The sequence below is a fragment of the Bufo gargarizans genome, chromosome 2 (genome assembly GCF_014858855.1).
Source record: "Bufo gargarizans isolate SCDJY-AF-19 chromosome 2, ASM1485885v1, whole genome shotgun sequence".
Lineage (NCBI taxonomy): Eukaryota > Metazoa > Chordata > Amphibia > Anura > Bufonidae > Bufo > Bufo gargarizans.
In genome coordinates this window covers 5,961,067-6,105,245 of record NC_058081.1, presented here as the reverse complement: position 1 = coordinate 6,105,245, position 144,179 = coordinate 5,961,067, and the positions used below count along the sequence as shown (strand labels likewise).

At 45.2% G+C, this 144,179-nt stretch overlaps 1 protein-coding gene across 1 annotated transcript; it reads right to left on the bottom strand.

The window, feature by feature from the left end:
• Positions 1 to 45,405: 45,405 nt before the first annotated feature.
• Positions 45,406 to 124,830, bottom strand: LOC122929264 (olfactory receptor 1468-like). The gene is made up of 2 exons (XM_044282781.1): positions 124,771 to 124,830; positions 45,406 to 46,341 (listed from the first exon to the last, which is right to left on the bottom strand). The coding sequence occupies exons 1-2, from the start codon at positions 124,828 to 124,830 to the stop codon at positions 45,406 to 45,408; spliced, it is 996 nt and encodes a 331-aa protein (XP_044138716.1).
• Positions 124,831 to 144,179: the final 19,349 nt, after the last annotated feature.

Genomic DNA, 144,179 nt, shown 5'->3' with positions numbered 1-144,179 from the left:
TTCGATTCACTTAACACTTCATTTATTTGGGCAGTCATGGGGCAAAAACTGACCAAATAACTCAAGTATGAACTCATCTTTACAGGTCGATGTTGGCGCCAAGAAGAAGTGCACTCATTTTACACCGTCGTCAGCTGATTCCACATAGATTTCTACAGAACCTGTTCTATTAAACGCTTATACAAGTAGAGCCCCCGACATAGTGGAGATGGTGTCAGCAGTAAGTTTGTGTTGACGTCACTGATTAGTTTGCCCTTCCTCTGATCCGTCAGAACAATAACCCCCGAAAAACGGATTCTGTCGGTGGAGCATCAGCCTTCACACGGTCAGCATTTGCTTAGTAATCCATCAGTATTGCTAAATTCACCCCAAAAAGCAAGGATAAATGGAAGTACTTTTATATATGAAATAAATACACCCCAAAATTGTTTGCATCAGACAGCACTTTCAACCCAATAACAGATGCTAGGATTCAAAACAACCTAAAATCTGTAGTAATAGATCACTTTTAGTAACCCCTATTAGTGCAGCAAGGTGTAATAGAATCGCTCAGTCTCCTATTGGTCCCTGCTCTCTCCCAGCACTGTAGATGATGTCTCCCTATCCTTTCCCTACACTATGAATAATCTTTCCCTGAACTGATCAATAGTAATATTTTGTGAATAAAGTATTTTCTAATCTCTGTCCCTAGTGCCTGTAACGTCTGTCCCTGCACTAAGTTCACTGGACAATGGCAGAGACCGAGCATGAGGAGGACTGTGACATCAGAGGGGATGGCTATCTGTTGATTGGCTGTCTGCATGGCATTATGGGTGATCCCTCGTTCCCGGCCTTCTTATTTTTACTTTGTAACACGTGCAGCAGCCATTTTAGAAAAAATGTGATTCATTACCACGAAGCGTGAGAAAATTCAACTTCGGGATGAATCTAATTTTTCCTAAAATTCGGATCGAATTCCACTTCATCAACTTTGATTCTCTCATCTCTAGTCAGAGAAGCAAAAGTGTATTAAAAATAAAAAATAAATGTCTCTTGTATGACTTTCATAATTTCATTGTTCCTTAAACTGTATATTATGGGGTTTATGAAAGGAGTAAACACAGTATACAGCAGAGATAGGACCTTACTGATGGTCGATGATTGTCCTTTTGATGGGACAAGATAAACACAGAACATTGTCCAGTAAAATATGGAGACCACAATGAGGTGGGAGCTACAGGTGGAGAAGGCTTTCTGTCTGCTGATATTGGATGAAATCCTCAAGATGGTAGAAATAATATTACCATATGACACTATTATTATTGTGATCGGGATAAAAACTATTAGAGGACCTATTATAGAAACTAATAATTCAACCAGGTAAGCACCTGAACAGGCAATGTCTACCAATGGAACCAGATCACAGAAGAAATGGTCGATTATATTTTTCCCACAAAACTTCCGCATCAATAATGCAGAAGTGTCAATAACTACTAAGAACAAAACGGCTGAACAATAGGAAACAACTAATTTCACACAATATTCATTTGTCATGATAGAAGTGTAACGGAGGGAATTACAGATGGCCACATATCTGTCATAGGACATCATCGTGAGAAGGAAACATTCACATGATTCTGAGGCTGAGTCATACAGCCGATAAACGTAATGGTTCCTCCATTATTCAGTAGGATGTGGAGCAGGTTGGGGACAATATTTGTGATCAATAAGATGTAATTGACGGACAGTTGTGAGATGAAGAAGTACATTGGAGTCTGGAGGTTCTTGCTGGTGGACACCAGGGCGATGATCAGAAGATTCCCACATATTGTCCCACAGTAAACCACCAAGAGAAGACAAAATAGAAAAATTCTGACACCTTGACTGACTTGAAATCCCAAGAGGAGAAATTCTGTGACCACAGTGTAATTTTTCTCCTGCAATAACAGTAAAAAATGGAAAGAAAATTGATCAGACACCAAATGCAACTCTTCTTTGTCTTCTTCATCTTATCATCTACAGATGAGCGAATTAAAGTTGACGAAGTGGAATTCGATCCGAATTTCAGGAAACATTTGATTTGCACCAAATCCAAATTTCCTCATGTGGTAACAAATCAATTTTTTTTCCTAAAATGGCTGCTGCACATGTTAGGACATGGAGCAAAGAACTCTGGGAACGAGAGATCACTCACATTGCCATGCATGCAGCCAATCAGCGGCCAGACAGCCCTGTGATGTCACAGCCCTATATATAGCCTCAGCCATTTTAGATTCAGCCATTTTTCAATGTACTTAGTGCAGGGAGAGACATGACAGGCACTAGGGACAGTGCTAGGAAAGACTTCATTGTGCTGAAAAAACGATTTACAAGTTCAGGGAAAGATTATTCATAGTGTAGAGAAAGGATAGCGAGGCATTATCTACACCATAAAAGGAGAACAGGGTGCAATAGGAGAGTGTACAGCCTGGGTAATAGGAGAGATTCTATTACACATTGCTGCACTAGATGGGGATCCAAACTGCTATTACACTGCTGCTTTTAGGTTTGCACTATAAGATAGCTCAGTAATTCCAGCAAACCTTGCTTGTTACTGGGGTAAAAGTTCTGTGTGATACATCCATTTGCAGGGTGTATTTATAGGAAAGATACATACGTGTTGTATATCTTCTATATAAAAAGAATCTTCATATAAAAGAGAGGATAAAAAAAAATAGAGAAAAAAAATTATATGATCCTTCAGGGGGACATAAATGCCTCTAAGTTCTTTTTATCAAGTATCTTAATTTGATTTGTGCAAGCAGTGAAACAAAGGGACACTTGTATATGCTAAATATATATGTTGTTTATTATAAAACAAGGAATATAAAATCAATACAATTGCAAAACAAACAATGAAGTTGTAAAATTATACCCAAATTATGCCACATGGTGGTGCTAACACACCTATATCCCACAAGCACAGTGCAACTTAGTTACTTATGACAACCAGTGTCATACCTTTAACAAACAGACCAATAATTTATATACCAAGAGAAACTTAGGATCTTCTGTTTATCAAACAGGCTATAACAATAAAACACGGATTATACAAGAAAATAAATGTTATCCCTTGACTCTGTTTTCCTATGACCAATCAAATATACAGTACAGACCAAAAGTTTGGACACACCTTCTCATTCAAAGAGTTTTCTTTATTTTCATGACTATGAAAATTGTAGATTCACACTGAAGGCATCAAAACTATGAATTAACACATGTGGAATTATATACATAACAAAAAAGTGTGAAACAACTGAAAATATGTCATATTCTAGGTTCTTCAAAGTAGCCACCTTTTGCTTTGATTACTGCTTTGCACACTCTTGGCATTCTCTTGATGAGCTTCAAGAGGTAGTCACCTGAAATGGTTTTCACTTCACAGGTGTGCCCTGTCAGGTTTAATAAGTGGGATTTCTTGCCTTATAAATGGGGTTGGGACCATCAGTTGCGTTGTGAAGAAGTCAGGCGGATACACAGCTGATAGTCCTACTGAATAGACTGTTAGAATTTGTATTATGGCAAGAAAAAAGCAGCTAAGTAAAGAAAAACGAGTGGCCATCATTACTTTAAGAAATGAAGGTCAGTCAGTCCGAAAAATTGGGGAAACTTTGAAAGTGTCCCCAAGTGCAGTCACAAAAACCATCAAGCGCTACACAGAAACTGGCTTACATGCGGACCGCCCCAGGAAAGGAAGACCAAGAGTCACCTCTGCTGCGGAGGATAAGTTCATCCGAGTCACCAGCCTCAGTAATCGCAGGTTAACAGGAGCTCAGATTAGAGACCAGGTCAATGCCACACAGAGTTCTTGCAGCAGACACATCTCTAGAACAACTGTTAAGAGGAGACTGTGTGAATCAGGCCTTCATGGTAGAATATTTGCTAGGAAACCACTGCTAAGGACAGGCAACAAGCACAAGAGACTTGTTTGGGCTAAAGAACACAAGGAATGGACATTAGACCAGTGGAAATCTGTTTATTGGTCTGATGAGTCCAAATTTGAGATCTTTTGTTCCAACCACCGTGTCTTTGTGCGACGCAGAAAAGGTGAACGGATGGACTCTACATGCCTGGTTCCCACCGTGAAGCATGGAAGAGGAGGTTTGATGGTGTGGGGGTGCTTTGCTGGTGACACTGTTGGGGATCTATTCAAAATTGAAGGCATACTGAACCAGCATGGCTACCACAGCATCTTGCAGCAGCATGCTATTCCATCCGGTTTGCGTTTTTAGTTGGACCATCATTTATTTTTCAACAGGACAATGACCCCAAACACACCTCCAGGCTGTGTAAGGGCTATTTGACCATGAAGGAGAGTGATGGGGTGCTGCGCCAGATGACCCCTCAACAGTCACCGGACCTGAACCCAATCAAGATGGTTTGGGGTGAGCTAGACCGCAGAGTGAAGGCAAAAGGGCCAACAAGTGCTAAGCATCTCTGGGAACTCCTTCAAGACTGTTGGAAGACCATTTCAGGTGACTACCTCTTGAAGCTCATCAAGAGACTGCCAATAGTGTGCAAAGCAGTAATAAAAGCAAAAGGTGGCTACTTTGAAGAACCTAGAATATGACATATTTTCAGTTGTTTCACACTTTTTTGTTATGTATATAATCCCACATGTGTTAATTCATAGTTTTGATGCCTTCAGTGGGAATCTACAATTTTCATAGTCATGAAAATAAAGAAAACTCTTTGAATGAGAAGGTGTGTCCAAACTTTTGGTCTGTACTGTATATGCCAAAGTTCCTAGAGAAGAGCAGTAATTGTGGAAGCTGATATATGGCAGGCCTCAATCAGTTGTTAGTTGAAGCTGGAATTTCACCCTCAAGCAGTAATTTTGTGGATGCAGGTATATGGAAAACATCAATCACTATATTGTGGAAGCTGGTACATGGCAGGCCTCAATCAGTTGTTAGTTGAAACAGGTATATCAAAACCCGCAATCTGTATTTTGTGGATGCAGGTATATGGAAAACCTCTATCACTATTTTGTGGAAGCTGATATATGGCCGGACTCAATCTGTTGTTAGTTGAAGCTGCTATATCACTCTCAAGCAGTTATTTTGTGGACACAGGTATATGGAAAACCTCTATCACTATTTTGTGGAAGCTGGTATATGGCAGGCCTGGATTAGTTGTTAGTTGAAGCTGGTATATCACCCTCAAGCAGTTATTTTGTGGACGCATGTATATGGAAAACCTCTATCACTATTTTGTGGAAGCTGATATATGGCAGGCCTCTATTGGTTGTTAGTTGAAGCTGGAATTTCACCCTCAAGCAGTAATTTTGTGGATGCAGGTATATGGAAAACCTCAATCACTATATTGTGGAAGCTGGTACATGGCAGGCCTCAATCAGTAGTTGAAACAGGTATATCAAAACCCGCAATCTGTATTTTGTGGATGCAGGTATATGGAAAACCTCTATCACTATTTTGTGGAAGCTGATATATGGCCGGACTCAATCTGTTGTTAGTTGAAGCTGCTATATCACTCTCAAGCAGTTATTTTGTGGACACAGGTATATGGAAAACCTCTATCACTATTTTGTGGAAGCTGATATATGGCAGGCCTCAATTGGTTGTTAGGTGAAGCTGGTATATTACCATCAAGCAGTAATTTTGTGGACGCAGGTATATGGAAAACCTCAATCACTATTTTGTGGAAGCTGATAGATCGCAGCCCTCAATCAGTATTTTCTGGAAGCATACAAATGCACTATTATATATTTTTTTATGTTAGAAAGTATATTATAAGTATATCACATCCCTCTGTGTATCACACCTATTGATAGCACAAAGTTACCAGTCCTTGTGGCCCTATTAGCTAGCGTTTGGTGTCCCTAAGTTCCTAACAGCCTTCCCTTGCTCCAAAATGCAACCATTCCCTACACTGGCAAAACACATCATGTAAAATGGCTGCCAGATCGAGTTCTGTTATAGGGTTGGGGGTGCGTCCATGTGCTAAAAAAGTCTCAATTGGCTGTCCTGTTTCACCTGATGGATGTGTCATGGGTCAAAGTTCGGAGCAATGCAAAGGAATACGGCGCGTGCGGACATCCCCATATGTTTGCATGTTCGGCGGATCGCGAACACGCAACGTTTGTAGCAAACCGACCGCCGGGTAAACCGCAAGGCCATCACTAATAATAATAATATTTTTGCACTTTAGCACTTTATGGGTAGCGCTTGTAATATAGGTACAAAAACAAAATGGCTGCACACCGTTATATATACAAATAGAGCTAAGAAATGGGGGTCATTCTAGATAAAAGTGGTACAATACAGACTATAAATGAGTAATGGAAGCTCTTAGCGCACATACGTGTCGGGCCCATCTACCAGGCATCAAGGTGGCTGTAATATAGGTTTCATGAAATTGTAATACATTCTCCTACCACCCCCGTAGTGAACATATGAATTTGCCTGTGCGCATGGCTGATACTGGGGCCACAGTGTTTCCGCTGCATCTCCAAGGAGTTGGGACACCGACAACGTCAATCAGCGCCTCTTCGGAGGTGCAGTATTGCCCTTCTCGATGTAACACTCAGGGAAAGGGCGGAAGACACGTGGAGGTGGCGGGCAGAGATTGGCCATGCATCATCAATATGGCAGCTGAGTGACGCAGGTCACATGCAAGTTATATTAGTCTCTGATTGGCCAGGATTAGTTTTCAAAACACTCCCCTATACCCCTACAAGCCTCTCCTTCTGAAGAAGCTATTACGCGTACCGCACGTAGAGGGGAAGGTGCCTCCTCCACTCACATTGACTCCATTGACTCCACTCTATTTTGAACATTGTGGTCTCTGTTTCGCCATTACCTAGATGTAGTTCAGGCGTAGACGTGCACTAGATTCAGCAGGCATTCGAGTACATCCCCTAAGGGGACGCTTGTCACAACCAGACAGCTGAGAAGCTCTGACAGAAGCCTTTCAGAACCTCCTCCTTGAGTTTCTTTGTTGTGATGTTCAGTTCCTCATCTCGTTAGCCTCTCTCAGCTGTCATGTAGTTGGACTGATTGCATCCCTTTAAATTCCGCCCCATAATGCATTACTGGGCGGCTTATACTACTTCCTGGAGTGTGTGTGCATGCTGATCTTGTTTTCCAGTCTGCTACAAAGTTAAGTGCTGATCATTTATCTGTTATTTTCTGTTTGCTGGATCCCAGGTGACCCTGACTCCCTCCGTGTCTGGTGTAGGGAGCCGGTGGTCGTGTCCCCTCACTATTGTAGGGTGTTCAGGGGTTATATAGTCGAGGTACGTGGATATGCAACCATCCACCTCTGGGATCTTTGCATAGGCTGAGCAGCCAAGGAAAGTCTCAGGTCTTGTGCAGGGGTCTCCCTTTTGGTTCCTTAGCTTTGGATCCAGTGAGTCATATATGCATGTTGCTTTGTCTTGTTTCCTGTACACCTTCCGTGACAACGCTGTTCAGCACCTGAGAATGTGGTTTAAGGATGTCAATGCTGTTAGTATCGTGTTAGACAGATACATATCATAGAATAACGGGCCATATGTCGTTCCCACATGGTTCACATTCTAGGGACCCACTTACATTTAGAGAGCAATAGACTATCATCATATATAGTGATGCAGTGGGTAGTTGGTGCCTTTTCATTGTACCCCTACTATGTATTTCCATGATTTTTTTATGATTATTTAAACAAAGAGAGATTTTTAAAGATAATAATGTTACTCCTTGTTTTTGGCATTTAATTTGTAATTGTATATATATATATATTTTTTTTTATTCTGTTTTCTATGTAAGATTATAGAGGCTGAGCTGCTGATGATTGCATTTACTGATTTGCTTTTCAGCAACCACAGGAACTATAGGCACAACAGACACGAGATGTCCACTGACGTCTATGTTGTGAGTGTACTCTGCGACCCGTGCATGGAGGGGCAGGAAGCAAGCTCTGACCTTCACCTACAGTAAATACAAGAACTTGTCGTAGCTATAAGTAGGTGTTATCTGTAGTGTTGGGTGAGCATGCTCGGCAGAACACCATTTTGACTCGAGCATAGCAATGCTCCCAACATCGCGGTGTTCGGCCGAACACTGCCTGTGCTCGAGCGCGATGCTCGAGTCTCCTCCCCGCACGTTTGTAGGCTGCTATGCATCCAATAAACATGCAGGGAAGTACTGGCACTCACTTTATTATCGTAGCCATGTTGGTTACTGGCATTACAGCGATTGGCTGGCTGGAATGTGTCATAGGGTGCTATATAGCACCCGATGACACGTGGTTTGGCTCAGTCTTAGTCAGGGCAAGCTGCATCAGAAGGGACAGATAGTGTAGGGACAGGAATTTTTTTATATTTTTTTTAGGCAGGGTTTAGTCTTGAAAAGTCCTTTTAAGGACTATTGTTTTATCTGGCTGCAATATATATTAATATAACAAAATGGCAAAGGACAGGTGCACTCCGCGGTATTACTAAATCCTCAAACTGGTTTTAAAATTGAGAAATTAGTCAACATGTCCTACGAAGTAGGACATGTCTAAGCCCGGGCACCGCGACAAGGTTTCTCAAGTAGCCCGGGACCTAACACTCTCCTACCTGTGCCAGTGGGCAAATACCAGGAGCCAGTGGGCAAATTACAGGAGCATAAGGCCGACTCACAAACAACTCACCAGTTACCTCCAACATGTATCCATGCTTGCAATGGGAGGAGGGAGGAGTCTGCAAGTCCCACTCAAGACTGTCTGGTATGGCCCAGGCCTCACAGGTGCACCCAAATGTGGCCTGTAGATGGAAAACAGGCACATTTAAATTGGAGTTTATATACCTCCAGGAATCTCTATATATACAAATTGAATGGAATGACGTGGTATAGCAGGAGGTGCTCAAACCCACATGCAGTCGTGCATATATATAGGGGAGCAAATCCTGCACTTGTGGCCCGTTGCTAATGGCAATCCCCAGCAAACATGCATACGGTGGAGGATGCCCGCAGCGAACCACAAGTACCACAATAGACATCCTACACAAGGTAACAATTGTGTGGATGTGATAATCAATATAACAATATAACAAAATGGCAAAGGACAGGTGCACTCCGCGGTATTACTAAATCCTCAAACTGGTTTTAAAATTGAGAAATTAGTCAACATGTCCTACGAAGTAGGACATGTCTAAGCCCGGGCACCGCGACAAGGTTTCTCAAGTAGCCCGGGACCTAACACTCTCCTACCTGTGCCAGTGGGCAAATACCAGGAGCCAGTGGGCAAATTACAGGAGCATAAGGCCGACTCACAAACAACTCACCAGTTACCTCCAACATGTATCCATGCTTGCAATGGGAGGAGGGAGGAGTCTGCAAGTCCCACTCAAGACTGTCTGGTATGGCCCAGGCCTCACAGGTGCACCCAAATGTGGCCTGTAGATGGAAAACAGGCACATTTAAATTGGAGTTTATATACCTCCAGGAATCTCTATATATACAAACTGAATGGAATGACGTGGTATAGCAGGAGGTGCTCAAACCCACATGCAGTCGTGCATATATATAGGGGAGCAAATCCTGCACTTGTGGCCCGTTGCTAATGGCAATCCCCAGCAAACATGCATACGGTGGAGGATGCCCGCAGCGAACCACAAGTACCACAATAGACATCCTACACAAGGTAACAATTGTGTGGATGTGATAATCAATATAACAATATAACAAAATAGGCAAAGGACAGGTGCACTCTGCGGTATTACTAAATCCTCAAACTGGTTTTAAAATTGAGAGATTAGTCAACATGTCCTACGGAGTAGGACATGTCTAAGCCCGGGCACCGCGACAAGGTTTCTCAAGTAGCCCGGGACCTAACACTCTCCTACCTGTGCCAGTGGGCAAATACCAGGAGCCAGTGGGCAAATTACAGGAGCATAAGGCCGACTCACAAACAACTCACCAGTTACCTCCAGCATGTATCCATGCTTGCAATGGGAGGAGGGAGGAGTCTGCAAGTCCCACTCAAGACTGTCTGGTATGGCCCAGGCCTCACAGGTGCACCTAAATGTGGCCTGTAGATGGAAAACAGGCACATTTAAATTGGAGTTTATATACCTCCAGGAATCTCTATATATACAAACTGAATGGAATGACGTGGTATAGCAGGAGGTGCTCAAACCCACATGCAGTCGTGCATATATATAGGGGAGCAAATCCTGCACTTGTGGCCCGTTGCTAATGGCAATCCCCAGCAAACATGCATACGGTGGAGGATGCCCGCAGCGAACCACAAGTACCACAATAGACATCCTACACAAGGTAACAATTGTGTGGATGTGATAATCAATATAACAATATAACAAAATGGCAAAAGGACAGGTGCACTCTGCGGTATTACTAAATCCTCAAACTGGTTTTAAAATTGAGAGATTAGTCAACATGTCCTACGGAGTAGGACATGTCTAAGCCCGGGCACCGCGACAAGGTTTCTCAAGTAGCCCGGGACCTAACACTCTCCTACCTGTGCCAGTGGGCAAATACCAGGAGCCAGTGGGCAAATTACAGGAGCATAAGGCCGACTCACAAACAACTCACCAGTTACCTCCAGCATGTATCCATGCTTGCAATGGGAGGAGGGAGGAGTCTGCAAGTCCCACTCAAGACTGTCTGGTATGGCCCAGGCCTCACAGGTGCACCTAAATGTGGCCTGTAGATGGAAAACAGGCACATTTAAATTGGAGTTTATATACCTCCAGGAATCTCTATATATACAAACTGAATGGAATGACGTGGTATAGCAGGAGGTGCTCAAACCCACATGCAGTCGTGCATATATATAGGGGAGCAAATCCTGCACTTGTGGCCCGTTGCTAATGGCAATCCCCAGCAAACATGCATACGGTGGAGGATGCCCGCAGCGAACCACAAGTACCACAATAGACATCCTACACAAGGTAACAATTGTGTGGATGTGATAATCAATATAACAATATAACAAAATGGCAACAGACAGGTGCACTCTGCGGTATTACTAAATCCTCAAACTGGTTTTAAAATTGAGAGATTAGTCAACATGTCCTACGGAGTAGGACATGTCTAAGCCCGGGCACCGCGACAAGGTTTCTCAAGTAGCCCGGGACCTAACACTCTCCTACCTGTGCCAGTGGGCAAATACCAGGAGCCAGTGGGCAAATTACAGGAGCATAAGGCCGACTCACAAACAACTCACCAGTTACCTCCAGCATGTATCCATGCTTGCAATGGGAGGAGGGAGGAGTCTGCAAGTCCCACTCAAGACTGTCTGGTATGGCCCAGGCCTCACAGGTGCACCTAAATGTGGCCTGTAGATGGAAAACAGGCACATTTAAATTGGAGTTTATATACCTCCAGGAATCTCTATATATACAAACTGAATGGAATGACGTGGTATAGCAGGAGGTGCTCAAACCCACATGCAGTCGTGCATATATATAGGGGAGCAAATCCTGCACTTGTGGCCCGTTGCTAATGGCAATCCCCAGCAAACATGCATACGGTGGAGGATGCCCGCAGCGAACCACAAGTACCACAATAGACATCCTACACAAGGTAACAATTGTGTGGATGTGATAATCAATATAACAATATAACAAAATGGCAACAGACAGGTGCACTCTGCGGTATTACTAAATCCTCAAACTGGTTTTAAAATTGAGAGATTAGTCAACATGTCCTACGGAGTAGGACATGTCTAAGCCCGGGCACCGCGACAAGGTTTCTCAAGTAGCCCGGGACCTAACACTCTCCTACCTGTGCCAGTGGGCAAATACCAGGAGCCAGTGGGCAAATTACAGGAGCATAAGGCCGACTCACAAACAACTCACCAGTTACCTCCAGCATGTATCCATGCTTGCAATGGGAGGAGGGAGGAGTCTGCAAGTCCCACTCAAGACTGTCTGGTATGGCCCAGGCCTCACAGGTGCACCTAAATGTGGCCTGTAGATGGAAAACAGGCACATTTAAATTGGAGTTTATATACCTCCAGGAATCTCTATATATACAAACTGAATGGAATGACGTGGTATAGCAGGAGGTGCTCAAACCCACATGCAGTCGTGCATATATATAGGGGAGCAAATCCTGCACTTGTGGCCCGTTGCTAATGGCAATCCCCAGCAAACATGCATACGGTGGAGGATGCCCGCAGCGAACCACAAGTACCACAATAGACATCCTACACAAGGTAACAATTGTGTGGATGTGATAATCAATATAACAATATAACAAAATAGCAACAGACAGGTGCACTCTGCGGTATTACTAAATCCTCAAACTGGTTTTAAAATTGAGAGATTAGTCAACATGTCCTACGGAGTAGGACATGTCTAAGCCCGGGCACCGCGACAAGGTTTCTCAAGTAGCCCGGGACCTAACACTCTCCTACCTGTGCCAGTGGGCAAATACCAGGAGCCAGTGGGCAAATTACAGGAGCATAAGGCCGACTCACAAACAACTCACCAGTTACCTCCAGCATATATCCATGCTTGCAATGGGAGGAGGGAGGAGTCTGCAAGTCCCACTCAAGACTGTCTGGTATGGCCCAGGCCTCACAGGTGCACCTAAATGTGGCCTGTAGATGGAAAACAGGCACATTTAAATTGGAGTTTATATACCTCCAGGAATCTCTATATATACAAACTGAATGGAATGACGTGGTATAGCAGGAGGTGCTCAAACCCACATGCAGTCGTGCATATATATAGGGGAGCAAATCCTGCACTTGTGGCCCGTTGCTAATGGCAATCCCCAGCAAACATGCATACGGTGGAGGATGCCCGCAGCGAACCACAAGTACCACAATAGACATCCTACACAAGGTAACAATTGTGTGGATGTGATAATCAATATAACAATATAACAAAATAGGCAACAGACAGGTGCACTCTGCGGTATTACTAAATCCTCAAACTGGTTTTAAAATTGAGAGATTAGTCAACATGTCCTACGGAGTAGGACATGTCTAAGCCCGGGCACCGCGACAAGGTTTCTCAAGTAGCCCGGGACCTAACACTCTCCTACCTGTGCCAGTGGGCAAATACCAGGAGCCAGTGGGCAAATTACAGGAGCATAAGGCCGACTCACAAACAACTCACCAGTTACCTCCAGCATATATCCATGCTTGCAATGGGAGGAGGGAGGAGTCTGCAAGTCCCACTCAAGACTGTCTGGTATGGCCCAGGCCTCACAGGTGCACCTAAATGTGGCCTGTAGATGGAAAACAGGCACATTTAAATTGGAGTTTATATACCTCCAGGAATCTCTATATATACAAACTGAATGGAATGACGTGGTATAGCAGGAGGTGCTCAAACCCACATGCAGTCGTGCATATATATAGGGGAGCAAATCCTGCACTTGTGGCCCGTTGCTAATGGCAATCCCCAGCAAACATGCATACGGTGGAGGATGCCCGCAGCGAACCACAAGTACCACCGCGGAGTGCACCTGTCCTTTGCCATTTTGTTATATTGTTATATTGATTATCACATCCACACAATTGTTACCTTGTGTAGGATGTCTATTGTGGTACTTGTGGTTCGCTGCGGGCATCCTCCACCGTATGCATGTTTGCTGGGGATTGCCATTAGCAACGGGCCACAAGTGCAGGATTTGCTCCCCTATATATATGCACGACTGCATGTGGGTTTGAGCACCTCCTGCTATACCACGTCATTCCATTCAATTTGTATATATAGAGATTCCTGGAGGTATATAAACTCCAATTTAAATGTGCCTGTTTTCCATCTACAGGCCACATTTGGGTGCACCTGTGAGGCCTGGGCCATACCAGACAGTCTTGAGTGGGACTTGCAGACTCCTCCCTCCTCCCATTGCAAGCATGGATACATGTTGGAGGTAACTGGTGAGTTGTTTGTGAGTCGGCCTTATGCTCCTGTAATTTGCCCACTGGCTCCTGGTATTTGCCCACTGGCACAGGTAGGAGAGTGTTAGGTCCCGGGCTACTTGAGAAACCTTGTCGCGGTGCCCGGGCTTAGACATGTCCTACTCCGTAGGACATGTTGACTAATCTCTCAATTTTAAAACCAGTTTGAGGATTTAGTAATACCGCAGAGTGCACCTGTCTTTGCCATTTTGTTATATTGTTATATTGATTATCACATCCACACAATTGTTACCTTGTGTAGGATGTCTATTGTGGTACTTGTGGTTCGCTGCGGGCATCCTCCACCGTATGCATGTTTGCTGGGGATTGCCATTAGCAACGGGCCACAAGTGCAGGATTTGCTCCCCTATATATATGCACGACTGCATGTGGGTTTGAGCACCTCCTGCTATACCACGTCATTCCATTCAGTTTGTATATATAGAGATTCCTGGAGGTATATAAACTCCAATTTAAATGTGCCTGTTTTCCATCTACAGGCCACATTTAGGTGCACCTGTGAGGCCTGGGCCATACCAGACAGTCTTGAGTGGGACTTGCAGACTCCTCCCTCCTCCCATTGCAAGCATGGATACATGTTGGAGGTAACTGGTGAGTTGTTTGTGAGTCGGCCTTATGCTCCTGTAATTTGCCCACTGGCTCCTGGTATTTGCCCACTGGCACAGGTAGGAGAGTGTTAGGTCCCGGGCTACTTGAGAAACCTTGTCGCGGTGCCCGGGCTTAGACATGTCCTACTCCGTAGGACATGTTGACTAATTTCTCAATTTTAAAACCAGTTTGAGGATTTAGTAATACCGCAGAGTGCACCTGTCTTTGCCATTTTGTTATATTGTTATATTGATTATCACATCCACACAATTGTTACCTTGTGTAGGATGTCTATTGTGGTACTTGTGGTTCGCTGCGGGCATCCTCCACCGTATGCATGTTTGCTGGGGATTGCCATTAGCAACGGGCCACAAGTGCAGGATTTGCTCCCCTATATATATGCACGACTGCATGTGGGTTTGAGCACCTCCTGCTATACCACGTCATTCCATTCAGTTTGTATATATAGAGATTCCTGGAGGTATATAAACTCCAATTTAAATGTGCCTGTTTTCCATCTACAGGCCACATTTAGGGTGCACCTGTGAGGCCTGGGCCATACCAGACAGTCTTGAGTGGGACTTGCAGACTCCTCCCTCCTCCCATTGCAAGCATGGATACATGATGGAGGTAACTGGTGAGTTGTTTGTGAGTCGGCCTTATGCTCCTGTAATTTGCCCACTGGCTCCTGGTATTTGCCCACTGGCACAGGTAGGAGAGTGTTAGGTCCCGGGCTACTTGAGAAACCTTGTCGCGGTGCCCGGGCTTAGACATGTCCTACTTCGTAGGACATGTTGACTAATTTCTCAATTTTAAAACCAGTTTGAGGATTTAGTAATACCGCAGAGTGCACCTGTCCTTTGCCATTTTGTTATATTGTTATATTGATTATCACATCCACACAATTGTTACCTTGTGTAGGATGTCTATTGTGGTACTTGTGGTTCGCTGCGGGCATCCTCCACCGTATGCATGTTTGCTGGGGATTGCCATTAGCAACGGGCCACAAGTGCAGGATTTGCTCCCCTATATATATGCACGACTGCATGTGGGTTTGAGCACCTCCTGCTATACCACGTCATTCCATTCAATTTGTATATATAGAGATTCCTGGAGGTATATAAACTCCAATTTAAATGTGCCTGTTTTCCATCTACAGGCCACATTTAGGGTGCACCTGTGAGGCCTGGGCCATACCAGACAGTCTTGAGTGGGACTTGCAGACTCCTCCCTCCTCCCATTGCAAGCATGGATACATGTTGGAGGTAACTGGTGAGTTGTTTGTGAGTCGGCCTTATGCTCCTGTAATTTGCCCACTGGCTCCTGGTATTTGCCCACTGGCACAGGTAGGAGAGTGTTAGGTCCCGGGCTACTTGAGAAACCTTGTCGCGGTGCCCGGGCTTAGACATGTCCTACTTCGTAGGACATGTTGACTAATTTCTCAATTTTAAAACCAGTTTGAGGATTTAGTAATACCGCGGAGTGCACCTGTCCTTTGCCATTTTGTTATATTGTTATATTGATTATCACATCCACACAATTGTTACCTTGTGTAGGATGTCTATTGTGGTACTTGTGGTTCGCTGCGGGCATCCTCCACCGTATGCATGTTTGCTGGGGATTGCCATTAGCAACGGGCCACAAGTGCAGGATTTGCTCCCCTATATATATGCACGACTGCATGTGGGTTTGAGCACCTCCTGCTATACCACGTCATTCCATTCAATTTGTATATATAGAGATTCCTGGAGGTATATAAACTCCAATTTAAATGTGCCTGTTTTCCATCTACAGGCCACATTTGGGTGCACCTGTGAGGCCTGGGCCATACCAGACAGTCTTGAGTGGGACTTGCAGACTCCTCCCTCCTCCCATTGCAAGCATGGATACATGTTGGAGGTAACTGGTGAGTTGTTTGTGAGTCGGCCTTATGCTCCTGTAATTTGCCCACTGGCTCCTGGTATTTGCCCACTGGCACAGGTAGGAGAGTGTTAGGTCCCGGGCTACTTGAGAAACCTTGTCGCGGTGCCCGGGCTTAGACATGTCCTACTTCGTAGGACATGTTGACTAATTTCTCAATTTTAAAACCAGTTTGAGGATTTAGTAATACCGCGGAGTGCACCTGTCCTTTGCCATTTTGTTATATTGTTATATTGATTATCACATCCACACAATTGTTACCTTGTGTAGGATGTCTATTGTGGTACTTGTGGTTCGCTGCGGGCATCCTCCACCGTATGCATGTTTGCTGGGGATTGCCATTAGCAACGGGCCACAAGTGCAGGATTTGCTCCCCTATATATATGCACGACTGCATGTGGGTTTGAGCACCTCCTGCTATACCACGTCATTCCATTCAATTTGTATATATAGAGATTCCTGGAGGTATATAAACTCCAATTTAAATGTGCCTGTTTTCCATCTACAGGCCACATTTGGGTGCACCTGTGAGGCCTGGGCCATACCAGACAGTCTTGAGTGGGACTTGCAGACTCCTCCCTCCTCCCATTGCAAGCATGGATACATGTTGGAGGTAACTGGTGAGTTGTTTGTGAGTCGGCCTTATGCTCCTGTAATTTGCCCACTGGCTCCTGGTATTTGCCCACTGGCACAGGTAGGAGAGTGTTAGGTCCCGGGCTACTTGAGAAACCTTGTCGCGGTGCCCGGGCTTAGACATGTCCTACTTCGTAGGACATGTTGACTAATTTCTCAATTTTAAAACCAGTTTGAGGATTTAGTAATACCGCGGAGTGCACCTGTCCTTTGCCATTTTGTTATATTGTTATATTGATTATCACATCCACACAATTGTTACCTTGTGTAGGATGTCTATTGTGGTACTTGTGGTTCGCTGCGGGCATCCTCCACCGTATGCATGTTTGCTGGGGATTGCCATTAGCAACGGGCCACAAGTGCAGGATTTGCTCCCCTATATATATGCACGACTGCATGTGGGTTTGAGCACCTCCTGCTATACCACGTCATTCCATTCAATTTGCAATATATATTATTAGCGCAACCTGCACTAAATTGCGTGCAATTGTTTGGCCGCTGCTGACAGTGACACAACCTTTGCTACATCTGTTGTGTTAAATTTGCGCATCCTAAATATCTGTGACATTCAGTGCAATTGTTTGGCCGCTGCTGACAGTGACATTACCTGCGCTATATCTCCTATATAACGTTTGCGCATCCTAAATATCTTTGACACTCAGTGTAATTTTTTGCCACTGTTGACAGCGACATTACCTGCGCTACATCTCCTGTATAATGTTTGCTCATCCTAAATATCAGTGACATTCAGTCTAATTTATTTGCTCATACACTTACAAAACCTGCGATTCTATACTTGTGACATACTTGCAAGCATATATACCATTTAATATGCTCCAGGCGAGCAGTAAGGAACAGGGAAGTGGCTGTGATGCTGATGGTGCACGCAGAGGCCATGGCCCTGGGCGCGGTGAAACTGTGCCTGCTGCCAGAGCACAAGAAACACACTCATCCACGATACCTAGCTTCATGTCCCAGTTTGGTAGGCAGCGCAGGACACCACTCTCGAAGTCACATCATTGCGGCCAGGTGGTCATTTGGATTGCAGCAGATAATGCTTCCAATCAGTTAAGCACCACCCTGTCTTGAACAAAGTCCAGTCTCAGTAGCCAGGAGTCTGGTCAACAGAATCCTCACCCTGATCCTCCTTCCTCCCACCATGGAGAGTCTTGGCAAACAAGTGATCCCACACTCAGATATTCCGAGGAGCTCTTTTCATCGCCATCCCTTGATTTGGTCCTATCGCCAAGCCCGCTTGAAGAGGGACATGAGGAGATCTTGTGCACTGATTCCCAAACTCTTGAGCATCCACAGTCATAAGAAGATGACAGTTGGGAACGGAAATTAGTGTTTCACGAGGTGGATGATGATGATGAGACACAGTTGTCAATAAGTGAGGTTCTTTTTAGGTCAACAAGTCAGGAGGATGACCAGAGTGAGGAAGTGGAAGAGGATGTGGTGGACGATGAAATCACTGACCCAACCTGGGAAGGTGGCAAGCTGAGCGAGGACAGCAGTACAGAGGGGGAGGGATCCGCAGCACCGCAACAGGCTGGAAGAGGCAGTGGGGTGGCAAAAGGGAGAAGGCGGGCCACACCAAACAGGCCCGCAACTGTTCCCCGGAGGACCCCCTTGCGGCAATCTCCCTTGCCAAGGGGTATGGTAGGTGTTCTGCAGTCTCGCACTTTTTTGAGGAAAGTGCGGACAATAAACGAATTGTCATTTGCAAGCTGTGCCGTACCAAAATGAGCCGGGAGGTGAACACTAGCAACCTCACCACCACCAGCATTATCCGCCACATGGCATCAAAGCACCCTAATAGGTGGCCGAATGCCTGGGTCCACAATCAGTGTCTGCGGGTCACACCACTGCCTCCTCTTCCCCTGTGTTACGTGCTGGCCAATCCCCTGTCCAAGATGCAGGCCCAGATGCCTCCCGACCTGCACCTGAATCTTCGCAAGCACCATCAGCTAGCACATCTACTTCTGTGTCCCAGTGCAGTGTACAGATGTCCATACCCCAGGCTTAATACCCAGCCACCCACCCACAGGCCATAGCACTAAATACGCACCTTTTCAAATTGCTGAAAATGTTGCCATTTAGGCTTGTGGACACTGAGGCTTTCCGCAGCCTGATGGCGGTGGCCATCCCTCGTTACTCAGTCCCCAGCCGCCACTATTTTTCCCGGTGTGCCGTTCCCGCCTTACACCAGCATGTGTAAAATAAATTAATGCTTATGAAAATAAGTAGAAGTCTGAGTCTCACTTCCTTCTGGGATTCACGTCCCCACCTATCCCTTGGTTGAACTTGATGGATGTATGTCTTTTTTCAACCGTATTAACTATGTAACTATGTGTCCTGTAACATTACCAGTGCCCTGATTAACCCAGTTATTGGGAAGGTCCACTTAACGACTGACACATGGACCAGTGCTTTTGGCCAGGGACTCTACATTTCCCTGACAGCACACTGGGTGAACGTTGTAGAGGCCAGGAGCGAGTTGAACCCTGGGATGGCACAGGTGCTACTGACGCCAAGGATTGCGGGCCCCACTTCCATCAGGATTTCCGCTACCACCTATGTTAGTGGCTGCAACCCCCTTTCTCCTCCTCCACTTCCACCTCTGATTTCTCATCTTGCAGAACCAGTCAGTAGCTGAAAGCAGTGTAGCACTGCAGTGGGGAAGTGGCAACAGGTCATGCTGAAATTAATTTGCTTAGGTGACAAACAGCACACCACCGCAGAGCTGTGGCAGGGTATAATGGACCAGAATAAGCTGTGGCTCTCGCCACTCAACCTATAACCAGGCATGGTTGTGTCTGATAATGGCTGTATCTTGGTGGCGGCTTTGGAGCTTGGCAAGCTTACACACATACCATGCCTAGCCCACATGTTCAACTTAGTGGTTCGGAGGTTTTTCAAAACCTACCCCAATTTGCCTGAGCTACTGGTGAAGGTGCGCCGCGTGTGTGCCCATTTCCGCAAGTCATCGACAGCTTCCGCCGGTCTGGCAATTTTGCAGCAGCACTTGCAATTGCCAGCTCACCGACTTTTGTACGACTTGAGCACGTGCTAGAACTCCACGTTTCACATGTTGGCCAGGCTTTGTGAGCAGCAGAGGGCAGTAGTGGAATACCAGCTGCAACATGGTCATCACCTTTCCAGTCTGCTTCCGCTCTTCACAAGCGATGAGTGGGCATGGATGTCTGACATCTGTGAGGTTTTATGCAACTTTGAGGAATCAACACAGACGATAAAACTATTATCAGCGTAACCATCCCACTTCTGTGTCTACTCAAAATCTCACTGCTCACAATTAAGGACAACGCTTTGTCTGTGGAAGAGGTGGAAATGGGGGAAGACATTACACAGGGTGATAGCCAGACCACCCTCAGTTTGTGTTCTCAGCACGAATTGGACGATGATGAGGAGGAGGAGGAGCAGGAGACGGTTGCCTCCACTACAGAGGGTAGTACCCATAGCAGATTTATTCCATCTGTTCAGCGTGGATGGGCCGAAGAGGAGGAAGAGGATGAGGAGATTGAGAGTCATCCTCCTGATAAGGACAGTGAAGTCTTGTCTTTTAGGACTCTGGCACATATGGCTGACTTTATGTTATGCTGCCTTTCCTGTGACCCTCGCGTAATACGCATTTTGGCCAACACCGATAACTGGTTGTTCACCCTTCTCGACCCCCGCTGCTACATAGAGAACTTCTCATTTCTCATTCCTCTGGTGGAGAGGACGAGCAAAATGGTGCAATACCCGAAGGTCCTTGTGAAAAAATTGCTCCAAAAATGTCCAGCTGACAACACTTGAGTACGTAGTTCCTTGGGCAACAGAGGAGGGGAGACAAGGAGAACAGACAACAGGGGCAGGGCAACACTCTCCAAGGCCTGGGACAGTTTCATGACTAGTGTCACAAGAAGGGAAAAGTTTTGGAAGATGGCGAAGGAGTACGTAGCAGACCGTGCCAGCATCCTCAGTGATCCCTCTCTGCCTTACAACTATTGGGTGTCCAAGTTGGACACGTGGCACAAACTGGCACTCTATGCCTTGGAGGTGCTGGCCTGCCATGTCGCCAGTGTTTTGTCAGAGCAGGTATTTAGTGCTGCTGGGGGCATAATAACTAATAAGCGCATCCGCCTGTCAACGGAAAATGCTGACATGTTGACTCTTATCAAAATAAACAAGGTCTGGATTGCCCCTGACTTCTCTACTCCACCAGAGGAAAGCGGCTGAACATAAAGGCCCTTTAAATGTGGCTTTCATGGTGTATTGAATACACTGTATTCCCATGCCAGGGGCAGACAGACAGAAAGCAAGAGAGGCAAGATGGGGCACCGGCTGTAAGGAGAGGTCTATTGATTGCATTCAGCCTGCCTGGACTGTGACAGAATTTCTGTATTGATACAGTAATCAAGTACATATGCCACCTCATGAAATTTACCCCCCCCCACCCAAAAATAAATAAACATTTTTAGTTCAACTCTGTTAACCCCTTCATAAAAATGTTTACATTTTGACCATGTGGAAAGTGAGTAGAAAGAATCTGACCCTCAGGCATTAGTAGCATGATGCAAGTCCCAGCGTTGCCTTGACTTTAATAAGATGGCGGTATTGAGGCAGTAATCCCATACATTATTGAGGCAGTAATGCCGTACATTCATGCTTCACCTTAAATAAATTTAACATTCCCCCCCCCCCCCCCCCCCAAAAAAAATAAAAAATTCTATCCTGTGAAAAATGAATACATGGAAACTGACCCTCAGACATTAATGGCATTATGCAGTCCCCAGAATTGCCTTGACTGTAGGAAAATGGCAGTGTTGAGGCAACAATCACATACATTTATGGTAAACTGCACCTTAAAGAAATGTAACCACCCCCAAAATGTATTTATTTATTTTTATCTGTAAGCAATGACATACAGAATTTTTTAATTTCAACCATGTAGAAACGGAATACATATAAACTGACGATTGAGAAGCGATAGTAGTGTGATAACGTGATAACAGGCAGACAGACAGCAAAAGTGGCACGATGGGGCACCGCCAGCAAGAGGAGGTGGGCATGGTCTATACATCAGAATCAGAGGAGGAGTTTGAAAATCCTCCTGAGTCCAGGCCTGGTTCATTTTGACAAAAGTGATGCTCTGGACACTGACAGAGGACAACTTGGTTAATTTGGGTGTCACCATGGCGCTGAAAAAACCTCTACGAGATGACAATGGAGGCAGGGCAAGAAAGAAGATAGAGAGTGTGCTGTGTCAGTTCGGGCCACTGTTCCAGTCTGCCTGCCTATAAATCCATGGGGTTAGGAAACTGGGTATGGGACAGAGACTTCTTTAGGTAGACCTGAACCAGGCCTTTGAGGCGGGTCGAGCTGACGGCTTGCTGACTGATCTCAGTCTGGTGTGGCACGTGGATAAACTGCTCAATCATGTTAAAGAGACTGAAATGGCTGTTTCTGCTGCTACTGGTGCTGAGGCATTTGATTCTCATGGCGGCGGGAGGGAAGTGACTCTGCGGCAAGCTGCATACACAGTGTTTCCTCCTGGTAATGTAATTTGTCCTCCCTTTCTGCCAGGGGAAAACATTCCCCAATGTTGCCTTCGTAGTGAGGGTCTAAAAGCATGGTTATCTAGTAATCATCAGACTGCTTGAAGTCAACGATACACCTGTCACTGCATAAGCAAGAGAGCATATGGGTCGCCATTGTGGCCAGCATGCCCGAGAAGCCATTTCTTTCCGGCTCCAAACTGTACTGAGACAATTTGAAGTCTTGGCCGTTGCCATTATCATCATCGTCCTCTTGCTCCTCCACTTCTGGCTATACCTCCTCTTGCAGTAGCAGCTCCTCATCTTCCTTCTTCTCCATGGCAGATTCCTTTTGTTAGTCCCAACAGCTATAGGGTGGACCACAGTGTCAGCTGCTCTTGTTCCGCTGTGGTCTCATGCTGCATGAGCATCAGCGTTTGTTCTAAGTAGTGATGAGCAGCCTATATTCGTTTTTGCTATATTTTGCAAATTTTTGGTCTAATATTCGCCATAATTTAGCAAATTCTAGAATTCGTGATCTCCAGTCATTATTTTCTTGATTGTGAAAATTGGCAATCTAATATGCACGTATTGCGTGCACAATACAGGCGTGACTCACTTTTGCTACATTTTTCAAGCTGCTAGAAGTTTTCTGAGCCTGTAGAAAATGGTTGGCAGCAACTTTCATGACTGTGATGAAGAATTCCTGATCACTGGAAGTAATTTTACATTACAGCACTGTTTTTGATTACATTTCGCATGCATGGCAGAACAATAGCTTTATATGCAGATAGAGTGCTCCAACATATTCGCAATTGCGCAAATCGGACAATAATGATGCGCATATATTTTGGCACAATACGTGCAACTTCATATTTTATCAGGTCTCTGTAGATATTACTAATTGGTGCACTATGAATTGTTGTGACATCACAGCACTATGTCTGTAGCTGTATGTAAGGACAGCAGAGAAATATCTCTCACATGCACATTTCACATCCATTTTCCTGCCACACACTATATACCACACACACACACCTACACTGACCATCTCTAACTAACTATCTGTATTATATATATGAGCTAACTATTAGTGTTGATCGAACATGCTTGGCCGAACACCAGGTCAGCTCGAGCATCTTGATGCTCGGCACATGGCTGTATTCGGCCGAATACCGCATGTGCTCAAGCACAATGCTCGAGTCTTCTCCCTGCACATTTTTTGCCTGCTACGCAGCCAATAAACGTGCAGGTACGTACTGCCCTCACTGTAATGCCGTAGCCATGTTGGTTACTGGCATTACAGTGATTGGCTGGCCGGAACGCGTCATCGGGTGATATATAGCACCCGATGACGCGTGTTCAGCTCATTCTTAGTCAGGGAGAGCTGTGCTGAGGAAGGGACAGACAGTGTAGGGAGTGATATAGGAATATTTTATTTAAAAAAAACTTGTCAGAGACCCAAAAGTACTTTTAAGGACTATTGTGTGTGGCAGCAGCAATAAATATTTTTAGCTCAACCTGTGCTAAATTGCTAAAACTTTACAGACCCAAAAGTCCTTTTAAGGACTATTATGTGTGGCAGCAATATCTATTTTTAGCGCATCCTGCGCTAAATAGCGTGCAATAGTTAGGCCGCTGCAGACAGCGACATTATCTGCACTACATCTCCTGGGTAACGTGTGTGCATCCCAAAAATATCAGTGACATCCAGTGTACTTTTTCCATAGACGGTGTCCGCTGCGGACAGTGACATTACCAGTGCTACATCTGCAGTGTAATGTGTGCGCTTAAAATATGTATCTGTGACATACAGTGTGTGGCAGGCGCAGCACAATGAAGTGCCTTTTGCGCTGTGGCATTAGAAGAATTTTGATATCTCTGACCTTTTTAGTCTAACCAGACTGTCTTACTCTGTAATTCCTCTAGCGCTGTTCTATGGATACAGTAGGTTTAAAGAGCACACCAAATGCTTGGAATAACTTCTTTATTAACTTCAACTTTTCTTCATATAACACTGCCGCCTCCGCAGCAGATAATCCATGTACAAAACACGTGTTGAATAAAGTTTTAATAAAATGACGGTATGCATAAGATGGTGGTTCAACTTTTCAATCTTGGCATTCAACATAAAATGGTGGATGTATTTCTCTCTTCAGTATCTGTACTCTCACTTTAACGTATTTAAACACTTTACAGTATGATCTCTCTGAGAGGTATATCTGAAGTTTAACCAATAGTTCACTTGCTCTACTTGGTTTGCAGTTTGCTCTATACAATTGCTTTGAGCAGTTTGAATGCTTTTATGCAATTGTGTCGCAATTTGTTTGGTATGATCAGTTTGTTTGCAAGTTTTTTGTTGTTTGGTGGAACTGTAAAATACACATAACTAGTTCAGTATACAATTCTAATCACTACATTAACAATAGGAACATATATAACTGTTCTAAATATCTATTTTGGCCTCTTATTCCCATAAAACTGGACTCTGACTGGAACTGGGTGTCTGTTCAGCTCCTCTCTCTGGTGAATAATGATTCCAGCTAGGGGATTTCCCACACAAGCTGTGTGTGAGGCTGGCTGTGATTGGCCAAGACTCCTGCTTAGTGTGAGATTGAGCCTGTGCTGGTGCACTATTGTTGCATAAAATGGCTGCCAAATATGTATTGATATTGACAAACTGAATTAAAAAAAAGTTCGTTTTCAGCAGTAGTTGGCTCAGGGCAGGCTTAAAAAAATTGTGCACTGCACCCACAAAACACATTTGCTGTAGATCGCTGAGTAAATAAAGAAAGTTCTTGATAACATTTCTTCCTTATCTCTCCCTCACAGCAGCTGCAGCCTCTCCCTACACTAATCCGAGCAGAGTGACGGGCGGCGCTTTGTGACTCCAGCTTAACCGCCTCCGGACCGCCTAACGCAGGATCGCGTTCCGGAGGCTGCTCACTCAGGCACAGTCACGCATCTATGCGTCATCTTGTGAGACGCGAGATGGCGCTCACAGCCGGCCCGCGCATGCGCATTGCCAATGATTGTCGCTGGCAGGCTGATGATTTTCAAAAAATCGAATCAAAAGCCATCTAACACATTATATTTATAAATATAATGTGTTAAATGGCTGCTGTGCTCCTCTGCTGGTCCTTTTCGTCAGTTGGTTCCAGCAGAGGAGCACAGTTCACAATGAGTACACCAAACAGCACACTTAGCCCCAGATCACCCCCCATCACCCCAATTAACCCCTTGATCACCCCTTGATCGCCCTTGTCTTTCACCTAGTGAAAGGGAAAAAAGTGATCAGTGTAAACGGTCACTTTTTTTTTTTCACTGGTATTGACTGATAGTTTTAGGATAGTTTAGGCCCCTTGGTTAGGTAGTTTAGCAATCGTTTAGCGCCCAGCCCACCGCACCGCAGTCACTGATTCACTGATTAGTGTATCGATAATCAGCATTTGTACTGTTATAGTATCTGTAAGTGATCAAAACTGATCACAGTCAGATCTATAATAGTTATTAGTGTCACCTTAGCTCGCCCTCCACCCAAAACGCAGTGTTTGCCCGATCAGGCCTGATCGGTCGCCCACACGTGCGTTTACCCACGCCCGCCCCACCGCAGTGACCAAAAAATATTTTTTTTTGATCACTGCACAATCACTTTACAAGCGCTGCGGCGATAAAAAAATCAGTTTTGATATTTTTTATCAATCGCAGCGGCCTCCGGTACTTCGCTAGCCTCCCATTTGTAAGACAGGCTTGCTTTTTTTCTTGGGTAGTCTCAGGGAAAACCCCCTAAATTTAGTAGTCCAAATGGCAAATAAGGGGTATTCTTCTGAAAGGCCTACAGGCTTCTGACCCAGTCGGATGAGGAATGGGAACCCTCATCTGACGAATCCAGCGGGTCAGAATATGAACCTGTAGAAAGCAGTGGCAGTCTGACCCAAAGTTCGGACGAGGAGGTTGAGGTCCCTGATACCAACAGGCGTACCCGGCCCCGTGTTGCTAGACCCCGTGTTGCTAGCCCTTAGAGTCCCTGAGGTGTTGGCAAACCCTGATTGGCAGCCCCCAACTTCAGCCGCACCAGTAGTTCCCCCTTTCACCGCCCAGTCTGGAGTTCGGGTTGAGACAGCTCAGATCGGTTCGGCACTGGGATTTTTTGAGCTGTTCTTGACTGCGGAGCATTTGGACTTAGTCATGGCAGAAACAAATCGGTATGCCACTCAATTTATAGCCGCCAACCCGGGAAGTTTTTATGCTCAGTCTTTCCGGTGGAAACCCGTCCAAGTTTCCAAAATTAAAACTTTTCTGGGCCTACTCCTCAACATGGGCCTAACAAAAAAGCATGAATTGCGGTCATAGTGGTCCACAAACCCAATTCATCACATGCCCATGTTCTCTGCTGCCATGTCCAGGGCACGATTTGAGGCCATCCTGCGTTTCCTGCACTTTAGCGACAACAGCACCTCCCGTCCCAGAGACCACCCAGCTTTTGACCGGCTCCACAAAATTCGGCCCCTCATAGACCACCTTAACACCAAATTTGCAGATTTGTATACCCCTGAGCAAAATATCTGCATAGACGAGTCCCTTATACATTTTACCAGGCGCCTTGGCTTCAAACAATACATCCCAAGCAAGCGCGCCCGGTATGGGGTTAAATTGTATAAGCTCTGTGAAAGGGCCACAGGCTATACCCACAAATTTCGGATCTATGAGGGTAAAGATCAGACCCCGGAGCCGGTCGGTTGCCCTGACTACCTGGGGAGCAGTGGGGAGGCAGTCTGGGACTTGGTGTCACCCTTATTTGGCAAGGGGTACCATCTTTATGTGGACAATTTTTACACAAGTGTGCCCCTCTTCAGGCATTTGTTCCTAGAACAGATTGGCTGCTGTGGCACCGCGCTACCCCCAACGGCTCCTTATCACCCGTCTTGCAAGGGGGGAGAGGGCTGCCTTGTGTAACCAAGAACTGCTCGCGGTGAAATGGAGAGACAAGCGTGACGTTTACATGCACTCCTCCATTCACGCAGACACGACAATACAAATTTAACGAGCAACTAGTGTCATTGAAAAGCCCCTCTCGGTCCACGACTATAATTCGCTCAAGGGAGGGGTGGACTTCAATGACCAGATGTTGGCTCCTTATTTAGTGTCCCGCCGCACCAGACGCTGGTATAAGAAGGTGTCTGTATATTTGATTCAATTGGCTGTATATAATAGTTTTGTTCTCTAGAGTAAGGCTGGGAGAACACAAACCTTCCTCAAATTTCAGGAGGAGATCATCGAGAACCTGCTGTAACCAGAAGGTTCCGTGGCCCCATCCACCAGTGCAGTGAGCCGTCTACACAAGCGACATTTCCCCAATGTCGTTCCTGGTACCTCAACCCAAGCGTCACCCCGTAAAAGATGTTGTGTCTGTAGCAGAAGTGGAATAAGGCGTAACACCCGCTATTTCTGTCCTGACTACCCTGACCACCCTATGCTTAGGGGAGTGTTTCCGGAAGTACCACTTACAGGTACACTATAAGCATAGGGATTGCATCTCACAGGACAGGCACAAAGGGCTCTTAGGGCCCATTCACACAGAGCTGCTGCAAACCTCTCCTTTCACCTGGGACAAAGTGCATAATGTACTTCGCCACATCTCTGGGCGATTTGCGCTTTGCACATTGTCCCATGGGGAAGGAGAGGTTTGTCCTATAAAAAAGGTAGAACAAAATCACCGGTAAGCAAAAACGTTAATGTTCTGTTCAAAAAGTTAAATAAAGTTTATAAAAGTTAATGTTCCGTTCAAATGTTATTATAATGTTAATAAATTTATTGCGTTGTGGCCTGGTTTTTTCTTTTTTTTTTTTTTCTTTTTACCTTCTAGGTGGACCAACCGATGAACCAGCTGCAGCACTGATGTGCATTGTGACAGAAGCATTGCGCTGCTGTCAGATTACACAAAAGTCGGTGTATGCGGCGCTGCAAGACGAGATTTCTCCTCTTCAGTAAAAGATACGTTTGCCGAGGCTTAAGAGCTGAGGGGGCGGTGGTTTAAGAGCTGAGGGGGCGGTGGTGTTCATATGCTTTGGGAAACACTTTGTATATATATAAAAAAAAAATAATCCCGGCAATGATCTATTCATCCACATCGATTGATGTGAATGGAGAAATCGGGTTTGCCAGGGCATACGAGCTAAGTGGGTATGGATGTAGGGCGGAGCTCCTATGTCCTGGCAGACGCCTTTCCCCTCCTTTTTTTTTTTTTGGGCAAAGATTTTTTCATCCACATTGATCGATGCGAATGAAGAAATCTGTGCCGTTCATTATTTCTTTCAGCCCAGAGGCTGAACGGAAAAAAGAAAATATCATTACCCGTATGCTCAATATAAGGAGAATAGCAGAAACTCCTAATGCTGGCCATACATGTAATGATTGTGGAGACTCTCAAATGCCAGGGCAGTACAAACACCCCACAAATGACCCCATTTTGGAAAGAAGACACCCCAAGGTATTCGCTGAGGGGCATATTGAGTCTATGAAAGATTAAAATTTTTGTCCCAAGTTAGCGGAAAGGGAGACTTTGTGAGAAAAAACAAAAAAAAATCAGTTTCAGCTAACTTGTGCCAAAAAAATTATAATCTTCTATGAACTCGCCATGCCCCTCATGGAATACCTTGGGGTGTCTTCTTTCCAAAATGGGGTCAAATGTGGGGTATTTATACTGCCCTGACCTTTTAGGGGCCCTAAAGCGTCAGAAGAAGTCTGGAATCCAAATGTCTAAAAATGCCCTCCTAAAAGGAATTTGTGCCCCATTGCGCCCCTAGGCTGCAAAAAAGTGTCACACATGTGGTATTGCCATACTCAGGAGAAGTTGGGCAATGTGTTTTGGGGTGTCATTTTACATATACCCATGCTGGGTGAGATAAATATCTCTGTCAAATGCCAACTTTGTATAAAAAAATGGGAAAAGTTGTCTTTTAGACACTTATTTCTCTCACCCAGCATTGGTATATGTAAAAAGACAACATGTGTGACACTTTTTTGCAGCCTAGGTGGGCAAAGTGGCCCACATTCCATAGAGCACCTTTAGGATTTTACAGGGCATTTTTTACACATTTTGATTTTAAACAACTTCTCACGCATTAGGGCCCCTAAAATGCCAGGGCAGTATAAATACCCCACAAGTAACCCCATTTTGGAAATAAGACAACCCAAGGTATTCCGTGAGGGGCATGGCGAGTTCCTCGAATTTTTTTTTTGTCACAAGTTAGCAGAAAATGATGATTTTTCTATTTTATTTTTTTCTTAAAAAGTCTCATATTCCACTAACTTGTGACAAAAAATAAAAACTTCCATGAACTCACTATGCCCATCACAAAATACCTTGGGGTGTCTTCTTTCCAAAATGGGGTCACTTGTGGGGCACAAATTCCAAAGAGCACCTTTAGGATTTCACAAGGCATTTTGGACACATTTTGATTTCAAACTACTTCTCATGCATTAGGGCCCCTAAAATGCCAGGGCAGTATAACTACCCCACAAGTGACCCCATTTTGGAAAGAAGACACCCCAAGGTATTTTCTGATGGGCATAGTGAGTTAATGGAAGTTTTTATTTTTTGTCACAAGTTAGTGGAATATGAGACTTTGTAAGAAAAAAAAAATCATAATTTTCCGCTAACTTGTGACAAAAAATAAAAAGTTCTATGAACTCACTATGCCCATCAGCGAATACCTTAGGGTGTCTACTTTCCGAAATGGGGTCATTTGTGGAGTTTTTCTACTGTCTGGGCATTGTAGAACCTCAGGAAACATGATAGGTGCTCAGAAAGTCAGAGCTGCTTCAAAAAGCGGAAATTCACATTTTTGTACCATAGTTTGTAAACGCTATAACTTTCACTCAAACCATTTTTTTTTTTTACCCAAACATTTTTTTTTTTATCAAAGACATGTAGAACAATACATTTAGATAAAAATTTATATAGAAATGTAGTTTTATTTGAAAAATTTGAAAGTGAAAAATTTTATTTATTTGCAAAAAAAACGGTAAATTTCGATTAATAACAAAAAAAGGTAAAAATATCAGCAGCAATGAAATACCACCAAATGAAAGCTCTATTAGTGAGAAGAAAAGGAGGTAATATTCATTTGGGTGGTAAGTTGTATGACCGAGCAATAACCCGTGAAAGTAGTGTAGTGCAGAACTGTAAAAAGTGGTCTGGTCATTAAGGGTGTTTAAGCTAGGGGAGCTGAGGTGGTTAAATAGAGGCTGGGTCACATGCTGCAGTTGGCCAATCACAGCCATGCCAATAGTAGGCATGGCTGTGATGGCCTTTTGGGGCAAGTAGTATGATGCTTGTTGATTGGCTGCTTTGCAGCCTTTCAAAAAGCGCCATAAAAAGCGCCGAACACCAAACCCGAATCCGAACTTTTACGTAAATATTCGGGTTCGGGACCAGGTGCCTAAAATCCTAAAGTTCGGTACGAACCCGAACTTTACAGTTAGGGTTCGCTCAACTCTAATGAGAAGTTCTCTTTGTAGAGGGGGTCGAGAAGGGTGAACAGCCAGTAGTCCATGTTATCTAAAATGTGTATAACGTGAGGGTTGGGGGAAAAGTAGCATAAAATGAAGTCAGCCATGAGTACCAACCGGCAAAACATTGATGTCGGCATAAGGATGACTCTCCATCTCCTCATCCTCCTCCTCCTTCTCTTATGCCCATCCACGCTGAACAGATGGAATTAAAGTTCCATGGGTACTACCCTCTGTAGCAGAGGTAACTGTCTCCTGCTCCTCCTCCTCCTCTTTATGGTCCAATTCGCGCTGAGAAGACAAACTGTGGGTGGTCTGTCTATCACCCTGTGTAATGTCCTCCCCCATTTCCTCGTCTGCAACATTCAGAGCTTTGTCCTTAATTGTGAGCAGCGACCGTTTGAGTAGACACAGCAGTGGGATGGTTACGCTGATAATAGCATTATCGCCACTAACCATCTGTGTAGATTCATCAAAGTTTTTTAAAACCTCACAGAGGTCTGACATCACTGCCCACTCCTCGCTTGTGAATAGTGGCAGTTGACTCAAAAGGCTACGACAATGTTGCAGCTGGTATTCCACAACTGCCCTCTGCTGTTCACAAAGCCTGGCCAACATGTGGAACGTAGAGTTCCAGCGCGTGCTAATGTCGCAAAACAGTCGGTGAGCTGGAAGCCACAAGCACTGCTGCAGCGTTGACAGACCGACTGAAGTTGTTGATGACTTGCGGAAATGGGCACACAGGCGGCGCACCTTCACTAGTAGCTCTGGCAAATTGGGGTAGGGTTTGATAAACCGCTGAACCACTAAGTTTAAGACGTGACCTAGGCATGGGATGTGTGTCAGGTTGCCGAGCTCCAAAGCCGCCACCAAGTTACGGCCATTGTCAGACAAAACTATTTTGGGTTGTAGGTTGAGTGGCAAGAGCCACAGCTCGGTCTGGTCCCTTATACCCTGCCACAGCTCTGCAGCAGTGTTCTGTTTGTCCCCTAAATAGATCAGCTTCAGCACGCCCTGCTGACGCTTACCTACAGCAGTGCTACACTGATTCTAGCTTGCGACTGATGGATGACTGCTGCTGGAGGTGGAAGTGGAGGAAGAGGCGGCGGATGAGGAGAAGTGGGGGTTGGAACCAGTAACATAGCTGATGGACGTAGGGCCTGCAATCCTGGGCGTGAGGAGCACCTGTGCCATCCCAGGGTGCGATTCACTCCCGGCCTCCACAACATTCACCCAGTGTGCAGTCAGGGAAATGTAGATTTCCTGGCCAGCAGCACTTGTCCATGTGTCCTTGGTGAAGTGGACCTTCCCAGTAACTGCGTTGGTCAGGGCACAGGTGATGTTCTGGGACACATGCTGGTGTAAGGCGGGCACGGCACACCGTGAAAAATAGTGGCAGCTGGGGACTGCGTATTGAGGGACGGCCGACAACATCAGGCTGCGGAAGGCCTCAGTGTCCACAAGCCAAAATGAACAACATTTCAAGGACCAGTAATTTTGAAAGTTGCACATTTAGTACTATGGCCTGTGGGTGGGTGGGTATTTGTGCTTGCGTTCAAATGACTGTGTTATAGGTGCTGCGCTGGGAAAGCGAAGTGGATGTTGTTGCTGATGGTTCATGTGAAGGTGCAGGGCAAGGGGCATCCTGGCCTGAGCCTTTGACAGGGGATTGGCCAGCAGTGCGTAACACAGGGGAAGAGGAGGCAAAGGTGTGACCCGCAGACCCAGATTGTGGACCCAGGCGTTCGGCCCACTTATTAGGGTGCTTGGATGCCATGTGGTGGATCATGCTGGTGGTGATGAGGTTGCTAGTCTTCACGCCCCGTCTCATTTTGGTACGGCACAGGTTGCAAACTACCACTCTTTTCATCAAAAAAGCGCCATACTGCGGAACACCTACCCCTTGGCAAGGTGGATTTACACATAGGGGTGCTCGGTGTAACTGTTGCGTCCCTGTTTGTGTGGGCTACTCCCTTTTGCAACCCTACTGCCTCTTCCAGCCTGTTGCGGTGCTGCAGATCCCTCCCCCAGTACTGCTGTCCTCGCTCGGCTTTTCACCTTCCTATGTTGGGTCAGTGACCTCATCATCAGCCACCTCCTCTTCCACTTCCTCACTCTGCTCATCCTCCTGACTTGACCTAACCACAACCTCAGTGATTGACAACTGTGTTTCATCATCATCCACCTCGTAAACGAATAATTGCCGTTCACCACCGTCATCTTCTTGAGACTGTGAAGGCTCAAAAGGTTGGGAATCAGGGCACAATATCTCAGGTCCCTCTTCAAGCGTGCTGGCCAAATGTAATAGTGGCGCTGGAAAGAGCTCCTTGGAATATCCGAGTGTGGGATCACTCGCTTGGCAAGCCTCTCCATGGTGGGAGGAAGGATGATCTGAGTGAGGATTCGGTTGACCAGACTCTTGGCTACAGAGACTGGACTTGGTGGAAGAGATGGTGGTGCTTAACCGACTGGAAGCATTATCTTCAGCAATCCAACCGACTAACTGTTCGCACTGGTCCGACTTAGACAGTGTTGTCCTGCGCCGCCCAGCTAATTTGGACATGAAGCTGGGTACGGTGGATGTTTTTTTTTTTCTTTTTCTGGTGCACTGGCAGCAGGCACAGTTTCATTGCGCCCAGGGCCACGGCCTCTGCATGTACCATCAGGACCACTCCCACTTCGCTGTCCCTTAGTGCTCGCCTTCTTCATATTAATGGTTTTGTCACTAGATGTGGGGCAGATTGTTTTACAGTGCGCTAAAGACACAGTTGTCGGATGCAGGACAATATACGTCACAGAAACCCACAGAATATGGACACTATTTTTTTAGATGAGCGCAGGGGATCCGGAGAGGGATGCGGCGAGGAGAATTGGACCTCCCGCCTAAGAACACCATCCACAAAGCGAAATACAAGGCAGAACTATTCCCTGGGGAAAAGTGCAAAAAAGTATTAAAGGTAGTAAACCTTTCAGATATTACTCTCACACAACCCCAATTATCCGTCTTGCGGAGGGGTCTGACTTTTTCACCGACAGGAAAATTAGATTTTTTCCTGTCGGTGAAGGACTTGGAATTATTCGCAAGAAAACTGTGTTTTAAGAAGTATTTTAGTAGGGGCGATGATCATTCTGACCTCTCCCCTCTAGAAATACAAACCCTGAATGATCTCCAATTGCTATTAGATGAACAAGAATCGGATACATCCAGATTCCCCATACATCTGCACCGCCGGTCCCAACATTGGCCCCCCACAACATCTTGTCCAGCAGTTGACATATTTGTTAAGTTGGTCAAACAAGACCTAGAAAAACTATGTGATATCAGATCTCATGACAATTTAAGCAAGGATTTACGGCTTGCAGTGAAAGAACTTAAGAATATGAAAGATGTCATTATTAAACCTGCAGACAAGGGGGGCAATGTTGTGGTCTGGCCGGTGCGAATGTATGAAAAGGAGGTGTTCCGCCAATTAGGGGATGGGTCCTGTTATCGGAAACTGGACTGCAATCCCACGATACAATATAAACTGGAATTGGACGGAATACTTAGGAGTGCATATGAGAGTGGCATAATCAGTGCTAAAATGTGGGAGGGCCTGGTTACAGATTTTCTAGTGCTCCCCACATTTTATTTACTCCCTAAGGTACACAAAGACTCTAGAGTACCACCAGGGAGACCCATAGTATCAGCTGCCTCTTGAGCCCTGCTTTGGCCCTGGTGACAAGTAGGGGGCGGCAGCAGCGCACAGGGAGATGAGCGCTTCCATTGTGGAAGCGCTCATCTCCCTAGTCATTTGTATCGCCGTCCTCAGGACAGCGATACAGAGATGTGCTGCGATGGGGCAGGGGAGGGAGAGGCGTCTTCCTTCCCCGTTCCTCTGATAGGCTGACTTCATTGCGCCGCCTGAGCCGTACAGTGCGGGATGCAGGCCGGAAGAGGCCTGCATCGCATCGCTGCCAGCCTGATGGAGGTAAGTATAAGTGTTTATTTTTTTATATGGTACTACTTACTGGCACATGATTGGGGGGCATCTGTGGGGGCACTTGTTACTGGCACATGATTGTGGGCATCTATGGGGGTACTTGTTATTGGAACATGATTGGGGGCATCTATGGGGGCACTTGTTACTGGCACATGATTGGGGGGCATCTATGAGATACTTGTTATTGGCACATGATTGGGGGCATCTGTGGGGGTACATGTTATTGGTTCATGATTGAGGGGCATCTGTGGAGGTACTTGTTACTGGCAAATTATTGGGGGGCATCTATGGGGGCACTTGTTACTGGCACATGATTGGGGGGCATCTATGGGACACTTGTTACTGGCACATGATTGGGGGGCATCTATGGGGACACTTGTTACTGGCACATGATTGGGGGCATCTATGGGGCACTTGTTACTGGCACATGATGGGGCATCTATGGGTGTACTTGTTACTGGCACATGATTAGGGGCATCTATGGGGGCACTTGTTACTGGCACATGATTGGGGGCATTTATGGGGCATTTGTTACTGTCACATTATTGGGGGGCATCTATTAGGGTACTTGTTGCTGGCACATGATTGGGGGCATCTATGGCTGTACTTGTTACCAGCACATGATTGGGGGCATCTATAGGGGCACATCTTACTGGCACATTATTGGGGGCACTGTGGAGGCATCTATGGGGCAATTCTTACTGACACATTATTGGGGGCACTATGGGGGTATCTACTGAGGCTACAAAGAAGGGGTATTTTATATGGGGAAAGGGAAGAGAGGAACACTATGGGGCTTCTACTGAGGCCACAAAGAAGGGGTATTTTATATTGGGGGCTCTGTATAGGGGCATTTTATACTGGTGCACATTATGGTGGGTACTATGGGGAATGGAAGAGAGGAGTACTATGGCCTCATCTATCGGGGGCACTAAGAAGGGGTATTTTATACTTGCAAATTATGGGGGACACTGAGGACATCTACTGGGACACGATATATGGGGCATTTTATACTGGTACATTATGGGGGGCACTAGGAAGTAGGGGGGAGAGGAGCACTATGGGGGGCATTTACTGGGGGCACTATATAGGGGTATTTTATACTGGCACATTATGGGGTACTATGGGGACATTAGCTCAACTGGGGGCATTAAAAGGGGGTATTTTTTGCACTGGCACATTATAAGGAGAATTATTACTACTGGGGGGCATTATGATGGGCTTTATTACTACTGGGGGGGTCTATGGGGGACATGATTACTAGTATGGGCACTATGGGGGCATTATTACTTCTGGGGCACAGTGGGGACATGTTGGGGGCACTGTAGGAGCACTATTATTACCATGTGTGCTCTAGCAGAGAATTATTACTATTATTGAGACTTTTGGGAGCACTATTACTGTGGGGGCACCTTGGCACAGTATCAGCTTACCACAAGTATTTTTGGTGGACGTTATGTTTACACTATTAGTGTCAGGGGCACTATTTGCGGGGCACAGTTATTTTAGGGCACTGTGTGCCAATGATTATTGAAGGGCACTATCTGCATGGTACTACTATTACCAGGGGGTTTATCTGTTTCTGCAGTATAATATTGGGGAGCACAGCGGCACAGTATTAAGGGTGGTAGGATGATTTGTCCAGAAGATGGGAGGATGATGGAAAAGTAGTAAACTAAGATTTTGTTTGTCAAACTGCAGAGATGAGAAATGGCTGAAAAATTGTTGTCTGGTCTGAAGGTCTGAAAAAAGAAGAAGAGGAAAGAGAACATCTACATCAAACAGACGTCACTGGATGTAAGAGGTATGTGCGCTGTATTACCCTGTATGTAGGGGTGGATGGAGGGGTTAGTTGTACAGAACTATCTGCACATTGTAAAAAAAAAAAAAATACTATATATTTGTGTCAGAAGTTGTGCTCTTTTAATATTTAGAATACTAATACAGCCATTTTATTTGATACTTTTGGGTTTATTCTCTTTTTTTCCCTCTATATTAAGGGACACTATAGTCACCAGAACCACAACAGCTAAACGTAGTAGTTCTGGTGTCTATAGCATGTCTCTGCAAGCTTTGTAATGTAAACACTGCCTTTTCAGAAAAAAAAGGCAGTATTTACATTACTGCCGAGGAACACCTCTAGTGGCCGCTCATCATTATTAAAGTTTACTACTCTACGACGTGTGTGGATTTTTTTTTTTGTGTGTGTGTTGTGGTGGAGGGCATGATTGCATGCTAGGGTGTGAGAAGGCGGGATCCAGGGGCCCAAGTAAATTCTTGCCCAGGGTCCAATCAATACTAAAGATGACCCTGGCGAGGACCCAGTTCTTTTTGGCACCACAACCCACTGAGATGATTGGGTATTATCCTCATTTTCCTGCTCCTTCATCTCCTCCAGTCTCAGCTCCTGATCCTTCTCCTCCATGAGACTTTCTTCTTTTGGGTCCCCAACAGTTACAGGCCAGACAGCACAATGTGTTAAATGTTTTTTTTTTCTGCTGTTGTTCTGTTCTAAGATAAATATGAGAGGGATGACGTTGTTCATGCTGCAGTCTTCCCTACTGACAAATTTTGTGCCCTTTTCGAGGAGCTTCAGCACAAGAGAGACATCTTGGATGAGCTGCCAATGCCTGACCTCGAAACAACACATGTTCCCTGTTGGGTCTGTCTGGTGCATGACAAAATCGTTCATAGTTTTTCGCTGCTCATACAGACGCTCTAGCACGTGCAAAGTGAAATTACAGCGAGTTGGAAAATCACTGAATAAACAGTGTACAGGGTTGCCAATCGTCTGTAGATTTACAGACAGTCCGCAAAACCAGGGTAATCCCGTCCGTGAGTTTTCTTCAGTATTCACGGCTCATGTACCATGAATATTGCGGCCACCATACTTTATGTAGGCTGCAAGCTTCTCCCATGTCAGCTTGCACCTGCGTGTGTGGGATGATAATATCTTTCAGTGCGGTGACAGGCTGCAGACTAACCTGGAAGAGATGTGCGCCCTACACCTCGGACTGCGACATGGAGTTGGAATCAGGTAAGTTTTTTTTTTTTTCTTTTGAGAGATACAGGGGTAGTGGGGCACAGATGTGTGGCACTATAAGGGAATCACATATACAGTACAGACCAAAAGTTTGGACACACCTTCTCATTCAAAGAGTTTTCTTTATTTTCATGACTATGAAAATTGTAGATTCACACTGAAGGCATCAAAACTATGAATTAACACATGTGGAATTATATACATAACAAAAAAGTGTGAAACAACTGAAAATATGTCATATTCTAGGTTCTTCAAAGTAGCCACCTTTTGCTTTGATTACTGCTTTGCACACTCTTGGCATTCTCTTGATGAGCTTCAAGAGGTAGTCACCTGAAATGGTTTTCACTTCACAGGTGTGCCCTGTCAGGTCTAATAAGTGGGATTTCTTGCCTTATAAATGGGGTTGGGTCCATCAGTTGCGTTGTGGAGAAGTCAGGTGGATACACAGCTGATAGTCCTACTGAATAGACTGTTAGAATGTGTATTATGGCAAGCAGCTAAGTAAAGAAAAACGAGTGGCCATCATTACTTTAAGAAATGAAGGTCAGTCAGTCCGAAAAATTGGGAAAACCATGAAAGTGTCCCCAAGTGCAGTCACCAAAACCATCAAGCGCTACAAAGAAACTGGCTCACATGCGGACTGCCCCAGAAAAGGAAGACCAAGAGTCACCTCTGCTGCGGAGGATAAGTTCATCCGAGTCACCAGCCTCAGAAATCGCAGGTTAACAGGAGCTCAGATTAGAGACCAGGTCAATGCCACACAGAGTTCTAGCAGCAGACACATCTCTAGAACAACTGTTAAGAGGAGACTGTGTGAATCAGGTCTTCATGGTAGAATATCTGCTAGGAAACCACTGCTAAGGACAGTCAACAAGCAGAAGAGACTTGTTTGGGCTAAAGAACACAAGGAATGGACATTAGATTAGTGGAAATCTGTGCTTTGGTCTGATGAGTCAAAATTTTAGATCTTTGATTCCAACCACCATGTCTTTGTGTGATGCAGAAAAGGTGAACGGATGGACTCTACATGCCTGGTTCCCACCGTGAAGCATGGAGGAGGAGGTGTGATGGTGTGGGGGTGCTTTGCTGGTGACACTGTTGGGGATTTATTAAAAATTGAAGGCATACTGAACCAGCATGTCTACCACAGCATCTTGCAGCGGCATGCTATTCCATCCGATTTGCGTTTAGTTGGACCATCATTTATTTTTCAACAGGACATTGACCCCAAATACACCTCCAGGCTGTGTAAGGGCTATTTGACCATGAAGGAGAGTGATGGGGTGCTGCGCCAGATGACCTGGCCTCCACAGTCACCGGACCTGAACCCAATCGAGATGGTTTGGGGTGAGCTGGACTGCAGAGTGAAGGCAAAAGGGCCAACAAGTGCTAAGCATCTCTGGGAACTCCTTCAAGACTGTTGTAAGACCATTTCAGGTGACTACCTCTTGAAGGTCATCAAGAGAATGCCAAGAGTGTGCAAAGCAGTAATCAAAGCAAAAGGTGGCTACTTTGAAGAACCTAGAATATGACATATTTTCAGTTGTTTCACACTTTTTTGTTATGTATATAATTCCAGTGTGAATCAGGAGACTGTGTGAATCAGGTCTTCATGGTAGAATATCTGCTAGGAAACCACTGCTAAGGACAGGCAACAAGCAGAAGAGACTTGTTTGGGCTAAAGAACACAAGGAATGGACATTAGACCAGTGGAAATCTGTGCTTTGGTCTGATGAGTCCAAATTTGAGATCTTTGGTTCCAACCACTGTGTCTTTGTGTGACGCAGAAAAGGTGAACGGATGGACTCTACATGCCTGGTTCCCACCGTGAAGCATGGAGGAGGAGGTGTGATGGTGTGGGGGTGCTTTGCTGGTGACACTGTTGGGGATTTATTAAAAATTTAAGGCATACTGAAAAAGCATGGCTACCACAGCATCTTGCAGCGGCATGCTATTCCATCCGATTTGCGTTTAGTTTGACCATCATTTATTTTTCAACATGACAATGACCCCAAACACACCTCCAGGCTGTGTAAGGGCTATTTGACCATGAAGGAGAGTGATGGGGTGCTGCGCCAGATGACCTGGCCTCCACAGTCACCGGACCTGAACCCAGTCGAGATGGTTTGGGGTGAGCTGGACCGCAGAGTGAAGGCAAAAGGGCCAACAAGTGTTAAGCATCTCTGGGAACTCCTTCAAGACTGTTGGAAGACCATTTCAGGTGACTACCTCTTGAAGCTCATCCAGAGAATGCCAAGAGTGTACAAAGCAGTAATCAAAGCAAAAGGTGGCTACTTTGAAGAACCTAGAATATGACATATTTTCAGTTGTTTCACACTTTTTTGTTATGTATATAATTCCACATGTGTTAATTCATAGTTTTGATGCCTTCAGTGTGAATCTACAATTTTCATAGTCATGAAAATAAAGAAAACTCTTTGAATGAGAAGGTGTGTCCAAACTTTTGGTCTGTACTGTAAGTGTCCCTATAAGGGGGCACAGATGTGTGGCACTATAAGGGGGCATGGCACAGTGTGTAGCACTTAAAGGGGCACAGTGTGTGGCACTATAAGGAGGAACTGTGTGTGACAAAATAAATAGGGCACAATGTGTGGCACTATAGGGGGCAAAGTGTAAGTGTGTGGAACTATAAAGGGGGCACAGTGTGTGGCACTATAAAGGGGCTATGTAAGCTACTAGGGGATCTAAAGAAAACTACTTAAACTACTGGAGTCACTATAGGGCGCTATTTAAACTACCGGGGGCTATTTACAATACTTGGGGCACCATAGGGGACTATTTAAACTATGGTGGCATTAAAATTACTATAGGTACTATATGGAAGCATTATAACTACCAGGGCACTATATAGGGGCCTTATTACTTCTGTGTGCAATATGATGGTTTTATTACTACTAGGAGAACTATTGGGGTATTTATCAATACTGGGGGCACTTTGAGGATAATTTTACTGCTGGCTTACTATGGGGAGCTTTATTACAATTGGAGCCACTATAAAAAAATATTTCTTTGATAGGGCATTATTACTACTACCAGGGGTACTATTGGGGGCTTTTATCATTACAATGTGGAGGGCACTAGTGCTAGCAGTGTTACTTTCAGGGAGCATTATTACTAATAGGGCGCTCTTATTAATGAGGGCACTCCAGGTAAGAATTATTATTTTTAGTGGGACTTTGGGGAGCACTATTACTACAGAGGGACTGTCTGTATGGCACTATTATTTCTACAGTACAGTATTCGGGTGCATTGGGGCACACAATTGACACTGTTTTTAGGGTAGCAGCCGGATAACTCTGTTGGGGCACCAGGATGAGGATGATAGAAAAGTGAGGAACTTAAGATGTCTGTGTGCAAACTCTACAGAGAGAAGATGTGGCTGAAAGAACTTGTGATGAAGGTCTGACCTGAATCGAGAAGATGAGGAAAGAGAAAATCTACATCAGAGAAGAGACATCTCTGGATATAAGAGGTATGTCTTGCTACCGTATATCACCCTGTATGTTTTGTAGAGCTGTATGTAATGTCCATCCAAAAATGTCTTTAAAGGGGTTGTGTAGCCTCTTTATATTTATGACCTACCCTCAGGATAGGTCATCAATAACAAATAGGCGGGGGTCTGACACCCAGCACCCCCATTGATCAGCTGTTTGAAGAGGGGGTGGTGCTCCATGCAACACTGTTTCCTGTTCATTACAATGCCCGTCATCTCCTTTGTAGCGGTGGTGTAGTGTAAAAACAAGTACTCTCATCATTCACTTGAATGGAGCGAGTACTTGTCATTACACTGCACTTCTGAGACGACGAGCAGTGTAATGAACAGGAAGTGGTGCTCCCATCATGGGGCTGCTTGTTTATGAACTGCAGAGGGAACTTACTGGTATATGTCATGCTGAGGACACAATCTTGCGGCCATTGTAGATGAACACCTTGTTTTGGTGGAAAGAGAGCCAGTAGAATATTTGCTGCTTAATGCACTTAAGTGATTGGCTTTGTGGCTACTGTCATCTAGGACAATCAGCTGTAACACCAAGGACATGAGTTGTGACTAACCTGATTTGTTTTCATGAGAAGGTGAGTAGAAGTCTGGACTAAGGGGCAGCTGTGGATGTAGTGTTAGATGTTGTAAAGGCTTCTGATCAGGCATGGGATCCAGCCGGTTCTCTCCGGTTCTGCCGAACCGTTTGTTAAAATTACAGGCGGTTCGCAGGACCGGTGAGAAGCAGGGATCCCGACCCGGTCCTGCAGCTGCGCCTGCACCAGTGGCGTAGCTATAGGGGTGGGGGCGGAGCGGAAGCCGAGAGGAGAGGCCCTGTGTGACGCGCACTGTGCAGGGCAGCTGGGCAGGCGAAGTGAGGAGGGGCCGGGGGAGCGGCTTCAGTTGAGGTGCGACGCAGGACTTAGTCACGTACCTCACTGTGACCTCCTGCGGCGGATCTCGCGAGATGACGCGATGACGCGGCGCGGGAAGGCACAGTGAGCGAGGCATTGGTGACCGCCTGTACCAGGATGCCACAAGCTGTGAAGGAGAGAGAGGTAAGTATTAATTATTTCTCCTAAGCAGGTGCCTACTCCACCTTCCCCTCATCCTGACCCAATGTTTAGATTCTTTTAGCCAAACAAGAGTTATGGATGGGGTTGATGACAATATTTAAGGTGGCCACACACAGGGAAACACATCTATTTTGCCCACAGAGTAAGAGCAGCTTTTTTAAGCGGTACTCCACTATGTAATGGCCCCCTCTTTATTATTAATATAATGGCCCCCTCTTTATTATTAATGTAATGGCTCCCTCTTTGTTATTAATGTAATGGCCCCCTCCTTGTTATTAATATAATGGCCCCCTCTTTGTTATTAATGTAATGGCCCCCTCTTTGTTATTAAAGTGGGGGCCATTATATTAATAATAAAGAGGGGGCCATTATATTAATAATAAAGAGGGGGCCATTATATTAATAATAAAGTGGGGGCCATTATATTAATAATAAAGAGGGGGCCATTATAATAATAACAAAGAGGGGGCATTACATTAATAATAAAGTGGGGGCCATTATATTAATAATAAAGAGGGGGCCATTATAATAATAATAATAAAGAGGGGGCCGTTACAGTAATAACAAAGAGGGGGCCATTATATTAATAATAAAGAGGGGGCCATTATATTAATAATAAAGAGGGGGCCATTACAGTAATAACAAAGAGGGGGCCGTTACAGTAATAACAAAGAGGGGGCCATTATAATAATAATAAAGAGGGGGCCGTTACAGTAATAACAAAGAGGGGGCCGTTACAGTAATAACAAAGAGGGGGCCATTATATTAATAATAAAGAGGGGGCCATTATATTAATAATAAAGAGGGGGCCATTATATTAATAAAAAAGAGGGGGTCATTATATTAATAATAAAGTGGGGGCCATTACATTAAAAATAAAGAGTGGGCCATTATATTAATAATAAAGTGGGGGCCATTAAATTAATAACAAAGAGGGGGCCATTATATTAATAATAAAATGGGGGCCATTATAATATACAGGGGGAATAATATTTACAAAGGGGAGTGTCTTGAGAGTGAGCAGCGCCGCGAAGCTGCCAGCCCAGAACAGAGAAGGAGAGAGGAGTCCTCTCACTGTCTGCAGAGTGCCCTAGTTGCTGACAGTCCACACCCCACACACAGCCATGAAAGATTGAAGAGCCGGCCCCTAGCCTAACAGAAAGGAGTCTGAACAGGTCAGGACAGCCTGGTTGGTTGAGTGTGATTTGTGTGACACTGACAAGTTGGCATTAACCACCGACCAGGGGCTGAAATTGAAATGTGACAACATAACAAAAATGGAGGGGGCCATGAATCTGTGGGGAGAAGCAATGTGAGAACATGGAGGGGGCCATGTGGGGAGAAGCAATGTGAGAACATGGAGGGGGCCATGTGGGGAGAAGCAATGTGAGAACATGGAAGGGGCCATGTGGGGAGAAGCAATGTGAGAACATGGAGGGGCCATGAATCTGTGGGGAGAAGCAATGTGAGAACATGGAGGGGGCCATGAATCTGTGGGGAGAAGCAATGTGAGAACATGGAGCGGTGTATGTAAATATGTGTCGTGACTCGTGACGCGCTGCGTATCCACCGCTGAGTAGGGAACCTGTTGTTAAAAATTTGAATCCCACCCCTGCTTCTGATATTGTCCCTCATAGAAGTTTAATAGGTAAAATAAGGTCTATAGCAGGCATGGCCAACCTGAGGCTCTCCAGCTGTTGTAAAACTACAACTCCCACCATGCCCTGTAGTAGGCTGAAAGCTGTAGGCAGTCTGGGCATGATGGGAGTTGTAGTTTTGCAACAGCTGGAGAGTCTCAGGTTGGCCATCCCTGGTCTATAGTCTTGGAAAGTATAGTTTGTAATTGGATTGAAAACTGTCTGAAGGACCGTGTCCAGAGAGTTGTGGTCAATGATTCCTATTCAGAATGGTCCAGGGTTATAAGTGGTGTACCCCAAGGTTTAAGTCACTTCTAGATTTCAAGAATGTGAAATGTCAGAAGAATATTAGAGACAATGGTTTATTTCAGCTTGTAATTCTTTCACCACACTCCCAGTAGCTCAAAAGTTTTCATGCACCAAGTTGTCTGTGCCTTAAATAAAGTTCCATAAAATGATGTTATAGTTTAGCTTCTGAAATGATAATTGATGCCACTTGAGTTATTTTGAGGTGCACCTGCGGCAATATTTAAAGGTCTATTTTAAATGCTTACATTTCTCCATGTTTGACATCATAGGAAGATCAGAAGTAATTAGTCAAGATCAAGACTTTGATCTGTCATAATAGAAAGTAAAGTCCATTCGACAGTGCAAAATCTTCAAGCAAAATGGTGGCCGTTGCAATTATATTTTTTTACACTATTTCAGGTTAAATCAATTCACACGAAGCAGGAGGAAATTCAGCTTTGGGGCCAATCAAATTAATCCTGAAATCAAGATCCGCTGATCACTAGTGAGCGGCTCAGCATCAATGAGAGATAGCAAATCAATTCTAATTGAATCAAATTACATCCTTATTTTGTAACATCTCAAGTTGCGTCTGAATCTGAGAGAGAGAGAAACAAAACTAAAGAAGAGAGAATATGAGTCCTATCAGACTAGTGCTATACAAAAATTTTGAGGCCAGTTAGAGCACTTTTGATTTGGGTAGAGTCAATCTGCACTCAAATAAAATCGATTGAACAATTTACATTTTGAGTGATTTGCTTGTCTCTAAATGTGTATTAATGTTTATTACGGGATATGTGTTTATGTAATGTTTGCTGTACGGCTTTCTTTATGTCTTTATTCCTCAGACTGTATATAATGGGGTTTATAAATGGAGTAAATACAGTATACAGCAGAGAGAGGCTTTTACTACTGACCCAAGTTTGTTCTCTCTTAGGGAAAACATAAACATTAAATAAAGTCCAGTAAAAAATGGAGACCACAATGAGGTGGGAGCTACAGGTGGAGAAGGCTTTCTGTCTACCAGTACTGGATGGGATCCTTAAGACTGATATCACAATGTAAGTATAAGAAACGACAATAATTGTGGTTGGGACCATTACAGTTGGAGCTCCCAAAACAAAAATCTCCAAGTGAACAGAGAAGGTGTCAGAACAGGACAGGTCTAGTAAGGGGACAAGGTCACAGAATAAATGGTCAATGATATTTGACCCACAAAAGTTTAGTTTTGATGATGTTATCGTAATAATCAATGAAAAAACATTACCTATCAACCAATTAATAATGATTGATGTAACACAAAATCTATTTGTCATGACAGAGGAGTAACGGAGGGGATTACAGATGGCCACATATCTGTCATAAGACATCACAGCGAGAAGAAAACACTCTAGTCCTTCTGTGCAATCAAAAAAATAAAACTGAGTCATACAACCAATAAAACTGATGGTTCCTCCATTATTCAGTAGGATCTGGAGCAGGTTGGGGACAATATTTGTGGATAATAAGATGTCACTGATGGACAGTTGTGAGATGAAGAAGTACATTGGGGTGTGGAGGTTCTTGGTGGTGGACACCAGGATGATGATCAGGAGGTTCCCACATATTGTGGCAACAAAAACAACAAGGAACAGAAGAAATAGAAGATTTCTCAAAAGTTGGCTGCTTTGAAATCCTAAGAGGAGAAACTCTGTGACCACAGTCAGATTTGTCTGCAAGTACAATAAGAATTAAAGGAAACATCTAATAACATTTAGGTTAGGCTGTGATTTTTTATTTATTTTTAAGACCAGATTAGTAGACATAAGACTATGACATCCACTAGATATGGGACATGGACCATATGTTGGTAGCCTAAATCTCTCAGACTTACAAAAGGAGATTTCTGAGATGATACCACATTAGGGCAAAGGCAGGAAATGGTAATGCTGAGGCCAGTGATTGGCCACAATGGTCACAAGTTGTCATTGTGGTGCTTCCTTTGTTATTTTATACCATCACCTGCCTTTGCCCCAGTTTGTTATGATCTTAGACATTATCTTTAAATTATTCTGAATCTAAACCCAACGCTTGTATAATTGTTGTTTCAGTTCATTTTTCGTGTGTGTACATGCAATATAACACTATGGCTTCTTTCACAAGAATGATACAGATTGTGTCAGGATTAGCGATGATCTAGCACCAAAGTATCGGGTGTTCGGACCGAACACATTGCTATATTCGTGTGCTCGACCGAGCACCCAAGTGTAATGGAAGTCAATGGGAGACAAAAAGGCACCCCCTGCTCTAAAGAGGGGAGGGTGCCTGGTCAATTGGAAAAGGTCAGAAAGTGACAGAAATCGGGAACAGCATGGGGATGATGCCTCAATGCATCTTGGACTCCCAAGTCGCTGCTGGGAACCATGTTGTCCGAGTTGTACGCCACTTTTGCAGACTGACAAAAATACGCACAAAATCCCCCCAAAAATCAATTCTACAGGAAAAATTGTTAGGAAACATTCTTTCCTGTACATTCCATTGTATATAAAGTGCAAGTTCTGCAATAAAATTACAAGCAAGAGGCACTCAGAAACAGCCTGTATATCACATAAAGGAGGGTGGCCTGCTGATGACCCTCAAAAACATTTGGAGCAAGGGCCTGCTGATATGACCCTCTAAAACATTAGGGGCAAGGGCCTGCTGGTAAGCTGACGCTCTAAAAAATTATATGCAAGTGCCTGCTGTTGAGCTGACAATCTAAAACAATATATGCTAGTGCCTGCAGGTGAGCTGATGCTCTAAAACATTATATGCGAGTGCATGCTGTTCAACTGATGCTCTAAAACATTATATGTAAGTGCATGCTGTACAGCTGACCCTATAAAAAAAATTGACTTGAGGACCTGCAGTTAAGCTGACCCTATAAAAAAATTTGAGTTGAGGGCCTGCAGTTGAGCTGACCCTGGTAAAAATATTAGAGTGAAAGGAATATATACAATCTGGATGAGGAGAAGGAGGAGGTAAAAACAAGATTCAACCATATACTCTTTTTTGTGGTGGAAAAGGTGCATGGGAATACATTACAGTAGATTGACTACATTATAAAGTATAGATTGAAATTGCCTTTATGTTCATCATCAGCTCAGCTCTCCTCTGGTGGAGTTGAGAAGTCAGGGGCAATACAGGCCTTGTTTATTTTTATCAGTCAATCTCTCAGTATTGCCAGTGGACAAGCGGATACACTTATCTGTTATAATGCCACCAGCATCACTAAATACAGACAAAACGCTGGCGGCAGGGCAGGCAAGCACCTTCAAGGCGTAGAGAGCAAGTTTGTGCCACGTGTCCAGCTTGGACACCCAGTAGTTGTAAGGCACTGAGGGATCATTTAGGACGCTGACACGGTCTGCTATGTATTCCTTCACCATCTTCCAAAACTTTTCCCTCCTTGTACCACTAGGCCACGCTTCAGAGCTCATGAAAGTGTCCCATGCCTTAGAGAGTATTGCCATGCCTTTGTTGGAACTGCTGTATGTTCCCATTGTCTCCCTTCCCCGGTTGCCTAAGGAAGTACGGACTCTGCCGGCCGCCTTGTCAGATGGAAAATTTTGGAGCAATCTCTCAACAAGTACCTTCTAATATTGCACCATTGTACTCGTCCTCTCCACCACAGGAATTAGAGATGAGAAGCTCTCTTTGTAGCAGGGGTCAAGAAGGGTGAACACCCAGTAATCCGTGTTATCTAAAATGCGTATAACACGAGGGTCGCGGGAAAGGCAGCCTAACATGAAGTCAGCGATGTGTGCTAGGGTACCAACAGGCAAGACGTTGATGTCAACATCAGGATGACTCTCCATCTCCTCATCCTCCTCCTCTTCTGGCCATCCACGCTGAACAGATGGAATTAAAGTTCCATGGGTACTACCCTCTGGAGCGGAGGCAACTGTCTCCAGCTCCTCCTCCTCCTCCAACTCTTCATGGTCCAATTCGCGCTGAAAAGACAAACTGTGGGTGGTCTGGCTATCCCCCTGTGTAATGTCCTGCCCCATTTCCTCATCTGCCACATTCAGAGTGTCGTCCTTAATTGTGAGCAGCGATCATTTGAGTAGACACAGCAGTGGGATGGTTACGATCATAATAGTGTTATCGCCACTAACCATCTGTGTGGATTATTCAAAGTGTTTTTAAACCTCACACAGGCCTGACATCAATGCCCACTCATCACTTGTGAATAGTGGCAGTTGACTTGAAAGGCGACGACCATGTTGCAGCTGGTATTCTGCAACTGCCCTCTGCTGCTCACAAAGCCTGGCCAACATGTAGAACGTAGAGTTCCAGCGCATGCTCATGTCGCATAACAGTCGGTGAGCTGGAAGCCGCAAGCGCTTATGCAGCGTTGACAGACCGGCTGAAGCTGTTGACGACTTTCTAAAATAGGCACACACACGGCGTGCCTTCACTAGTAGCTCTGGAAAATTGGGGTAGGTTTTGATAAACTGCTAAACCACTAATTTTAAGACATAGGCTATGCATGGGATGTGTGTTAGGTTGCCGAGCTCCAAAGCGCCACCAAGTTACGGCCATTGTCAGACACAACCATGCCTGGTTGTAGGTTGAGTGCCGAGAGCCACATCTTGGTCTGGTCCCTTATACCCTGTCACAGCTCTGCGGTGTTGTTCTGTTTGTCGCCTAAGCAGATTAGCTTCAGCACGGCCTGTTTACGCTTACCCACAGCAGTGCTATACTGCTTTCAGCTAGCGACTGATGGCTGACTGCTACTGGAGGTGGAAGTGGAGGAGGAGGCGGCAGAGGAGAAGTGGGGGTTGGAGCCAGTAACTGTCACGGCCTTTGGTGTGTGCAGAGACACTTTAGCTGTGCATGCTGGTTGCCGGTGGCAACTTGTTGATATGCATGTGTGTGCGCTTTTCCTTTAAGCATGTTTCCTTTCCCTGCTTTAGTGTGCACAGGGTTAAGGTGTGCTTGGTAGGTGTGGTGGGTGTGACCTCAGGCCTCCTTATATGTTGCTGTGGTGGAGCCTGAAGGTCAGTTTGATTTTGCGTCAGTCTGTGTAACAGCTTTGCTCCCTGGCTGAATGATTATGTCTGTGTGAGCTATCCCTATTTGTTATTTTGTTTACCTTGCTCTGTCTGTTGTCCCCTCTGGTGTGTTTCTGTCATTCCTCCCCCACCTGGTGTATGTAGTTATGGTGTGGGTTTTGCTCGGAGGTTTGATTGTGGTATGTGGCTCCGCAAGGGGCGTGCTTTCCCGGATGGGTTTAAGCGAAGACTAGACTGTGGGTTTTCCAGCTTGGAGCCCCCTTTTTATCATGGCTGCGGCAGGTAAGTGTGAATAGCATTGTTGTGTTGCTGTTACTCACCTGCCGTACTGTTTAGCCCATGGTCTTGCATCCTGTTTGCTACTGGGCCTCTGAAGACACCATTCATCCGTGGTGTAGGATGAATGGGTGGTCTCTGTCCTGTCATAAGGCCTAGGGCTTTGCAGGGATAGCAGGGTCAAAGGTTGGTGAGCATGAGTCCCCTTACCTTCTGAGGCGGCTCATGCATTAGGAGTCTAGGGAGAGTTTAGGGTTGCACTAGGAGGTGACCTGCTCCCTGTTCCCTGCTATCTGGCTTTGCAGCCACTGTCATTGCACGGTGGGGGGTTTTCCCCACTCCCCGTCGTGACAGTAACATAGCTACTGGCAGAGACCCTGATGGACGTAGGGCCCGCAATCCTGGGCGTGGGTAGCACCTGTGCCATCCCAGGGTATGACTCACTCCCGGCCTCCACAACATTCACCCAGTGTGCGGTTAGGGAAATGTAGCGTCCCTGGTCACCAGCACTTGTCCATGTGTCCGTGGTGAAGTGGACCTTCCCAGTAACTGTGTTAGTCAATGCACAGGTGATGTTCTGGGACAGATGCTGGTGTAAGGCGGGCACGATACACTGAGAAAAATAGTGGCGGCTGGGGACTGCGTACTGAAAGACGGCAGCCGACATCAGGCTGCGAAAGGCCTCAGTGTCCACAAGCCTAAATGGCAAGATTTCAAGGGCCAGTAAGTTGCACATTTAGTGCTAAGGCCTGTGGGTGGGTGGGTATTTGCACTTGCGTTCAAATGACTGTGTTATGGACATTTGGACGCTGGTACAGGGAAGTGGATGTTGTTGCTGACTGTTCATGTGAGGGGCATAGGGGCCTACGCTTTCGACAGGGTTTTGGCCAGCAGTGCGTAACACAGGGGAAGAGGAGGCAGTGGTGTGACCCACAGACCCAGATTGTTCGGCCCAATTATTAGGGTGCTTGGATGCCATGTGGCGGATCATGCTGGTGAGTTGCTAGTGTTCACGCCACGGCTCATTTATGTACGGCACAGGTTGTAAATAGAGTTGAGCGAACACCTGGATGTTCGGGTTCGAGAAGTTCGGCCGAACATCCCGGAAATGTTCGGGTTCGGGATCCGAACCCGATCCGAACTTCGTCCCGAACCCGAACCCCATTGAAGTCAATGGGGACCCGAACTTTTCGGCACTAAAAAGGCTGTAAAACAGCCCAGGAAAGAGCTAGAGGGCTGCAAAAGGCAGCAACATGTAGGTAAATCCCCTGCAAACAAATGTGGATAGGGAAATGAATAAAAATAAAAATAAAATAAATAAAAATTAACCAATATCAATTGGAGAGAGGTCCCATAGCAGAGAATAATGTAATAAGGGGAGGAAAATCAGCCACCATTTTGTGTCTGTTCATTGCAGCAAGAGAAGGAAGCAATATACTACATATAGTATATGGAGACGCAATATACGTCTCCATATACTAGAATGTACTGTCGGATTTGAGAATTACTGTACGTTGAAATCGCGATGCGATTAATTTAACACGAAATAATCGCATGGCGATTTCAACTTAGCACTGCTATATTCCATAGTAGGCTAGAATTAACGAATATGGAACATAACAGTGCTTAAGTTGAAATCGCAATTCGATTATTATAACTTGAATTAATCGAATTGAGATTTCAACGTAATTCTCAAATCCGACAGTACACTCTAGTATATGGAGACGTTCCCATGGTGATGGGGACGCTCCATTAGTACTGCTATATTCCATATTCGGCGAATATGGAATATAGCAGTACTAAGTTGAAATCGCCATGCGATTATTTCGTGTTAAATTAATCGCATCACGATTTCAACGTACAGTAATTCTCAAATCCGATTCTCAAATGTTGTCACAGGAAATTATGTTAAAAAAGGGTGTATTTTTGTTCTAGAGAGATGTTGAAAAAATCTGCATGCAAATCCGCACCAATTAATGCGGATTGACCGCACGGATTTGCCTGTGAACACCTGCGGATTTCAGTGCGGATTCTCCGCACATGAATCCTGAACGTGTGCATGTAGCCTAACAGTCCATTGTCATAAATTTAGGTCCTGGCACCCAGGCAGAGGAGAGGGGTCCCATAACACAGAATCTGGCTTCATGTCAGCAGAGAATCAGTCTGCATGTCATAGTAGAGAATCAGGCTTCACGTCAGCCACCACTGCAACAGTCCATTGTCAGATATTTAGGCCCAGCACCCAGGCAGAGGAGGGAGGTCCCGTAACAGAGAATCTGGCTTCATGTCAGCAGAGAATCAGTCTGCATGTCATAGCAGAGAATGAGGCTTCACGTCAGCCACCACTGCAACAGTCCATTGGCATATATTTAGGCCCAGCACCCAGGCAGAGGAGGGAGGTCTCGTAACAGAGAATCTGGCTTCATGTCAGCAGAGAATCAGTCTGCATGTCATAGCAGAGAATGAGGCTTCACGTCACCCACCACTGCAACAGTCCATTGGCATATATTTAGGCCTAGCACACAGGCAGAGCAGAGAGGTCCCGTAACAGACGATCTGGCTTCATGTCAGCAGAGAATCAGTCTGCATGTCATAGCAGAGAATGAGGCTTCACGTCACCCACCACTGCAACAGTCCATTTTCATAAATTTAGGCCCAGCACCCAGGCAGAGGAGAGAGGTCCCGTAACAGACAATCTGTCTTCATGTCAGCAGAGAATTAGTCTGCATGTCATAGCAGAGAATGAGGCTTCACGTCAGCCACCACTGCAACAGTCCATTGTCAGATATTTAGGCCCAGCACCCAGGCAGAGGAGGGAGGTCCCGTAACAGAGGATCTGGCTTCATGTCAGCAGAGAATCAGTCTGCATGTCATAGCAGAGAATGAGGCTTCACGTCACCCACCACTGCAACAGTCCATTGGCATATATTTAGGCCTAGCACACACACAGGCAGAGCAGAGAGGTCCCGTAACAGACAATCTGGCTTCATGACAGCAGAGAATCAGTCTGCATGTCATAGCAGAGAATGAGGCTTCACGTCACCCACCACTGCAACAGTCCATTGGCATATATTTAGGCCTAGCACACAGGCAGAGCAGAGAGGTCCCGTAACAGACGATCTGGCTTCATGTCAGCAGAGAATCAGTCTGCATGTCATAGCAGAGAATGAGGCTTCACGTCACCCACCACTGCAACAGTCCATTTTCATAAATTTAGGCCCAGCACCCAGGCAGAGGAGAGAGGTCCCGTAACAGACAATCTGGCTTCATGTCAGCAGAGAATTAGTCTGCATGTCATAGCAGAGAATCAGGCTTCATGTCAGCCACCACTGCAACAGTCCATTGGCATATATTTAGGCCTAGCACACAGGCAGAGGAGAGGTTCATTCAACTTTGGGTAGCCTCGCAATATAATGGTAAAATGAAAATAAAAATAGGATTGAATGAGGAAGTGCCCTGGAGTCCAATAATATATGGTTATGGGGAGGTAGTTAATGTCTAATCTGGACAAGGGACGGACAGGTCCTGTGGGATCCATGCCTGGTTCATTTTTATGAACGTCAGCTTGTCCACATTGGCTGTAGACAGGCGGCTGCGTTTGTCTGTAATGACACCCCCTGCCGTGCTGAATACACGTTTAGACAAAACGCTGGCTGCCGGGCAGGCCAGCACCTCCAAGGCATAAAAGGCTAGCTCTGGCCACGTGGACAATTTAGAGACCCAGAAGTTGAATGGGGCCGAACCATCAGTCAGTACGTGGAGGGGTGTGCACACGTACTGTTCCACCATGTTAGTGAAATGTTGCCTCCTGCTAACACGTTGCGTATCAGGTGGTGGTGCAGTTAGCTGTGGCGTGTTGACAAAAGTTTTCCACATCTCTGCCATGCTAACCCTGCCCTCAGAGGAGCTGGCCGTGACACAGCTGCCTTGGCGACCTCTTGCTCCTCCTCTGCCTTGGCCTTGGGCTTCCACTTGTTCCCCTGTGACATTTGGGAATGCTCTCAGTAGCGCGTCTACCAACGTGCGCTTGTACTCGCGCATCTTCCTATCACGCTCCAGTGCAGGAAGTAAGGTGGGCACATTGTCTTTGTAGCGTGGATCCAGCAGGGTGGCAACCCAGTAGTCCGCACAGGTTAAAATGTGGGCAACTCTGCTGTCGTTGCGCAGGCACTGCAGCATGTAGTCGCTCATGTGTGCCAGGCTGCCCAGGGGTAAGGACAAGCTATCCTCTGTGGGAGGCGTATCGTCATCGTCCTGCCTTTCCCCCCAGCCACGCACCAGTGATGGACCCGAGCTGCGTTGGGTGCCACCCCGCTGTGACCATGCTTCATCCTCATCCTCCTCCACCTCCTCCTCATCCTCGTCCTCCTCGTCCTCCAGTAGTGGGCCCTGGCTGGCCACATTTGTACCTGGCCTCTGCTGTTGCCAAAAACCTCCCTCTGAGTCACTTCGAAGAGACTGGCCAGAAAGTGCTAAAAATGACCCCTCTTCCTCCTCCTCCTCCTCCTCCTCCTGGGCCACCTCCTCTTCCATCATCGCCCTAAGTGTTTTCTCAAGGAGACATAGAAGTGGTATTGTAACGCTGATAACGGTGTCATCGCCACTGGCCATGTTGGTGGAGTACTCGAAACAGCGCAACAGGGCACACAGGTCTCGCATGGAGGCCCAGTCATTGGTGGTGAAGTGGTGCTGTTCTGTAGTGCGACTGACCCGTGCGTGCTGCAGCTGAAACTCCACTATGGCCTGCTGCTGCTCGCACAGTCTGTCCAGCATGTGCAAGGTGGAGTTCCACCTGGTGGGCACGTCGCATATGAGGCGGTGAGCGGGAAGGCCGAAGTTACGCTGTAGCGCAGACAGGCGAGCAGCAGCAGGATGTGAACGCCGGAAGCGCGAACAGACGGCCCGCACTTTATGCAGCAGCTCTGACATGTCGGGGTAGTTGTGAATGAACTTCTGCACCACCAAATTCAGCACATGCGCCAAGCAAGGGATGTGCGTCAAATTGGCTAGTCCCAGAGCTGCAACGAGATTTCGCCCATTATCACACACCACCAGGCCGGGCTTGAGGCTCACCGGCAGCAACCACTCGTCGGTCTGTTGTTCAATACCCCGCCACAACTCCTGTGCGGTGTGGGGCCTGTCCCCCAAACATATGAGTTTCAGAATGGCCTGCTGACGTTTACCCCGGGCTGTGCTGAAGTTGGTGGTGAAGGTGTGTGGCTGACTGGATGAGCAGGTGGAAGAAGAGGAGGAGGAAGCCGAGTAGGAGGAGGTGGCAACAGGAGGCAAAGAATGTTGCCCTGCGATCCTTGGCGGCGGAAGGACGTGCGCCAAACAGCTCTCCGCCTGGGGCCCAGCTACCACTACATTTACCCAGTGTGCAGTTAGGGAGATATAGCGTCCCTGGCCGTGCTTACTGGTCCACGTATCTGTGGTTAGGTGGACCTTGCCACAGATGGCGTTGCGCAGTGCACACTTGATTTTATCGGATACTTGGTTGTGCAGGGAAGGCACGGCTCTCTTGGAGAAGTAGTGGCGGCTGGGAACAACATACTTACTGTGGGACAGCAAGCGACATGAGCTGTTTGAAGCTGTCTGTGTCCACCAGCCTAAATGACAGCATTTCATAGGCCAGTAGTTTAGAAATGCTGGCATTCAGGGCCAGGGATCGAGGGTGGCTAGGTGGGAATTTACGCTTTCTATCAAATGTTTGTGAGATGGAGAGCTGAACGCTGGCGTGTGACATGGTTGAGACGCTTGGTGACGGAGGTGGTGGTGGTGGTGTTGGTGGTACATCCCCTGTTTGCTGGGCGGCAGGTGCCAACGTTCCTCCAGAGGCGGAGGAAGAGGCCGAGGCGGCAGCAGCAGAATAGGCCGAGGCGGCAGCAGCAGAAGAGGTAGCAGGGGGAGCCTGAGTGACTTCCTTGGTTTTAAGGTGTTTACTCCACTGCAGTTCATGCTTTGCATGCAGGTGCCTGGTCATGCAGGTTGTGCTCAGGTTCAGAACGTTAATGCCTCGCTTCAGGCTCTGATGGCACAGCGTGCAAACCACTCGGGTCTTGTCGTCAGCACATTGTTTGAAGAAGTGCCATGCCAGGGAACTCCTTGAAGCTGCCTTTGGGGTGCTCGGTCCCAGATGGCGGCGGTCAGTAGCAGGCGGAGTCTCTTGGCGGCGGGTGTTCTGCTTTTGCCCACTGCTCCTTCTTTTGCTACGCTGTTGGCTCGGTCTCACCACTGCCTCTTCCTCCGAACTGTGAAAGTCAGTGGCACGACCTTCATTCCATGTGGGGTCTAGGACCTCATCGTCCCCTGCATCGTCTTCCACCCAGTCTTGATCCCTGACCTCCTGTTCAGTCTGCACACTGCAGAAAGACGCAGCAGTTGGCACCTGTGTTTCGTCATCATCAGAGACATGCTGAGGTGGTATTCCCATGTCCTCATCATCAGGAAACATAAGTGGTTGTGCGTCAGTGCATTCTATGTCTTTCACCGCTGGGGAAGGGCTAGGTGGATGCCCTTGGGAAACCCTGCCAGCGGAGTCTTCAAACAGCATAAGAGACTGCTGCATAACTTGAGGCTGAGACAGTTTCCCTGGTATGCATTGGGGTGATGTGACAGACTGATGGGGTTGGTTTTCAGGCGCCATCTGTGCGCTTTCTGCAGAAGACTGGGTGGGAGATAATGTGAACGTGCTGGATCCACTGTCGGCCACCCAATTGACTAATGCCTGTACCTGCTCAGGCCTTACCATCCTTAGAACGGCATTGGGCCCCACCATATATCGCTGTAAATTCTGGCGGCTACTGGGACCTGAGGTAGTTGGTACACTAGGACGTGTGGATGTGGCAGAACGGCCACGTCCTCTCCCAGCACCAGAGGGTCCACTAACACCACGACGACCATGTCCACGTCCGCGTCCCTTACTAGATGTTTTTCTCATTGTTATGGTTCACCACAACAACAAATATATTATTTGGCCCAATGTATTGTATTCAAATTCAGCGGGATATAAATTTGAGGCCTAGTATTTAGGCACTGTGTGACCGGTATGGATTTAGTGACAGAATTAGACTTGGAAATGCACAGAAGCGTGTGTGTGAAGTTATTCTGAATGACCCAATGTGCACCTTGAATATTATATACCCTTTTAGGGATAGATTTCAAATAGCTCTGATATAGCAGAAACCACTAAATTATGAAATTGCTAAATTGGGAATTGTACTTCAACCCAGAACAAGAAATGTGCTTGAACGGACACTAAATAACTCGCCCAGCTACAGCACTAAGGACAGATTTAGCGGGATATAAATTTGAGGCCTAGTATTTAGGCGCTGGGTGACAGGTATGGGTTTAGTGCCAGAATTAGACTTGGAAATACACAGTAGCGGGTGTGTGTGAAGTTATTCTGAATGACCCAATGTGCACCTTGAATATTATATACCCTTTTAGGGATAGATTTCCAATAGCTCTGATATAGCAGAAACCACTAAATTATGAAATTGCTAAATTGGGAATTGTATTTCAACCCAGAACAAGAAATGTGCTTGAACGGACACTAAATAACTCGCCCAGCTACAGCACTAAGGACAGATTTAGCGGGATATAAATTTGAGGCCTAGTATTTAGGCGCTGGGTGACAGGTATGGGTTTAGTGACAGAATTAGACTTGGAAATACACAGTAGCGGGTGTGTGTGAAGTTATTCTGAATGACCCAATGTGCACCTTGAATATTATATACCCTTTTAGGGATAGATTTCAAATAGCTCTGATATAGCAGGAACCACTAAATTATGAAATTGCTAAATTGGGAATTGTATTTCAACCCAGAACAAGAAATGTGCTTGAACGGACACTAAATAACTCGCCCAGCTACAGCACTAGGGACAGATTTAGCGGGATATAAATTTGAGGCCTAGTATTTAGGCGCTGGGTGACCGGTATGGATTTAGTGACAGAATTAGACTGGGATATGGCCAAAAAATGAACAGACTATTGCTGGTTAAATGCACTTGGTGTGACAGCTTCACCCTGATGTAGGCTTTAGCCAAAAAACAACCACACCATTGAGGGTTAAATGCACTTGGTGACAGGCGCAGCTTGCCCCTGATTTAGTATATGGCCAAAAAATGAACAGACTATTGCTGGTTAAATGCACTTGGTGTGACAGCTTCACCCTGATGTAGGCTTCAGCCAAAAAACAACCACACCATTGAGGGTTAAATGCACTTGGTCGCAGCTTGGATGCACTTGGTCGCAGCACCGCACAAGATACAAAATGGCCGCCGATCACACCATAAAAAAGTGACTGACAAACGGTCTGGGCAGCCTAAAAACAGTGAGTGAGCATTTGAGTATCAGCAGCTCAATGATGCACAGCTGCAGATCGATCGATTAATCAAGTGAAGTCCTTTGGAGGAGTTAATCTGCCTAATCTCGCCCTACTGTCGCATCCGCAACCTCTCCCTACGCTAATCAGAGCAGAGTGACGGGCGGCGCTATGTGACTCCAGCTTAAATAGAGGCTGGGTCACATGGTGCTCTGGCCAATCACAGCCATGCCAATAGTAGGCATGGCTGTGACGGCCTCTTGGGGCAAGTAGTATGACGCTTGTTGATTGGCTGCTTTGCAGCCTTTCAAAAAGCGCCAAGAAAGCGTCACAAAAGCGCGAAGAAAGCGACGAACACCGAACCCGAACCCGGACTTTTACGAAAATGTCCGGGTTCGGGTCCGTGTCACGGACACCCCAAAATTCGGTACGAACCCGAACTATACAGTTCGAGTTCGCTCATCCCTAGTTGTAAACTACCACCCTTTTGTCGTCTGTACTTTGCTCAAAAAAGCGCCATACTGCGGAAGACCTACCCCTTGGCAAGGTAGATTTACGCATGGGGGTGCTCGGTGTAACAGTTGCGGGCCTGTTTGGGGTCGGCCAACTTCTACTTTTTGTAACCCCACTGCCTCGTCTATCCTGTTGCGGTTCTGCTGATCCCTCCCCCTCTGTACTGCTTTTCTCGCTCGGCTTTTCACCTTCCCATGTTGGGTCAGTGACCTCATCGTCAACCACATCCTCTTCCACTTCCTCACTCTGCTCATCCTCCCGACTTGACCTAACCACAACCTCAGTGATTGACAACTGTGTCTCATCATCATCTGCCTCGTGAACGAATGATTGCCGTTCACCACCGTCATCTTCTTGAGACTGTGAATGCTCAAGAGGTTGGGAATCAGGGCACAATATCTCAGGCCCCTCTTCAAGCGTGCTGGGCGTGAGGGCCAAATGTAATAGTGGCGCTGGAAAGAGTGTGGGAGCACTCATTTGGCAAACCTCTCCATGGTGGGAGGAAGGATGATCAGAGTAAGGATTCGGTTGACCAGACTGTTGGCTACAGAGACTGGACTTGGTGGAAGAGAGGGTGGTGCTTAACCGACTGGAAGCATTATCTTCAGCAATCCAACCGACCAACTGTAACCGACCAACTGTTCGCACTGGTCCAACTTCGACAGTGTTGTCCTGTGCCGCCCAGCTAAGTTGGACATGTAGCTGGGTACGGTGGATGTTTCCTTTTTTTTCTGGTGCACTGGCAGCAGGCACAGTTTCATTGCACCCAGGGCCACGGACTTTGCATGCACCATCAGCATCACACCCACTTCCCCGTCCCTTGGTGCTCACCTTCTTCATATTAATGGTTTTGTCACTAGATGTGGCGCAGATTGTTTTACTGTCCACTAAAGACACCGTTTTCGGATGCAGGACAGTATATGTCACAGAAACCCACAGAATATGGCCACTAGATTAGGCCCAGATTATTAGAATTTGTAATACAGACACTGTTTTCTTATGTAGTTAAGTATTTTTTACACAAAGCCACACACTATGGACACTAGATGTGGCCCAGATTATCAAAGACACAGTCTGCGGATGATATACAGTATATGTCACTAATAGGTATAAAATAAAAATATATTGCTGCTGTCAAACACACACAGTAGTCCTTAAAAGGACTTTGGGGTCTTTGAAAAGCTTTTGGTAGTAAAAACTGCAAATTTCTCTCCCTGCACTATCTGTCCCTTCTTCATACACATATTGAACATCAAGTGGGACAGGACAGCCAATTAAGACGTTTCAGCACTAGTGATGGACGAACATTGGCCGGCGAACGCCCCATTTACGCCCTATTCACTTAAATTGCAGGCGAACCTGAAAAACCTACAAGTCAGATTTGCAGCCAGCAAACACTTACTAGAAGTACACAAATAGTTCCACAACATGGACAGTGACATACGAGAGGGGGATCAATGGCAAAAAGTCCCACAAAAATATGTATTTTAATCAGGGGCCATTTGTATGCGTCTTAAAGGGAAACTCTCAAAAATGTGCCCTGCTGGAGCCTATAAAAATGTTATTTCCTATAGGTTTGATGTATACAAATGTGCAGCACTCCACGTTTTTGTCCTGCCATGGAACTGTATGATGAACGGACGCCACTGTACAGCATCAGTCTGAGGCATCTGTTAACGCATACATTTTTGGTATACATTAATAGGATGTAAACCCAGCCCTAGTGTCAGAATAAGCACCAGTACACAGCGGAGCAGCGTGGCAGAGAGGGGAGGCCGCCATGTACTGACAGAGCGCTACCTGGTCCTGGTGGTCAGGGATGAGGAATGGGAAATACAGGGAACAGTATAAAACACTAGAATCTATATAATCTAAAGAGATTAGCCCTACCCCGAATAGTAATACAATTAGGGGGTCATTTATTATATAGAAATACGTCTATGTTAGTCGTATTTCTGACACAGATTGCGGCACAAAGGTCCTTAGTACCGCAATCTGCATATTTTTCCCGCTCATGCCAGGTTTAACCCCTTAAGGACTTATGACGTACCAGTATGGCATGTTTCCCGAGTCCTGAAGGACCCATGACGTACCAGTTAGTCATAACTATAAAACTAGATGGCGGCGCGGCGGGGGTTAATAGAAAAAGGATGTCCGCTGAAATCCTTCAGCGGGCATCCTGTCCAAACGCCTATGGGGGGGGGTCATGTGACCCCCCGTATCGGCGATCGCCGGAAACCGCAGGTCAATTCAGACCTGCGGTTTGCGGCTTTACCTGAGGTTTGCGGCGGCGATCGGCGGTGCCATCGGATCCCCATGCGGCTGTAGGGGGGGACCCGATGGCAGGGAAGGCAGCGCAATGCCTTCCTGAGGCATCGGAGCTGCCTTCCGGTGACAAGCCTGTGAGATCCAGCCCCCTGGATCTCACAGGCCGTAAGCTGTATGAGTAATGCACACAGTATTACTCATACAGCCAATGCATTCCAATACAGAAGTATTGGAATGCATTGTGAAGGGGATTAGACCCCCAAAAGTATATCCCGAAGTGGGACAAAAAAGAAAGTGAAAAAAAAAGTTGAAAAAATAAAGTTTTCCCCCCAAAAAATGTCAAGTTTCAAAAAAAATGTCATTTTCCCCAAATAAAGTTTTAAAAAATTGGTAAAAAATAGGGGGGGGGGGAGTATACATATTAGGTATCGCCGTGATTGTATAGACCGGCTCTATAAACATATCATATGTCCTAACCCCTCAGATGAACACCGTAAAAAATTTAAAATAAAAACTGTGCTAAATAAACAATTTTTTTGTCACCTTACATCACAAAAGTGCAACAGCAAGCGATCAAAAAGGTGTTTGCCCACCAAAACAGTACAAATCTAACTGTCACCTCATCCCGCAAAAAATGAGCCCCTACCTAAGACAATCGCCCTAAAAATTAAAAAAAATATGGCTCAGAATGTGGAGAGACTAAAACATCATTTTTTTTGTTTCAAAAATGATATTATTGTGTCAAACGTACATTAATAAAAAAAGTATACATATTAGGTATTGCCGTGTCCGTATCAACCGGCTCTGTAAAAATATCACATGACCTAACCCCTCAGATGAACACCGTAAAAAATAAAAAATAAAAACTGTGCTAAATAAACCATTTTTTGTCACCTTACATCACAAAAAGTGTAACAGCAAGCGATCAAAAAGTCACACACCCCCCCAAATAGTGCCAATCAAACCGTCATCTCATCCCGCAAAAATCATACCCTACCCAAGGTAATCGCCCAAAAACTGAAAAAGTTTTGTCTCTCAGACTATGGAAACACTAAAACATGATTTTTTTTTTGCTTCAAAAATGAAATCATTGTGTAAAACTTACATAAATAAAAATAAAGCATACATATTAGGTATCACAGCATCCGTGACAACCTGGTCTATAAAAATATCACATGATCTAACCTGTCAGATGAATGTTGTAAATAACAAAAAATAAAAACGGTGCCAAAACAGCTATTTCTTGTTACCTTGCCTCACAAAAAGTGTAATATAGAGCAACCAAAAATCATATATACCCTAAACTAGTACTAACAATACTGCCACCCTATCCCGTAGTTTCTAAAATGGGGTAAATTTTTTTGGAGTTTCTACTCTAGAGGTGCATCAGGGGGGCTTAAAACGGGACATGGTGTAAAAAAAAACAGTCAAGCAAAATCTGCCTTCCAAAAACCATACAGCATTCCTTTCCTTCTGCGCCCTGCCGTGTGCCCTTACAGCGGTTTACGACCACATATGGGGTGTTTCTGTAAACTACAGAATCAGGGCCATAAATATTGAGTTTGGTTTGGCTGTTAACCCTTGCTTTGCTACTGTAAAAAAATTTGTAAAATGGAAAATCTGCAAAAAAAGTGAAATTTTGAAATTGTATCTCTATTTCCATTAATTCTTGTGGAACGCTTAAATGGTTAACAACGTTTTTAAAATCAGTTTTGAATACCTTGAGGGGTGTAGTTTGTAGAATGGGGGCATTTTTGGGTGGTTTCTATTATGTAAGCCTCGCAAAGTGACTTCAGACCTAAACTGGTCCCTAAAAATTGGGTTTTTGAAAATTTTAGAAAAATTTCAAGATTTGCTTCTAAACTTCTAAGCCTTGTAACATCCCCCAAAAAATAAATATCATTCCCAAAATGATCCAAACATGAAGTAAACATATGGGGAATGTAAAGTAATAACTATTTTTGGAGGTATTACTATGTATTATAGAATTGAGGAATTGAAACTTTGAAATGTGCAATTTTTTTGAAACATTTTTGGTAAATTTGGTATTTTTTTATAAATAAAAATGATTTTTAAAGTTACACAATTTTTTTTTTTTACTTTATTTTACCAGTGTCATCAAGTACAATATGTGACGAAAAAACAATCTCAAAATGGCCTGGATAATTCAAAGCGTTTTAAAGTTATCAGCACTTAAAGTGACACTGGTCAGATTTAAAAAAATTCCTTAAGGTGAAATAGGGCTGAGACCTTAAGGGGTTAAAAAAGGATGGCGTGGGCAGGGAAAGGGATACAGTTATGGCCATCCAGATTTTGGATACCACCGCCATACAGTGACCGGATAACACCTCTGCACAGTGACTGGATAACACCACCATACCGTGACTGGATAAAAGAGTATAAGAGGGCACAGTACAGGGAATAACTAGGGGCACTGCACAGGGTGTGGTAAGAGGGCACAATACATGGTATAAGGGGGCACTGAGTGGGGTGAAGGGCACAGTACGGGGTGGGGGGCATAGTCACATGACCCTGTGACATTAGAGGGATCTTATGGTGAATGTGGTTCATACGCCACCAAAATGAGAGGCAGAGGAGGGAGACAGAGTGATTATGTGGCTAAAGATAAAAAATGAAACTGTCGGCCAGTACAGGCCCCAACAATTAGCTAATAGGCATTCACCTGACAGCAAAGAACTTTGGATTCTGTGGCTGGAGGTACATTAGGCGGTCACATGATTAAAAATCTAACTGTCGGCCAGTACAGGTCCCAAACATTAGACATTCACCTGACATAACAGGCCTTTTATGCCGCTGTATATGCATAAGGCAAGGACCATTCTTTGTTCTGGGTGGTGGCAGATATGTGTGGGCTGGCATGAGGAAATTCAATTACACGTGGGCATCACAGGTGTTGAAATTCTCAGAGATCCATGCCTCATTCATTTTTGAAAATGGGAGGTAGTCCACACTGTCATGAGCTATGCGAGTGCGCTTGTTGGTCACGATCCCCCCTGCTGCGCTGAACGTCCTTTCATACAGAACACTTGACGAGGGGCAAGCCAAGAGTTCCATGGCAAATTGTGCCAACTCTGGCCACATGTCAAGCCTGCACACCCAGTAGTCAAGGGGTTCCTTGCTTCTCAGAGCATCCACATCGGCCGTTAACCTGATGTAGTCGGAAACCTGTCGATCTAGGCATTCCCTGAGGCTGGATCCGAAAGGTGGCTGTCGACGGGTTAGTAACATAGTAACATAGTACATAAGGCCGAAAAAAAGACATTTGTCCATCCAGTTCGGCCTGTCATCCTGCAAGTTGATCCAGAGGAAGGCAAAAAAAAAATATATGAGGTAGAAGCCAATATTCCCCACTTTAGGGGAATAAAAAATTCCTATCCGACTCCAATCAGGCATCAGAATAACTCCCTGGATCAATGACCCCTCTCTAGAAGCTATAGCCTGTAATATTATTACGCTCCAGAAATACATCCAGGCCCCTCCTGAATTCCGTTATTGTACTCACCATCACCACCTCCTCAGGCAGAGAGCTCCATAGTCTCACTGCTCTTACTGTAAAGAATCATCTTCTGTGTTTGTGTACAAACCTTCTTTCCTCCAGACGCAGAGGATGTCCCCTCGTCACAGTCACAGTCCTGGGGATAAATAGATGATGGGATAGATCTCTGTACTGACCCCTGATATATTTATACATAGTAATTAGATCTCCCCTCAGTCGTCTTTTTTCTAAAGTGAATAACCCTAATTTTGATAATCTTTCAGGGACTGTAGTTGTCCCATTCCAGTTATTACTTTAGTTGCCCTCCTCTGGACCTTCTCCAGCTCTGCTATGTCTGCCTTGTTTACAGGAGCCCAGAACTGTACACAGTACTCCATGTATGGTCTGACTAGTGATTTGTAAAGTGGTAGGACTATGTTCTTATCAAGGGGCATCTATGCCCATTCTGATGCAACCCATTATCTTATTGGCCTTGGCAGCAGCTGCCTGACACTAGTTTTTGCAGCTTAGTTTGCTGTTTATTAAAATTCCTAGATCCTTTTCCATGTCAGTGTTACCGAGTGTTTTTCCATTTAGTATGTACGGGTGACTTGCATAATTCCTTCCCATGTGCATAACCTTACATTTGTCAGTGTTAAACCTCCTCTGCCACTTAACTGCCCAAGCCTTCAATCTATCCAGATCCCTCTGTAGTAGTATACTGTCCTCTGTAGTATATATACAGTATACTGTCCTCATTAGTGTTAATTACTTTACACAGTTTAGTGTCATCTGCGAAAATTTATATTTTACTATGCAAGCCTTCTACAAGATCATTAATAAATATATTGAAGAGAATAGGGCCCAATACTGACCCCTGAGGTACCCCACTAGTGACAGTGACCCAATCTGAGTGTGTACCATTAATAACCACCCTCTGTTTTCTATCACTCAGCCAGTTACTTACCCACTTACAGACGATTTCTCCCAGTCCGAGCATTCTCATTTTACATACTAACCTTTTATGTGGTACAGTGTCAAATGCTTTGGAGATGTCCAGATATACGACATCCATTGATTTGCCGCTGTCAAGTCTAGAACTTACCGCCTCATACAAACTAATTAAATTAGTTTGGCATGACCGATCCCTCATGAAGCCATGCTGATATGGCGTTATTTGCCTATTTCCGTTGAGATGCTCTAAGATAGTATCTCTTAGAAAACCTTCAAACTGTTTACCCACAACAGATGTTAAACTTACCGGCTTATAGTCTCCAGGCTCTGTTTTTGGACCCTTTTTGAATATTGGCACCACATTTGCCATGCGACAATCCTGTGGTTCTCTGTCAGTATTGAGTCGGGCTGCAAGAATGATCTCATATCTGAAGTAACCAACATATCTTCAAACTGACCTCTTTTTGCAGGCGTGGTAGGATTGATACAGGCACCTGTTTCAGTATGGGTGGAAATTCCTCTGCCAGCGCCTGCAACAGCAGAATGCAGCATCTCTCTCAGCAAGGCCTGAAAATACTGCATTCTGTCAGCCCTCTGTGATGCTGGTAACATGTCCGCCATTTTGTATTTGTACCAGGGGTCTAAGTATGTTGCCACCCAGTACAGGTCCTTGACCTTTATACTCTTTGTAGGGGGGGTCCCTCTTCAAAAACTGGAGCATGAAGGCTCCCATTTGCACTAAATTAGGTTATCGGTGGAACACTTTGGCTCCTGCTCATCGACCAGGAGAATGTTGTCCTTGGACTCCTCCCCCCAGCCACGGACAACACCAGGGATCCCCGAAAAGTTTAAAGCCTGCTCTTCTTGCTCCTCCTCCTCCCCCCAGCCTCCATCCTCCTCTGACTCCTCTTCAGATTCCTGCTGATTTGTCTCAGATGGAGTAGCCCCCCCTGGAAATTCATTCAGCATTGCGACTTCCTCATCTTCCAGCTTCTGCTCCTCGATGGCTTGATTAATAACACGACTCAATGCACGCTCCAGAAAGAAGGCGTAAGGTATGATGTCACTGATGGTGCCCTGGCTGCGATTGACCAGTTTGGTGATCTCATCAAATGGCAGCAGAAGTCTGCATGTGTCGCACATGAGCAGCCACTGGCGCGGTGAAAAGAAACCAAGCTCCCCAGAACCTGTCCTGCCTCAGAGTTCGTACAGGTAGTCATTAACTGCATGTTTCTGCTGGAGCAGCCTATCAAGCATATACAAGGTGGAGTTACAGCGCGTCGGCCAGTCACAAATCAGACGTCTGATGGGCAAGTGGTGTTGCCGCTGAACCTCAGCAAGGCGAGCCAGGGCCATGTAAGATCTTCTAAAATGGCCACAGATTCTCCTGGCTTGCCGCAAGACGTCCTGGACCCCGAGGTATTTGGCAACGAATCGCTGCACGACTAAGGTCAGGATGTGTGCCATGCACGACACGTGTGTAATTTTCCCCTGTTTCAGTTCGCTCAGCAGATTGGCACCGTTGTCGCACACCACTTTACCAACTGTCAAATTGAGTGGGGTTAGCCACTGATCGGCCTGTGAATGCAAAGCTGAAAGGAGTGCAGGACCAGTGTGGCTCTTGGCTTCCAGGCGCAGCACAGCATGGCAACGTCTCACCTGGCACGTCAAATAGGTTCTGGGGAGCTTGGGGGATGCAGGGGAAGAGGTAGCAGTGTAAAAGGAGAAGTCAGCCAAACAGGAGACGGAGGATGGAGTAGGAGGCGGAGAAGAGGAAGGCCTGCATGCAATCCGTGGTGGTAACACCAAATCCACACGGGTACCACAGGTTACATGCTTGATGGCCATCAGAAGGTTCACCTAGTGGGCAGTAAAATTATGTACCTTCCCTGCCCGTGTTTGCTAGACCACGTGTCTGTGGTCAGATGTCTGTGTGCCATACAGTAGATACAGTATATTAACTTGCCGCTGAACGCGGCCATATACGGATGTAGCAGGGTTAACACACATGCTTTATGAGACATGTTATCTAAACTAAATGCAACTAAGTGCGTTAAGCAATTGCTTTTCAATGGCTTTTGTTTCAAGATAACTCGATGAGTTAAGAAATTTGTGTTAAGAGTATGTGTGTTACCCCTGCTACATCTGTAGCTCTAGGATGCCCTTCTGAGACCTTCCATTGTGGTGTGCCAATGGCCACAAATTTTCTAAAGGCCTCCGAGTCCACCAATTTATATGGCAGTTGGGCTAGCAGTTCCGACAAGCCATTGGTCAGCCGTTGGGCAAGAGGATTATCCGGCGATATAATTTTTTTATGCACATTTGGGCCACAGAAGCCCTGTTTGTACTAGATGAACGTGATGACGGCACGGTGAAAGGTGGAGTGGAGTACAAATGGGAGGAGAGAGGAGACGGAAAAGGAGAAGAGGCAAGACGTGCAGCGCCAGGAGTGTGGCTTTGTGGGTTCTGACGGTGTTGCTCCCATTGGGCTCGATGATAGGAGGCCAGGTACCTTCTTAATTCGCTCGTCCCTAGGTGAGTGTTGGGCTTACCGCAACTTATGCTTTGACAGCACAGGCTGCAGAAGGCAACACTATTATCAGCAGCAGACATGTTAAATAAAAAGCCCACATTGCTGAGCCATGTGCCGGCGTCCTGGGAGCGCAAGATACATTTGCAGTCTTCTTTTTGCCTCCTGTGCACTGTGAGTTCTGCCTGCTTCTCCTCCTTCTCCTCCCTATCTGCTGCTTCGTTTCTCCCTCTGAACTCCCCTCCTCTTCCTCTCTTGTGGGCACCCATGTGATGTCCATTGAAACGTCATTATCATCACCTTCACCACCACTGACATTTGAGATCTCAGAGTAGGCAGCAACAGCGGGGACCACCATCCTTGGGCTGAACTGGGTACTGTCGTCAGACCGCTGAGTGGCGGCCATTGCTACCTCCTCTTCCTGATCCAATGTCAAAAATGGCTGCACATCTGTAAGGTCTGGAAATGGATGGGGAAAATAATTCCTCTGACTCAAGTGGAGGGCTATGGTGGTGGTGGTGTCTTTGGGGGGTGCACACAGCAGAGAGTGAGGAGGGTGCAGATACAGAGGATGAGGAGGGTGCAGAAGCAGAAGGCTGAGTGAGCCACTCAACCAACTCTGGTGCATCCTTTGAAGTAATTGCACGCGCTTTCTCCAACTTCCCACTGGTTGGTGCACCTGCCTGACCCCTACCATACCTGCGGAGCGGTCTGCCTCTTCCTCTGCCTGTCATTTTCTAAATGATACTCTGCCTAAGTCCGTAGAGAAGAGAAGCAGGTATTTGGTGGAATCAGTATTTGGTGGAAAAAGGTATATAGCAATAGCACCCCTCTATCAGTATTTTGTGGAAGAAGGTATATCGCAGGCCTCAATCAGTATTTGGCAGAAACAGGTATATGGCACCCCTCAATCAGTATTTTGTGGAAGCAGGTGTATTGCAGCCCTCAATTAGTATTTGGTGGAAAACGGTATATAAATAGCACCCTTCAATCAGTATTTTATGGAAGAAGGTATATATCACCCCTCAATCAGTATTTGGCGGAAACTGGTATATAGCACCTCTCAATCAGTATTTGGCAGAAACAGGTATATACAGTGGCATAGCATGGCCAGCACCCGGGGGAAGCCAAAAATTGTGCCCCCATCCAGTCTCTGGGCACGTCCCATTTAACAGATAATGTAGTAGATAACTTGCAGTCCTATGTAACACCACAGATATTAGTGATAACTCTCCATGTACACATAATGTAGTAGATTCACCTACAGTCCTATGTGACACCTCAGATAAAACAGTGATAACTCTCTGAGTACAGATAATGTATTATATGTTCCCTGCAGTCCTATGTAACACCACAGATAACAGTAATAACTCTCTGAGTGCAGATAATGTAGTAGATTTCACCTACAGTCCTATGTAACACCTCAGATAGCACAGTGATAACTCTCTGAGTACAGATAATGTATTATATGTTCCCTGCAGTCCTATGTAACACCTCAGATAACGCAGTGATAACTCTGAGTACAGATAATGTATTATATGTTCCCTGCAGTTCTATGTAATACCTCAGATAACACAGTGATAACTCTCTGAGTACAAAATGTAGTAGATGTAACCTGCAGACCTATGTAACACCTCAGATAACACAGTGATAACTCTCTGAGTACAGATAATGTAGTAGATATCACCTGCAGTCCTATGTAACACCTCAGATAACACAGTGATAACTCTCTGAGTACAGATAATGTAGTAAATTCACCTGAAGTCCTATGTAACACCACAGATAACACAGTGATAACTCTCTGAGTACAAAATGTAGTAGATGTAACCTGCAGACCTATGTCATACCTCAGATAACACAGTGATAACTCTCTGAGTACAGATAATGTAGTAGATGTTCCCTGCAGTCCTATGTAATACCTCAGATAACACAGTGACAACTCTCTGAGTACAGAAAATGTAGTAGATGTCACCTGCAGTCCTATGTAACACCTCAGATAACACAGTGATAACTCTCTGAGTACAGATAATGTAGTGAATGGGTGTGAGCCCCCAGAATTCAGAACACGCACAGTGTGACCTGAAGTCTGGGGCCAGGATGCGGCAGGGTGGGCCAAATTCTCAATCTCCTCCCCCAACCCTACCGTGAAACAGATATGTGAAAGGACATTATTATATACAGGAGAATACTGCACCATACCTGTTACATCCAGTGACGTCTCCTGTGATTTAAACTTTCCTCAACATCTTTATTCAGAGATAAGACCGCCATGACACCTTCTTTCAGCAGCTTCTCGTCTCTGCAGAGTTTAAAAAAAAAAAAAAAATGTGGTTCTTCCCTTTACTATCATCCTCTCCTTCCTGGTGTCTCAACAACATATCATGCTGCCCCCCAATACTGTGCTAGAGCCAGACAGATATATCAATATTGATTGAGGCCTGCAATATAACTGCTTCCACAACTATTGATTAAGGGAATTGATATACCTGCTTCCACAAAATACTGATTGAGGGCTGCAATATACCTGCTTCCACAAAATACTGATTAAGGGGATTGATATACCTGCTTCAATCAAATATTGATTGAGGCCTGCGAGATACCTGCTTCCACAAAATACTGATTAAGGGGTTTGATATACCTGCTTCCACAAAATATTGATTGAGGCCTGCAATATACCTGCTTCAACGAAAACTGTTCTTCTCTAGGAACTTAGGCACAGGGTCATTTTGAATATGACAGGCAAAGGAATAGGCAGGCCGTTCCGCTAGGGTGGTAGTGGTGCACCAGGCCGGAGCCTAAGTGGGAAGTTGGAGAAGGTGCATGCGATTCCTTCAAAGGACGCACCAGAGTTGGTTGAGTGGCTCATTCAGCCTTCCGCTTCTGCACCCTCCTCATCCTCTGTATCTGCACTGCACCCTCCTCACTCTCGTCTGTGTGCGCCCCCAAAGACACCACCACCACCATAGGGAGTCAGAGGAATTAATTTCCCTTTCATTCCCAGACCTTACCGATGCACAGCCATTCTTGACATTGGATGAGGAAGAGGAGGTAGCAGCGGCCGCCACCCAGCGGTCTGACGACACTACCCAAAACAGAGGGAGAGATGGAGCAGCAGAGATGGAGGAGAAGCAGGCAGAGCTCGCAGGGCACAGGAGGCAAAAAGCAGACTGCAAATGTATCTAGAGCGAGCCATCCACCATGCAGGGTCACTTCTGGCACTCCCAAGTGTGGGCTTTTTTTAACGTGTCAGCTGCTGACAATAGTGTTGCCATCTGCAGCCTGTACTGTCAACGCATAAGTCATGATAAGCCCAACACTCACCTAGGGATGACCGCCTTAAGAAGGCATCTGGCCTCCCATCACTGTGCCCAGTGGGAGCAATGTGGTCAGAACCCACAAAGCCACACTCCTGGTGCTCCACGTCCTGCCTCTTCTCCCTCTCCTCTCTCCTACCATTTGTCTTCCACTCTACCTTCCACCGTGCCGTCGTCGCGTTCATCTGGCAAAAGGCAGGCTTCTGTGGCCCAAATGTTCGAGTGTAAAAAGTTGATGACGCCGGATAACTCTCTTGCCCAACGGCTGACCGCTGTCTTGTCGGAACTGCTAGCCCGCCACCTACCGCCATATAAACTGGTGGACTCGGATGCCTTTAGAAAATTTGTGGCTATTGGCACACCGCAATGGAAGGTCCCCGGAAGGAAATATTTCCCCCAGAAGGACATTATAACAAAATAGCAAAAGACAGGTGCACTCTGCGGTATTACTAAATCCTCAAACTGGTTTTAAAATTGAGAGATTAGTCAACATGTCCTACGGTGTAGGACATGTCTAAGCCCGGGCACCGCGACAAGGTTTCTCAAGTAGCCCGGGACCTAACACTCTCCTACCTGTGCCAGTGGGCAAATACCAGGAGCCAGTGGGCAAATTACAGGAGCATAAGGCCGACTCACAAACAACTCACCAGTTACCTCCAGCATGTATCCATGCTTGCAATGGGAGGAGGGAGGAGTCTGCAAGTCCCACTCAAGACTGTCTGATATGGCCCAGGCCTCACAGGTGCACCTAAATGTGGCCTGTAGATGGAAAACAGGCACATTTAAATTGGAGTTTATATACCTCCAGGAATCTCTATACAGTCATGTGAAAAAATTAGGACACCCTTCGAAAGCATGTGGTTTTTTGTAACATTTTTAATAAAAGGTTATTTCATCTCCGTTTCAACAATACAGAGAGATTAAAGTAATCCGACTAAACAAAGAAAACTGAAGAAAAGTCTTTTCAAGATCTTCTGTAAATGTCATTCTACAAAAATGCCTATTCTAACTGAGGAAAAAGATAGGACACCCTCACATGTATTCCCTCTTAAATTGGCTCAGATCTCACACAGGTATATCACACCAGGTGCACATAATTAGTAGATCGTTACTCTGCATGTTGAATGAGGCTTGCCCTATTTAAACCTCAGACATTTAGTTTGGTGTGCTCCTGACTGTTGAAGTGAGAGTGAGCACCATGGTGAGAGCAAAAGAGCTGTCAGAGGACTTCAGAAAAAAGATTGTAGCAGCCTATGAGTCTGGGAAGGGATTTAAAAAGATCTCAAAAGATTTTGAAATCAGCCATTCCACTGTCCGGAAGATAGTCTACAAGTGGAGGGCTTTCAAAACAACTGCCAACATGCCCAGGACTGGTCGCCCCAGCAAGTTCACCCCAAGAGCAGACCGCAAGATGCTAAAAGAGGTCTCCAAAAACCCTAAAGTGTCATCTCGAGAACTACAGCAGGCTCTGGCTACTGTTGATGTAGAAGTACATGCCTCTACAATCAGAAAGAGACTGTACAAGTTTAACTTGCATGGGAGGTGTGCAAGGAGGAAACCTTTGCTTTCCAAGAGAAACATCGAGGCCAGACTGACATTTGCCAGAGATAAAGTTGACAAAGACCAGGACTTCTGGAATAATGTTCTTTGGACAGATGAGTCCAAAATTGAATTATTTGGACACAACAGCAGAGGACATGTTTGGCGTAAACCAAACACAGCATTCCAAGAAAAGAACCTCATACCAACTGTGAAGCATGGAGGTGGAAGTGTCATGGTTTGGGGCTGCTTTGCTGCAGCAGGACCTGGTCAGCTCACCATCATAGAATCCACGATGAATTCTACTGTGTATCAGAAGGTGCTTGAAGAACATGTGAGACCATCAGTTAGAAAATTAAAGCTGAAGCGGAACTGGACCATGCAACATGACAATGACCCAAAACATACTAGTAAATCAACCAAAGATTGGCTGAAAAAGAAGAAATGGAGAGTCCTGGAATGGCCAAGTCAAAGTCCAGATTTGAATCCCATTGAGATGCTGTGGGGTGACTTGAAAAGGGCTGTACGTGCAAGAAACCCCTCAAACATCTCACAGCTGAAAAAGTTCTGCATTGAGGAGTGGGGTAAAATTTCCTCAGACCGATGTCGAAGACTGGTAGATGGCTACAAGAACCGTCTCACTGCAGTTATTTCAGCCAAAGGAGGTAACACTCGCTATTAGGGGCAAGGGTGTCCTATCTTTTTCCTCAGTTAGAATAGGCATTTTTGTAGAATGACATTTACAGAAGATCTTGAAAAGACTTTTCTTCAGTTTTCTTTGTTTAGTCGGATTACTTTAATCTCTCTGTATTGTTGAAACGGAGATGAAATAACCTTTTATTAAAAATGTTACAAAAAACAACATGCTTTCAAAGGGTGTCCTAATTTTTTCACATGACTGTATATACAAACTGAATGGAATGACGTGGTATTAGCAGGAGGTGCTCAAACCCACATGCAGTCGTGCATATATATAGGGGAGCAAATCCTGCACTTGTGGCCCATTGCTAATGGCAATCCCCAGCAAACATGCATACGGTGGAGGATGCCCGCAGCGAACCACAAGTACCTTGTGGTTCGCTGCGGGCATCCTCCACCGTATGCATGTTTGCTGGGAATTGCCATTAGCAACGGGCCACAAGTGCAGGATTTGCTCCCCTATATATATGCACGACTGCATGTGGGTTTGAGCACCTCCTGCTAATACCACGTCATTCCATTCAGTTTGTATATACCCCAGAAGGACATCCCTGAACTATATGGCCATGTTTAGCAGCAAGTGAATATATCTCTGGCACACAGTGTCGGTGCCAAGATACATCTGACCACAGACACGTGGTCTAGCAAACACGAGCAGGGACGGTACATAACCTTTACTGCCCACTGAATTAACCTTCTGACGGCCGTCAAGCATGTAACCCGTGGCTCCTGTGTGGATTTGGTGTTACCGCCACGGAGTGCATGCAGGCCTGCCTCTTCTTCTCCTCCTTCTACTCCATCCCCCGTCTCCTCCTCGGCTGACTCCTCCTTTTCCACTGCTACAACCTCTTCTGCTGTGCCCCCAAAGCTCCCCAGAACTTATTTGAAGTGCGAGGTGTGACCTTTCCCTGCTGTGCTGCCCTTCAGATGTCTGATTTGTGACAGCCCGATGCGCTGGAATTCCACCTTGTATATGCTTGATAGGCTGCTCCAGCAGCAATGTGGCATTAACGACTACCTGTACAAACTCTGCAGCAAGACAGGTTCTGGGGAGCTTGGTTGTTTTTCACCAGTGGCTGCTCATGCACGACGCATGCGGCCATTTGACGAGCTGGGCAGTCGCAGCCAGGGCACCATCAGCGACATTGTACCCTACGCCTTCTTTCTGAAGCATGCATTCAGTCATGTCATTGATCAATCCATCGAGGAGCAGAAGCAGGAAGATGAGGAAGTCGTTATGCTGAATGAATTCCCGGGGGGGCTAATCCATCTGAGACAATTCAGCAGGAGGAGTCTGAAGAGGATTCAGAGGAAAATGGTGCAATGGTGGAGGAGGAGGAGGAGGAGCAAGAAGAGCAGGCTTTGAGGGGATCCCTGGTGTTTTCCATGGCTGGGGGGGGAGAACGAGGACGACATTCTCCTGGGCGATGAGCAGGAGCCAGGGCGCTCCACCGCTACCAATTTAGTGCAAATAGGGGCCTTCATGCTCCAGTGTTTGAAGAGGGACCGCTGTATAAAAAGCATAAAGGGAAAGGACCAGTACTGGGTGGCAACATACTTAGACCCCAAGTACAAATACACAATGGCGGACATGTTACCAGCATCACAGAGGGCTGACAGAATGCAGTATTTTCAGGCCTTGCTGTGAGAGATGCTGCATTCTTCTGTTGCGGGCGTTGGCAGAGGATTTTTCACCCACAGGGAAACAGGTGCAGGTACCAATACTACCGCGCCTGCAAGAAAAGGGCAGTTTGAATATGTGTTGCTCACTTTGGATATGAGATAATTCTTTCAGCCAACCCATCAACAGCCGCCCTACGGATTCAGGCTCAGGGAATGCCTAGACCGACAGGTGTCCAACTACATCGGGTTAACGGCTGATGTGGACGCTCTGAGAAGCAAGCAACCTCACATTTCTAAAAATTACCTCACATTTCTAAAAATTTATGAGGCATGGATCTCTGAGGAATTTAACCCCTGTGATGACCACATGTAATTGAATTTCCTCATGCCAGCCTACACATATCCGCCACCACACAGAACAAAGAATGGTCCTTGTCTTATGTATATACAGCGGCATAAAAGACCTTTTCTGTCAGGTGAATGCCCAATTTTTGGGGCCTACAGTAAAATTTGTATCCAGTGACCGCCTAATGTACCTCCAACCACATCACCACAAGTTCTTTTCAGTCAGATGAATGGCTGATTTTTGGGTCCTGTACTAGCCTACGGTGAAATTTTTAACCATCACCGCTTAATGTACCTCCAGCCACATCATCATAAGTTCTTTTCTGTCAGGTGAATGCACAGCAGATCATGAACATTTGACCGCGAATGCACGTTTGCATTCACAAAACGTCCCGGACGATGTTCGTCCATCACTAATTAGGAGATTGCACTTCCATCCAGCAGTAATTCTTACACCCCCTGCAGTTTATAGTCTCTTCTCTACATTATAACCAGAAGATCCTGATGATCAGTGGAGATCTGCAGCCAGGAGCACACATAGAATACAGTTTATATATTAGGGGGGACTTGGTTCTTCCTTTAAGCCATTTGTACACGATATGGAGTGCGGTTCATATTTTACAATAGACTTGATGAAGAAACCAAGTGTATTTGGAAACAGGATGTCCTTATACAGTCCAGGAGAAGAAATGTATGGAAGCCTATGGTGAGATGTGCAGGTGTCCTACTGGAGGAGCAGCAGCCATTATACAGGGTTTATCCTGCACTGGAAGCTCGGCCGAGAGTTGGGTTTTACTTCTCTTCACTGTCTACATATATCTATGTGTAATTATTATATCTATATTATATCTATAAAAGAGTTTATAGTATTTTATACAATGTTACTGAAGATGACAGCATCATATACACAAACCATGTTAATTAGTAATACTACTACTATTACTACTACTATCAATAATACACAAATGTACACTGATTCTGTACTTACAGCAGAAGTTTCCTCGGAAATACTTTTCATCTTCCCATTGTTAATGCTGCTGCCACCTCCCCACTCTGTTATTGGGCCACTCTGTGGACTCCTCATGCTGTTCCCAACCTCCCCACTCAATGACTGGGCGACTATTTTGCCTTGCGGCCTGGCTGACATCATCATTTATTTGACCCTTCTTCCGATCTGTTAGAAGGAAGTAAAAAGAGACGTACAACGGATCTTGTCTGTGTAGCAGCTGTAAGGCCTGTATGGTCCCATCAGAATTGGCTTGTGATTTGGTAGCCAAAAGCAGTGGGTACAAAACACAGAAGACTTGAAAATATTCCATCCATGAGTCATCTCTGTTTTGGATCCACTCCTGTCTTTTTTGGCATTACCAATACTGATGGATTACTGACCAAATGCTGACCGAGTGAAGGCAGATGATCAACAGACAAGATCTGTTTTTTTTTGGGGTTATTGTTCTGACGGATCAGAAGAAGGGCAAAATAATCAGTGACATCAACACAAACTTACTGCTGACACCCTCTCCACTCTGTCGGGGGCTCTACTTGTATAAGGGTTTAATAGAACAGGTTCTGTAGACATCTATGTAGAATCATATGACGACGGTGTAAAAGAATTGCGCTTCTTCTTGGCGCTAACATCGACCTGTAAGGCTGAGTTCATACTTGAGTTATTTGGTCAGTTTTGGCCCCGTAACTGCCCAAATAAGTGAAGTGTGCAGTGATTCTAAGAGCGACGCCTGTCATCTGCATGTCATACTGACTCACAGTATTATTTCACTACCACAGCAGACTCCCTATGTGTGTTACTGCAAGGCACAGTGTTCTACACCACTATACAGGCTCTTTGCAGCCAAGAAATAGCCATTTTTTACCGCAATTTGCCACAAATAAATTCTGATCGAATCAAATTTTTTCAGAAAATTTGGCAAACCATCCAAATCAACTTTTTGAGAAATTCGCTCATCTCTAGTCAATATCATTATAAATATTTTACTTTAAACACTAATTAATGTACCACACTAAACTGTTATTATTATTTTGGTTATGTTCAGTGGATGTGGATTTACTGTGCCAACCACCTAGTGACAGGTTTCTGACCCATGGGGAACTAGGATACCATAGTGAAGTACCAGTGGAATCAGACTAACCCATAGGCTGAGGCTAAAGTCCAGGAAGTCAGCTGTCACTATATTGTGGGCGTACTCTGCGACCTGTGCAGAGGTCATTGTGCATAGAGGGGGAGGAAGCGAGCTCTGACATCACCTACAGTAAATAGAAGAACTTGTCTTATCTATAAGTAGGTGTTACATGTCATTATAATCCTGCCTGTGATTATAATGAGATGGCCACTGAAAAGTTATTTTTCTGCAAAAAAAAAAAGTCTTGACAGATTATTTAGTGGCCAGTCAGAAAAGCAGGTTGTTGTGTTGGGAAGAATATTAGCTGAAGCATGAATTGAAAATGTAGAGGGGCAGAAAATGGCGTTACAAGGGGGGGGGGGGGGGAATAAAGTCAACTGAGCTGATGTCAGGACAAGCTGCACATGCCAGGATAAATAGACGCCCACTATACTTTCCAAATATTTCATTCTGGAATGGAATAAAGTCAGTTCCTAGAGTCCATACTGTCTGTTAGAGGCCAACAAAAATCCATCATTAAATTTCCATTGTAAACCAGTAATTGGGAGGAAACCCTTTACATTTCTATTACAGTTAATTCACTGCAAATACTATTTGTGTTGAAGAGAGAACCTGTCCATTTTCTTAAGAAAGGTGATGAGGAAACCAGGCTCACCTCAGTGTCATCAGAGGTCTGTAGAGCATTCATATCTGTAGATATAGCAGAAATTCTGGATATCTAATCCTAAAACATTAATCTAGAATTAGAAATAAAATAAAAAGAAATCCCACAGACAACAGAGCAGTCAGTCAGTGAAATAGTCACAAAACTGCACAAGGCTTCATAATACAGCCATTTTATACCATCACGGGTGGAAGGATCTATATCGGGAGAGTCCAGGGAGGCTTCTCGAGCTTCTCCTGTGTATAGATGTAGGAAAATATGAATTCAGTTTAATTAATCAATTGAGATCTAATCTAAATATATTTTTATTTATTTTACTTCAAGTTCTAAATAATTACGTTGAAAACTAACAACCAAAAATTTTAGAAAATTCTGCAAAATGAATAATAATAATCTTTATACAGTATAGCACGAACATATTCTGCAGTGCTTTACCAGATAAGGGCACATATACAGGGTGGTCCAAAAGTATGGAGACACTGAATAAATGGAAAACGGTGGTTGGGAATGTCATCCTGTATGTGGCATGTTGCTAAGGGGAAGGGAGGAAATTTGTGAGGGTCGCTGTCCAACACAGAGGTCATTTTGAAAGTCGCCATCTTGGAGCCAAGTCATTATTTTCAAATGGGAAGGGGTAAAGGAAATAAAAAAAAAGAGAGTGTGCCTAAGCCAGGAGATATTCCAGGAACAGAAATATCCAAACCCAGAAAATTACAGATTTGCCTCAAAATGCAAGATGTCAACCAAAGCTAAAAACTAAAACGATAAACAAAGAAACAATCTAATAACAAGCTCAAGGGCTAAATCCAAAAACCAAGGGAAAATGACATGGAATTAACCCAATAAATAGCCCTACTGTCGATATAGCCACTGACCACGAATAAAAATATCTAAAAATATAAAATAATAATATATGCCACAAGCTAATAAAAGAGGGGGAAATCCAAAGGAAGAGAGGAAAACCTTTTCATTTAGAAACATAGAAACATAGAATGTGTCGGCAGATGAGAACCATTTGGCCAATCTAGTCTGCCCAATATACTGAATACTATGGATAGCCCCTGGCCCTATCTTATATGAAGGATGGCCTTATGCCTATCCCATGCATGCTTAAACTCCTTCACTGTATTTGCAGCTACCACTTCTGCAGGAAGGCTATTCCATGCATCCACTACTCTCTCAGTAAAGTAATACTTCCTGATATCACTTTTAAACCTTTGCTCCTCTAATTTAAAACTATGTCCTCTTGTAGCAGTTTTTCTTCTTTTAAATCTTCTCTCCTCTTTTACCTTGTTGATTCCCTTTATGTATTTAAAAGTTTCTATCACATCCCCTCTGTCTCGTCTTTCTTCCAAGCTCTACATGTTAAGGTCCTTTAATCTTTCCTGGTAAGTTTTATCCTGCAATCCATGTACTAGTTTAGTATCTCTTCTCTGAACTCTCTCCAAAGTATCAATATCCTTCTGGAGATATGGTCTCCAGTACTGAGCACAATACTCCAAATGAGGTCTCACTAGTGCTCTGTAGAGCGGCATGAGCACCTCCCTCTTTCTACTGGTAATTCCTCTCCCTATACACCCCAGCATTCTGCTAGCATTTCCTGCTGCTCTGTGACATTGTCTGCCTACCTTTAAGTCTTCTGAAATAATGACCCCTAAATCCCTTTCCTCAGATACTGAGGTTAGGACTGTATCACTGATTTTATATTCTGCTCTTGGGTTTTTACACCCCAGGTGCACTATCTTGCACTTATCAAAATTAAATTTCCTCTAGTTTTCCTAAATCCTTTTACATTTGGTGTATCCCTCCAGGAACATCAACCCTGTTACAAATCTTTGTGTCATCAGCAAAAAGGCACACCTTACCATCGAGGACTTCTGCAAAAATACAAACCTAACCATCGAGGCCTTCTGCAAAAAGACACACCTTACCATCGAGGCCTTCTGCAATTTCGCTGATAAAGATATTAAACAATATGGTTCCCAGAACAGATCCCTGAGGTACCCTACTGATAACAAGACCTTGGTCTGAATATACTCCATTGACTACAACCTTCTGTTGTCTGTCCCTCAGCCACTGCCTAATCCATTCAACAATATAGGAGTCCACGCACAAAGACTGCAATTTATTGATAAGTCTTCTATGTGGGACAGTATCAAAAGCCTTACTAAGGTCCAGATAAGAGATGTCTACTGTACCTCCACCATCTATTATTTTAGTCACCCAATCAAATAAATCAATAAGATTAGTTTGACATGATCTCCCTGAAGAAAACCCATGCTGTTTTTCATCTTTCAATCCATGGGATTTTAGAGGTTCCACAATCCTCTCCTTAAGTATGGTTTCCATCAATTTCCCCACTATTGATGTCAGGCTTACTGGCCTATAGTTTCCCGATTCCTCCCTACTACCTTTCTTGTGAATGGGCACAACATTTGCCAAATTCCAATCATCTGGGACGACTCCTGTTGCCAGTGATTGGTTAAATAAATCTGTTAATGGTTTTGCTAGTTCGACTCTGAGCTCTTTTAATAGTGTTGGGTGTATCCCATCAGGCCTCTGTAACTTATTTGTATTCATTTTAGACAGCTGACTTAGAACCTCTTCCTCTGTAAAGACACATGCATCAAAAGATTCATTAGTCTTCTTTCCTAACTGAGGTCCTTTTCCTTTGTAAAAACTGAACAGAAGTATTCATTGAGGCAGTCAGCTAGTTCTTTATCTTCTTCCATATACCATCCTTGTTTTGTTTTTAATTTGGTAATTCCTTGTTTTGTTTCCTTTTTTCATTTATGTATCTGAAGAATGTCTTATCACCTTTTTTCACTGACTGAGCTAATTTCTCTTCTGCCTGTGTTTTAGAAGCTCTTATAACTTGTTTGGCCTCTCTCTGCCTAATCCTATAAGTTTCCCTGTCATTCTCATTTTTTTTTTATTTATAATTACTAAATGCTATCTTTTTGTTTTTTATGATTTTGGCCACCTCTGCTGAGTACCACAGTGGTCTCTTCCTTTTCTGTTGCCTTCAATAGTTTTCTGTTCCTTTTCTGTTGCCTGCAATTTCCTGCTGCCTTCAATAGTGCCACTTTTAAGTAGTCCCATTTCTCCTGGACTCCATTGAAACTGTTCCAATCTGATAGGGACTCGTATACCACTAATCTAATTTTAGAAAAGTCAGTTTTTTCTAAAATCTAAAACTCTTGTTTTTGTGTGGCGTGACTCAGTCACTGTACTTCTAGTAAACTACACTGACTGGTGATCACTAGATCCGAAGCTTTCCCCTACAGTAATATCAGATACCAAATTCCTATTTGTGAATACTAAATCTAAAATAGCCTCCTTCCGGGTTGGTTCCTCCACTACTTGCTGTAGAGATAATCCCAGTAGGGAATTTTGAATATCTGTACTCCTGGCAGAACTAGCTATTTTGGTTTTCCAGTTTACATCAGGAAGATTAAAATCTCCTATAATGATAACTTCCCCCTTCAATATCATTTTAGCTATTTCCTCAACTAGTAGATCATCTAATTCTTTGACTTGGCTAGGTGGTCTATATATCACATTTACACGAGTTACTTTATGATTATCAAGCTGCAAGGTAACCCAAACTGACTCTAAATTGGTCTCGCTAACTTGTATCAAATTAGATTTCATGCTATCTTTCACGTACAGGGCCACCCCTCCCCCCTTCTTTCCTTCTCTGTCTTTCCTTTATAGAGAGAACCCTGGTATTGTTATATCCCAGTCATTACTCCCATTGAACCACATATCAGTAACAGACACTAAATCTATATTCTCAGATGCCATTATAGCCTCAAGTTCATTGATCTTATTCCCTAAACTGCGAGCATTTGTAGACAAGAATCTGAGCTTGTCATTTCTTACCCTTTGCGCTACTGGCATCTTCTGGCATTGTTCCAGGGGGCAGTCGGACTGCTGGATTATCACTCTTTTGCCCCCCTTTCCTAGTTTAAATGCTCCTTAGCAAATACTTGTAACTGTTCACTGAGGACATTCGTTCCCTTGAGAGAAAAATGCAAACCATCTTTCTTGTACAGTTCTTTTCCATTCCAACGACAGCTAACATGAGACACAAAGCCAAACCCTTCACCAAGCCATACATTGAATTTATTAATTCACATCTTCCTGTCATGCTGAAGGTTATGCACAGGCAAAACTGCAGAGAATGAAACAGTTGATGCAACCTCCCGTATATCATTTCCAAGTGTGTGACAAGCTTCCTTCACCTTTGAAACCACATTGCAAGCCAGATCATTTGTCCCAAGATGGACAATAACATCCACGTTCCTTTCCTGCTTTGCTTGCCTAACAATATTAAGGATCCGTCGTCTATCGCTGCTAGCGGTAGCAACAGGGAGACATCTCACAACACCATTTTCCTCAAACTTCACACCTCTTATGATGGAATCGCCCACAAACAGCTGCTTACTATGAGTCCTCACCTTCTCCTTTTTGTCTTCGGCTGCAGTCTTGCATATTTTAGGCATGGGAGATGATTGTTTCTCACCCACTGTGTTTGAGCCATCCTCCATGTTGCTCTTGCACTCTGAAAGTGCTGCAAATAAATTATGGAGAGCCACAGACTGTGGGACATTTCTTCTATCCACAACTCTTAGTCTACCAGAACCTGCAGTAACCCATCTTCCATTTCTAGGGGGCCTTTGTGGCAGTGGCATTGCAACTTTCTCTGCCTGAGTTTGTTTAACAGTTAATTTACAAATCTCAGATTAAAAAAATGTGATTTCCTGCTGCATTATGAAGAGCTGTCTACAGATCAGACAACATCCAAACCTCTGAAGAGTGGAACCTGAAATAAAAGCACAACAATTCCTGCACAGAAAAGGGTCTGCCATTTTAAAGAGGGGAAAGATTATAAACAAACAAATCTTACTTGTTTAAATTGTATCCACCTCCATATTTTCTTCTGAGTATCTCCTGAATATCTCCAATGCACTTAAAAAAATCAGCACTTGGAAAAACCAGCAAGCTATAATTAGGCAAGCTAATGCTATGTGGCTATATATACACACGCTCCCACAAAAGCTCCTCCCCCAACAACAAATTTAACACCTTAATTACCTATGCTCATTTGCAATCAGACAATAGTCATAACCTGTCTAACAAATTCCTCACCTGCTTTGAAACACAGTGTCTGAGTATCCACCAGAAACACCGCTGAAGTTCTGCTGTTTTGAAACACAGTGTCTGAGTATCCACCAGAAACACAGCTGAAGTTCTACTACAGTGGAAAAGCTCTGAGTTAGTCTAAGTTAGACTCCTGAATATCTCCAATGTACTTATAAAAATCAGCACTTGGAAAAATCAGACCAAAATCAGTCAGCATGTGTAGTTTCATTAACCATTTGCATACCACCTCTGCTAACCTCCTAAAAAGATGAACTCCCCAAGAGCAAAGAATAACCCTATCAATCACACATACCTACAAATTCTGGCACTTGCTATAATAAGAGATGATCGAACCAGTCAAGATCAGTTTCAAGTTTAGTTTGCCGAATTTTTGAAAATAAATTGGTTTGGATCTGAATCGATTTGGGCCGACCTGAAGTTGCTCAAATTGCCCTGAAAGTTGGTCCTAGCCTCCTAGGAATCATAATTTTTAGGAAAACCTACCACTTTTTGTTTATTCTTTATGATTTTTCCCCCTCACCCCTTGTGTAACATCTTTGGGGAACATGATGGTTGGCATGATACAAGCTGCAGCAGAAGCTGTACAGAATGTGATAGTTGGAAAGTGGCATAAGTGGCATGAAGCAGAGCACAGCATGCAGCAGCTGTACACAGAGTGAATGTAGGCTGACCAGGGAGTTTGAAGTGAGGAGCTAAGGATGGCGGTGCCTTCTAGCAGAACTGCAGCTGCTGCAAACCATAAAGGTAGCTATTTTTTTACGCCCAATTAACACCCTATGGCTGACCGGCTGAGCGCGGAGCATGAGGTAGGACGTGCTGCGTACCCCCGCCCCTCCGCTGCTCCGGGCTGCGCTGCCTCCTGCCTCCTCCCTCCCCGTGCTCACAGCTGAGTGACCGCATGATGGTGATTCTGAGTCCGTTAGCTGGGAGCTTCATGGTATCGCGCCGGGAGTGAAGTGAGGGGTGAGAGGACAGTGTTATCCCCTTCTCCGGTCATGAACTGTCATTGAAACCAGGCAGGGGTGCAGCATGGACCGGGTGCACTGCGGGCAGTGAGAGGGCTCCACAGGTGGCCGGTGCAGCGCATGACTCCCCATAGGTTCCTTTAACTTGCCTTGTAGGAGATATGCCGCTGAGCCACCGTTCGATCTATACGAGGCCTGGGTTTGAATATAGAAGCTGGGGTTGTGCTGCTGTGAAAACTCCGTCCCTGGCCTCTACATCGGAACTTCAAGCCATCTGGGAGCAGCTTATGGAGACGTCGTGGAAGGGTGTCATGGCTGAGGATGAGGAAAACCCTCAGCCGTGCGATGCCCGAAGATGTTAAGTGCTGCTTGGCCAGGACGACAGAATTAGGGAGCAGGTCACCTCCTATCGCGTCCCTAACCTGACCCTGACTCCTAACCATATGAGCCAACCCTGAAGGTGGGAGGGCTCATACACCGGATGCCTTGGGGTCCCTGCTAGCCCTCAGGATTGCCCTGGAACAAGGAGCAGGGTAAGACAACCTGTTCCTCCTAGGCACGGAGGAACAGGAGTCTCACTAGCCAAGCTGCAAAGGGAAAAGAACATAAACAGCCTATGGGTATGGCAGGAGGATGAAAAGCACTGCCACACCTACCTGCCACAGACACACAGACTGGATCCTGTGCAATACAAGCTAGTGTCCACACCCAAACACCAATGGACACAGCACACACACAAGCACACAGGAACCCAGACCCATAGGTGCATAACATAACAAAGGAAAACATCAAGTGGACATCAACATAAACCTAAGAGTCACACTTTGTTTATGACCACAAGGGTGGCCCCCACTGGCAGATGGAAATACCAGGAGAGTGTCTCCAGCAAAGCATGGCTGAAGCACCCCTCAGCTTCTGATCTCCAACAAGGCTTTATAGCCCAAAGTGGCCACACCCACACGGACACACCCAGTGCTCACAGCCTAGGAAGGGAATTAACCCTTCACACACCAGACAAGGGAAGACAGCAACTTAAAGGGGAAGTGAACACACAAACAACCCCGTGCACACCAAACATGGGAAGTGCACACCAATCACACAAGTTGCCAAGTGCAACCGCACGCACAACACAGCAAGCTGCCACGACACAGCTCAGGCTGTCATGCTGCCACATAAATACTGTTGCCAGCGGCAACCACAGGTGAGGCAAATACCACACCCCTCACCTGTGATTGACAGCCAAACCAAACCGCTGACAACCGCATGCGGTTCAGGAGTCACGGTCATGGCCATGGCCGTGACACTGCCATGCTGCCACATAAATACTGTTGCCAGCAGCAACCACAGGTGAGGCAAATACCACACCCCTCACCTGTGATTGACAACCAAACCGCTGACAACCGCATGCGGTTCAGGAGTCACGGTCATGGCCATGGCCGTGACAAAGGGGTTTAAATCTACTTTCCGGGACCTTGAGTCGATCGCCTGAATCAAGGACGGGCAAGTTTGGTGAAGAACCATCTGTTTAATTGTCTAACTGTGATGACAACATCTAACTAACTGCATGCGTGGCTGAAAAGCGGGGGCATATTGGCTTGCTTACTAAAAATACTAACAAATAGTACAGTTGAATACGTTCTGGGCCCCGGCAGAAGGCTTTACTAATCCATATCTGAAGGGCCAGTTTGAAGGTCCACTGAAACCGGGGGGGGGGGGGGGCTTTTTCAACTTTTTATTTGAGCAGAGTTGTAATACTTTGGGACTCTGGGACTTAATCCAAACTGATATTGGACTCTGGAACTTAAGCCAAAGTGATAGTTCAAAAAATAAAAAAAGGGGGCCGCCAACTTAACAGTGATGTTAAGCAGAGTTAATTGGGGTGATGGAGGGTGATCTGGGGGCTAAGTGTAGTGTTGGGTGTACTCACTGTGAACTGTGCTCCTCTGCTGGAACCAACCGACCAAAAGGACCAGCAGAGGAGAAGAGAAGCCATTTAAGGCTACTTTCACACTAGCGTTCGATCGGATCCGTCTGCATTATTTTGGCATATAAAAGCTAAGTGTGAAAATAGCCTCGGACGGATCCGTCCAGACTTTCAATGTAAAGTCAATGGGGGACGGATCCGCTTGAAGATTGAGCCATATTGTGGCATCTTCAAACGGATCCGTCCCCATTGACTTACATTGTAAGTCGGGACGGATCCGCACGCCTCCGCACGGCCAGGCGGACACCCGAACGCTGCAAGCAGCGTTCAGCTGTCCGCCTGTCCGTGCGGAGGCGAGCGGAGCGGAGGCTGAACGCCGCCAGACTGATGCAGTCTGAGCGGATCCGCATCCATTCAGACTGCATCAGGGCTGGACGGAAGCGTTCGGGTCCGCTCGTGAGCCCCTTCAAACGGAGCTCACGAGCGGACCGACGAACGCTAGTGTGAAAGTAGCCTAACACCTTATATTTATAACAATAAAGTGTTAACTGGCTTCTGATTCGATTTTTTGAAAATCATCAGCCTGCCAGCAACGATCATTGGCTGGCAGGCTAATGACGAAATCGTGCTTTAACTTTTGCCGGCCCGCAATGCGCATGCGCAGGCCGGCTTTGCTTGAAATCTCGCGTCTCGCGAGATGACGCACCGGCGTGTCCACTCAGAATAACAGGGCCGCCGCAAAGACGCAATCCTGCGTACGGCGGTCCTGTAGTGGTTAAGGACTCAGCCCTATTTCACCTTAAGGACTTGGCCATTTTTTGCAAATCTGACCAGTGTCACTTTAAGTGCTCATAACTTTAAAACACTTTGACTTATCCAGGCCATTCTGAGATTAATAATTAGTAATACCCCCAAAAATTGTGATGACTTTACATTCCCCATATGTCTACTTCCTGTTTGAATTATTTTGGGAATTATATTTTTTTTGGGGGGGATGTTACAAGGCTTAGAAGTTTAGAACCAATTTTTAGGGACCACTACAGGTCTGAAGCCACTTTGTGAGGCTTACATAATAGAAACCGCCCAAAATGACCCCATTCTATAAACTACACCCCTCAAGTAGGGATGAGCGAACTCGAACTGTATAGTTCGGGTTCGTACCGAATTTTGGGGTGTCCGTGACACGGACCCGAACCCGGACATTTTCGTAAAAGTCCGGGTTCGGGTTCGGTGTTCGTCGCTTTCTTGGCGCTTTTTGAAAGGCTGCAAAGCAGCCAATCAACAAGCGTCATACTACTTGCCCCAAGAGGCCGTCACAGCCATGCCTACTATTGGCATGGCTGTGATTGGCCAGAGCACCATGTGACCCAGCCTCTATTTAAGCTGGAGTCACATAGCGCCGCCCGTCACTCTGCTCTGATTAGCGTAGGGAGAGGTTGCGGATGCGACAGTAGGGCGAGATTAGGCAGATTAACTCCTCCAAAGGACTTCACTTCATTAATAGATCGATCTGCAGCTGTGCATCATTGAGCTGCTGAAATTCAAATGCTCACTCACTGTTTTTAGGCTGCCCAGACCGTTTGTCAGTCACTTTTTTCTGGGGTGATCGGCGGCCATTTTGTGTCTTGTGCGGTGCTGCGACCAAGTGCATCCAAGCTGCGACCAAGTGCATTTAACCCTCAATGGTGTGGTTGTTTTTTAGCTAAAGCCTACATCAGGGTGAAGCTGTCACACCAAGTGCATTTAACCAGCAATAGACTGTTTATTTTTTGGCCATATACTACATCAGGGGCAAGCTGCGCCCGTCACCAAGTGCATTTAACCCTCAGTAGTGTGGTTCGTCAAGCTGTGACACCAAGTGCATTTAACCAGCAATAGTCTGTTCATTTTTTGGCCATATACTACATCCGGGGCAAGCTGCGCCCGTCACCAAGTGCATTTAACCCTCAGTAGTGTGGTTGGTCAAGCTGTCACACCAAGTGCATTTAACCAGCAATAGTCTGTTCATTTTTTGGCCATATACTAAATCAGGGGCAAGCTGCGCCCGTCACCAAGTGCATTTAACCAGCAATAGTCTGTTCATTTTTTGGCCATATACTACATCAGGGGCAAGCTGCGCCCGTCACCAAGTGCATTTAACCCTCAGTAGTGTGGTTGGTCAAGCTGTGACACCAAGTGCATTTAACCAGCAATAATAGTCTGTTCATTTTTTGGCCATATACTACATCAGGGGCAAGCTGCGCCCGTCACCAAGTGCATTTAACCAGCAATAGTGTGGTTATTTTTTGGCCATATCCCAGTCTAATTCTGTCAGTAAATCCATACCGGTCACCCAGCGCCTAAATACTAGGCCTCAAATTTATATCCCGCTGAATTTGAATACAATACATTGGGCCAAATAATATTTTTGTTGTTGTGGTGAACCATAACAATGAGAAAAACATCTAGTAAGGGACGCGGACGTGGACATGGTCGTGGTGGTGTTAGTGGACCCTCTGGTGCTGGGAGAGGACGTGGCCGTTCTGCCACATCCACACGTCCTAGTGTACCAACTACCTCAGGTCCCAGTAGATGCCATAATTTACAGCGATATTTGGTGGGGCCCAATGCCGTTCTAAGGATGGTAAGGCCTGAGCAGGTACAGGCATTAGTCAATTGGGTGGCCGACAGTGGATCCAGCACGTTCACATTATCTCCCACCCAGTCTTCTGCAGAAAGCGCACAGATGGCGCCTGAAAACCAACCCCATCAGTCTGTCACATCACCCCCATGCATACCAGGGAAACTGTCTCAGCCTCAAGTTATGCAGCAGTCTCTTATGCTGTTTGAAGACTCCGCTGGCAGGGTTTCCCAAGGGCATCCACCTAGCCCTTCCCCAGCGGTGAAAGATATAGAATGCACTGACGCACAACCACTTATGTTTCCTGATGATGAGGACATGGGAATACCACCTCAGCATGTCTCTGATGATGACGAAACACAGGTGCCAACTGCTGCGTCTTTCTGCAGTGTGCAGACTGAACAGGAGGTCAGGGATCAAGACTGGGTGGAAGACGATGCAGGGGATGATGAGGTCCTAGACCCCACATGGAATGAAGGTCGTGCCACTGACTTTCACAGTTCGGAGGAAGAGGCAGTGGTGAGACCGAGCCAACAGCCTAGCAAAAGAGGGAGCAGTGGGCAAAAGCAGAACACCCGCCGCCAAGAGACTCCGCCTGCTACTGCCCGCCGCCATCTGGGACCGAGCACCCCAAAGGCAGCTTCAAGGAGTTCCCTGGCATGGCACTTCTTCAAACAATGTGCTGACGACAAGACCCGAGTGGTTTGCACGCTGTGCCATCAGAGCCTTAAGCGAGGCATTAACGTTCTGAACCTGAGCACAACCTGCATGACCAGGCACCTGCATGCAAAGCATGAACTGCAGTGGAGTAAACACCTTAAAACCAAGGAAGTCACTCAGGCTCCCCCTGCTACCTCTTCTGCTGCTGCCGCCTCGGCCTCTTCTGCTGCTGCCGCCTCGGCCTCTTCCTCCGCCTCTGGAGGAACGTTGGCACCTGCCGCCCAGCAAACAGGGGATGTACCACCAACACCACCACCACCACCTCCGTCACCAAGCGTCTCAACCATGTCACACGGCAGCGCTCAGCTCTCCATCTCACAAACATTTGAGAGAAAGCGTAAATTCCCACCTAGCCACCCTCGATCCCTGGCCCTGAATGCCAGCATTTCTAAACTACTGGCCTATGAAATGCTGTCATTTAGGCTGGTGGACACAGACAGCTTCAAACAGCTCATGTCGCTTGCTGTCCCACAGTATGTTGTTCCCAGCCGCCACTACTTCTCCAAGAGAGCCGTGCCTTCCCTGCACAACCAAGTATCCGATAAAATCAAGTGTGCACTGCGCAACGCCATCTGTGGCAAGGTCCACCTAACCACAGATACGTGGACCAGTAAGCACGGCCAGGGACGCTATATCTCCCTAACTGCACACTGGGTAAATGTAGTGGCAGCTGGGCCCCAGGCGGAGAGCTGTTTGGCGCACGTCCTTCCGCCGCCAAGGATCGCAGGGCAACATTCTTTGCCTCCTGTTGCCACCTCCTCCTTCTCGGCTTCCTCCTCCTCTTCTTCCACCTGCTCATCCAGTCAGCCACACACCTTCACCACCAACTTCAGCACAGCCCGGGGTAAACGTCAGCAGGCCATTCTGAAACTCATATGTTTGGGGGACAGGCCCCACACCGCACAGGAGTTGTGGCGGGGTATAGAACAACAGACCGACGAGTGGTTGCTGCCGGTGAGCCTCAAGCCCGGCCTGGTGGTGTGTGATAATGGGCGAAATCTCGTTGCAGCTCTGGGACTAGCCAATTTGACGCACATCCCTTGCTTGGCGCATGTGCTGAATTTGGTGGTGCAGAAGTTCATTCACAACTACCCCGACATGTCAGAGCTGCTGCATAAAGTGCGGGCCGTCTGTTCGCGCTTCCGGCGTTCACATCCTGCTGCTGCTCGCCTGTCTGCGCTACAGCGTAACTTCGGCCTTCCCGCTCACCGCCTCATATGCGACGTTCCCACCAGGTGGAACTCCACCTTGCACATGCTGGACAGACTGTGCGAGCAGCAGCAGGCCATAGTGGAGTTTCAGCTGCAGCACGCACGGGTCAGTCGCACTACAGAACAGCACCACTTCACCACCAATGACTGGGCCTCCATGCGAGACCTGTGTGCCCTGTTGCGCTGTTTCGAGTACTCCACCAACATGGCCAGTGGCGATGACGCCGTTATCAGCGTTACAATACCACTTCTATGTCTCCTTGAGAAAACACTTAGGGCGATGATGCAAGAGGAGGTGGCCCAGGAGGAGGAGGAGGAGGAGGAGGAGGAGGAGGAAGAGGGGTCATTTTTAGCACTTTCAGGCCAGTCTCTTCGAAGTGACTCAGAGGGAGGTTTTTGGCAACAGCAGAGGCCAGGTACAAATGTGGCCAGACAGGGCCCACTACTGGAGGACGAGGAGGACGAGGATGAGGAGGAGGTGGAGGAGGATGAGGATGAAGCATGGTCACAGCGGGGTGGCACCCAACGCAGCTCGGGTCCATCACTGGTGCGTGGCTGGGGGGAAAGGCAGGACGATGACGATACGCCTCCCACTTACCCCTGGGCAGCCTGGCACACATGAGCGACTACATGCTGCAGTGCCTGCGCAACGACAGCAGAGTTGCCCACATTTTAACCTGTGCGGACTACTGGGTTGCCATTCTGCTGGATCCACGCTACAAAGACAATGTGCCCACCTTACTTCCTGCACTGGAGCGTGATAGGAAGATGCGCGAGTACAAGCGCACGTTGGTAGACGCGCTACTGAGAGCATTCCCAAATGTCACAGGGGAACAAGTGGAAGCCCAAGGCCAAGGCAGAGGAGGAGCAAGAGGTCGCCAAGGCAGCTGTGTCAATGCCAGCTCCTTTGAGGGCAGGGTTAGCATGGCAGAGATGTGGAAAACTTTTGTCAACACGCCACAGCTAACTGCACCACCACCTGATACGCAACGTGTTAGCAGGAGGCAACATTTCACTAACATGGTGGAACAGTACGTGTGCACACCCCTCCACGTACTGACCGATGGTTCGGCCCCATTCAACTTCTGGGTCTCTAAATTGTCCACGTGGCCAGAGCTAGCCTTTTATGCCTTGGAGGTGCTGGCCTGCCCGGCAGCCAGCGTTTTGTCTGAACGTGTATTCAGCACGGCAGGGGGCGTCATTACAGACAAACGCAGCCGCCTGTCTACAGCCAATGTGGACAAGCTGACGTTCATAAAAATGAACCAGGCATGGATCCCACAGGACCTGTCCGTCCCTTGTCCAGATTAGACATTAACTACCTCCCCTTAACCATATATTATTGGACTCCAGGGCACTTCCTCATTCAATCCTATTTTTATTTTCATTTTACCATTATATTGCGAGGCTACCCAAAGTTGAATGAACCTCTCCTGTGTCTGGGTGCCGGGGCCTAAATATATGCCAATGGACTGTTCCAATGTTGGGTGACGTGAAGCCTGATTCTCTGCTATGACATGCAGACTGATTCTCTGCTGACATGAAGCCAGATCCTCTGTTACGGGACCTCTCTCCTCTGCCTGGGTGCTGGGCCTAAATATATGCCAATGGACTGTTGCAGTGGTGGCTGACGTGAAGCCTCATTCTCTGCTATGACATGCAGACTGATTCTCTGCTGACATGAAGCCAGATTCTCTGTTACGGGACCTCCCTCCTCTGCCTGGGTGCTGGGCCTAAATATATGCCAATGGACTGTTGCAGTGGTGGCTGACGTGAAGCCTCATTCTCTGCTATGACTTGCAGACTGATTCTCTGCTGACATGAAGCCAGATTCTCTGTTACGGGACCTCCCTCCTCTGCCTGGGTGCTGGGCCTAAATATATGCCAATGGACTGTTGCAGTGGTGGCTGACGTGAAGCCTCATTCTCTGCTATGACATGCAGACTAATTCTCTGCTGACATGAAGACAGATTCTCTGTTACGGGACCTCTCTCCTCTGCCTGTGTGTGTGCTGGGCCTAAATATATGCCAATGGACTGTTGCAGTGGTGGCTGACGTGAAGCCTGATTCTCTGCTATGACATGCAGACTGATTCTCTGCTGACATGAAGCCAGATTGTCTGTTACGGGACCTCTCTCCTCTGCCTGTGTGCTGGGCCTAAATATATGCCAATGGACTGTTGCAGTGGTGGCTGACGTGAAGCCTCATTCTCTGCTATGACATGCAGACTAATTCTCTGCTGACATGAAGACAGATTCTCTGTTACGGGACCTCTCTCCTCTGCCTGTGTGTGTGCTGGGCCTAAATATATGCCAATGGACTGTTGCAGTGGTGGCTGACGTGAAGCCTCATTCTCTGCTATGACATGCAGACTAATTCTCTGCTGACATGAAGACAGATTCTCTGTTACGGGACCTCTCTCCTCTGCCTGTGTGCTGGGCCTAAATATATGCCAATGGACTGTTGCAGTGGTGGCTGACGTGAAGCCTCATTCTCTGCTATGACATGCAGACTGATTCTCTGCTGACATGAAGCCAGATTCTCTGTTACGGGACCTCCCTCCTCTGCCTGGGTGCTGGGCCTAAATATATGCCAATGGACTGTTGCAGTGGTGGCTGACGTGAAGCCTCATTCTCTGCTATGACATGCAGACTGATTCTCTGCTGACATGAAGCCAGATTCTCTGTTACGGGACTTCCCTCCTCTGCCTGGGTGCTGGGCCTAAATATATGCCAATGGACTGTTGCAGTGGTGGCTGACGTGAAGCCTCATTCTCTGCTATGACATGCAGACTAATTCTCTGCTGACATGAAGACAGATTCTCTGTTACGGGACCTCTCTCCTCTGCCTGTGTGTGTGCTGGGCCTAAATATATGCCAATGGACTGTTGCAGTGGTGGCTGACGTGAAGCCTCATTCTCTGCTATGACATGCAGACTAATTCTCTGCTGACATGAAGACAGATTCTCTGTTACGGGACCTCTCTCCTCTGCCTGTGTGTGTGCTGGGCCTAAATATATGCCAATGGACTGTTGCAGTGGTGGCTGACGTGAAGCCTCATTCTCTGCTATGACATGCAGACTGATTCTCTGCTGACATGAAGACAGATTCTCTGTTACGGGACCTCCCTCCTCTGCCTGGGTGCTGGGCCTAAATATATGCCAATGGACTGTTGCAGTGGTGGCTGACGTGAAGCCTCATTCTCTGCTATGACATGCAGACTGATTCTCTGCTGACATGAAGCCAGATTCTCTGTTACGGGACCTCTCTCCTCTGCCTGTGTGCTAGGCCTAAATATATGCCAATGGACTGTTACAGTGGTGGCTGACGTGAAGCCTCATTCTCTGCTATGACATGCAGACTAATTCTCTGCTGACATGAAGACAGATTCTCTGTTACGGGACCTCTCTCCTCTGCCTGTGTGTGTGCTGGGCCTAAATATATGCCAATGGACTGTTGCAGTGGTGGCTGACGTGAAGCCTCATTCTCTGCTATGACATGCAGACTAATTCTCTGCTGACATGAAGACAGATTCTCTGTTACGGGACCTCCCTCCTCTGCCTGGGTGCTGGGCCTAAATATATGCCAATGGACTGTTGCAGTGGTGGCTGACGTGAAGCCTCATTCTCTGCTATGACATGCAGACTGATTCTCTGCTGACATGAAGCCAGATTCTCTGTTACGGGACCTCTCTCCTCTGCCTGGGTGCTGGGCCTAAATTTATAAAAATGGACTCTTACAGTGGTGGGTGACGTGAAGCCAGATTCTCTGCTATGGGACCTCTCTCCAATTGATTTTGGTTAATTTTTATTTATTTAATTTTAATTTTAATTCATTTCCCTATCCACATTTGTTTGCAGGGGATTTACCTACATGTTGCTGCCTTTTGCAGCCCTCTAGCTCTTTCCTGGGCTGTTTTACAGCCTTTTTAGTGCCGAAAAGTTCGGGTCCCCATTGACTTCAATGGGTTTCGGGTTCGGGACGAAGTTCGGATCGGGTTCGGATCCCGAACCCGAACATTTCCGGGATGTTCGGCCGAACTTCTCGAACCCGAACATCCAGGTGTTCGCTCAACTCTACCCTCAAGGTATTCAAAACTGATTTTACAAACTTCGTTAACCCTTTAGGTGTTGCACAAGAGTTATTGGCAAATGGGGATGAAATTTGAGAATTTCATTTTTTTGCCAAATTTTTTCATTTTAACCCATTTTTTTCCACTAACAAAGCAAGGGTTAACAGCCAAACAAGACTGTATCTTTATTGCCCTGACTCTGCCGTTTACAGAAACACCCCATATGTGGCCGTAAACTACTGTACGGCCACACAGCGGGGCGTAGAGTGAAAGGTGCGCCGTTTGGTTTTTGGAAGCCAGATTTTGCTGGACTGTTTTTTTTTACACCATGTCCCATTTGAAGCCCCCCTGATGCACCCCTAGAGTAGAAACTCCATAAAAGTGACCCTATCTAAGAAACTACACGCCTCAAGGTATTCAAAACTGATTTTACAAACTTTGTTAACCCTTTAGGAGTTGCACAAGATTTAATGGAAAATAGAGATACAATTTCAAAATGTCACATTTTTGGCAGATTTTCCATTTTAATATTTTTTTTCCAGTTACAAAGCAAGGGTTAACAGCCAAACAAAACTCATTATTTATGGTCCTGATTCTGTAGTTTACAGAAACACCCCATATGTGGTCGTAAACTGCTGTACGGGCACACGGCAGGGCAAAGAAGGAAAGGAATGCCATACGGTTTTTGCAAGGCAGATTTTACTGGACTGGTTTTTTTGACACAACGTCCCATTTGAAGCCCCCCTGATGCACCCCTAGAGTAGAAACTCCAAAAAAGTGACCCCATTTTAGAAATTACGGGATAGGGTGGCAATTTTGTTGGTACTAGTTTAGGGTACATATGATTTTTGGTTGCTCTATATTACACTTTTTGTGCGGCAAGGTTACAAGAAATAGCTTTTTTGGCACGTTTTTTTTTTGTTATTTACAACATTCATCTGACAGGTTAGATCATGTGGTAATTTTATAGAGCAGGTTGTCACGGATGCGGTGATACCTAATATGTATACAATTTTTTTTATTTATGTAAGTTTTATACAATGACTTCATTTTTAAAACCCAAAAAATGTTTTAGTGTCTCCATAGTCTAAGAGCCATAGTTTTTTCAGTTTTTGGGAGATTATCTTAAATGGGGTCTCATTTTTTGCGGGATGAGATGACGGTTTGATTGGCACTATTTTGGGGTGCATATGACTTTTTGATCGCTTGCTATTACACTTTTTGTGACGTAAGATGACAAAAAATGGCTTTTTTTACACCGTTTTTATTTTTATTTTTTACGGTGGTCATCTGAGGGGTTAGGTCATGTAATATTTTTATAGAGCGGGTTGATACGGACGGGGCGATACCTAACATGTATACTTTTATTTATGTAAGTTTTACACAATGATTTCATTTTTGAAACAAAAAAAATCTTGTTTTAGTGTTTCAATAGTCTAAGAGCCATAGTTTTTTCAGTTTTTTGGGCGATTATCCTGGGTAGGGTATGATTTTTGTAGGATGAGATGATGGTTTGATTGGTACTATTTTGGCGTACATGCGACTTTTGTGATCACTTTTATTACCTTTTTGGGGAAGTAAGGTGGGCAAAATAAAAATTTTCTCATAGTTTTTATTTTTTTTATTTTCATGGCGTTCACCGTGCGGGGAAAGTAACATGACCGTTTTATAGATCAGGTCATTACGGACGCGGCGATACCTAATATGTGTAGTGTATTTTATTTTTTTTAATTTTTATTCAGTGATAAATGTGTTTTTTTATCTTAACTTTTTTCACTTTTTTTTTTAACATTTTTTTGACCCAGACCCACTTGGTTCTTAAAGATCCAGTGGGTCTGATGTCTGTATAATATAGTACAGTACACTATATAGTGTTTTGTACTGTATTTGACTTACACTTTGTCTGAACAGATCTATGCCTTTAGGACAGATCTGTTCAGCACCATGGACAGCAGGTACCTGAGAAGGCGTCCTGTTGCCATGGAAACCTTCCCTGTCTGCTCAGTTGTGGCCACAACTTTGCAGACGGGGAAGGGTAAGGAGTGGGGCTCCCTACCTCTGTCACCCCATCGTGTCTGGGGGCTGCAAAGGCACAGCAGCCCCACGATGGGAGAGGGAGGGAGCTCCCTGACCCTTAAAGTTAACCTTTTCCATACAGCGGTCCGTTCGGACCACGGTATGGAAAGGGTTAAACGGCTGACATCTGCACAGATGTCAGCCGTTTATACCAGAGTGTCAGCAATGTGCTGACACTCTGGTATAACCACTGAACACCAATGAATTTTAAAGAGGAGGCGGGCGGGGGATCACGATCCCGCCTGCCGCACCGCCCCCACCGCCCACACCCCCAATCAATATTTTAGGAACACTAAAGTTTCTGATCCCCGCGGTCCAGAAACTTCAGAAAGAATAGCAAACCGCAGGTCTGAATTGCGGCGATCGCTGATTTGCGGCGATCGCTAATACGGGGGGGGGGGGGGGTCACATAACCCCCCGGCGTTGTGACAGGATGCCGGCTGAATGATTTCAGCCGTCATCCTGTTCGGATTAACCCCCAGGGCGCGGCAATCGCGATTTAAACTTAGGACGTACGCCCTGAGTCCTTAAGGATTTGGGAAATAGGGCGTACCGGTACGCCCTAAGTCCTTAAGGGGTTAAACAAACACTTGTTTGGGCACAAAAAATTTAGTTGGCAGCCTTTGATGCAGATGTCATTGTGAGATACACCCTTAATACATTTGGGTTACATTCAGAGATTTTAAATACCGCCATTTGGTGCACCAATATTGAATTCAGGCCTACACTGGTTCAGGCCCTGTGAGATACACCCTCTACATACAGGGGTTTGATTCAGGCATTTGAAATACAGCCATTTGGGGCAAATAAATATTTAATTCAGGCCTATACTGGTTCAGACCGTGTGAGATACACCCTTTACATACTGTCGTCCTATTCTACTATTAATTAAACAACCATTTAGGGCAAAATCCTAAATTCGAAAAATATGAGGAGAGCGTCAAATCAGGGACATGGCCCAGGTTGTGGTGCTGCTGGTGGAACTCCTGTTGCAGGAGAGGACGTGGTCGATCTGTGCCAGCTACACGCACAAGTGAAACCCCTTCCTCAGGTGCGAGTAAGCAACAAAACCTGCAGTGGTATTTGGTCGGGTCAAATGCGGCTCTACGAATGGTGAGGCCTGAACAAGTACAGGCGATAGTATATTGGGTTGCTGACTGTGGATCCAGTTCCTTCACATTGTCTCCTACCCAGTCTCCTGCTGAAAGACCACAGTTGGCACCTGCAGCCGATGTCCATCAGTCTTTCACCTCACCCCCTTGCAGATCAGCCAAGCAGTCTGAGCCCCAAGTCATGCAGCAGTCTCTTCTGCTTTTTGTTGACTCTGTTAGCAGGGTTTCCCAGGGCCATATATCTAGCCCTGCCCCAGAAGTGGAAGAGATTGAGTGCACCGATGCCCAACCACTTGTTTTTCAAGATGAATACATGGGAGGACCATTGCAGCACGTCTCGGATAATGACGAAACACAGGTGCCAACTGCTGGGGCTTTCAAAAGTGTGCAGACCGACAAGGAAGTCAGGGGTGAAGACTGGGTGGAAGATGATGTGGAGGACGATGAGGTCCTCGACCCCACATGGAATCAAGGTCATGCGAGTGACCGATGTAGTTCGGAGTAAGAGGCGGTGGTCGCACAGAGCCACCAGCACAGCAGAAGAAGGAGCAGGGTGCAAAAGCGGAGCGGCGTCCGCTAGATAGTACGCCTGCTATTGCCCACCGCAGCAAGGGACCGAGCACCCCAAAGCCAGCTCCAAGGAGTTCCCTGGCGTGGCAGTTCTTCAGACAATGTGCTGACGACAAGACACGAGTGGTTTGCACGCTGTGCAATCAGAGCCTGAAGCGAGGCATAAACGTTCTCAACCTGAGCACAACTTGCATGACCAGGCATTTAAGTGCAAAGCACGAGCTGCAATGGAGTAGACACCTCAAAAACCAAGAAAGGTCTCTGGCTCCTCCTGCTTCCTCTTCTGCTGCAGTAGCGGCCTCTTCATCCACCTCTGGAGTGACAGTGCCACCTGGCACCCCACAAACAGAGGATCTGCCAGCAACACCAACACCTGGATAACCAAGCATCTCCACAATGTCCCACACAAGCGTTCAGCTCTCCATATCCAAAAACGCTGGAGATGAAGAGGAAGTACCCCCCTACCCACCCGCAATCTCTAGACTTGAATGCCAGCATTTCTAAATGACTGGCATTTGAAACGCTGTCATTCTGTCTGGTGGAGACGGATCGTTTTAAAGGCCTTATGGTGGTGGCTGTCTCACAGTATGTCGTGCCCAGCTGCCACTACTTTTCAAGGCGAGCCATCCCTTCCCTGCACAACCAAATAGGGGACAAAATCAGGTGTGCACCGCACAACGCCATCTGTGGCAAGGTGCACTTGACTACGGATACGTGGACCAGTAAGAACGGTCATGGCCATTAAATCTCCATAACAGCACACTGGGTAAATGCAGTAGCGGCTGGGCCTGAGGCGGGTAGCAGTTTGGCGCATGTCCTTCCACCACCGAGGATTGCAGGGCGCTTCAGTTTGCCTCCTGTTGCTTCCTCCTCCTACTCTGCTTCCTCATCCTCTACCAGCTCCTCATCCGGTCAGCGTAACACCTTCACCACCAACTTCAGCACAGCCAGGGGTAAATGACAGCAGGCAGTTTTAAAACTTATCTGTTTGGGGGACAAACCCCACACCGCGCAGGAGCTGTGGACGGGCCTTGAACAACAGACTGATGAGTGTATTGTGCCAGTCAGCCTCAAGCCCGGCCTGGTGGTGTGCGATAATGGGCAAAATTTTGTAGCAGCTCTGGGACTAGCCAGTTTGGCGCACATCCCTTGCCTGGCGCATGTGCTGAATTTGGTGGTGCAGAGATTCCTTAAAAATTACCCTGACATGTGAGAGCTGTTGCATAAAGTGCTGGCCATTTGTGGCCGATTTAGGCATTCTCACCCTGCTGCTCGCCTGTCAGCGCTGCAGCGTCACTTCGGGCTTCCCGCTCACCGCCTCATATGCGACGTGCCCACCAGGTGGAACTCCACCTTGCACATGCTGGCCAGACTGTGCGAGCAGCAGCAGGCGATAGTGGAGTTTCAGCTGCAGCACGCACTTGTGAGTCGCTCGACGGAACAGCACCACTTCACCACCAATGACTGGGACTCCATGTGAGACCTGTGTTCCTTGTTGCCCTGTTTCGAGTACTCCATCAACATGGTCAGTGCCAATAACACCGTTCTCAGAGTTACTATCCCACTTCTATGCCTCCTTAAAAAAAAGCTGCTGGCGATGATGGAAAAGGGATGTGGCACAGGAGGAGGAAGAGGCCTCATTTCGTAGGGTTTTTTGGCCAGTCATTCCCAATTGTCTTTGAGGGTGGGCTCCTGCACCCACAAACCCAAGGTACACAATTGTTCAGCCAGGGCACAGTTCTGGGGGATGAGGAGGTGGAGGATGAGGAGGAGGAGATGGAGGAGGAGGTACCATGTTCACAGCAGGGTGGTACCCAGACCAGCTCATGGCCATCACTGTTGCATGGATGGGGGGATACAGAGGACACAGACGATACACCTCCCACAGAGGACAGCTTTTCGTTGCCTCTGGGCAGCCTGGCACACATGAGCGATTACATGCTGCAGTGTCTCTGCAATGACCACCGAGTTGCCCACATTCTAACTTGTGCTGATTACTGGGTGGCCACGCTGCTGGATCCCCGTTACAAGGACAACGTACCATCCTTAATTCCCTCACTGGAGTGTGATTGTAAGATGCACGAGTACAAGTGCACGCTGGTAGACGCGCTGCTGGTGGCATTCCCAACTGACAGCGGGGGCACAGTGGAAGCACAAGGCGAAGGCAGAGGATGAGGAAAAGTTCGCCAGCACCTCAGAAGGCAGGGTTAGCACGGCCGAATCGTGGAAAAGCTCTGTCAACACACCACAACAACCATCACCACCAGCTGATATGGAACGTCTAGCAGGAGACAGCATTTAACCAATATGGTGGAGCAGTATGTGTGCACACGCCTAGACGTACTAAATGACGGGTCTGCCCCCTTCAACTTCTGGGTCTCCAAATTGGGCACATGGCCTTGGCTTGCCCTTTACACCTTGGAGAAGCTGGCCTGCCCTGCAGCCAGTTTATTATCTGAACTTGTGTTTAGTACGGCAGGGGGCGTCATCACAGACAAGCGCAGCCGCCTGTCCACAGCCAATGTGGACGAGCATACGTTCATTAAAATGAACCAGGCATGGATCCCTCAGGTTTTGTCCGTACCTTGTGCAGAATAGACATGTATACCGGCACTAACCAGCCATTGTTATACTGCTGCACAATTGCTCATGTTTGTATTTTGGATATTTCACACTATTTTGAAGTGTGCCTAATTTTAAAAAATTAAATTAAAACCAAAAACCTGTGTTGGCTATCTCGTCCTCCTCCACTGCCGCTTCCACCTACTGCACTACGTCTACCACCTCCTCAAACTCCTACTCCATATGGAACTCCACCTCATAAATCAATATTTTTTTTGTACGTGTTTTATTTTATATCGTTTCACTACTTTGTCATTTATATTTTCGGGTGAAATTCACAAATTTTTGGGTGTATAGTACCACTACTATACCTAGTAGACCGATTTAAAAAAAAAAAAAATAATTATCATAAACATTTTTGGGTGAAATTCACCAATTTTTGGGTGTATAGTGCAACTGGTATACTTAGTATGATGGTTAAAAAAAAAAAAATTATCATTAACATTTTCGAGTGAAATTCACCAATGTTTTGGGTGTTAATGATAATTTTTTTTAAAAATTTTGCCCCTGCTATACCTAGTATGATGGTTAAAAAAATAAAAATAAAATTGTCATTAACATTTTCTGGTGAAATTCACCAATTTTGGGGTGTGTAGTACCACTGCTATACCTATTAGACTGGTAAAATAAAAAAAATTACATTTGTCAGTTACATTTTAGGGTCAAATTCACCAATTTTTGGGTGTAATATACCCCTCCTCTACCTAGTTGACAGCTTAATACATTTCTATAATTTTTATTTTACATTTTCGGGTGACAATAAACAATTGTTTTCTGTCATAGACCCCTGCTCTACCAAGTAGACAGGTTAATTAATTTCTGTAATTTTTCTGTTACATTCTTGGGTTGACATTATACAATTTTAGACGTGAATAAACCCCTGCTCTGCTCCCACATTTCTTATTGATCCCAAATTTTTTAAATATATTTATCTCCCTTAAATTTGGTCTCTTTTTCTCACGCTCCCTCTCCGGCCTGGAACCCTGATTCCCCGCCACCCGTAATCACCATGGTAGGCGCATAAAAGAACATTGAAAGTTGATAGAGCAGATATCAAATTGGATCTTGAACATCACGGGGACATGCAACATGGTGGGTGCGGCAGTAAGTATGCACACGCCTACACAAACTAACTGACAGGGGTCAGCCCTTGCAACTTCTGGGTCTCCAAATTGGGCACATGGCCTGAGCTTGCCCTTTACCCCTTGGAGGTGCTGGCCTGCCCTGCTGCCAGTGTATTGTCTGAACGTGTGTTTAGCATGACTGGAGGGGGTTATCACAGGTTATATTTCCCAATGTTTTGGGATGTACCCTAATTTAACAAAATATAAATTAATTTAAAACTAAAAAGCAGTGTAGGCTACCTCCTCCTCCTCCACTACCACTTCCACCTACACCGCCACATCCACCACCTCCTCAACCTCCTTCTCCATATGGACCTGGTCCTCCTAGATCAAGATTATTATTTTTTTATTTACATTACATTTTTACAGCCATTTTAGTGCTCAAAAGTTTGGGTCCCCATTGACTTCAATGGGGTTCGGGGTCAAGTTCGGTTCGAGTTTGGGTCCTGAACTCAAACTTTTTTCCGAAGTTCGGCCGAACCCGTCGAACCCGAACATCCAGGTGTCCGCTCAACTCCAGTTATAGGCACCCTGCAGATTCAGGGGATCTCTTCATTCCTAAAGGAGTATGGCCCAGGCCAAAGGTTTACCAGACAAGAGGAACACTAGGAAGGCAGCTTTGGCACAATCTGAAAGAAGCTGGTAGGCATGTAACTCAAAATATACTTATTCAGGAAGCCATGGAAGGTCTTGGAATTTACCTAATAGCTCGGTGGTAATGGCAGATGCAATCTATCACAATTTCAATGAGGGATGGGCTAGGGTGCACACATTAGGGCTTGAGGAGGCTCAGCTGAAGATAAATCATATAACTAAGAAATGCAGAGATGGTATTCAGGTACTGAAGAAGTTTATCCTGGCAACTATACTGATTAGTCAACTTACTGATTATGTACTGTAACCTGAACTTGTAGGGGCCAGTGGAGTCCATGGCCTGAACAGACGTGCCTTAGCAGGGGTGGACCTACTGTGCCACAGAATGAATTTTATTAAGGCTACTTCTAAGAGACTTGGTTTTTAACCTTTCCCTGCAGTGGAGACCAGATCCCTGTATAAAGGTCTCCACTGCATGGAAAGGTTAAAAAACACAGTGACACTACTTCGTGGGTTAGTCTCTGTTCAATGACAGCTGACCCAGGTGTGTCTTCAGATACTTCTGAGTAGCACCAAAGGGGACAGGCACATTTCATTAAATTCAGTAAACAGGCAAATGATTAAGGCAGACAGTACATGGTCAGTATAATAAAAAGTGAGAGGGGGGGCGGAGGCGGAGGAACAGGTTCAACACCTTCAACATAGTCAACAGGCATAGTACAGTCATGGAAGATCCGATAACACTACACACCTTTGCAAGGACTAGGCAGGCAAATACCCTATGTACCCAGAAACGGCTGGAGAATTAATGCAATCCAAAGTCAGTCAGGTACAAAGATTCAAATCCAGAGACAGACAGAAGTCTGTACACTAGAGAGCAAAATTAAACAAGAGGTTCATCTTCCAGGAAAATTACAGAACTGGAACATTTTCCTAATGCACCTTCCCATAGGATAAGCTGCCTTAAATACCCTAAAGTGGCCAGTCATTGCCTGGGACAAACTAAAGTTTGTGTGTGCTGACTAGTGTTGAGCGCGAATATTCAAATTGCAAATTTTTTTCTCGAATATCGCGATTTCACGAATATTTAGAATATAGTGCTATATATTCGCGAAATCGAATATTCGGTTTTTTTTTGTTTTGTTTTTAATGCTCCAGTCAGTGCCCGTTGCCGCTTCTGCCAACTTCCGTGCTCATGGAGCGTCCCCATCACCATGGGAACGTCTCCATATACTAGAATGTACTGTCGGATTTGAGAATTAAGTTGAAATCGCAATTCGATTATTTCAAGTTATAATAATCGAATTGCGATTTCAACTTAGCACTGCTATATTCCATATTAGGCTAGAATTAACGAATATGGAATATAGCAGTGTTAAGTTGAAATCGCAATTCGATTATTATAACTTGAAATAATCGAATTGCGATTTCAACTTAATTCTCAAATCCGACAGTACATTCTAGTATATGGAGACGTTCCCATGGTGATGGGGACGCTCCATGAGCATGGAATATAGCATTACTAAGTTGAAATCGCCATGCGATTATTTCGAGTTATATTAATCGCATTGCGATTTCAACTTGGACCTGGTTTACTATGGTTGGCTTCAATGGCTTGGTAGAATTAGCGAATATGACAAATTTATTTGTCATATTCCACAAAACGAATATACGGATGTATTCGTCATATTCCACAAAACGAAGATATTCTCCATCTTTGTTTTAGCTACCTATTCATCAACTTTGCGAATTCTAGCAATCATATACGAAAGTTGACTATAGAGACAGCTAAGTTTAATTCGCTATGCGATTATATTACTTAGCTTTTTTTTTATAAATAGAATAATTATAATAATTATCAGGTATTATAATTATTCTATTTATTTTAAAAAAAGCTAAGTAATATAATCGCATAGCGAATTAAACTTAGCTGTCTCTATAGTCAACTTTCCTATATGATTGCTAGAATTCGCGAAGTTGATGAATAGGTAGCTAAAACGAAGATGGAGAATATCTTCGTTTTGTGGAATATGACAAATAAATTTGTCATATTCGCTAATTCTACCAAGCCATTGAAGCCAACCATAGTAAACCAGGTCCAAGTTAAAATCGCCATGTGATTAATATAACTCGAAATAATTGCATGGCGATTTCAACTTAGCACTGCTATATTCCATATTAGGCTAGAATTAACGAATATGGAATATAGCAGTGCTTAAGTTGAAATCGCAATTCGATTATTATAACTTGAATTAATCGAATTGCGATTTCAACTTAGCACTGCTATATTCCATATTCGTTAATTCTAGCCTAATATGGAATATAGCAGTGCTAAGTTGAAATCGCAATGCGATTAATATAACTCGAAGAAATCGCATGGCAATTTCAACTTAGCACTGCTATATTCCATATTAGGCCAGAATTAACGAATATGGAATATAGCAGCAACCATAGTAAAACAGGTCCAAGTTGAAATCGCAATTCGATTAATTCAAGTTATAATAATCGAATTGCGATTTCAACTTTTTACGTATATTCTTAATATTGCTATAACTTCGTCTTTTAGAATATTCGTAATATTGCTCTAACTTCGTCTTTTAGAATATGACGAATATTCTAAAAGACGAAGTTAGAGCAATATTACGAAATTTCGTAAAATACACATATAGGCTGTAATTTAGCTATTATACTGCTATAGTATTTTTTTTAACAGTGTACATATTTTACAAAACAAGTTCAGAAGAGGCAAAAAAAATTGGAGAAAATCAAAATGATTATAGCACTATATTAGCTAAATTACAATCTATGTGTATTTTACAAAATTTCGTAAAAATTGCTCTAACTTTGTCTTTTAGAATATTCGGCATATTCTAAAAGACGAAGTTAGAGCAATATTACGAAATTTCGTAAAATACCGTTGCCTTATACTATTAAAAGAAAAAAATCGCAATACGCGATTAATTAAATCGCATATTATTTGCGATAATTGGAAAAATTACGAATATTCGATTTCGATGAATATAACACGAATATTCAATCGAATATTCGCGAAATATCGCGAAATCGAATATGGCACCTCCCGCTCATCACTAGTGCTGACCCTTTAAGTTCCAAAGAGAATGCTTGCGTCATCCTATGGGGAACAAAAAGGCAGGACTGGAAGTAATGAGAAGGCAGCAACCTACATGGAGTGGAGGAGCAACACTAAGGTACTAGTGGTACTATGCTGCAATTGTCTCCATTTCAGCCAGGTCTTAGCACATTCCCATTAAAAACAAATGTTTGCCATTTTCATTCTGGGAAGAAGTATCAGAATGTCAATTCTGGTCAATTTTACCTATGGTCCATACTGTGTTTAAATATAGTTGTTAAGATTGGAAAAAGACAAAAGGCCATCAAGTCCAACCTGTAATCTTGCTACATGTAATCTTGCTACAGTATATTGATCCACAGAACAAATCCCTGGATCAATGTCCATCTTCCTTTTAAGGAGGAAGGTAGAACATGATTTCTAAACATTGACATAAGCCTCAATGCTATGTGAAATAAAAAGTCAAATAAACCTTTTTTTTTTTTTTTTTCATTCTTTATTGAAGAAATGATGTTGATAATCATGGATTACAGAGATGTTTAACCACCTCCGGACCGCCTAACGCAGATGTGCGGTCCGGAGGTGGCAGCCCTGCGCAGAGTCACGCATATACGCGTCATCTCGCGAGGGCCGGGATTTCCTGTGAACGCGCGCACACAGGCGCGCGCGCTCACAGGAACGGAAGGTAAGCGAGTGGATCTCCAGCATGCCAGCGGCGATCGCTCGCTGGCAGGCTGGAGATCCGAATTTTTTAACCCCTAACAGGTATATTAGACGCTGTTTTCATAACAGCGTCTAATATACCTCCTACCTGGTCCTCTGGTGGTCCCTTTTGTTAGGATCGACCACCAGAGGACTCAGGTAGGTCAGTACAGTCGCACCAAACACCACACTACACTACACCCCCCCCCCCGTCACTTATTAACCCCTTATAAACCCCTGATCACCCATGATCACCCCATATAAACTCCCTGATCACCCCCCTGTCATTGATCACCGCCCTGTCATTGATCACCCCCCCTGTCAGGCTCCGTTCAGACGTCCGTATGATTTTTACGGATCCACGGATACATGGATCGGATCCGCAAAAAGCATACGGACGTCTGAATGGAGCCTTACAGGGGGGTGATCAATGACAGGCGGGTGATCACCCATATACACTCCCTGATCACCCCCTGTCATTGATCACCCCCCTGTCATTGATCACTCCCCTGTAAGGCTCCATTCAGACGTCCGCATGATTTTTACGGATCCATGGATACATGGATCGGATCCGCAAAACACATGCGGACGTCTGAATGGAGCCTTACAGGGGGTGATCAATGACAGGCGGGTGATCACCCATATACACTCCCTGATCACCCCCCTGTCATTGATAACCCCCCTGTAAGGCTCCATTCAGACGTTCGCATGCGTTTTGTGGATCCGATCCATGTATCCATGGATCCGTAAAAAATCATGCGGATGTCTGAATGGAGCCTTACAGGGGGGGTGATCAGTGACAGGGGGGTGATTACCCTGATCACCCCCTGTCATTGATAACCCCCCTGTAAGGCTCCATTCAGACGTCCACATGCGTTTTGTGGATCCGATCCATGTATCCATGGATCCGTAAAAAATCATGCGGATGTCTGAATAGAGCCTTACAGGGGGGATGATCAGTGACAGGGGGGTGATCACCCTGATTACCCTGATCACCCCCTGTCATTGATAACCCCCCTGTAAGGCTCCATTCAGACGTCCGCATGCGTTTTGTGGATCCGATCCATGTATCCATGGATCCGTAAAAAATCATGCGGATGTCTGAATGGAGCCTTACAGGGGGGGTGATCAGTGACAGGGGGGTGATCACCCTGATTACCCTGATCACCCCCTGTCATTGATAACCCCCCTGTAAGGCTCCATTCAGACATCCACATGCGTTTTGTGGATCCGATCCATGTATCCATGGATCCGTAAAAAATCATGCGGATGTCTGAATAGAGCCTTACAGGGGGGGTGATCAGTGACAGGGGGGTGATCACCCTGATTACCCCCTGTCATTGATAACCCCCCTGTAAGGCTCCATTCAGACGTCCACATGCGTTTTGTGGATCCGATCCATGTATCCATGGATCCGTAAAAAATCATGCGGATGTCTGAATGGAGCCTTACAGGGGGGGTGATCAATGACAGGGGGGTGATCAGGGAGTCTATATGGGTGATCACCCCCCTGTCATTGATCACCCCCCCCCCTGGTAAGGCTCCATTCAGACATTTTTTTTGGCCCAAGTTAGCGGAAATTTTTTGTTTGTTTTTGTTTTTTCTTACAAAGTCTCATATTCTACTAACTTGTGTCAAAAAATAAAATCTCACATGGACGCACCATACCCCTCACGGAATCCAAATGCGTAAACATTTTTAGACATTTATATTCCAGACTCCTTCTCACGCTTTAGGGCCCCTAAAAAGCCAGGGCAGTATAAATACCCCACATGTGACCCCATTTCGGAAAGAAGACACCCCAAGGTATTCCGTGAGGGGCATATTGAGTCCATGAAAGATTGAAATTTTTGTCCTAAGTTAGCGGAAAGTGAGACTTTGTGAGAAAAAAACAAAAAAAAATCAATATCCGCTAACTTATGCAAAAAAATCATAATTTCTAGGAACTCGCCAGGCCCCTCATTGAATACCTTGGGGTGTCTTCTTTCCAAAGTGGGGTCACATGTGGGGTATTTATACTGCCCTGGCTTTTTAGGGGCCCGAAAGTGTGAGAAGAAGTCTGGGATCCAAATGTCTAAAAATGCCCTCCTAAAAGGAATTTGGGCCCCTTTGCGCATCTAGGCTGCAAAAAAGTGTCACACATCTGGTATCGCCGTACTCAGGAGAAGTTGGGCAATGTGTTTTGGGGTGTCATTTTACATATACCCATGCTGGGTGAGAAAAATATCTTGGTCAAATGCCAACTTTGTATAAAAAAATGGGAAAAGTTGTCTTTTGCCAAGATATTTCTCTCACCCAGCATGGGTATATGTAAAATGACCCCCCAAAACACATTGCCCAACTTCTCCTGAGTACGGCGATACCACATGTGTGACACTTTTTTGCAGCCAAGGTGGGCAAAGGGGCACATATTCCAAAGTGCACCTTTCGGATTTCGCAGGCTATTTTTTACACATTTTGATTGCAAGGTACTTCTTACACATTTGGGCCCCTAAATTGCCAGGGCAGTATAACTACGCCACAAGTGACCCCATTTTGGAAAGAAGACACCCAAAGGTATTCCGTGAGGGGCACGGCGAGTTCCTAGAATTTTTTATTTTTTGTCACAAGTTAGCGGAAAATGATGATTTTTCTTTTTTTTTCTTTTTTCCTTACAAAGTCTCATATTCCACTAACTTGCGACAAAAAATAAAAAATTCTAGGAACTCGCCATGCCCCTCACGGAATACCTTAGGGTGTCTTCTTTCCAAAATGGGGTCACTTGTGGCGTAGTTATACTGCCCTGGCAATTTAGGGGCCCAAATGTGTGAGAAGAACTTTGCAATCAAAATGTGTAAAAAATGACCGGTGAAATCCGAAAGGTGCAGTTTGGAATATGTGCCCCTTTGCCCACCTTGGCAGCAAAAAAGTGTGACACATCTGGTATCGCCGTACTCAGGAGAAGTTGGGCAATGTGTTTTGGGGTGTCATTTTACATATACCCATGCTGGGTGAGAAAAATATCTTGGTCAAATGCCAACTTTGTATAAAAAAATGGGAAAAGTTGTCTTTTGCCAAGATATTTCTCTCACCCAGCATGGGTATATGTAAAATGACACCCCAAAACACATTCCCCAACTTCTCCTGAGTACGGCGATACCAGATGTGTGACACTTTTTTGATGCCAAGGTGGGCAAAGGGGCACATATTCCAAAGTGCACCTTTTGGATTTCACCGGTCATTTTTTACACATTTTGATTGCAAAGTTCTTCTCACACATTTGGGCCCCTAAATTGCCAGGGCAGTATAACTACCCCACAAGTGACCCCATTTTGGAAAGAAGACACCCCAAGGTATTCTGTGAGGGGCATGGTGAGTTCCTAGAATTTTTTATTTTTTGTCGCAAGTTAGTGGAATATGAGACTTTGTAAGAAAAAATAAAAAAATAAAATCATCATCATTTTCCGCTAACTTGTGACAAAAAATAAAAAGTTCTATGAACTCACTATGCCCATCAGCGAATACCTTAGGGTGTCTACTTTCCGAAATGGGGTCATTTGTGGGGGTTTTCTACTGTTTGGGCTTTGTAGAACCTCAGGAATCATGACAGGTGCTCAGAAAATCAGAGCTGTTTCAAAAAGCGGAAATTCACATTTTTGTACCATAGTTTGTAAACGCTATAACTTTTACCCAAACCATTTTTTTTTTGCCCAAACATTTTTTTTTTATCAAAGACATGTAGAACTATAAATTTGGCGAAAAATTTATATATGGATGTCGTTTTTTTTGCAAAACTTTACAGCTGAAAGTGAAAAATGTCATTTTTTTGCAAAAAAATCGTTACATTTTGATTAATAACAAAAAAAGTAAAAATGTCAGCAGCAATAAAATACCACCAAATGAAAGCTCCATTAGTGAGAAGAAAAGGAGGTAAAATTCATTTCGGTGGTAAGTTGCATGACCGAGCGATAAACGGTGAAAGGAGTGTAGTGCCGAAGTGTAAAAAGTGCTCTGGTCATGAAGGGGGTTTCACCTAGCGGGGCTGAAGTGGTTAAATGAGTCATGACAAAGGAGTTGAACTGTTACAAAGGAAATATACCCGAAGAAGGGTGATAAATACAGATATCGGATCAGTCATAGCTCCTGAAAGAAGACCAAGGTAACCAACATTTTCTAAAAGCGATTATTCTATTGTTTTCCCATGAGGCTAATTCCTCAAACCTGTATAGTTGATCAATTCTAGATATCCATTGGGGTATGGGTGGTATATCTTCGGCTAACCAATAGCAGGGGATTAAGAGACAGGCTGCGTCTAGAAGGTGGTTGAATAGAGGGGGAATAATCTCTGTTGAAACGGGAATGCAGGTCCCTAAAAGTGCTAGATTGTAATTGAGATGGTTGAGTGACATATCTGGTTAAATTTTTCAAATATATCTGACCATCATATTTTGATTCGATGTCCACCAGATATGAAAAAATTAACCTTTCTCACTGCCGCATCTCCAGCATTTATCTGACTGATCTATGTTATATCTACAAGTTGTGTCTGGGGTTTTATACCATCTTGTTAAAATCTTGTAGGCATTCTCCTGTATACGAACACATCTTGACGCTTTATGAGGGCTCAGAAGAATTTTTGAAGTTATTGTCTGGGAAAAGGAGGTCTCAAGATCTTTCTCCCATAAACCAATAAAGGCAGGTTTTGGCATGAGAATAGGGGTACATAAGTTTTTATATATCAGCGAGATCAGTTTAGGTTGAGGATTGGGCCTAGATAACAGGTTCTCGAACCAGGTAAGCAGGTGCATTAAGGAACTTTTTGCAATATGCTTAGAGATAAAGGAATGTAAAAAGGAAATTAAAGGGGGTGGAAATTTACACTCCGGGAAGAGCTGAGATAAAGATACCGGTTCCACTAATTTCCCACAAAATCAAAGAGGGACACTACCGGAAGAGTTGAGTATCTTATAGTTGGGGGTAGGCTACTTGATAGTGCTTTGGGTGCAAGTGCTAATATATCTCTGACTTGGAGTATAGGAGAAGGCAACGGAAAGGCATATGGGGAGGATTGAAACCATTCCCAAGATTTCAGGGTGGATTTGATTATGGGATTATAGGACTTAACTGTGTTCGTAGGAATTCCAGTTCTGGCTAACAGTCCTCTCAAGGGGAGGCCAAAATGTGATTGTTCAAGGTCAACCCAAGGTTCATCCAATGTTCCTTTAATCCAGCCCACCAATCTAGCCAAAATAACTGAATTATTGTATAGCTCAGGGTTGGGCATTCCTATCCCACCATAGGGTTTAGGTTTATTTAGGTTAGAGAACACTATACGAGTAGTGATGTCCCGAACTATTCACCGGCGAATAGTTCCCGGCGAACATAGCTTGTTTGCGTTCGCCGCTGCGGGCGAACATATGCGATGTTCGGTCCGCCCCTATACATCATCATTGAGTAAACTTTGACCCTGTACCTCACAGTCAGCAGACACATTCCAGCCAATCAGCAGCAGCCCCTCCCTCCCAGACAGCATCCATTTTAGATTCATTCGGAAGCTGCATTCACAGTGAGAGGAGGCAGAGTATAGCTGCTACTGATTCAATAGGGAAAGCGTTAGCTAGGGCATTTTTCTGTGTCCACAGACTCATCTGCTGTAAGGACAGCGTCCTGACAGAACCCCAAAAAGCCCTTTTCAGGGCTGGTACATCAGTGTGCTTTTATATATATATATATATATATATATTGCAGTTGCCTGGCTGCCTGTGTGTGAAAGGCTGCAGGCTCAGTCATAGACAGCACTGTGTGCACACCATTCATACAGGGTGTGACAGAAAATGCCTTGCAGATAAAAAAAAAATCTACTTAATATTTTTCTGTGACATAATCACATTTGCAAGCCCGTGTTTGTCAGGCCCACACATACTGTATTGTGTCCACTGGCTAGTGGCTAGGCCTGCACTCATACCGTTACAGGGTGTCATTCACTCAAATACCTAGCAGAAAAAAAAATTATATTTAAAATTTAACTGTGATCTAATCACATTTGCAAGCCCGTGTGTGTCAGGCCCACACATACTGTATACTGCTAGTGGCTAGGCCTGCACTCATACCGTTACAGGGTGTCATTCACTCAAATACCTTGCAGAAAAAAATATATATTTAAAATTTTTCAGTGATCTAATCACATTTGCAAGCCCGTGTGTGTCAGCCAGGCCCACACAGACTGTACTGTGCCCACTGCCCACCACTTATATAGGGTGACACAGTACCTTGCACACATCGTAACACTTATCTAATAAAAAATGACAGGCAGAGGCAGGCCAACCCGCAGGGGCCGTCGTGTTCGTGGTGCTGTGATTTTCACTGGCCCTGGAATAATGCCCAGTGTTCAGAGGCCACGTACCCTGAACCCAAAAAATTTGGAGAAAATAGTTGACTGGCTTACACAGGACACCCAATCTTTAACAGCTTCCGCTAACAACCTTGACGCTCCATCCTCCTCCAGCTCAGTTTGGTCACCTGCTCTCAAGTTACCACTCTCCCGCCCGCCACTACCACCACCACCACTACCACCAAAGCCACCACAGCCGCTTCACTTGATCCCTCAGAGGAGTTATTTACACATCAGTTGGATGAAATTAGTGATGCGCAACCATTATTGACAGGGGATGTAGATAACAGGGATATGTCTCAGTCAGGCAGCATTACACACATGGACGTACGGTGTGATGATGATGTTGTACCCATTGCTGCTTCCTTTGGTGAGGTGTCAGATACAAGTAAAGTGGTTGATGATGACGTGTCCGTGGATGCCACGTGGGTTCCTCCTCGAAGAGAAGAAGAAGAGGGGGAAAGTTCAGAAGGGGAGACAGAGAGAAGGAGGAGACGAGTTGGAAGCAGGGGGAGGTCATCGCAAGGAGCAAGTGGCACAGTCAGACAGCATGTATCGGCACCCGGGGTCAGCCAGAAAGCACGCCAATCAACGCATGCTGTTGCCACCACCAGAATGCCGTCATTGCAAAGCTCAGCAGTGTGGCATTTTTTTTGTGTGTCTGCCTCTGACAACAACGATGCCATTTGCAACCTGTAACAAAAGAAACTGAGTCGTGGGAAGTCCAACACCCACCTAGGTACAACTGCTTTGCGAAGGCACATGATCACACATCACAAACGCCTATGGGATCAACACATGATGACGAGTAGAAGCAGCACACAAGCTCAAAGCCACCATCCTCCTCCTGGTCCAGCATCTTCAGCCACGTCAACCACTGCTGTCTTTCTTGCACCCTCTCAACCACCCGCCACTCCGCCTCTCACCTTCAGCAGTTCCATCTCATCTGCCCACAGTCAGGTGTCTGTAAAGGAAATGTTTGAGCGTAAGAAGCCAATCTCACAGAGTCACCCCCTTGCCCGGCGTCTGACAGCTAGCTTGACGGAACTCTTAGCCCGCCAGCTTTTACCATACCAACTGGTGGAGTCTGAGGCCTTCAAAAAATTTGTCGCTATTGGGACACCACAGTGGAAGGTACCCGGACAATTTTTTTTTTCTAATAAGGCAATCCCAAACCTCTACTCAGTGATTGAAAAGGAAGTCATGACATCTCTGGCACAGTGTTGGGGCAAGGGTCCATCTGACCACTGATACCTGGTCTGAAAAGCACGGTCAAGGCAGGTATATCACCTACACTGCGCATTGGGTCAACCTGCTGACGGCTGCCAAGCATGGAATGCGTGGCTCTGCAGCGGAGTTGGTGACACCGCCACGACTTGCAGGCAGGCCTACTGCCACCTCCTCTACTCCTCCTACTCCATCCTCTTCCATAACCTCCTCGGCTGAGTCCTCTTCTGCTGCGGCGTCTGGCTGCACATCAACTGAATCCCCCCAGCTCCCCAGGGGCTATTCCACATCCCGGATCAGTGTCACGCTGTCTTGGGGTTGACTTGCCTGAAAGCAGAGAGCCACACCGGATCAGCACTCCTGTCCGCCCTGAACGCACAGGTGGATCAGTGGCTGACCCTGCACCAACTGGAGATCGGCAAAGTGGTGTGTGACAATGGAAGCAATTTGTTGGCGGCATATGCCGTGCATGGCACATGTGTTAAATCTCATCGTACAACGCTTTGTGTCTAAGTACCCAGGCTTACAGGACGTCCTCAAGCAGGCCAGGAAGGTGTGTGGCCATTTCAGGCGTTCCTACATGGCCATGGCACACTTTTCAGAGATTCAGCGCCGAAACAACATGCCAGTGAGGCGCTTGATTTGCGACAGCCCAACACGTTGGAATTCAACACTCCTAATGTTCGACCGCCTGCTCCAACAAGAAAAAGCCGTCAACAAGTATTTGTATGACCGGGGTGCTAGAACAGCCTCTGCGGAGCTGGGAATTTTTTTGCCACGTTACTGGACGCTCATGCGCAATACCTGTAGGCTCATGCGTCCTTTTGAGGAGGTGACAAACCTAGTCAGTCGCACCGAAGGCACCATCAGCGACCTCATCCCATTTGTTTTCTTCCTGGAACGTGCCCTGCGAAGAGTACTGGATCAGGCTGTAGATGAGCTTGAAGAGGAAGAGGAAGAGTTGTGGTCACCATCACCACCAGAAACAGCCTTGTCAACATCGCTTGCCGGACCTGCGGCAACGCTGCAAGAGGAGTATGAGGAAGAGGAGTCAGAGGAGGAATGTGGCTTTGAGGAGGAGGAAGACCAACCACAGCAGGCATCCCAGGGTGCTCGTTGTTGTCACCTATCTGGGACCCGTGGTGTTGTACGTGGCTGGGGGGAAGAACAGACCGTCAATGACATCAGTGAGGAGGAGGAACGGGAAATGAGTAACTCAGCATCCAACCTTGTGCAAACGGGGTCTTTCATGCTGTCATGTCTGTTGAGGGGCCCTCGTATAAAAAGGATGAAGAAGAACGACCTATACTGGGTGGCCACGCTACTAGACCCCCGGTATAAGCAGAAAGTGGCAGAAATGTTACCAAATTACCGAAAGGCAGAAAGGATGCAGCAGTTCAAAACCAAACTAAAAAATATGCTTTCCACAGCTTATAAGGGGGATGTCACAGCACAACGGGAATCTAACTGGGGAAGAGGTGAAAGTAATCCTCCTCCTACCACGACCACGGCGGCAAGGACAGGACGCTTTACAGATGTGTTGTTGATGGAGGACAAGCTGAGCTTTTTCAGTCCTACACATCGCCACAGCCCTTCGGGATCCAGCCTTAGAGAACGACTCGACCAACAGGTAGCAGACTACCTCGCCTTAAGTGCAGATATCGACACTCTGAGGAGCGATGAACCCCTTGACTACTGGGTGTGCAGGCTTGACCTGTGGCCTGAGCTGTCCCAGTTTGCGATAGAACGTCTGGCCTGCCCCGCTTCGAGTGTCCTGTCAGAAAGGACCTTCAGTGCAGCAGGAGGCATTGTCACTGACAAAAGAAGTCGCCTCGGTCAAAAAAGTGTTGATTACCTCACCTTCATTAAGATAAATAAGGCATGGATCCCGAAGGGACTGACAGTGGGGGATACGTTTGACTAACAAAAGGCCTGATGACATGCCTTGGCCTCAAAATGGTCCCCACGCTGCTGTATTTAATGTCTGCATACCGGATAACTTTCGTGAATTCTCCGCCACCAACTAGGGTTCAAGCCGCAATATTTTAGTCACCTTTCTGCCTTTGCGGCTGCAACAATACCTAATTTTTCAGGCATGTGTACATGCCTAATCTATCTGGCCTCTGGTGCTGCACTGTGGCTGCAAAAACAAAACCAAAAAAAAGGCACATACATGTGTCAATTCCCCTTCGTGATCGGTACCTTGTTGTGGTGAAGGGGCTTGCGTATCACAATGAAGCAATCATCACCTCTATGAGTGTGTTGGCAATTTTGCCACACCCCAGATGATAAGGCCGTTGCTTCATTATGATCAGACCAAAAGCAATCGGCTGGATAATTTTTTCAAAGAAAAAAACATTAATTTTCTTTTTTTTTTGTTAAGTTGTATGGGTTTTTAATACATAAAATAAAAAAAATCATAATAAAGTCTCTTAATAGTTTATTAGAAATAATGCAGACAATTTAAAAAATCCCCATCAATTCCAATACAGAGCAAGTACAAAGCTCAGAACAAAATTATTTCAGGATGTCGTAATGGTTAATCAATTCGACACACGTCCCCGGATAGGGGACGTAACAGGGACTAAACTGATAGAAATAGAACTAGTTAAGACACCACTCATATAGGGTGTCACAGCACATTGCTCCGTGCACACGCAGTGCCCCAACTTGGGAGTAAGAGGACCGACCAAGCTGCTTTTTCCATCTCCCGCTTCCTAAAATCAATTCAGTTTGATGTATCAGAGTTTGGTCTGTCACTGTGAAGGCAGTCGAAGGTACCCGGCCTAAATTATTTTTCACAAAAGGCAATCCCTGATATGGGACGTAACAGGGATTAAACTGATGAGAAGAGAACTACAGAAAATACCACTCATATCGGGTGTGACAGTAAATTGCACGGCGCAGACGCAGTGACCGTGGATTCAAACAAAGGGGAGGGAGCCAGCGTTTTTTTAACCATCTCCACATTTGAAAAATCAATTCAATTCACTTTTCGGGGACTCTTGGTGTTGTACGTGGCTGGGTGGAGGAAAAAACCTTCAATGACATCAACGGGACATGGCTAGCTTGGTATCCAACCTTGTGCAAATGGGGAGTTTTTTCGGTTGGGCAAATGGACTGTTGGCGGTTGTTTGCAGTGCATTAAAAGGGGAGTTTGGTCTGTCAATGTCTGTGAAGCGGGCGTAACCCTTACACTACCTGATCGATACAACATCATACCTGAACGTATACACACACTGGATGTTTTAAACCACGTTGTTCAAAAAAAATAATAGGATTGTTAGGTGATTTATGCCCTTTATGGATTAAAACCCAACTCTGCGTCAACTATGTAATTTACCATAGGAGTTTTGCCATGGATCCTTGTAACAACTTTTCCATCACTACTGTGGCTAGAAAGGGTCCCTGTGGGTTTTAAAATTCGCCTGCCTATTGAAGTCAATGGTGGTTCGCCCGGTTCGCCCGTTCGCAAACATTTGCGCTCGCCGTTTGCGAATGGAAAATTTTATGTCCTGCCGCAAGTGTGAAAGTACCCTTATATGTATACTTTTTAAATTTATTTAAGTTTCATACACTAATATCATTTTTGAAACAAAAATAAATAAATAAATCATGTTTTAGTGTCTCCATAGTCTGAGAGCCATAGTTTAATATATTATTTTTTTTTTGGGCGATTCTCTTAGGTAGGGTATCATTTTTGAGGGATGAGATGACGGTATTATTGGTACAATTTTGGGGTGCGTATGACTTTTTGATCGCTTATTATTACACCTTTTGTGATGTAAGGCGATAAAAAAATTGCTTTTTTGACAACTTTTTTTTTATGGTGTTCATCTGAGGGGTTAGGTCACGTGGTATTTTTATAGAACAGGTTGTTACGGATGCAGCGATACCTAATATGTATCCTTTTTTAAATATTTTTTCATTCAACACAATATAAGCATTTATGAAACAAAAGAGAGACATATATATATATTTTTTGGGCGATTGTCGTATGTAGGGGCTCATTTTTTGCGGGATGGAACTATTTTGGGGGCATACACCTTTTTGATCGCTTGGTGTTGCACTTTTAGTGATGTAAGGTAACAAAAATGGCTTTTTAAGACAGTTTTTATTTTTATTTTTTTTATGGTGTCTATCAGTCAGGGTGGATCATGTGATATATTTATAGAGCCGGTCGTTATGGACGCGGTGATACCTAATAAGTGTGTTTTCTTTTATTTTCTTATTTTTTCTTATAAAATCAGGGGAAAGGGACATTTTTTTTCTCTTTTTTTAACTTAAAACTTTATTTTTTTTATTTTACTTTTTTTTAAACTTTATTTCTGTCCCACTCTGGGACTTCAACTTTTGGGGGTCTGATCCCCTCTGCAATGCATTACAATACATCTGTTAGTGTATGACACTGAGTCATACACTAACAGGTTGCCTATGAGACCCAGCCTGAGGCTGGATCTCCACGGCACCCATAGAAGGCAGGTCCCGATGCAGTGCAAGGCATGGCATTAGGCTGCCTCGTCACGCATCGGGTCCCCGCCACAGCAGCGCAGGGACCAGATGCGCTCCTTCACCCGCCGCAAACCACTTCTATGTCGCGGTCAGCGCTGACTGCGGCATAGAGAGGGTTAATCCGACGACATCGCTGTTTACAGGGACTGCCGGGCCCCTGGAGTGATCGGGCGGCTTCAGTTTTTGCCTGCCATGCATGTATAGCAGAATACATTCTGGCAATGCATCCTCGTCGTACATGCATGTCGTTTTGCATTAGGAGTTAAATACACTGGAGTGTCCCAAAGCACTGACTCCATATATGGATATAGCTATATATGGAGTCTGAGCAGGGACTGCTAAGCCGAACTAAAGTCTAGACACCCTCCCCTCTTCAGAGCAGGGAGTGCTTGGGCTTCTCCCATTGACTTCCATTGTGCTGATAGAGCACACAAGCACTTTGGTGCTTGCCCAACACTAATAAATAAATAAAAATGTTGGCTACCGCCTCAGCCTCTTCCACCTACACCGCCACGTCCTCCTCCTCCACTCGGACCTTTCATTTTTATGTATTTTATGTTATTTTAAGTAATTTCCCTATCCACATTTTATTGCAGGGCAACTGTCCAGCTCTTACACCCATTTTGGCTCCTTTTGCCGCCCTCTATCCCTTTCTATGACTTTTTTACAGCCCCAAAGTTTGTGTCCCTATATACTTCAATGGAGATCGAGGTTCAGGGTCAAGTTTGGGTCAAGATCGGGACCCGAACCGAACTTTTAAACAAAGTTCAGCCAAACCCATTGAACCTGAACATCCACTCATCCTTAGTCATCAATATCAGATTGGTGGGGTCCGACACCCGGCACCCCGGTCTATCAGTTGTATAAAGGGAAGTCGTACGCAGTGAGCGTGTGCCACCTCCCTTCTCTCTTCCTGCTCGCTGGTGCTATGTCACTGCCGAGAAGGAAGAGGGAAGGGAGACGGCACATGTGCACAGTGGGCGCCTTCCCTTCATACAGCTGATCAGCAGGGGTGCCAGGTTTTGGACCCCCGCTGATCTGATATTGATGACCTATCCTTTCACTTTCTATATTATTTACTGTTATATAATCCTGCATGTAGTCCCGTAGAAGGCCCTCAAACATTTTTCCCACTATGGATGTTAAGTAAATGGTCTATAATCTTCCATTGAGGTGCAAATTATCTGCAGGAAACAGTTTGAACCCCAGTGAAAATTCAGACCAGTGGTCTAGGAACCCTAATCCTTCTGCTATGTATCAAAACTTAAGCCATGCATTTAACTCCCTAAGCTCCCGCTGACAGCCCAGTGTAGCACATGGCACAGGCAGTATTCCAGAGAACACTACCTTGGAGGTCCTTCCCTTCAGCTTGGAGTTTACAGTAGTTCTTTAAAATTATTCTTAAGGACCTTCCACCTACCATTTATTTTGTAATTGGTACCAACATAAACTATGATAACTGGGTCACCCCAAGCCCCTCCCAGTAATTTATCCACCTGTTGCACCACATGCCAAACCCTGGCACCAGGGAGACTTGTCATGGCGACTAATTATGCTATCCGTCTGCCTGGTTATAGCATCCCCTATAACCACTTACTGTCTAGGCCTACTTGCCCTACCAACTACACAACTACTAGCTGGACTGTTCTTCTGGCTGTTAGGGAGAACAGTATCTGCTAGGGCTTTAATTTCTGAAACTGACACCCTTGAATCATTTCCCAAATTGGCAATTTTGCTTGGAAGCACATAAACAGGATTGGCCTTCTTCTTCTTGGATCCCTTTCTACTCCCTCTAACTACATTAACCCAGCGACCTGCCTGTTCCTGCTGATCCATCATCTGATCTCCAACTTCCATATCTACCCCACTAACTTGGTACGGCCACTAAACAATGGACAGAGCCTTCTGCTTCCATATTCACCTTTTTATTTCTAGCTTAGAAACAGACGATCCGTTGGGATATGAGGTGTCGGCCCCCACAAATCTGATATTGATGACCTATCTTGATAGGTCATCAATATCTAAGTAATTGAAACCCTCTTTATGCAAATATAGCCGTTCAGTTGGAGCATTGAATTGGTGAGGTACAGAGTTGGTTATACTTTTGTTAGACTAAGATTGTTATGTACTATAGGCAAAGGTGAACTTGGAATTTCTGGAGCCCCAAGAAAAGTTATATCTGGGAGCCCTAATCAAAGATATTTTGTATGGCAAAATGCAACAATTATTGCTGCCTCCACGAGATTGCTGTTAGCCAGGCCCTCACACGCTGGTAACATATCTTCACTCTCTCCATTGAATAGCATCACTCTGCCCTCGATATGCCTTCATTTTGCCCTAATGTACTACCAATTTATCTGCCCCCACTCAGCCCCTCTAAATGCTATCACTCTGCCCCAAATGTTGCTCTACCCCCAGTGTATCATCAATGTGCCCAAATGGGCTTCCACTCCACCCTCTTGTGGTAATGCAATGTGTCGCCATCCAGGGCCGATCATGTCCCATGTTTTAGGAATTGTAGCCCTATTAGTTTGGTTTGTCGTGGTTCTCCTACCTGGATACCGTCGCTCCCCAGGTTTAGGCTCCGAAGCAATAAAGGGGAGAGTGATAGCTGGTGGAGTAAGAGAACAGACTTGGTAAAAGTTCAACAGCTTTACTTGAATAAACTTGAATCCAGACAATAAGTGATCTTTTTAAACTATAAGGTGTCAGGGTGCTTCTCATCTCCCTCTAACCCTCAATTTCACTGTCAACTAACTATAGCTTCCTGCAACCCTTCCCTTGGTAGGAAGCAGGACTAGACAACTTCTGTTCAAAAAGTCCTCATGCACACGACCGTGCCGTTTTTTGCGGACCGCAAACCGCGGATCCGCAAAAAACGGAAGCAGCCCGTGTGCCGTCCACAATTTGTGGAACGGGCGGCTCATTGTAGAAATGCCTATTCTTGTCCGCAAAACGGACAAGAATAGTACATGCTATATTTTTTTTCGGGGCCACGGAACGGTGCAACGGATGCGGACAGCACTCCGAGTGCTGTCCGCATCTTTTGTGGACCCATTGAAGTGAATGAGTCCGCACCGAGCAGCAAAAACTGCTGCTCGGGTGCGAACCATAACTACGGTCGTGTGCATGAGGCCAATGGGGGAGAATGGAATGGTTGGTTCCATTCTACCTTAAAGGTACTCTGACATATACACTGCCACCTGCTGAACAACCAATCACAGTGCATGTAATACAATACAAACAGTTACATAATATTATTTAGGCACAATATCAAAGGACCTGGAATAAAATACACAGATGACATTATTTGTTAGCCATTAGAGACAGTATCAGGGTGTAGGAATGGTAGTGCCTGCTCTGGGCTACTACATTTCTGCTGTCTTACATTCGGTCAGCCGCTCTGTGACATTCTGAGTCTGATAATCAAAGTGCAAGTTTCAGTTAGTGCTATGGCTGCAGGATGTGCTTACACAGTGCAATGCTGTTGTCTGAGCACACCTCGCCACAGAAAAGGAGGACGCCCATGTGTCCGTACAGGCCTTGAACCAGATGGAGGACTGGAAACCAATAAGAAAGATTGTCTAGCCACCTTCACATAATGTCTCTCCATCGGTGATGGAGCGACATCACGCGCTGCATCGTTGCATCGACTTGTAGCAGAAACTTAAAGGGACAGCCACTGAATATTTTCTGGTAGGCTGTCCTTTCTATCCACAACTGAATCTGTGTCTTAAGAATGTGGATACAGTTGAAAGTTGTGACGTTGTCTGACCACTCTGTCAGTGGTCTGGTGGGGACACCTGACAGTTGAAGGCTTTTGCATGGTTTATATGTTGGTATAAACTGCCATTGACTAAATGAACTTTGGTCTTTATTTTTTTACATTAAACTTGCGATAACCCCATCTATAGGTTAAGAAGAAATTGTCAAGTAATGACTAATGTTAAAGGGGTTTTTCTATTGCAGACAATGGGGGCATATTGCTAGGATATGTCCCCATTGTCTGATTGGTGCGGGTCCCACCTCTGGGAGCCGCACCTATAATAAGAACGAAGCGGGGAAATGAACGGAGGGCACACTGCGCATGCGGGGGCCGCCCTCCATTAATTTCTATGGGGCCGCTATAAATAGCCAAGTGCTGGCTTGGCTATTTCCGTCTGCCCCATAGAAATGAATGGGAGCAGGGGCCGTTTGTGGTGGGCAGTGGGTAGCAGCCCTTGGTGGTGGAAGGACCCCAGGAAATGCGGGGTCCTCCAGCCACAGCTCTCCCCGCTCCATTCTAGTTGTAGGTCTGGGACCCGCACCTATCAGACAATGGGGGTATATCTTAGCGATATGCCCCCATTTTCTGAGATGGAAATACCCCTTTAATGTTAAAGGATAAATAAGGGGTCAGTCTCCCTGATCTTCGTCTTGTTTTAGCACTCTTGGCACTGACGGAAAATTCCTATGGAGTTAGTGCAGAGATTTTAAGAAGAGAAGAAGTTTACTAAGAACCAGTTTCTAGAGGGTGCAAATCAGGTCCTTCCAGAAGAGCGCTCACATCATTGAGTGCATGGACAGGGAGGCAGATGATGCAGAAACCAATGGTATTACCAGTTTAGAATCTTTTTGGATAAAAAAGCCTCTATGAAGGTTTTCAACACTTTTTGCTTCTTGAAAGTCGTGGGAGTGATGTTTTGAAAGATATACATTTTATTTCAGCTGCAAAAGTGGAAGGCACTCGGAAATAAAATCCAATGACTTTATTTGGGATGCACAGTAAATAAAAAATCTAGGTTGCCTACATGTTTTGAAAGTGAATGACATGACTAAGAACATGTTGCAGACTGGAAACATGTACGGTAGGAAACTTGGATTTTTCTTTATTTTTTATCTCAAATAATGTTTTTTGATTTAGTTTTTTTGGTAGCCAACCCTGTTTGTCTGTGTGTTTATCTGTGTGGGTGAAGGATTTTTTTTTCTCACTCTAAGGAGTACTAGGAATTGTGAGACAGAATTCAAAACAGAAACCTTCAGAGGCATTCCGTTTTGATCCGTCATAATAGACTTCTATTGCCAAAAATAACGGTTCCGTCTGGTTTCCGTTATCTTAGACAGAAAAAAAGTCCTGTCGACAGGACTTTCTTTTCCATCTAAGATAACAGAAACCAAACAGAACCGTTATTTTTGGCCATAGAAGTCTATTATGACGGATCAAAACGGAATGCCTCTGAAGGTTTCTGTTTTGAATTTTTAATTCGGTCTCACAATTTCATTATTTTCCATTATAAGCATGTTATAACAGAAAGCTATAATGGAAATTAAAACGCCAATGTGAACCCCCCCCCCATGGAGAAAAGTTAGCAGGGTTGGTAACGAGCTTCCTCTGTGACACTGTACTTTTAGATTGTGGCATGATACATAATAACATAGTAATATAGTAACATAGTTTATAAGGCCGATAAAAGATATTTGTCCATCCAGTTCGACCTGTTATCCTGTAATTTGATCCAGAGAAAGGCTAAAAAAAACTGAGGTAGAAGCCAATTTTCCCCACTTAAGGGTAAAAAAATTCCTTCCCGACTCCAATCAGGCATCAGAATAACTCCCTGGATCAACAACCCCTCTCTAGTAAATATACCCTGTAATATTATTACACTCCAGAAATATGTGCAAGCCCCTCTTGAACTCTTTTAGTGAACTCACCATCACCACCTCCTCAGGCAGAGAGTTCCGTGGTCTCACTGCTCTTACCGTAGAGAATGATGTGGTGATTTTGGCTGCAGGTTCTGGATCTTTGTTATGAGGGGCCATTCTTGGTATTGACCAGAATGATCAGGTTAGTTGGACAAAGTTGGACTCAAGAACTGTGCAGCGTTGCTCCAAGATGGTGACTGGGGCACACTGCAAAGAGACAAAATGAGGGTCTGTGAGGGACTAGAAAATATTCAAGGGTTTGGTTTGGTTTGGTGTGCTGTTCCTTCTTGGTAACCCATGGGAGGAGGTTGGTGTTCTGATAGGTAGGCTTTGGTGGAGGCCACTGTGTAGTTTAATTTAGGTAAGGTTATTTTGATAATAGGATGTCTCCGAAATAAGTTAGCTCCAATCCTTAACTTCAATAGTGTTAACAAGGATCTCTAATGTTGTTTTTGGAAATGTTTAAAGGTATTCAAATGATCAAAGTGAATTTTCAAAAAAATGTTTCCTGCACAGCTTTCATAATGTCCTTATTTCTGAAACTGTATATAATGGGGTTTATGAAAGGAGTGAACACAGTATATAGCAGAGATAGAACTTTACTGTTGGTCGATGATTGTCCTTTTGATGGGACAAGATAAACAATAAATAGACTCCAGTAAAATATGGAGACCACAATGAGGTGGGAGCTACAGGTGGAGAAGGTTTTCTGTCTACTGATATTAGATGACATCCTTAAGATAGTGACTATAATATTAACATATGACACTATTATTATTATGAGTGGAATAAAAAGTATTGGAGGGCCTACCATGGAGACTACTAATTCAACAAGGTAAGTACCTGAACAGGCAATTTCTAGCAATGGAACGAGATCACAGATGAAATGGTCAATTATATTTTTTCCACAAAACTTTAGCATTGATAATGTAGATGTTTCTAAAACGGCAATAAAGAAAATGGCTGACCAATAGTAAATAACCAGTTTCAAACAAAATCTATTAGTCATGATAGAGGAGTAACGGAGGGGATTACAGATGGCCACATATCTGTCATAAGACATCACTGTGAGAAGGAAACATTCACATGCTTCTGAGGCACTGAAGAAAAAAAACTGAGTCATACAACTGATAAAACTGATGGTTTCTCCATTATTCAGTAGGATGTAGAGCAGGTTTGGGACAATATCTGTGATCAAAATGATATCACTGATGGATAACTGTGAGATGAAGAAGTACATTGGAGTGTGAAGGTTCTTGCTGTTGGACACAAGGATGATGATCAGAAGATTCCCACACATTGTCCCGTTGTAAACCACCAGGTGAAGACAGAACAAGAAAATTCTTAAATTTTGACTGACTTGAAATCCCAAGAGGAAAAATTTTCTGGCTGCAGTGTGATTGTTCTCCTGTAACATCAAAAATGTATAGAAAATTGAGCTGACAAATTCACGGGTGCTTTATTGTACATTATCGGCAGTGGCACAATTGTGAAAGCAGCAAGAAATATAGGGTATGGAATATGATATTAGGCAGGCAGGTAGATAGCGGCAGTGGCTTGATGTGGCACCGTTAGCAAGGCCAGATCAATTCATCAGCATTAGCTGGAGGAGTGTGGAAATCCTCCCGGATCATTGCCTTGTTTATTTTGACAAAAGTGATGTTTTGTACACTTGTGGAGGAAAACTTTGTCCATTTGGGTGTCACCATGGAACCTGCCATGCTGAAACCCTCTCTGAGATGACACTGAAGGCTGAGCAAAAGAGAGCATATTGGGCCAGCTCCTGCCACTGTTTCATTATGCCTGCCCAGAAGTTCATGAGGTCAGAGTTCAGGAAGAACTGAACCTGGGTGTTGAGGTGGTACATCTTCATTTGCCACCCTGGTGTGGCACATTAAAACATTTCTCCATCATGTTGATGATACTGAAATGGCTGCTGGGACCTCTGTTACTTGTTATAGCACAGACAGTGGGAGGTAGGTGATTCTACAAAGGTGGCAGGTGTCTGCTCGCTGAAAGCTTTGGCAACTACAGTACATACACATTGTTTCCTTTCGGAGGGAAGAAAACATGTCTCAATTTTGTTTGGGAAGTGAGGGTCTAAAAGCATGGCTATCTAGTAACCATCAAATTTGTTTGTTTAAAGGGTTTCTGTCATCAGAAAAATCGTTATGTGGCTGGCTGACATTAGCGATGTGCTAATGTTAGCAGAACATAACTGTATGACTTATATCTCCCTGCCTGCCACCATTCGCGCTAAATAATGACTTTTATAATATGCAAATAAGCCTCTAGGTGCTAGCGGGGCATTGCTGCACCACCTAGAAGCTCCGTCCTCTCACTGTTTGGCACGCCTTTGTAAAGGTGATTGACATCCTCGGTCTCCTCTGTGCCCCGCAAATCCTGCGCCTGCACCGTCCATTTTAGTATTAGGCGCAGTGAGTGACGGACGCTCGCCTGCTGCCGTCCTTCACTGATTTGCTTGTCAAAACAGAGGCAAGAAAGCATTCCCGAGGACCCAGCTCTTTCCAGCTCCACCCCCATTAAAATGTTTGGTCATCATGGCCAGTATTATCATTATTAGCATCATGAGCCTCATCCTCCTAAACAAGCAAATCCCCTTTCTTTGCTTGCTCCTCCTCCAGTGGCAGCTCCTCATCTTCCACATTCTCCTCCATAGCACTTACTACGTGTGGGTCCTTATCAGATACAGTGTAGTCAGCAAGATGTGTAAGCTGTTTTTTGTCCCTTGTTGCAACAGCATGAGCATCTTCTCTAAGGTAAATAGCAGGGGGATGACATTATTGATACTGCTGTTGGCTGTTCTGACATACCTGGTGGCCTCTTTGAAGGGCCTAAGTACAGTACATGGTACGCATCTCTGATAATTTGCCACTGCCTGACGTCGGAACAACACATACTCCCTGCAGAGGTGGTCTGGTGAATGACAAAATCATCCATTGCTTTTTGCTGCTCAAAGGGACTCTCTGGCATATGCAAGGTGGAATTCCAACATCGTGGTTCAAACTTTGCATTGACAGACCATTCTGTTTGAATTACTTCATCACATATTGCATTCCATAGTATGTAACGGGAACAATGACGGGGAACGGCAATTGTGCTGCCCACCATTATTGAACCCCTCAGATGCTGCGTTCAACGCTGATGGCTGCATCTGACAGTCACATTGAGGCCTTTTAGGGGTTAATCATGGGTTAAAAACAAACAAATACTCACCTCATCCATTTGCTCGCGACCATCTTGATTGAAGAAACCACGCCAAATCTTGTGCGCACTAACGCAATGACGTCACTGCGCCTGGCCAGAGTGATGACATGGTGATATCACACATCAGCAAGTGAGAGATTTAGCATGTTTTCTTCAATCAATATAGCCGTGATGGCCTCTCTGTGAGCAAATGGATGGTGAGTAGGTATTTTTTTTGTTTTTTACCGCCGATTCATGAAAAATGTATAAGTTACTATGAAGTGCCAGGAAATTTGAGTTGGGTGGCAAATCTAATTTTACCTGAAATTCAGATAAATGTCAATCCATTTAGCTTAGATTCGCTCAACACTAGCCTTCATCATTATCAGTTCTTCTAGGTACACTTGTACACAGCATTTGAAGGAACTCAACCACTGTGGATTTAGGCTTGCTTCAATCCTTCTGTCTCTTCACGTAATCCTCCCTCTCTTTTTGATGAATTGGCATTAAAAAGTTGAAGCTCACTTATTAATGTTTGTGGCGTTGATCAGTTGGAGAGTTTGTCGCACACTATTTTGAGACAAAATCAGCTACTTTTTAACACTTACACCACTTTTCCGACATGAGAAGATGCAGACCCAGCTTATTTATCATTTTCTACACCAGAGCTGGAGTAGATTTAAGGGTTGTCCAGGTTCAGAGGTAAACCGGGACATATCCCTATTTTCACCCAGGCAGTCTCTCTGACATGAGCATGGGCAGGCTTTAGCATTGCCCTAGCCTGTAAAGCGGCTACGGCTGCACTAAAGCCCACCGATCAGTGCCGGTAACATCACTGGGAACACTGCTAGGCAGAAGCCTCCACCTAGCAGTGCAAAAAATATAAACAAACAGCCCTTGTACTGGGCGATACAGCATAGGTCAAAGGAGAACATTGGAGCATGAAAGGGCTGCCTGGTGTAAATGGTGATACGTTCAGGTTCAGAGTTTAACTCCTTTAAGTCTGTCACATGGCCTGCTGGAGGAAGTGCCTAAGTAATGCAGAGGCCTGTGCCTCCACATAACTTTCCTTCCTAAAGCAGTACAGAGAGACTTAAGACAGGAGTGGAAAACGCCAGTCTTGCGAAATGAGCCCCTATATGCTTAAAAAAATCTGAAATTGAGATTTTTTTTTATAGACAATCACAATACATAAGTAAGTGCCTTGTATTTGTGTACCTGATAAATTCCATGAAGCGTGACAACCCCTTTAAACAAAAGGAAGCAAACTAATGAAAAAAAATCAACCGAGCTGAGGATAGGCTAAGCTGGAAATTCAAAACTGGACATAGCCTAACTCTACATTCTCAGTATATTTGTCAAATCCACAAAAAATATCAGTTATAGCACAAGATGAATGAGTCACTCAATGTCCATTTTAAACCAATATTTCTGCAGTGAGTAGATCATCACCAATCTATTGTAGTTAATTATTATAGTAAATTCACTGCAAACATCATTATTGATGGACCAAGAATTTTTTTCAGGTAGACGATTTCTTGTGATAAGATTTGAAAATAAATAAATTCTCACCTGGCCTTTATCTGTGCTGTGTAGAATGTCCATATTTGTGGATAATAAAGACTTATATTTAATCCAAAATATTTAAACTAGAATTAAAGAATTAAAAAAAGAATCTTACACACAGTGGTGCAGTCAGTCAGTGAAGTAGTCAAATAATTGTACAAGACATCATAACACGGCCATTTTATACCTTAATGTGTGGAAGGATCTATATCAGGAGATTCCATAGAGGCTTCCTGAGTGTCTCCAGTGTATAAATGTAAAAAAATAATTTTGTTTAACTAGACATAACCTTACATTAGTTTATATGTGCTCCAATTTAATAAGTTTGAAAACTAATATTCAAAAATAATATTGTAGAGAATTCTGTAAGGCCTCATGCACACGACAGTATTCTTTCACGGTCCGCAAAAACGGGGTCCGTAGGTCAGTGATCCGTGACCGTTTTTTCGTCCGTGGGTCTTCCTTGATTTTTGGAGGATCCACGGACATGAAAAAAAAGTCGTTTTGGTGTCCGCCGGGCCGTGCGGAGCCAAACGGATCCGTCCTGAATTACAATGCAAGTCAATGGGGACGGATCCGTTTGACGTTGACACAATATGGTGCCATTTCAAACGGATCCGTCCCCATTGACTTTCAATGTAAAGTCAGGAGTCCCTTTTATACCATCTGATCGGAGTTTTCTCCAATCCGATGGTATATTTTAACTTGAAGCGTCCCCATCACCATGGGAACGCCTCTATGTTAGAATATACTGTCGGATATGAGTTACATCGTGAAAACTCATTTCCGACAGTATATTCTAACACAGAGGCGTTCCCTTGGTGATGGGGACGCTTCAGGTTAGAATATACTAAAAGAACTGTGTACATGACTGCCCCCTTCTGCCTGGCAGCACCCGATCTCTTACAGGGGGCCGTGATCAGCACACCTGAAGGGGTTAATTGTACTATCATATCCCCCTGTAAGAGATCAGGGCTGCCAGGCAGCAGGGGGCAGACCCCCCCCCAGTTTGAATATCATTGGTGGCCAGTGCGGCCCCCCCCTCTATTGTAATAATTTGTTGGTGGCACAGTGTGCGCCCCCCCTTCGCCCCCCCCCTTCCTCCCTGTATTGTAATAATTATTCGTTGGTGGCACAGTGTGCGCCCCCCATCGGCCCCCCCCCCTTCCTCCCTGTATTGTAATAATTATTTGTTGGTGGCACAGTGTGCGCCCCCCATCGGCCCCCCCTCCCTCTATAGCATTAACAACATTGGTGGTGGCCAGTGTGCGCCCCCCATCGACCGCCCCCCCCCCGATCATTGGTGGCAGCGGAGTTCCGATCGGAGTCCCAGTTTAATCGCTGGGGCTCCGATCGGTAACCATGGCAACCAGGACGCTACTGCAGCCCTGGTTGCCATGGTTACTTAGCAATAGTACAATAGTAAAAGATTCATACTTATCTGGGAGCTGCGATGTCTGTGTCCGGCAGGGAGCTCCTCCTACTGGTAAGTGACAGGTCTGTGCGGCGCATTGTGCCACCAACAAATAATTATTACAATACAGGGAGGAAGGGGGGCCGATGGGGGGCGCACACTGTGCCACCAACGAATTATTACAATACAGGGAGGAAGGGGGGGGCGGGGGGGGCGCACACTGTGCCACCAATGAATTATTACAATAGAGGGAGGGAGGGGGGGGGCCGCACTGGCCACCAATGATATTCAAACTGGAGAGGGGGGAGGGGTCTGCCCCCTGCTGCCTGGCAGCCCTGATCTCTTGCAGGGGGATATGATATTACAATTAACCCCTTCAGGTGCCGCACCTGAAGGGGTTAATTGTGCTGATCACGGCCCCCTGTAAGAGATCGGGTGCTGGCACGCAGCAGGGGGCAGTCTTGTACACAGTTTGTAGTGTATTCTAACTAGAAGCGTCCCCATCACCATGGGAACGCCTCTGTGTTAGAATATACTGTCGGAAATGAGTTTTCACGAAGTGAAAACTTAGATCTGAAAAAGCTTTTATGCAGACGGATCTTTGGATCCGTCTGTATGAAAGTAACCTACGGCCACGGATCACGGACACAGATGCCAATCTTGTGTGCATCCGTGTTCTTTCACGGACCCATTGACTTGAATGGGTCCGTGAACCGTTGTCCGTCAAAAAAATAGGACAGGTCTTATTTTTTTGACGGACAGGATACACGGATCACGGTCTCGGCTGCAAAACGGTGCATTTTCCGAAAGTCAATGGGTCCACGAAAAAAAACGGAAAACGGCTCAACAGCCACGGATGCACACAACGGTCGTGTGCATGAGGCCTAATAGTAATGATAATTAGGGATGAGCGAACCCGGACAGTAATGTTCGGGTTCGTACCAAACATTATGGTGTCCTGGCCCCTGAATCTGAACAAAGACATTGGCTCAAAAATCTGTGTTCGGTGTTCAGATTTAAAAAAAAAGGTTGTTGAATGGCTGCAGCACAGCCTGTCAACAACAATTACCATAGGGCGCAGGAGAAGGTAACAGGTCCACAGCGGGCGAACGGAGAGGCGCCCAGGGATAATAGTAAGTGCAGTGAGATCCCTGGGCGCCACTCTACATGGCCAGATAGTTATCTTACAATGTTCGGACCCATGAAAGGTCCTCTTAAAGGTCTCCACAGATCTCAGTTTGGTCACTTTCCTTTTCTTTTCAGTTTGTTTACACATACCTCTTACATCCAGTGACGTCTCCTTTGATGTAGATGTTCCTTCCCTCATCCTCATCTTCTCCTTTCAGACCTTCAGACCAAACCATAATTTTTCATTAAGATTGGATGAAAACCCGATAGTTTTAATCTACTAGTTTTGTTGGGATGTTTTAAAGAATTGAAATAAAATGTATTATTTTATATGTAGATAGAACCCCTAAAAGGATATTGATTTGATCTGACGATCGATTGTGAGAATAGTGGTTTGGTTTCCTGATGGTCTCTATCAGGGCCCCAATCGTTCCCAGTAACAAGATGCCCCCCATCATGTGCTAGTAGCAAGAGCCCCCCCATCATGTGCCAGCAAAAGTATTGCAATTGTACATATAAAAAAATAATAATACTTATACTTAACTCCATGTCAGCGATGCAATGCAGGCCTCGTCCGGCCTAGGCCTGTGTCCCGCGCTGTACGGCTCAGACGGCGCGATGACGTCATTGCGCTGCCTGCATCGGCCTCTGAGAGGCTGTCGACCTAGTGCCGGCAGCCTATAAGAGACACAGGGAAAGGACACCCTTCTCCCTCCCCTGCGCCACCGCAGCAAAGCCATCTGTATCGCTGTCCTCCGGCCTGCCATGGCATCATCCCCTACTTTTCACCAGGGCCGAGCCGCCAGCTCTTGGGGGGCAATTGCCCTGTTGCCCCCTCTCCCTGGATCCGCCAGTGTGTCCCTGCCTTCTAGATAGCTGTATACACAGCTATGCGCTTCCTGTCCCTGCCCGGTGTGACCGCCAGGGCCGGGAGATTGCAGGAGCTATAGGGTCTTCTACAGACCTCGATCAGCTCTGCACTAAGGCTGTACAGCGCAGTATACCGCTGTACAGCCTCTCTTGGTGGTGTATTTCCCCTCAATGGTGAAAAAAAAAATGTCCCCAAAAGGTCTTGTATGACCTTATGGGGGACGAAAAGTGTAAAAAAAAAAAAAATTTAAAAAAAATTACGCATCCGTAACGACCGGCTCTTTAAATATATCACATGATCCACCCTGTCCGATAAACACCATAAAAAATAAAAACTGTGTAAAATAAAGCAATTTTTGGTCAGCTTACATCACAAAAATTGTAACACCAAGCTATCAAAAAGGCGTATGCCCCCCAAAATAGTATTAATAAAACAGTCACCTCATCCCGCAAAAAATGATAGCCTAAAAAAAAAATATATATATGACTTTCAGACAATGGAGACAATAAAATATGTTTTTTTTTCTTCTTCTTCAAAACTGCTATTATTGTGTTAAAGTGAAAAAAATAAAAAAGTAGACATATTAGGTATCAAAGCATCTGTAAAAAAACAGCTCTTTAAAAATATCACATGACCTACCCCCTCAGGTGAACGCTATAAAAAAATAGAATAATAAAAACAGTACTAAAAAAACATTTTTTGTTACCTAGCATCACATAAAGTGTAAGACCAAGCGATCAAAAAGGTGTATGCCCCCCAAAATAGTATCAATCAAACTGTCACTGTATCCTGCAAAAAAATTTGACCCTAACTAAGACAGTCGGTCAAAAAAGAAAAAAGAAATGGCTCTCAGAATATGAAGACACTAAAACATCTATTTTTAAAAATGCTATTATTATGTAAAACTTAAAAAAATAAGAAAAAGTATACATATAAGGTATTGCCACGTCCGTAACGATCTGCTCTATAAAAATGTAACATGACCTAACCCGTCAGGTGAATGCTGTAAAAATAAATAAAAACTGTGCAAAAACAACCACTTTTTGGTTCATCTTGCACAATCAAGTGAAATAATGAATGATTAGAAAATCAAATGTACCCAAAAATAGTACCAATAAAATCGTCAACTCTTCCTGCAAAAAACAAGCCCCTGCACCAGACAATCTGCTGAAAGAAATATGGCATTCAGAAAATGGAAACACATAAACATTTTTTTTTTTTCAAAAATGCTTTATTATGTAAAACTGAAACAAAGAAAGTAGACATGTTTAACCGCTACCCAACCGCCTAACGCAGGGATGCGTCCTGCGGGTGGTCGGGTTATTCCTCGCGAGACGCGAGATGACGCAACAAGCCGGCCCGCACATGCGCAGTGCGGGCCGGGAATTGTCGCAGCAGAAGTTTGTCACCAGCCTGCCAGCCAATGATCATCGCTGGCAGGCTGGTGACTTTTAAAAAATCTAATCAAAAGCCATTTAACACACTATATTTATAAATATAGTGCGTTAAATGGCTTCTGTGCTCTCTGTTGGGTCCTTTTCGTCGGTTGGTCCCAGCAGAGAGCACAGATAATTGTAAGTGCACAAAACACTATACATTTAGCCCCAGATCACCCCCCATCACCTCAATTAACCCCTTGATCACCCCTGTCAATCACTAGTGAAAGGGAAAAAAGTGATCAGTGTAAACTGTCACTTTTTTTTTTTTCACCAGTATTGACGTTTAGGTTTTAGGTTAGTTTAGGCCCCTTTGGTAGGTAGTTAGCGTCGGTTAACGCCCAGCCCACCGAAGTCACTAATTCGCTGATTAGGGTATCACTAATCAGCATTGGTACTTTTATAGTATCTGTAAGTGATCAGAACTAATCACAGTCAGATCTATAAATAGTATTAGTGTCACCTTAGTTCGCCCTCCACCCAAAGCGCAGTGTTTGCCCGATCAGGCCTGATCGGTCGCCCACACGTGCGTTCACCCACGCCCGCTCCGCCGCGGTGACAAAATTATTATTATTTTCTTATCACTGCGCAATCACTTTACAAGCGTTGCAGCGATAAAAAAAAATCTGTTTTGATATTTTTTATCAATCGCAGCGGCTTCCTGTACTTCGCTAGCCTCTCATTTGTAAGACAGGCTTGCCTTTTTTCTTGGGTAGTCTCAGGGAATACCCCCTAAATTAAGTTGATCAAATGGCAAGTAAGGGGTATTCTTCTGAAGAGGCCTACAGGCTTCTGACCCAGTCGGAAGAATGGGAACCCTCATCTGACGAATCCAGCGGGTCAGAATACGAACCTGTAGAAAGCAGTGGCAGTCTGACCCAAAGTTCGGACGATGAGGTTGAGGTCCCTGATACCACCAGGCGTACCCGGCCCCGTGTTGCTAGACCACAGGTTGTGCAGGATCCACTTCAAGGGCAGCAGAGTGGGGCTGGCGCTGTCGGATTACGTGGTGAGGCATACACCAGCAGCGCAGCCCATCCTGGACCTAGTACCAGCACTGCCGTAGAACATGGTGAAGTGGCGAGCACCAGAAGGGCAGTTGAAGCTGGTACGGTGGCACGTGCTTAGTTCCCCTATCGCAGCCACCGCACAGACAGGCCCGTAGAGCCCCTAGAGTCCCTGAGGTGCTGGCAAACCCTGATTGGCAGCCCCCAACTTCAGCTGCACCAGTAGTTCCCCTTTCACCGGCCAGTCTGGAGTTCGGGTTGAGACAGCTCAGATTGGATCGGCACTGGGGTTTTTTGAGCTGTTCTTGACTGCGGAGCTCTTGGACTTAGTCGTGGCAGAAACAAACCGGTATGCCACTCAATTTATAGCCGCCAACCGGGAAGCTTTTATGCCCAGTCTTTCCGGTGGAAACCCGTCCAAGTTTCCGAATTTAAAACTTTTCTGGGCCTTCTCCTCAACATGGGCCTGACAAAAAAGCATGAATTGCGGTCATATTGGTCCACGAACCCAATTCATCACATGCCCATGTTCTCTGCTGCCATGTCCAGGACACGATTTGAGACCATCCTGCGTTTCCTGCACTTTAGTGACAACAGCACCTCTCGTCCCAGAGGCCACCCAGCTTTTGACCGGCTCCACAAAATTCGGCCCCTCATAGACCACTTTAACACCAAATTTGCAGATTTGTATACCCCTGAGCAAAACATCTGCATAGACGAGTCCCTGATACATTTTACCGGGCGCCTTGGCTTCAAACAATACATCCCAAGCAAGCGCGCCCGGTATGGGGTCAAATTGTATAAGCTCTGTGAAAGGGCCACAGGCTATATGCACAAATTTCGTGTCTATGAGGGTAAAGATCAGACCCTGGAGCCGGTCGGTTGCCCTGACTACCTGGGGAGCAGTGGGAAGACAGTCTGGGACTTGGTGTCAACCTTATTTGGCAAGGGGTACCATCTTTATGTGGACAATTTTTACACAAGTGTGCCCCTCTTCAAGCATTTGTTTCTAGAACAGATTGGCTGCTGTGGCACCGCGCGACCTAGTTGCCGGGGCTTCCCCCAACGGCTCGTTACCACCCGTCTTGCAAGGGGGGAGAGGGCTGCCTTGTGTAACGAAGAACTGCTCGCGGTGAAATGGAGAGACAAGCGTGACGTTTACATGCTCTCCTCCATTCACGCAGACACGACAATACAAATTGAACAAGCAACCAGTGTCATTGAAAAGCCCCTCTGTGTCCACAACTATAATTTGCTCATGGGAGGGGTGGACTTCAATGACCAGATGTTGGCTCCTTATTTACTTTCCCGCAAGACCAGACGCAGGTATAAGAAGGTGTCTGTATATCTAATTCAATTGGCGATGTACAATAGTTTTGTTCTCTACAGTAAGGCTGGGAGAACACGATCCTTCCTCAAATTTCAGGAAGAGATCATCGAGAACCTCCTGTATCCAGGAGGTTCCGTGGCCCCAACCACCAGTGTAGTGAGCCGTCTACACGAGCGACATTTCCCCAATGTCGTTGCTGGTACCTCAACCCAAGCGTCACCCCGAAAAAGATGTTGTGTCTGTAGCAGGAGTGGAATAAGGCGTGACACCCGCTATTTCTGTCCTGACTGCCCTGACCACCCTGCCCTATGCTTAGGGGAGTGTTTCCGTAAGTACCACACACAGGTACACTTAGTATAGGGATTGCGTTACACAGGACAGGCACACAGGGCTCTTAGGGCCCTTTCACACAGAGCTGCTGCAAACCTCTCCTTTCACCTGGGACAAAGTGCATAATGTACTTCGCCACATCTCTGGCCGATTTGTGCTTTGCACATTGTCCCATGGGAAAGGAGAGGTTTGTCCTATAAAGGAAAAAATAAATAAAAATAAATCACAGGTAAGCAAAAAAGTTAATGTTCCAAAAGTTCAATGAAGTTTATAAAAGTTAATGTTCTGTTTCAAATGTTATATAAAGTTAATGTTAATAAATGTATTGTGTTGCGGCCTGGTTTTTTTTTTGTTTTGTTTTTTACTTTCTAGGTGGACCAACCGATCGACAGCGCTGCTGTCAGATTACACAAAAGTTGGTGTATGCGGCGCTGCAAGACGAGATTTCTCCTCTGCAGTAAAAAAGATATGTTTGCCGAAGCTTATGAGCTGAGGGGCGGTGTTCATATGCTTTGGCAAACACTTTGTATATAAAAAAAATAATAAAAATTCCGGCAATGATTTATTCATCCACATCGATTGATGTGAATGGATAAATCGGGTTTGCCAGGGCATACGGGCTGAGTGTGTTTGGATGTTGGGCGGAGCTCCTATGTCCTGGCAGACGCCTTTCCCCTCGTTTTTTTGCAAATTTTTTGGCAGAGATTTTTTCATCCACATTGATCGATGCAAATGAAGTAATCTGTGCCAGTCATTTTTTCTTTCAGCCCAGAGGCTGAACGGAAAAAAAATATCTCATTACCTGTATGCTCAATATAAGGAGAATAGCAGAAACTCCTAATGCTGGCCATACATGTAATGATTGTGGAGACCCTCAAATGCCAGGGCAGTACAAACACCCCACAAATGACCCCATTTTGGAAAGAAGACACCCCAAGGTATTCTCTGAGGGGCATATTTAGTCCATGAAAGGTTTAACTTTTTGTCCCAAGTTAGCGGAAAGGGAGACTTTGTGAGAAAAAAATAAAATAAAAAATGTCCGCTAACTTGTGCCCAAAAAAACAATCTTCTATAAACTCGCCATGCCCCTCACGGAATACCTTGGTTTGTTTTCTTTCCAAAATGGGGTCACATCTGGGGTATTTATTCTGACCTGGAAATTTAGGAGCCCTAAAGCGTGAGAAGAAGTCTGGAATCCAAATGTCTAAAAATGCCCTCCTAAAAGGTACTCAATGGAATTTGGGCCCCTTTGCGCACCTAGTCTGCAAAAAAGTGTCACACATGTGGTATTGCCGTACTCAGGAGAAGTAGGGGAATGTGTTTTGTGGTGTCTTTTTGCATATACCCATGCTGGGTGAGAGAAATATCTCTCTAAACGACAACTTTTCCCATTTTTTTATACAAAGTTGTCATTTGACAGAGATATTTCTCTCACCTAGCATGGGTATATGTAAAAGTACACCCCAAAACACATTGCCCTACTTCTCCTGAGTACGGCGATACCACATGTGTGACACTTTTTTGCAGCCTAGGTGCACAGCGGGGCCCAAATTCCAATGAGTACTTTCAGGATTTCACAGGCCATTTTTGCGCATTTGGATTCCAAACTACTTCTCATGCTTAAGGGCCCCTAAAATGCCAGGGCAGTGTAAATACCCCACATGTGACCCCATTTTGGAAAGAAGACACCCCAAGGTATTCCGTGAGGGGTATGGTGAGTTCATGTAAAATTTAATTTTTTGTCACAAGTTAGTGGCATATGAGACTTTGTAAGAAAAATTGCAAAAATTTCGGTCAATTTCGTTTAATATCAAAAAATGTAAAAATGTCAGCAGCAATTAAATACCACCAAATGAAAGCTCTATTAGTGAGAAGAAAAGGAGGTAAAATTCATTTGGGTGGTAAGTTGTATGACTGAGCAATAAACGGTGAAAATAGTGCAGTGCAGAATTGTAAAAAGTGGTCTGGTCATTAAGGGGGTTTAAGCTAGGGGAGCTGAGGTGGTTAATATCGCTGCATCCGTAACTTCTTGGTCTATAAAAATAACACATGGTCTACCCCGCCAGAAGAATGTTTTAAAAAATAGAAAATAAAAACAGTGCCAAAGCCATTTTTTGGTTATCTTGAAAAATTGTAATATATAGCAATTAAAAATTATATGTTCCCCATATGTACCCCATATAAAAAATTATATGTACCCCATATACCTATAAAACTGACACCATATCCCCTAGTTTCCAAAATGGGGACACTTTTTGGGAGTTTCTACTTTAAGGGTGCATCAGAAGGGCTTCAAATGGGACATGGCATCTAAAAACATGTAAATCTGCCTTCCAAAAACCATACAGCGATCATTTCCTTATGTGCCCTGCCGTTGTCATGCCCTGCTCAGGTCATGTGTGGAGGTCTGCTAGATTAGCAGCACATGTGTAGCCTTTTGTTATTGTTTTGGAGTTGAGCTGTATCCGCCTCCCTTCAGGTGCACTGGGTGGGGTCATTGGTATGAGTTTAAATTACACCCACTCCCAGTGTCCTGTGCGGGTTATAGCTTCTGTCTTGTTCAGAGGAAGGAAGGAAGGAGGGAAGGATTGCTGTTCCTGCTCAGTACAAGCTAAGTTGGTTTTCTTTTCTTGTGATTGTCTGTCTAGGCTGTTAGAGAGATGCCTGCCCCCTCCAGGTCCTGAGGGAGCATGCTGCCTCTTTCCCCCTTTCACCATCTTAGGGATTTTAGGGAATCTTCAGCCTAGGCACGAGGACACGTTCATTCCCACCTTCAGGGTCTGAATGTGGGCATTAAAGTCTAGGGAGAGCTGGTAGGGATTTGTCAGGAGGTGACCTTTATCCCCGGGTTCTTGCCTAGACATTTGTTTTGTTGTATTCTGTGTATCTTGTATCCTGTCCAGCGTGACATTATAACCCGCCAATACTTTGACTGCCATTTCTCAGCTGTTTTTGAGATGGAGTCAATTGAAGCACTAGTTGATCGCATGCAGGGATTATCCCTAGAGGTGGCTGATCTGCGTAATTCGGTCACATGGTGTCAGAATGCTCTGTCATCAGGTGCAATAGGAGGAAGTCAAATTTATGGGGAGCCTAAAGTCGCTCTCCCTGATAGATTTGCAGGGGGTGTGGATGACTTTATCCACTTTAAAGAGTCATGCAGGCTGTATTTTTGGTTGCGTCCATCTTCGTCTGGTGATGAGAGTCAGAGGGTAAGGATAATCATATCCCTGCTTAAAGGGGACGCGCAATCCTGGGCCTTTTCTCTGCCGTCAGGTTCTCTGACCCTCCAGTCGGTGGAAGAATTTTTTAAAGCCTTGGGATTCATTTATGATGACCCAGATCGGGTCTCGATGGCGGAATCTAAATTGCGTAATTTATTACAAGGTGAACATACTGCAGAGGCTTACTGCGTTGAGTTTAGGAGATGGGCTACTGAGTCAAAGTGGAATGACCCCGCATTACGTAGTCAGTTTTGTCAGGGGTTATCTGAGAGATTGAAAGATGCCCTTGCTTTTCATGAGTACTCGGATGCATTGGAGAATGCTATGTCTTTGGCAGTACGGTTAGATAGACGTATTAGAGAGAGGTGTAAGGTTCCCTCCGCGCAAGGGATCCCATCTGTGAGTGGTTTCGTCTCACCTGCTCCCCAGGGTGATATGACATGTAACTCTGAGGTAGGGGAGGAACCCATGCAGCTGGGTCAGGTGTCTATCCGTTCTGGTAGTAGGAACTTTAGGAGGTTGCATAAACTATGTTATTACTGTGGGAAAAGTGGTCATTTTATTTTTGCTTGTCCTTTTATTAAACCGCATGTTGATGAGAAAAAATCACAAAGAGGTTTACTTAAAAAAAAAAACACATCCCTGACTCTTGGTAGTGTGAATGAGGTGGTGGAGCAAGTGGGTATGCAAGCTCCCTGTAATACTTGTTTTCTCCTTCCAGCTATGGTGGCGCTAGACTGTATTCATTGACTGTGGTGCTGGGGTAAACCTTATTGATTTTCTTTTTCTTCAAAATCTGGGTCTAAGTACTTGAAAGAGAGATTCCGGTTTTCACAATTGATTCTTCCCCTGTTTCTCAAAGGAGTCTCACTCATATTGCTCATGGTATTCAGTTAAGGGTGGGTGATTCACATGTTGATATCATGTCTTGTTTTGTCATGAAGGACTTGCCCACTCCTCTAGTCTTAGGTTTACCGTGGTTGACAAAACATAACCCAATTATAGATTGGCAAGCAAGACAGGTCATTGGTTGGACTGAATTTTGTTCGGACAATTGTCTTGGCACATCTATTTCTGGTGCTTCTACTACGGCTTTACCTCAGTATCTTTCAGATTTTGCGGATGTCTTTTCGGAGGGTGGGGCTCAGGAATTGCCCCCTCATCGTGACTATGATTGTCCAGTTAATCTCATCCCAGGGGCTAAGTTGCCAAAGTCTCGGCTTTACAATCTTTCTCAACCTGAAAGAGAGGTCATGCGGAAGTATATTGCCGAGAGTTTGGCAAAAGGTCATATTAGGCCATCTAAGTCTCCGGTTGCTGTTGGTTTATTCTTTGTAAAGAAAAAGGATGGATCGCTGAGACCTTGTTTGGATTTCCAGGAGTTGAACCGTATTACGGTCCGTGATCCATATCCCCTTCCTTTGATCTCCTATCTTTTTGATCAGATTGTTGGAGCCAAGGTGTTCTCTAAGTTGGATTTAAGAGGGGCCTACAATCTGATCAGAATCAATGAAGGGGATGAGTGGAAAACGGCCTTCAATACGCATGAGGGTCATTTTGAGAATCTGGTTATGCCTTTTGGGTTAACTAACGCGCCAGCTGTATTTCAGCGATTTGTCAATGACATTTTCCATCATTTTGTGGGGAGGTTCCTGATAGTTTACTTGGATGACATTCTAATTTACTCTCCTGATCTGAAGACCCATCAGGATCATGTGAGACAGGTTTTGTCGATCCTTCGGGAGAATAAATTATATGCTAAATTGGAGAAATGTGTGCTTTCTGTGCAGGAGCTTCAGTTTCTGGGATATCTACTTTCTGACTCTGGTTTTCGTATGGACCCCAAAAAGGTCCGGACGGTTCTGGAATGGGACCGGAGAATCAAAAAGCTTTGATGTGGTTTTTGAGGTTTACTAATTATTATAGAAAATGTATCTTGAACTATTCTACCATTGTAAAACCTCTGACCAATATGACTAAGAAGAGCGTGAATGTCTCTGTCTGGTCGGATGAGGCATTGCAGGCCTTTTCGGCTATCAAAGAATGTTTTGCGTCTGCTCCCATTGTGGTGCTCCCATTGTCTCAGCCATTCGTGGTGGAGGTGGATGCATCAGAAGTGGGGGTTGGAGCAGTGCTGTTGCAGGGTTCATCTCCTGGCAAATGGGTTCCGTGTGCTTTTTTTTTCATGTGCTTTTCATGTGCGGAGTTCTGCTAGGTTAGCAGCAAATGTGTAGCTTTTTGTTATTGTTTTTGAATTGAGCTGTATCCACCTACCTTCAGGTGCAGTGGGTGGGGTCATTGGTATAAGTTTAAATTAGGCCCACTCCCAGTGTCCTGTGCGGGTTATAGCTTCTGTCTTGGTCAGAGGAAGGAAGGAAGGAAGGAGAGAAGGATTGCTGTTCCTCCTCAGTACAAGCTAAGTTGGTTCTTGTGATTGTCTGTCTAGGCTGTTAGAGAGATGCCTGCCCCCTCCAGGTAATGAGGGAGCAGGCTGCCTCTTTCCCCCTATCACCATCTTAGGGATTTTAGGGAATCTTCAGCCTAGGCACAAGGACATGTTCATTCCCACCTTCAGGGTCTGAATGTGGGCATAGAGATCTAGGGAGAGCTGGTAGGGATTTGTTAGGAGGTGACCTTTATCCCCAGCTTCTTGCCTAGACATTTGTTTTGTTGTATTCTGTGTATCTTGTATCCTGTCCAGCGTGACAGCTGTGTGCCCTTACATCAGTTTACAAACATATGTCGGGTGTTTCTGTAAACTGCAGAATCAGGGTAATAAATATTGAGTTTTGTTTGGCTGTTAATCCTCGATGTGTTAAAGAAAAAAATGGATTAAAATGGAAAATGTCATCTACATTTTCCTTTAATTCTTGTGGAACACCTAAAGGGTTAACAAAGTTTGCTAAATTAGTTTTAAGCAACTTGAGGGGTGTTGTTTCTACAATGGGGTTATATATGTGGGGTTTTCACTATGTAAGCCCCACAAAGTCACTTCAGACCTGAAATGGTCATTAAAAGAAGGGTTTTGGAAATTTTCTTAAATTTTTTTAGAATTGCTTCTACAATTCTAAACCTTCTAACGTCCGAAAAAAAATAAATGAAAATTTCCAAAATGATGCCAACATAAAGTAAACATATGGGGAATATTTTATGAGGTATCACTTTCTGTTTTAAAAGCGGAGAAATATAAATTTTGAAAAATGCAAATTTTTCGAAATTTTGGGTAAATTTTGGATCATTTTATAAATGAAGGTGAAACATATCAAATCAAATTTACCACTGTCATGAAGTACAATGTGTCACGAGAAAAAAATTCTCAGAATGGCTTGGATAAGTAAAAGTGTTCCAAAGTTGTTACTTTATAACATGAAACATGTCAGATTTACAAAATTACGCTCTGTCGGAAAGGAAAAATTTCTAAATACTGATTGAGGAGTACGATATACCTGCTTCCACAATATACTGATTAAAGGGTTTGATATAACTGCTTCCACAAAATACTGATTGAGGGGTGCAAAATACCTGCTTCACCAAAATAATAATTAAGGGGTTTGAAATACCTGCTTCAACAAAATACTGATTGAGGGGTGCGATATAACTGCTTCCACCAAATATTAATTAAGGGGTTCTATATACCTGTTTGCACAAAATAATGAATAAGGGGTTTGATATACCTGCTTCCATAAAATTTAGATTGAGGGGTGCAATATACTGTCACAACCAGACAGCTGAGAAGCTCTGACAGAAGCCTTTCAGAACCTCCTCCTTGACTTTTCTTTGTTGTGATGTTCAGTTCACCATCTCGTTAGCCTCTCTCAGCTGTTATGTAGTTGGACTGATTGCTTCCCTTTAAATTCCTCCCCAGAATGCAATACTACTTCCTGGAGTGTGTGTGCATGCTGATCTTGTTTTCCTGTCTGCTACAAAGTTAAGTGCTGAACATTTATCTCTTA

Bases quoted from the DNA above. Each gene is read 5' to 3' on its own strand.
- LOC122929264 (XM_044282781.1), bottom strand. From the start codon at position 124,830: ATGGCCCCTCATAACAAAGATCCAGAACCTGCAGCCAAAATCACCACA. The intron at 46,342-124,770 runs GTAAGAGCAGTG...TTGTACTTGCAG, and splicing joins TCACCACATCATTCTCTACG to ACAAATCTGACTGTGGTCAC.